Below are 144,179 nucleotides of genomic sequence, written 5' to 3'. Positions count from 1 at the left end.
TACTGCCTATAGGGTCACAAAGAGTTGGACATGACTGAAGCGACCAAACACACACAGAAGCACAGGACCATACACTGTAAGTCTTTCCACTTCTTTCTATATGAGACACCAGAGTGCTTACAAAGAAACATATGCTAGTAAAACCAATAATCTCAATATGGGATGATAAATGCTCTATTAAGAATACATATTGGGACAAATTCCAGAGTTAGAGAAGACTTTCCTGAAACAATGACATCCAAGTTGAAAGTTAAAAGGAGCAGTGGGGACTTGATAAAGAGACAAGGCAGAAGAACATGCCATTCAGAGAGAACAACAGGATGTGAGATTACCTGGAGACGACTTCAGTTTGCTATATTGGATTTGGGAGGAACAGCTCTAAGAGGTGAAGCTGGGAAGGTAAATAGGACTCCGCTCATACCATGAAAAGCCTAGTAAGCCGTGTAGAGTTTGATTCTGGGAACATTGGGGAGCCAATAATATAGTTTATCAGAGATGCGACATGATCAGCTTTGTACTTTAAAAGGAACATTTTGGCTACAGTGTGGAAAATGGATTTGATTTGCAAACACGACTGGAGGCAGAGACACTACTTGGAGGCTATCAGAACAATTCGAGCCAGAGATGCTGGTGGCATGGACCGAAGTGTTTCAGTGGAAACAGAAAAGAGATGGACCAAAGTGAATCATATTTAGGAAACAGACCTGACACAATCTGGTGATGGATTAGATGTGGGGGATAAGAAAAATGCAAAAGCAGAGGAAGTCTGATGATATATCATTTCCTGGCTTGAAGAGATGGGTAGAGAGCAGTGCCACTTTCCCTGAAGGAGTGAGAAGAATCGAACATGCTAATCAAGGTTACAATTTAGCTCTTAGTTTTCCCCATTCAATTTCTTCCATGGCATAGTTCCACCACTCTAAATTCAGCTTCAGGATATAATATGAAAGTTGTGACTCCACATAATATGTTGCCAAAGTCTAAGTAGCACTTTTCTCACATTTTCCTTCTCTGAAACCAAGATACCTTGTGATTGGTGCAAAATAAATTTGCCAGGCAGCTGGCAGAGGAGCCCCATGAGGAATATACGAGAGGGGCTATTCTGGCAGAGTCACGCCTGTGTGCATTTTGCACTTCCTTTCGCTTATTGAGAGTAGTTAATAAGGATGCATGCATAAACAGAAAATCATCTTGGAATTGCTACTGAAAGTGGAGGCCCGGCTGCTTGCCATGCTAAAGCCAATAAGGAGGCAACGCTGGTGGAAAGGAAAATTTGCTTTCTTTTGGAGGCTGGCAATCTGGGGGGTTTCCCAGGTGGTGCTATTGTTAAAGAATCTGCTTGACAATGCAGGTTCAATCCCTGGGTCGGGAAGATTCCCTGAGAAGGGAATGGCAACCCACCCCAGTGTTCTTGACTGGAGAATCCGGTGGACATAGGAGCCTGGTGGGCTACAGTCCACTAGGTCACAAAGAGTGGGACATGACTGAAGTGACTTAGCACATAGCACAACCTGCGGGGAGGGTGGACTCCTGTCTAAAGCCAGCTCCCCCCAACTAATAATCAGCGGGCAAGAGCTTTTATAGGTGAAGGGAGGGGGCTACATGTAGAAAGAACACAGTCAGTTCTGATGTCATCTTGAAATCAGTCATCTGTAGTCTAACCAGCATCATCTTGATTAAGTACAGAAAATCTTCAGCTCCAGCATCAGTTTGTTTCCATTTCTTTGAGGCCAGTTCTCAGAATTGCAACAGCTTATGTCATGACTACAATCTGTCATCATGCAGTTAACTTCTTTGACCTGGTGGGGGTTTCAATCTCTATAAGAAAGCTCAAAGGATAAGGCTTAGAATATGGTCTACGGCCCTTGAAGAGGAACTAAAGGTCCTCGACTATGCTTAATAGCTAAACTATTGTTATTTAGTCTTGCTTGATGGCTTCCCTTTGTTTCTGCATTTTCACAATTCTCTGATTAAAATTATTCTTTGGCTATAGTTTTTCCACAGACAAAAGGCAGGCTGAGGACATAGGAGGCAGGATGATAGGGTTCTGCTCCATTTCAGAATCATTCAGAATGGTCTCCACTAGAGGAAGAAATGGCAGGAGTTCCTGAATAAAGGCTATCACAGGAGGACATATTCAGTCCATGGAAACCACTGAATGTTTCCTCCTGCAAATGATGTTCTTAGGAGAAAGGGAGTAAATTATAGATTTCTTTTTTTTTTTATTATTGAAGTATAGTTGATTAACAATGTTGTGTTAGTTTCTGGTTTTAATAAAGTGGTTCACTTATATAAATATATATATATATGCAAAGATATTTATTAGAACATATTGAATATACTTCAATACAGTCCTTGTGCTATAGAGTAGGGTCCTGGTGTTTATCTATTTTAAATATAGTCATTTTTATGAAATTATAGACTTCTTAATCTGAGATTTAAAATGGACATCTTATATACAAAATAGAAATAGACCCACAGACATTGAAAATAAACTTGTGGTTACCAGAGGGGAAAGCGGGTAATAAATTAGGAGTTTGGGATTAACATATACACACTACTATATAAAAAATAGATAAACAACAAGGACCTACTGTATAGCACAGATAACTGTACACAATATTTTTAATCACCTATAAGTGAAAAGAATCTGAAAAAGAGTATACATATATGTGTGTGCATACCTATATTATATATGCAATATATAATATGTATACATATATATAAACAACTGAATCACTTTGCTGTACACCTGAAATTAATACAACATTGCAAATCAACTATACCCTAATAAAAAAAATTAAGTAAATAAAATGGACAAATAGTTTGACTCCTTATGGAGAATGTTGTGGGTAAGTGTTTATAGGTTTCTCAGGTGGAAGTTGCTGGAACTAATCTTAATTGTGACCAGCCAGAAATGATAAACATATGTGAGTCCAAAGGCAAAACAGAATGACTGTTACATTAAAGACCTAGTTCACACCTTAGCAAGGAGGAAATGGTTGTATTCATCCTTAAAGAACAATGAGGCCTGATTAGGATCGAATCAGCAAGAGATCTTTAAATCAGAGGAACGAGATTACCAATGTTTGATTACTTTTCAATAGAACATAATGTGGCATTAAGAAGCAATAGAAAAAAACAACCAATTTGATTCTGGTGTTCTTTCTGTGTATGAAAGCTGAATTGGTCTTTTTGAATGGGACAGGAATCCTGAGTTGTTGGACAATTTACACAGAGATCCCAGAAGGTTGTGTACGATTTCTTGCCAATAAAGTATTATTAACATCCAGCACAGCAATGAAGAGCTGCCACTGTATGTACACTCCAGATTTAAGGAGTAGTTTTGGATATGTAACAAGAATAAGTTAGGATAGTGTTTTCTTTGTCGTAGAGCAAAGTTAGCAGTGTGAGAATGTCTCTTCCACAGCTTTTCACTGCACTTCATTTGCATAGGTGATGCAACAAAACTGGAGTCTAATTTAAATGTTTAGTCCTAACTCTTGATAACAAAAACATTAAAATGCCTTTTAGAGGAATATTTTTATAATCTTTAAGTGGAAATCTTACTCTACTTATAGTTTAAAGTCACATAAAGACAATACAATAAAAAGGAAGGAAATTATTAAGTATCTTAGAACTTTCGAAGTTTTTTCTCCTCACAGAGGGGCTACTATTTTTAATTGTTAATCACTACCACTCTGGTACTTACATCCAAGGTAAAACTACCTTAATGGATTTACACAAAAATGCTTATCTTATAATGGTAAATAAACAGATGGTGAATACAGGAAAATATACCATAAATTTAAATGAATAGCAATTAAGGCAAATAGAAGAGTGAATAATTGGTTGCTTGAGTCTAAAATCACAAGCATGTGTTACAAAATACAGCATCAAATGTTAGTGTGTTTAACAAGCAGTGCTCAAAGAAATTAGGGAGAGTCTTTAGAACCCAGTTATGAAACAAGTTTGAAGGCAAACATTTATCATGATATTCAAGACAAGTAGTATGAATAAATTCAAGATTTTTGTCGGTTATAAAGCTTCTCTATTTATGTATTCCGTATAATGCTAACATTTCTTCTACTAAGCTGTTTTTAAAATGATGCTATATCTAGAAAAATAAATGGTATCTTAAAATAAAAAAAAAATATGATCATGTGTTTTATTTAAGAAGCAACTACCTGAGATTTCTTTGGGGCTAAAGTGGGTTTTATTTTCAACTTCATCAACAGAAGCTGAATAGATTAGGGTTCTCCAGAGAAATAGAACCAACAGGAGATTATATATATATATGTATATATATATAAAGTTTTATTATAAGTTATTAGCTTAGCAACTAAAGAGGCTGAGAAATGCCATCCTCTGTAGTCTACAAAGAGGAGAACCAGGATTCCCAAAGGTGTTAAGTCCCAGTTTGAGGGCAAAATAAGAGTGATATTCCAGCTCAAACATTCAGGTAGGGAGTCAACGCAACCTTCCTCCACCTTTTGTTCTATTTAGGCCCTGGATGAATTGAATGATTCCACTCACTTTGGGAAGTGGTCGTTGTTCAGTTGCTCAGTCATATCTGACTCTTTGTGATCCCATGGACCGCAGTACACCAGCTTCCCTGTCCTCCACTATCTCCTGGAGTTTGCTCAAGTTTATGTCCATTGAATCAGTGATGCTATCTAACTATCTCATGCTCTGCCACCCTCTTCTCCTCGACCCTTTGCATCAGGTGGTCAAAGTATTGGCACTTCAACTTTAGCATCAGTACTTTCAATGAATATTCCAGATTGATTTCCTTTAGGATTGACAGGTTTGATCTCCTTGCAGTCCAAGTGACTCTTAAGAATCTTTTTCAACACTACAGTTTGAAAGCATACTCCTTTGGGAGGAACAATCTGCATAACTCATTTCACCAAGTCAAGTGATAATTGCTTCCAGAAACACCCTTGCAGGTACACTGGAATAATGTTAACCAGATATCTGAGTGTCCTGTGCTCCACTCAAGGTGATACATAAAATTAACCATAATACCGAATCTCCAAAGGAGTTCCTTATCTCAAAAACTTATAGTAGTTTGCATCTCTTAAGCAATCCAAGTGCTTACTGATCCAGCTAGACACAGAAAACTCTGGATTAAGATATAAATGTTAAAACAATGCAATTAAGGTATACCAAACCCTTATTTAAGTCTTCCCTAGTGGTTCAGGGGTAAAGAACCCACTTACCAATGCCAATGTGGGAGACATGAGTTCGATACCTGGGTCAGGAAGATGCTCAGGAGAAGGAAATGGCAACCCACTCTAGTATTCTGACCTGGAGAATCCCAGAGCCTGGCAGACTGCAGTCCATGGGGTCGCAAAAGAGGCGGACACAACTTAGTGACTAAACAACAACAAAACCCTTACCTTGCTCAAATTCATTTCACTTTCCTTCAAAAAAACTACACTATTTTCAGTCTGGAAATTCCAAAGAAGAAGGATTATAACAATGTTAGAAATTCATAGAGGCCACCCTTCCTTTTCACTCAAGCTTTCTGCTAAAATTATATATACATACATAATTTAAACAACTATATAATATATATATATATTACACATATATTAATATACATATTATATATATAAGGGCTTCCCAGGTAGTGCTAGTGGTAAAGAATCTTCCGATACAGGAGACACAAGAGACAGCTTCGATCTTTGGATCAGGAAGGTGCTTTTATGGAGGAAATGACAATCCACTCCAGTATTATTGCCTGGAAAATTCCATGGGCAGAGGTGCCTGGGAGCTACAGTCCATGGGATTGCAAGGACTGGACATGACTGAGTGACTGAACACACAGGAAGACACATATATAATATAAATGACTTCCCTGACCTCTCTAATTATAAACACATAACACACATAATGCCCTCAGTCAGATCCTCACGTATAATTTTATTTAGCTTTATGATAATCTTTACTATTTAAAATTACTTAAAATTTATGTGTTTTATTTATTTTCTGCACATTCCATTAGGCTGTTCACAGAGGAGGGTATAGCCATGAATTAACAGTGATGTTTCTAAAGTGGTGTTCAATGCAAATTTTGCATATGTGGTTCACTGGGAGTGTCTATCAAATTTGTCATTGAAGATAAGTAGAGATTATATTCCTGGAAGAAAGAATCATTATGAAGAAATAATCTTCTAGCTGTGGTACATATATACAATGGAATATTATTTAGCCATAAAAAGGAATATATTTGAATCAGTCTTCATGAGGTGGATGAACCTAGAGCCTATTATACAGAGAGAGGTAAGCCAAAAAAAGAAAAGCAATTATTGGGTACTAACACATAAAAGCAGAGACATTACTTTGCCAACAAAGGTCCGTCTAGTCAAGGCTATGGTTTTTCCAGTGGTCATGTATGGATGTGAGAGTTGGACTGTGAAGAAGGCTGAGGGCCGAAGAATTGATGCTTTTGAACTGTGGTGTTGGAGAAGACTCTTGAGAGTCCCTTGGACTGCAAGGAGATCCAACCAGTCCATTCTAAAGGAGATCAGTCCTGGGTGTTCATTGGAAGGACTGATGCTAAAGCTGAAACTCCAGTACTTTGGCCACCTCATGAGAAGAGTTGACTCACTGGAAAAGACTCTGATGCTGAGAGGGATTGGGGGCAGGAGAAGAAGGAGACAACAGAGGATGAGATGGCTGGATGGCATCACCGACTCGATGGACATGGGTTTGGGTAAACTCCCGGAGTTGGATGGAAAGGGAAGCCTGGCGTGCTACAATTCATGGGGTGGCAAAGAGTTGGACATGACTAAGCGACTGAACTGAACTGAACACGTACATATATATAATCTAGAAAAACGGTACCAATGAACCTATTTGAAGAGCAGCAATGGAGACACAGACTTTAAGAGAAGACTGATGGACACAGCTGTGGTGGGAAAGGAGAGAGTGGGATGTATGGAGAGAGTAGCATGGACACATACATTACTATATGTAAAATAGATAGCCAATGGGAATTTGCTGTATGGCTCAGGGAACTCAATCCAGGGCTCAGTAACAACATAGATAGGTGGGAGGTGGAGGGAAGTGGGAGGGATATTCAAGTGGCAGTGTACATGGGTAAACCTATGGCTGATTCATGTTGAGGTTTGATAGAAATCAATGCAATACTGTAAAGCAATTATCCTTAAATTAAAAATAAATTTAATAAAAAATATGCTTCTGGAAAAATATTTGGACAAACAAATATTGGAAAGAGTTGAACAATCTTAGAAATAATCAGCTATAGTCATAGGAAGTCTACTAATCATAATGTTATTCTTCTGTTGCCTCATTTTCATTTGAGAAGGCATTTTAATAATTTAGTTTTTCTATTTTGCTTCCAATTTTCAGCTTGCTTCTTCACTCCATTGATGCTCTAAATTACTTATCAGTATTTACATAATTTCTTAGCAGTAAACTAAAATTCTTCTTGATGTTTAAAAGTGTCACTGGTTAATTTAAAAGATGGGCTTATATAAAATGCTATCACTTTCATTTACAAAGATCCTCTAGAGTTAAAGACTTTTTTAACAAGCCACCTGAAATTTGCAAGAGCTGGATTCGATCCCTGGGTTGGGAAGATCCCCTGGAGAAGGGAAAGGCTACCCACTCCGGTATCCTGGCCTGGATAATTCCATGGACTGTATAGACCATGGGGTCACAAAGAGTTGGGCACGACTGAGTGACTTTCACTTTCACTTAACTTTGGCTTCTTGAAAGGTTCTTCCTTTCCTTAACTTTAAAAAGGAGTGATTTTTAAGGGTAAGAATTACAACATTTGTATACAAATAAATACTATAATTACATACTTAGAGAAAAACAATTGCCAGAAATATACAAAAATATGAGAATAGTGGGAAAAAAGAGACAAGGTTAAAATAATATCTGAGCTTATAAATTAGCCTGAGTTAGAATAGTTTCATTAAATGGTTTGTTGAAGATGAAAAACTAGGTATGAAGGAGATACTGAATAAAATATTGTGTAATTGGATTTAACAGAAAAAAAGATTTATAAAATTTCATCAATTTGAAATAAGATTAAAAATAATTCTATTCTTTTTGACTTCTGCCATATGAATCCAAGATAAATATAAAACTAAAAATGGATGATGTTGTGCTTGGTGCTGTGGATAATTTTTAAAAGTGCTAAGATATGTATTCTGCTTTCAGTAATATTAAATTCATGAATATGATCAAGAGTAGTGTGCAAAAGGGGAAACACTTAAATGTCAGGGGGTGTTCAGAGACGTGGGATCACTTCTGACTGGAACGATTAGGAGAGGTTTTATCAAGAAAACAGCCTTGATTCTTGTCTGGAAAGGATAAGTAAGCTTTTGTCCTTTGGCTGTGGGCAATACAATAATAGGGCTCCCATGGAGGCTCAGTTAGTAAAGAATTCGCCTGCAATGCTGGAGATGTCAATTCACTAGCTGGGTTGGGAAGATCCCTTGGAGAAGGAAGTGGCTACTCACGCCAACATTCTTGTCTGGAAAATTCCATGACCAGAGGAGCCTGGTGGCTACAGTCTATGGGGTCACAAGAGTTAGCAATGACATAGCGACTAAACCACCAATGGAGTTTTCTGGATAAACAATGATACATAACTGGAAAACACAATGTATACATATAGAGAGAGACCTATGAACATTCTCCTCGTTGAAATTTGAGAACTGGTTGATAGTACATAGGGAGGCAATGGCAACCCACTCCAGTACTCTTGCCTGGAAAATCCCACGGATGGAGGAGCCTGGTAGGCTGCAGTCCATGGGGTTGCTAAGAGTCGGGCACAGCTGAGTGACTTCACTTTCACTTTTCACTTTCATGCATTGGAGAAGGAAATGGCAACCCATTCCAGTGTTCTTGCCTGGAGAATCCCAGGGACAAAGGAGCCTAGTGGGCTGACATCTACGGGGTCACACAGAGTCGGACATGACTGAAGCAACTTAGCAGCAGCACATAAGGAGGTAATGCTAGAAATTCTGTATGCAACTAGTTCATATAAACCTTGAGGGGAAGTAGAATTTTATTTTATTGGTGATGGAAAAGCAGTGCATATTTTTTTTTTTCCCCACAAGAGCCTGGTATGATCATTATTGTGTTTTAGGGTAAACATCTAATACCAGTGGATACAAAAATAGGAAAAGATTTTATATTAAAATGATTTTCAAGGTCCAGACAAATAGAATCTTCTGGAGTAGAAATCAGTTGCCTATGATAATAAGGTTGAAACTAAATTTAAGATGTCACAGGTACTTATGAAAGATGATGAAATGGCAAAGCAAAATTAAAGCAATTTATCAGTGATTATTGTTATAACAATGCTTAAAACTTTAATAAAATTTTACATATATGGGTTATATATGTATACATATACATCATAAATTTTCCTCAATTGGAAATTGTTTGATTTCTTTCTTTCTTTTTTTTTTTTTTGCATGATTAGAATAGGATTTTTTTTTTTTTTAGGAGAGGGACCATGGAATTGAATGTAATTTTCATTGCATCATACTGAGAAAACTGTTATGGACTGAATTGTGTCTTCCTCAAAGAAGATATTAAAGTCCTAAACTTCAGTACCTCAAAATGTGATCTTATTTGGAAATAGGTTTTGCAGACATAATTAGCTAAAAGGAAGCCATACATATATGTCATATATATATATATAAGTTAAGTTCAGTCGCTCAGTCATGTCAGACTCTTTGTGATCCCATGAATCACAGCACAACAGGCCTCCCTGTCCATCACCAACTTCAGGAATTCACTCAAACTCAACACACTCCAGTACTCTTGCCTGAAAAATTCCATGGACAGAGGACCCTTGTAAACTACAGTCCACGGGGTTGTAAAGAGTTGGGCACGATTGAGTGATGTCACTTAACTTCAATTCATGTCCGTCGAGTCAGTCTTGCCCTCCAGCCATCTCAACCTCTGCCTTCTCCCTCTCCTCCTGCCCCTAATCCCTCCCAGCATCAGGGTCTTTTCCAATGAGTCAACTCTTTGCATGAGGTGGCCAAAGTACTGCAGTTTCAGCTTTAACATCCATCCTTCCAATGAACACCCAGGACTGATCTCCTTTAGGACGGACTGGTTGGATCTCCTTGAAGTCTAAGGGACTCTCAAGAGTCTTATCCAACACCACAGTTCAAAAGCATCAATTCTTTGGTGTTCAGCTTTCTTCACAGTACAACTGTCACATCCATACATGACCACAGGAAAAACCATAGCCTTGACTGGATGGACCTTCGTCGGCAAAGTAATGTCTCTGCTTTTGAATATGCTATCTAGGTTGGTCATAACTTTCCTTCCAAGGAGTAAGCGTCTTTCAATTTCATGGCTGCAGTCACCATCTACAGTGATTTTGGAGCCCCCAAAAATAAAGTTTGACACTGTTTCCACTCTTTCTCCATCTATTTCCCATGAAGTGATGGGACCAGATGCCATGATCTTTGTTTTCTGAATGTTGAGCTTTAGGCCAACTTTTTCCTTTCCTCTTTCACTTTCATCAAGAGGCTTTTTAGTTCCTCTTCATTTTCGGCCATAAGGGTGGTGTCATCTGCATATCTGAAGTTATTGACATTTCTCCTGGCAATCTTGATTCCAGCTTGTGTTTCTTCCAGCCCAGCGTTTCTCATGATGTGCTCTGCATGTAAGTTAAATAAGCAAGGTGACAATATACAAATTTGACATACTCCTTTTCCTATTTGGAACCAGTCTGTTGTTTCATGTCCAGTTCTAACCGTTGCTTCCTGACCTGCATTAGGTTTCTCAAGAGCAGGTCAGGTGGTCTGGTATTCCCATCTCTTTCAGAATTTTCCACAGTTCATTGTGATCCACACAGTCAAAGGCTTTGGCATAGTCAGTAAAGCAGAAATAAATGTTCTTATGGAGCTCTCTTGCTTTTTCTATGATCCAGCGGATGTTGGCAATTTGATCTCTGGTTCCTCTGCCTTTTCTAAAACCAGCTTGAAGATCTGGAAGTTCATGGTTCACGTATTGCTGAATCCTGGCTTAGAGAATTTTGAGCATTACTTTACTAGTGTTTGAGATGAGTGCAATTGTGTGGTAGTTTGAGCATTCTTTGGCATTGCCTTTCTTTGGGATTGGAATGAAAACTGACCTTTTCCAGTCCTTTGGCCACTGCTGAGTTTTCCAAATTTGCTGGCATATTGAGTGCAGCACTTTCACACCATCATCTTTCAGGATTTGAAACAGCTCAACTGGAATTCCATCACCTCCACTAGCTTTGTTCGTAGTGATGCTTTCTAAGGCCCACTTGACTTCACATTCCAGGATGTCTGGCTCTAGATGAGTGATCACATCATCATGATTATCTGGGCTGTGAAGCTCTTTTTTGTACAGTTCTTCTGTGTATTCTTGCCACCTCTTCTTAATATCTTCTGCTTCTGTTAGGTCCATAACATTTCTGTCCTTTATCGAGCCCATCTTTGCATGAAATATTCCCTTGGTATCTCTGATTTTCTTGAAGAGATCTCTAGTCTTTCCCATTCTGTTGTTTTCCTCTATTTCTTTGCATTGATTGCTAAAGAAGGCTTTCTTATCTCTCCTTGCTATTCTTTGGAACTCTGTATTCAGATGCTTATATCTTTCCTTTTCACTTCTCTTCTTTTCAGAGCTATTTGTAATGCCTCCCCAGACAGCCATTTGGCTTTTTTGCATTTCTTTTCCATAGGGATGGTCTTGATCCCTGTCTCCTGTACAATGTCACGAACTTCCATCCATAGTTCATCAGGCACACTATCTATCAGATCTAGACCCTTAAATCTATTTCTCACTTCCACTGTATAATCTTAAGGGATTTGATTTAGGTCATACCTGAATGGTCTAGTGGTTTCTCCCATTTTCTTCATTTTAAGTTTGAATTTGGCAATAAGGAGTTTATTATCTGAGCCACAGTCAGTGCCCGGTCTTGTTTTTGCTGACTGTATAGAGCTTCTCCATCTTTGGCTGCAAAGAATATAATCAATTTGATTTCAGTGTTGACCATCTGGTGATGTCCATGTGTAGCGTCTTCTCTTGTGTTGTTGGAAGAGAGTGTTTGCTATGACCATTGCGCTTTTTTGCCAAAACTCTGTTATCCTTTGCCCTGCTTCATTCTGTATTCCAAGGCCAAATTTGCCCATTACTCCAGGTGTTTCTTGACATCCTACTTTTGCATTCCAGGCCCCTATGAAAGGACATCTCTTTTGGGTGTTAGTTCTAAAAGGTCTTGTAGGTCTTCATAAAACTGTTCAACTTCAGCTTCTTCAGTGTTACTGGTTGGGGCATAGGCTTGGATTACCGTGATATTGAATGGTTTGCCTTGGAAACGAACAGAGATCATACTGTCATTTTTGAGATTGCATCCAAGTACTGCATTTTGGACTCTTGTTGACCATGATGGCTACTCCATTTCTTCTGAGGGATTCCTGCCTACAGTAGTAGATATAACGGTCATCTAAGTTAAATTCACCCATTCCAGTCCATTTTAGTTCACTGATTCCTAGAATGTCGACATTCACTCTTGCCATCTCCTGCTTGACCACTTCCAATTTGCCTTGATTCATGGACCTGACATTCCAGGTTCCTATGGAATACTGCTCTTTACAGCATGGGGCCTTGCTTCTATTACCAGTCACATCCACAACTGGGTATTGTTTTTGCTTTGGCTCCATCCCTTCATTCTTTCTGGAGTTATTTCTCCACTGATCTCCAGTAGCATATTGGGCACCTACCAACCTGAGGAGTTCCTCTTTCAGTATCCTATCATTTTGCCTTTTCATACTGTTCATGGGGTTCTCAAGGCAAGAATACTGAAGTGGTTTGTCATTCCCTTCTCCAGTGGACCACGTTCTGTCAGACCTCTCCACCATGACTCGCCCATCTTGGGTGGCCCCACACGGCATGGCTTAGTTTCGTTGAGTTAGATAATGCTGTGGTCTATGTGATCAGATTGGCTAGTTTTCTGTGATTTTGGTTTCAGTGTGTCTGCCCTCTGATGCTCTCTTGCAACACCTACCCTCTTACTTGGGTTTCTCTTACGTTGGACGTGGGTTATCTCTTCACGGTGCTCCAGCAAACCTCAGCCTTTGCTCCTTACCTTGGACGAGGGTATCTCCTCATGGCTGCCCCTCTTGACCTTGAAGGTGGAGTAGCTCCTCTCGGCCCTCCTGCACCTGCGCAGCTGCCGCTCCTTGGACATTGGGTAGTTCCTCTCAGCCGTCTCCTCTGACCTTGGACGTGGGTAGCTCCTCTCTGCAGCTCCTGTGCCGATGCAGCCTGGCACTGTCAGTCACCACCCCTGACCTTGGGCAAGAGGTTGCTCCTTTTGGCCGTGCTTCTGCGTGGTCTGGTGCAGCCGGCGCGCTTCTGCACCGTCCGGGTCCATATCCAACTAAAAGAGCTACTAATAGCCATACATTAACAATCTGAGTCACAGAATATTGTATTACTGAATTATAAGCAAGTAAAATAAATTTCATGAGTCCATAGTGATAGAACTAAATACTTAAATGAATAAATTAAATGGGGGAGATTTAACAAATCCCTCATGTAGAAGAATACCAAATAATTTATGTGTATACCCCACCTTCAAGGAGGTAAAACATAACTCCACATTTCTTTAGTGGGGGTTGTGCATGCTGCTGCTGCTGCTAAGTCACGTCAGTCGTGTCCAACTCTGCGTGACCCCATAGACCGCAGCCCACCAGGCTTCTCTGTCCCTGGGATTCTTCAGGCAAGAATACTGGAGTGGGTTGACATTTCTTTCTCCAGGGCATGAAAGTGAAAAGTGAAAGTAAAGTCGCTCAGTCGGTCCGACTCTTAGCGACCCCGTGGACTGTGGCCCACCAGGCTCCTCTGTCCACGGGATTTCCCAGGCAAGAGTACTGGAGTGGGATGCCATTGCCTTCTCCGGGGGTTGTGCATAGTGATTCCTAAGTGTACAGTATGGAAAAGGGAAAAATGTTATGGTTGAGAAACCTAACACTAACTGAGCCTGGCCTTCAACAGTGATAAATGAGGTGAATAGTATACACCTGTGGAGAAGGCAATGGCAACCCACTCCAGTATTCTTGCCTGGAAAATCCCATGTACAGAGGAGCTTGGTAGGCTGCAGTCCATAGGGTTGCAAAGAGTCGGACACGACTGAATGACTTCACTTTCAATTTTCACTTTCCACTTTCATGCACTGGAGGAGGAAATGGCAGCCCACTCCAGCGTTCTTGGCTGGAGTATCCCAGGGACAGTGGAGCCTGGTGGGCTGCTGTCTATGGGGTCGCACAGAGTCGGACACGACTGAAGCGACTTAGCAGCAGCAGAAGAAGTATACACCTGTATTACTTTCCTAGGGCTGTTATAACAAAGAACAACAAACTAGAGGGTTTAAATAAAATAAATTAATCATGTCACAGTCAAATCCAAAACCAAGGTATAACAGGACCGTGCTCTCTCAAAAGTTCTAGGGCAGAATCTGTTCCATGGTTTTTTCCTGGGTTTTAGGGTCTCCACCAATCTTTGACATTCCTTGGCTTGCAGCTGCTTAACTGCAGTCTTTGCTTTCACTAGCAAAAGTGGCCTTCTCTTTGTGTCTTCACAGGTTCTATTCTTATAAGAACACCAGGCATATTGTATTAGGCATCCACCCTACTCTAGTAGGACTTTTTTCCCAAATATGATCATATGTTAAGATACTGAGATTTAGAACCTTATATATCCTTCTTAATTTTTTTGGAAGAGGCATACAACCCATATGGTTTAGTTGCTAAGTCAGATCCAATTCTTGTGACCCTATGGCCTGTCAGGATCCTTTGTCCATGGGATTTTTCAGTCAAGAATACAGGAGTAGTTTGCCATTTCCTTCTCCAAGGGATCTTCCCAACTCAGGGATTGAACCTGGATGCCTGCACTGCAGCCAGATTCTTTACCAAGCTTTACTGAGCTACCAGGAAAGATATCATGGGATGAACATGGCACTTTACTTTTTACTCCTAAAAAAAACGTAATTTCATTTTAACCATGAAAAATAATCAGACAAAGCCCAGTTGAGGAATAATTTACAAAATGCTTGCCCAATACTCCTCAAGATTATCAAGGTCACAAAAAAACAGGAAGTCTGAGAAACTGTCAACCTAGAGCTGTTTAAGTAGAGTTTACCATAAGTCAGTGTAATGTGATGTCCTTGATAGGACCCTGGGACAGAAAAGGAAAATCTGTAACAACAAAGGAAATATAGCTAAAATGTGGACTTTAGTTAATTAACGTATCAATGTGAGAGGGTGCTCAGTCATGTCTGACTCTTTTGCAACTCCATAGACTGAAGCTGCCAGGCTTCTCCATCAGTGGGATTTCCCAGGCAAGAATACTGGAGAGGGGTGCCAGTTCCTTCTTCAGGGAATCTTCCCAAACCAGGGATCAAACCCAGGTCTCTTGCATGTCCTGAATTGCAGGCAGATTCTTTACTGCTGAGCCACTGGGAAGCCACCAATGTATCAATATTATAACACTAATGTAATAAATGTACCAGAATTAAATTGAATGCAGGATATGTGGGAATTCTTTATATTTTCTTTAGATTTTTTCTTTAAATATAAAGCTGCTCTAATATTAAATGTTTATTAAAAAATACAGTTACTATCACAATTAGAAAATGAGGTAACACATGTAAAAGCTTTGCATAATGTATTACATATAACAGATGTTATACAGTAGCTATTATTTATGTTTCATTTTCAAATATTAACATAAATATTGAATAATAACTATTAATAACAAGTGAAATAAATCCACATTTCCAACGTTGGCCTCCTCCTCCCTGTTTTTAATATAGCATGCTAAATGTGTATATCCTGCTGGGATCTGCAATGATTGAACATGGTTTAGCAAATTCATAATTTGTGTTAGTTTTCAGATTGCTATTGTCAAATTTAATAGTTTAAGTAGAAGTTCTGTCTTCATTATAATAAATGGAAATGAAGTGGAATTGTATAAAAGCATTACATTCAATTATGTTTTAAATTTCTGGGTAGAGAGACAAACTCAATATCCATATGAAGATGGTTTTGAGACAGGCTGGCACTTGGGGTCTGGGACCCTCTGCTGCAGTGCTTGCACCTGGACAAATGTCTCCTGGGGCAGCAGAATTCAAAGTCATTTTAAATAACCGTGTGTATATGCAGTTGTGGGAAACTGAGAACAATAAGATATAAAAGACCAAAAACCCAACTGCCACTTCTGAGGCACTGGGAGCAAAGCAGGGCACTGCAAATGATCCCTATACACAGCTCCACCCAGGAGGTGGGCAGACCACTCAAGCCATCCCTCTGACCCGATCCCTGGATGCACCTCTACCCTCATGCCATTTTAGGGACCAGTTTGTGCCCCTCCCCTCTAGGGAGCCAGAAAGGGAGGGAGCATGTTACTTGTTCTTGTGCCCTCCTGCTGCAGCGCAAGTCCCAATAAAACTTTGCATGAACTTCTTGTCTGTCCTCTTATCAATTTTTATTGATTAAGGAATCCAAGAACTTGGGTCAGTAATGGTTTGGATCAAGAAATGTAAAGCTATTATAGATACCTATAATTGTGGTTGCTTGGTTCATGAGTTCAAAGAGACTTGAGTCTTCGTGAAGAATATTCTCCTCAAGTGAAAGAGACTCGAAGCCCGTGTTTTGGAAATGCAGAGGAAGAGTCTGTGGCTTCTGGGTTCTGATAAGGTAAGAATCTAGGGTTCAGTCAGGACACTTTTTGTAGGGTTCCACAGAATCTCACGACTTCCCAAGTGACAGTACTGGTAAAGAATCTGCCTGCCAATAAAGGAGATGCCAGAGATGAGGGTTTGATCCTTGAATCAGGAAGATCCCTTGGAGTAGGAAATGGTTACTCGCTACTCTATTCTTGCCTGGGAAATCCCATGAACAGAGGGGCCTGGCGGGCTACAGTTCATGGGGTCTCTAAAGACTCAGACAGAACTGAGCACACACACATGCACAGAATCCTGTCCCATGTATTACTCTTTGTTCAAAGTAGTCCTCACCTCCCTCACTGACTGCTCCAAAATCAGGAAACTTGTTTCCCCTCAGATCATCTTCCTTCTCACCTCAGGGCTTTTGCACTCTTTCTGTTGGAAACATTCCTCCCCATTGCTGGCTCTCTCTTCTCTTGGCCTTGCTCAAGGTTTACTCTCAGTGAAGGATTCATTTTCCCCCATATTTAAATTGCAGTGCTATTTCTACCCAATTCCCATCCCCTTTCCTTATCTTTCCTTCTTCATAGAATTGGTCTCTCTCTGACATGTCATATAATTTTCAAAATTTGGTTTATAGATTGTGTCCTGTCACCACATGGAAGACCAGCTTTGGCCTGTTTTGTTCTCTGTTGTAACTGAGAGCCTGAAACAGTGCTTGACACATGCAGGGCATTCAGCAAATATTTGCAGAATAAGAGGATAGCCAAAAAAATATTAATGAGTTCCTTATTTAATGAAGTTCTATAGTAATATGCTTTAGGCTTACTTTCAAACATAATTTACTGTTTTGCTTACTTAGGAAATTTTATTTTTACACATTATCTATAAGCAAAACAAAAGTGCATATTATGTCAGAATTTTTAAATCTTCCTGGAATCATTATTAATTAAAAAATGTTATTATTATGGTTTTAGGCAATAATACAATCTGCTAAATCTCAAGGATGTAGTCAAATGCAAAGATCTTATGAGGACACATAATATCAGAATACTTTTGCTTTTTAAAACACCTTATTAGTGACTGAAATAAGATGGTTGAATATCTGTGATCTGTTATTTATTTACTTTAGGTTATAGCTTGCTATTTTCAGTTGAGGATTTTATATTCTTGAGTTATTAACATAATAGACTCTAAAGAGTTCACTGGCAACATGTTTATAGATTACCCATTTATATAATAAAATAAAATGCTGCAAGTTTTATTAACATGTCATATTTCCAGTAATACACTAAAACCCTCATAAAAACATTAATTTTGATGTATGGCATAGATGAGGATTAGATAGTAAACATGGAAAAAAACAGTGTAAATGATTAAATCCATGGATGGCCTCTAAATTAGCCATCAAATAAGAAAAAAAAATGTGTAAAGACATCACTGTGATTAAACAAATGTGAAAGTCTGTTCAATGAACTAAGCATATAAAAGTACTATATGCATGCATACCACATGAAAAAGACAGTCTTATTCTACACTTTTATGAATGTGTGGTGTATACTTTCAATAATGTATTTTATTTTGGTCATGACACATTATCAATATAATTATATGAAAAAAATGGTTAGAGATTTTAAAAGATGTTATTACCTTAGGTTTTGCAGGCACAGAATTTGCCATATTCCAGTTCTTTAAATATATTTTTCTTTTCATTCCAGCTTTTGAACTAGTTAAAAGCCAATCATTTGTGCAATTTGCTTTCAGGCAAGGAAAATAATATATTGACTTTCTTCCTATATTTCTTGCTTTGTTACTGGTATTTATCTTCATAATTAACATTTATTGCATCTTTATGCTTATAAGGATGATATAAATTACTTAAAAAACTGTTTATAATAGAATAATTAAAATGATGAAACTCAGTCCTATATATATCCCCCAGACTTGGCTTTTATAGATATTTTACATTTTCTTCAAAAATATTTTAATAACTACATAGTATTTAATAACAGTAGACCACAATTTTTAACTACTCCTGCATTGTTTGAAGTGCTGGCTTTGTTTTTTGCCATTGTAAATAAAGTTATGATTAAAATCCTTGGGTATTGTCCAACTTGGGTTTCTCATTAAACAGCCAAGAAGAAAGCCTGGGTGTAGTTTGCTTTTTATGGGAGGTGAAGTCAGGGAGCAGGAGATTGGGAACCAGGGAATTAAAAAGCAAGCACAGTGGGAACCATCCATACAGCTGCTGTGGATAGCTTGGTTCAGTGTCCTAGGAGATGGCAGAGGAACTGTGTAGGATATATTCCAGAACTGTCTCTCCTAGGACAAGAGAAGGATTTATTCATTTTGTGCCCCTGCCTGTCTCACTTTCCTAGGTACCCTGGATCTGAGCTAAGCCTGCTGGGTTGAGAGGTTTAGGAAGAGGTTGGGGTAGCAAAGCAGAGACCAACTGGAGCTGGGTGTGGTCAGGGCACACAAGATGGTCCACAGAGGCTGCAGCTGAAATGACAGGTGGCTCCAGGAGTAGCAGCAGATAGAGACACCCCTCCAGTTGGGACAGAGAGCCTGCTGCACTTAGCACTCCCAGGACCCTCCCGTCCATAGCCTCCACCATCCCCAGTAACAGTGACTCCTTCTCAGGGCCCGATGGTGGTAACCCCTGAGCTACCTGGTACCCACATAACCACCCCCATGGCAGTCCTGGCTCAGCCAGAACAAGAGGAGCCAGCTCCAGGACACCTCCAACCTTAGGAAAGAATTTAACGAATATAGCTGGTTCCAGTATTCCCTTTCACTCGGACTTTTCCTTTAGCATGCAAACAAGGCATTATTTCTTCCATCTTAAAAAGAGAAAATCTCTCCCCTTTCCTTTCCATTATCACTGCATTTCTCGCCTTTCCTTTACAACTAAACTGAAAGCTTTCTTTCCCTCGACTCATTGTCTTGTATTCCTATCCCATTTCTTATGAAAATATTTGTCAAGCTTTTGCCACTAATCCACTGAAATCTTTATTGTCAAGTTCACAGATTACTTCCTGGTCGCTAAATCTAACCTCAGACCCTTTCTTATTTGATTTGTTATCAGCAGTATTTGACACAACTGTGTCTCTCACCTTCCCTTGAAAAACTTCTCCCCTTGACTTAGAGGATTTTTTCCCCCTGTGCGTCATTGGGTGTTGCATCTGAGGCTCGTAAGATGTTTTCTCCACATTTCCCCAGATGTTGCCCCAAATTTTATAATTGGTGTAACCTGAGGCCTCAGTTCTTGGACCACATCTTTCCAATATTCTCTTTCTTAATCATTTCTTCCAGAGCTCTGGATTTAAATACTATCTGTATGCTGATCATTCCTAATTTTATATTTTTAGCTGCTCCACTGTGCTGCCCTCAAAAGCCATTGTCGTTCAGTTAACAAGTCATGTCCAACTCTTCGTGATCCCATGGACTGCAGCATGCCAGCCCTCCCTGTCTCTCACCATCTTCCAGAGTTTCCCTGAGTTCATGTCCATTGCATCGGTGATGCCATCCAGCCATCTCATCCTCTATCACCCTCTTCTTCTTCTGCCCTCAAACTTTCCCAGCATCAGGGTCTTTTCTAATGAGTCAGCTATTCACATTAGGTGGCCAAAATATTGGCCATATATCAAAAGCCATATATTCAGCTATCTACTGGTTCAGAGGTTGAAGCATCTGCCTACAATGCGAGAGACCTGGGTTCAATCCCTGGGTTGGGAAGATCCCCTGAAGAAGGAAATGACAACCCACTCCAGTATTCTTGCCTGGAGAATCCCATGGACGGAGGAGCCTGGTGGACTACAGTCCACGGGGTCGCAAAGAGTCAGACATGACTGAGTGACTTCACTTTCACTTTCGTTCACTTGGATATCAATTAGGCATGTGAAACTTGTCAAAAGTAAACTCCTTATTTGCCTCTCTTACAACAAAGTCTCCTCCTCCTACTGTTTCCCACAGCTCAGAAAATATTTTCTCCATTTCTCCAATTTTTAGGTCGTTTTCTTTACCTCTTTTCTTTTCCCACATCTGGAAACCCTACTATCACTATCTCAACACATTATCTCTGGGCACCTTGCTATCTTCTTGAACCAAGATTGTTGAAAATCTGTGAAGTTGTCTTTTCCCCTCTTTTCTTAATACCCATTTGGTGCATTTAATACAAAGCTGTCAGTGATCCTGAAAGGACCTTCCTCAGGGTATGTCATTCTGCTCAGTGTCTTCTAATGGTGCCACGTTGCTCTGAGTACATGCCCATTATCTGTCATAGCTTATAAAGGTACACATAGTCCAGTTTCCTTTCTATCTAAGAACTCACAACCTATAACCCTCTTTCTATTTTCTTCACAGGACTCTAGCTCTTCCTTATCAAAGGCACACCAGACCTCCCTGGTGGTCTAGTGGTAAAAAATATGTTTGCAGGGGACATTGGTTTGATCCCTGGTCCAGGAAGATTCCACATACCATAGGGCAACTAAGCCCTAGTGTTACAACTACTAAGCCTGCACTCTGGAGCCATGAGCCACAACTACTAAGGTCTGTGCACCTAGAGCCTGTGCTCTCTTAACAAGAGAAGCCACCACAATGAGAAGCTCATGCACTGCAAAGAAGAGTGAGCCCTTGCTCATCACAGAGAAAGCCTATGTGCAGCAAGGAATATCCAGCCTAACCAAAATAAGTAAATAAATAGTTTTTTTTTTAAAGCACACCAAGTACATCTATATTGAATGATGTTTGCCCTTATTGTATTCTCTGCCTAAAATGACCTCCCACAGTTTCATCTGCATGAGTCACTATCTCACTATCTAGCCCTCAGTTACTCTGATCTCTCTATTTAAATTTCCCAAATCACTTCTTTGCCGCCACTCTATACCCACTTCCCTTTATTACTAGTTTTTCCATATTACACATCACTATTTAATATTCCACATATTATACCTATTCTTTTGTGGGATATTTAGTCCTATCCACATGTCCATAAGTCATTTGGTCTATCCCATGAGATCCTTGAAACTGGGTCCTATCCAAAACATCCTTGTGCATATTTGATCCATGACAAATAGTTTTGGACAGGACCAAACATCAAGGACTGTTTGGTGTGGACCAAATGTCTCCATGCAAATTGTGGACTGGATCAAACATAAGCTAATCTACTATCCTATTTTAGGTTTCCCAGTTTATTTCAGGTAACTTTCCTTAAAGAAATCATTGTTCACTTTAATAAATGCTATATTTCCAATGATAATAATAATATCTGATTTGCATTTTTCTAATTAGTGATGTTGAGCATCTTTTCATGTGCCTTATGGCCGTCTGTATGTCTTTAGAGAAATGTCTATTTACATCATCTGGCCATTTTTTTTTTTTTTGATTGGGTTGTTTGCTTGCTTGTTTGTTTGATTGAGCTGTATGAGTTATGTATTTGCATACTTTGGAAATTAATCCCTTGTCAATGATACAATGAAGTGTAACTCCACACTAGTCAGAATGACCGTCTTTAAAAAGTCTACAAATAATAAGTGCTAGAAAGAGTGTGAAAAAAAAATGAACCCTCCTATGCTGCTTTAGTGGGAATGTAAATTGATCCAGCCACTATGGAGAACAGTGTGGAGGTTCCTCTAAAAACTAAAAATAGAACTATCATATGATCCTGCAATCCCACTTTTGGACATATTGGAAGACAATCATAACTCAAAAAGACACATGTACCCCAATGTTCATCATAGCACTATTTACAATAGCTAAGGCATTGAAGCAACCTAAATGTCTATCGAAACATAAATGGATAAAGAAGATGTGGTTCATATATACAATGGAATATTACTCAGTAATAAAAAGGAATAAGATAATACCATTTGTAGCAACATGGATGGACCTAGAGGTTACCATACTTAGTGAAGTTAAGTCAGACAAAGACAAATATCATATGATATTACATATGTGGAATCTAAAAACTGGTATAAAAGAACTTATCTACAAAGCAGAAAAAGATTCACAAGCATAGAAAGAACTTGTGGTTCCAAAGGGGAAAGGTGAGAGGATAAATTAGGAATTTGGGAGCAACACATACACACTATTATATATCAGATATATAAGTAACATAATATATGTATACATCAAATATATAACAAGTATATAAGGACCTACTGTATAGCACAAGGAGCTATACTGGATATTTTGTAATAATCTACATGAGAAAAGAATCTGAAAAAGAACATATATATTTACTTATATGTGTGTGTGCAGATATAATTGAGTCAGTTTGATGTACATTAGAAACAAACACAATATTATAAATCAATTATACTTCAATAAAAAATATTTTTTAAAAAAGAATAATATCTGCATTACATTAGGCAAATATTAGAAAAACACAAATTAACACTTGATTTTCTATGAATGTCTCTCTGCACGTCTTCTATGCCTCAACACTTTCTGTAGAGATATGGTGCCAGTGTTGGTGCATAGAACAAAATTTTTGGTTTATGAGAACAGAAACACCCTTTAACAATATATCTGCTATATTACTCCCTGTTGGGAAAAGAATGTGTGTGTGTGTTAGTTGCTCAGTCGTGTCCGACTCTTTGCAACCCTATGGACTGTAGCCCACCAGGCTCCTCTGTCCATGGGATTCTCCAGGCAAGAATACTAGAGTGGGTTGCCAGTTCCCTCTCCAAATAAGAATATGTAGAGCCTAAATGAAGCAATGGAAACAATAAGATATTAAACCCAATTTTTAAATTAATATTTACCTTCAAGTTAAATATGGAAATGAAGGAAAATTTCACTATGAAGTAATTATTGGGTATAAAAGATATTCACACCATGGTTTCATAATTTCCTTTTTGGTTCTTCTTTCTTTAAATATTGAATGACTGCATTGTGTTGGGTACCTATGAAAGCAAGTTTGTTAAGAAATTTCCTGAGATTACTAATCAATTTCCCTGTAAGAGGCAACTATGGCAATTAGAAGATGAAGGAACTGAACTTTTATTCATCCAGTAAAGGTATGAAAACATAATGTTACTTAGGCAGGAGGGCATGCAAATATTGCCCTTATAAATTGATTTTCAAGTATAATTATACTTTACTGCTTATTAATATGCTCATATCTTAATAAAATGTACAAAAAATATTCTAGGTGCTCTGTATTTCCAAATATTTTCTTTAATGTTTGAGAGGAAGACAATTGAAACATGTAGGATAAATAAATAAAAATTTTAACCACAGTTTCATCAAATGCTAAATTGTCTCTAGAGCAACATAAAAGCTTATTCTCTCCAATAAGAATCTTCACTTGAAGAATGAAACATCTTGGAATTCTTATTGAATATTTAACTCTCTAAGCCAAATTTGTCTTTACATTCAGCAAGTTCGTTGCCTAAATTTGTCTTAGAAGAACCTAGAAACTGATCAATAACAAGTAAGAATGTAAACATCCTAAACGATTTAGCATTTTCACTATGAGTAAAAATAATGGAAATCAAATTATTAGAGTTGTGATTTTCATTAAGCTGAAGATTCACTTATTTTTTAAAGGAAGAATTAACTAATGCTTTCCATATAAATCATCAGACTTTAGATAGCATTATAATGCAAAAATACAACCCAGAGCACATTGAGGTTTGAATTGCAATTTGAAGGAAATTATTTCAAGATGTTTAGAAACTAATATGTTAAGATAATGAATAGCAGAATATTACCATTTACCAATCATATACTTAAATGAAAAAAATCTGTCTAATGTCATGCATCTAGTTTGCATAAATGAATTATGCATGAAACTAGAAAATATTGAATTTAGTAAAATTAATAATGTCCTTTCAAAACATATGTCCTCTCTATAATTATTAATTTATTAAAGTTAATTATGCTAATTTCATCATATTCTAAAGTTTCAATTAAATTTTTGTTCTTGTCTACTGCAAAATACAAGACCACTAAAAAGATTTAATGTATATATTTTATTTTGCTAATTAATAAAATAACAAAATAATGTTTCAAATGATGAGCTTCCTACTCTTAGGTTAAATAAAATATATAAAAATATATAATATGTCTATATATTATATTGTATATAATATAATTATATAATATATTATATATAATATATATATATCAACTTTATATCTATCTAAACAAGTTCTTAATTTAAAATGTGATTTGTTAGAATCCTTTAAATTCATTACTTTTAATTTTTTCAACCTGAATTAATTCCATTAAAAGGATTCTAAAGTTTAAAATGTATACTCATATGTGGATTAAGAAGGGATTGCAGCAAATGTTGCAATCAGCAATGTTTTCCCTTTAAATTTCAGCAGTTTAAAAATAATGTCTAGCATTTTACTGTTTGTCTTCTGAATCATCAGATAAATTGGTTAAAATAGTTATTCATTATGTAGAGTACAAATAATTCTCATATACATCATCCTATTATTTCCTTTCACCTTACATCTGAGATAAGCAGAAAGTTTTATTACCACTGTTTATGAGAGGAAGAACTAAATGCTGAGATAGAATTTGCCAGATTTAATATTGAAACCTATAGGTGACTAACACTAGTAACTAATTCCTTTCTTGTCTTTAAGTGCATAAAATACTATTAAAATAGTTACTGAAAAATCATAAAGTTGCTCACAGTTAATACCTGTTCTAACATACCATTCACTACCTACCAAAGTTTATCATAATATGATCTTTTTTGAAACTTTTCACCATAATATTGAATATCCACAAGGAAGTCTTGAATGAAAGAAAAGGACAAATTTGAAATTACTGGGAATGAATAGTTAGCTTTTGTGAGCTTTTCTTTGTTATTTTATTTTATTACTTAATGAGACAGCTTTCCTAATCCTAAATATGTTTGGATACCAAAAATGTAACAACACCCACTTTTACTGAGCATCTTTCAGCATCAGGCTTTATAGCACTTTTCAAAGTTTATCTTTTAAACATTTTTCTTCAAAATTTTGTTTTGTATATTACTATCCTCAGGATTTAGATAAAGAAAATGAGATTCAGGGTTTAAGTAGATTGCTAAGATCATATAGTCAGTGGTGGAACCAACCGAACGAGTGTTTGTTGATTGCAATTTTTCTCGCTAAGGACTATGGCTAACACTTATGCTTGATACTTATTTTTTTTGCTTTAAAACTTTGTCTATGAGCTTTTGTTTATTCACATTTTTTAGTGGATCCATGTTATATAAAAAAGTTACAAAATATATAATTTTGTGTAAAATGAAATTTACAAAAGGATTTAAAGCAGGATATGCTTCCCTGATGGACTTCCCTGGTGGTGCAGATGGTAAAGCATCTGCCTACAATGCGGGAGACTCTGGTTCAATCCCTGGGTTGGGAAGATCTCCTGGAGAAGGCAATGGCAACCCACTCCAATATTCTTGCCTGGAAAATCCCATGGACGGAGGAGCCTGGTAGGTTACAGTCCATGGAGTCGCAAAGAGTCGGATATGACTGAGCAACTTATGACTATGAGGCTTCCCTGATAGCTCAGCTGATAAAGAATCTGGCTGCAATACAGGAGACCTGTTTTGATTCTTGGGTTGGGAAGATCCCCTGAAGAAAGGAGCAGCTTATCCACTCCAGTATTCTGGCCTGGAGAATTCCATGGACTATACAGTCCATGAGGTCACAACGAGTGGGACACAACTGAGCATCTTCCACTTTCACTTTTCAGACAATAATGCTGGTATGTTTTCTACTAGTTCTTAGCTCTGTTATTCAGAGGCAAATACTATTCACTTAGCCTTTGCTGAGTCATTTTAGAGATAACACTGGGAAACCAATCACACAACTGGTAATACACAATGCTCTAATAAAATGATCTTTATACCTTGCACTGAATAATATATCTCAGAAAGATGGAAGTACTTATTTCAGTTTCTTGAGTCAATGGTGGAACGATAGGTCACAATGTTTCTAGGTTTTGTTAAATGCTGAACTTTCACTACAACCCAATGTCAGTAGACTGGATTTGCTGAGTGCTGGTGAGAGACCTTGTTTGATTCGATCATTTTTTTTTCCTTTTCTGTTATTTATACAAATTAAAAATTTTGGTTTTGTTTGTTAAACTCTTTGATGGAGAATTCAGTCTCAGTGGCTCCTAATAAACCCTTCTCTCCTGCTAATATGGTAGGGAATCATTCTTTGGAGCCCATGACCCCAGAAAAGGGATGGTGATTCTTCAGGCTTGCTTGCATGTTTATCACAGAACTTTTTCACGAAGAATGTGATGGAAAATTCTAAGCACCCATCTTTATTACAATGACTCTAGGGTGTGCCACTCAGTTGGCAGAACTTGCCAAAATTCTTCTCTGCCCAACTTTTATTACTGGAATATAGTTTTCTGTAATTGGCTCCATACTTTGCTTACACCACACAGTGCCCTAAGGAGGCAAATATTATAGACTTTGGCATTTCAGCTGTTTGTAAAAAAATTTGTCTGTCATTATATTAAGACTTCATTGGATGCTTTCATAAGCCTTAGTTGTACACAAGTAGCAGGTGTAGTGAGAGAACAGGACAGATAGTGCTTCTTGGCTGCAAATGGTGTCTATCCATAGATAGGTCCAACTTGCATTTTCTGGTTTTGTTAACAGCCATAAGGTTAGGAAAACCTGAAGTATCTGGTGACAAAAGGACTGCATCGTTTTCACTGAAAAATGCAAAAATAAAAAAACCCACTTTTCTTAATTAATAAATTGGCCACCCAATTTGAAAATAACCACTTGAGTATGTTTCTAGGAATCATCTCCTTCCTTAGGAAAACACAAAAATCAAATTGATGTTCTTTACATTCTCATTCCTCAGCACTAATTTAAATATCATTTTCTTAAACTTTGAGTGTTTTTATTGTACATTTAGGGAGATAAGATTTAGGTAAATAATGTAAGAAAATCTCCTCTTTTTTGACTACAAGGAATATTCAAGCTGCTGTTCATCAGTCCTACCCAATTACTGATGATCTAGAAGTTGCCCTTTCTGCTATAACCCTAAGAATCAGTACCCCACATCCCGCTTATTTGTAGCAGAAAGACCGGGTTCACAAGTGTCCTCATTTGAAGACAACACAGAGAGCAGTCGGTATTGAACTGAGCAATGTCTTAAAGCAGTGATGGATAACTGTAATTGGGAGACCCACTACCAATGCCAATAAGAAGGCATGCCAATATCATTCCATTAGCTGGCTCCCACTTGTTTTTCTGCTGCAATTTGGGAGGCTGTGCAGGCAGCTGGGCAACTGCCTTGTGTTAATTTTTTTTTTTTTTCTATGCAGTCTTTGCTGGTCAGTTTTCCCCATCCTGTATTCTACACATGTCAGCTCAAGTTCCAGTGACTCAGCTTCATACACAGCCTTGGAAAATTGCTGCCTCTTTATTCTTGCTCTTTCCAATGTATTACATAATTTAAAAGCTATACATTACTTCCTTCATTATTTAACACCTGGGTCTCAACATCCTTTTATTCTCTCAAAAACCTCTTGGGAAAACATGTTTTGGTTTCCACTGTCTCCTCCTGCCATACTGAAACCACTCTTGAGTTGCATGCTTTTAATCAACCTAATTCCCTGGGGTGCTTGATTTAATAATGGGCAAATAAAGGGTATAGTGAAAGGAAAACTTCCTTATACCCTTTAGATTTTGTTACTGGGCCTGAGCATTAAAATGATGAAAGGCAGATTAATAGAAGAAAATCATATGGATTTTATTTGATAATTTTACAGGCACACAGGAATCTTCAGAAGAAAAACAGAGACCCAAAGAAACAGTGAGAACTGACATTTTGTAAACTTTTTAAACAGAGAAATATATATTTTTGGGAAAAGTTACAAGACAAAAGAATTTAGCCTGGAATAATAAGTTGAGGGAAAGAGAGCAGAAAATATAAGTGAGGACGTAGCGGATGATTAGGGTTATTTTCGTGGGCTTACCTGTACAGATACATTTCAGAGTCAGCTTAGTCTCCAGTGATAAGAATGTCATTCTCTTCTTGGTACAAAGAGGACACTTTTCTCACAGAAAATTTGGTGATCTATGTTGAGATAGAAATGGGAAGCCAGAGAACCCTTTTGTACCTGATGTTTCTCAAGTACCTTTAGCTCAGAATAACCAACATGTCAAAACTGCATATTTGGGGTCTGCATGCTCTGATATCCTTCATGGTACTAGATAAAAACTTTAGTGCTTATCTGTAAATTCTCTTCAATGGAAAGAAGATTGTGGTGGATTGATAGTGTGATAATTAGATTACTTCCTATATTCTTTCTACCCATTTTACAAGACTATTCCTGACTTTCTTTATCTCATAACTAGGCATATTCTTTGGTACAACCTTAAGGAAAGTAGCTAACTGGAAAAAATTCAAAACTCAAGTCTTATTCTAGAACATCTTTCCTTGGCATTAAAGAGAATGTACTTGCTCAAATAAAGTTTCTCTGTACAACAATAAGAATAGTAACAATCATTGATTCAATAATTGAACTCCTATTATATCTAATTCACAAAACTAACATTAACACATTAACACTAACATTAACACAAAACTAACATAAAACATTAACACATGTATGTATGTATTAATGAGATCGGTATTATTAAATACAAAAACCGGGAGATGGTGAAGCACAGGGAAGCCTGAAGTGCTGCAGTCTGTGGAATCACAAGGAGTCAGACATGACCAAGCGACTGAATAACAACAACGAAGATCGCCAAAGGGATCTATTTATTTTCCCCAGGATAACATAACTAACAAGCAGTATAACTAGCTTTTAAGCTCAGATATTTTTTCAAACACTTCATTTAAATTAAAAATTACACCTTTTTTGTCTTATTATTCCTCATCTGCTCATAACAACTTTACTCGTACTGTAAGCAATACAAAGTATGGAAAGGTTAATTATATTCAAAATTTGAGAAGAAAATATTCCATAACTGAATTCCATAACCATAACTGAATCTGGGAGTGAAATGTGGATTTTCTATTGAAAACCTCTTCTTTCAATGTATTAAAGATATATATCTTTTCTTTCTCACCTGTTTAGTGAGAAAGTCTATATTTTAAACATAGTTGTTATCCATAAGTCCAGATTACCCTCTTAATTTTAAGATCATGTTTTATAGGATTTTGAACAGGTTGGAATTAACTAGAATGTCTTAGTATTTGCCAAAATCTTTTCCAAAATTATTTTTCTGGAGAAGGCATAACACATAGGAGTTACAGGCCAGTTCACAGACTCTTTTTATTTTTAAAATCATCTAATCTCCATATGGAGATATTGCAAAACATAAATTTACATGAGGTCTTTAGATAATTCAAGTAGTAGAATCCGAGAGTTGGCAGTGAGGTGAATAGTTTTTTTTTTTTTTTTATAACACTTCTCAAGTAATAATTCTCCCCAAAACTAATTTTAATTTTAAATCAGATGAACTTGAATGATTATGTGAGCATATTGAGGTAAAGTCCAACATGGGCTTATTTTCTAAGATAGCAGAAGGTCATTTCAAGTACCTTACTTCTAGGATAGCTATAAACTATTTGATTTTTATCCATAAAGAGTTTCCTTTGAAATTTAGTCTTAAATAATTTTGTACTGACTAAAAACAGTCATGAAGACAACTCATTTTCTGATTCTTTATGGGCTACAACATAAAATGACAATTCTATGCCATTTTGCATTATTTCTTCTAACTCTGGAAGTCAAACATGAACCAAATAATAATGATACTACTACTAAAGCTATTACTATGTTTATTAGTAACAATAATAATGAATTACCAATTAGTTTAATCCAAGTAAACATTGGATCAGAAATACAGTTAGCCAAGATATAATATAAAGGTGAACTTAGGCTTTTGTAAAGATATATTTTGAGTATTGGAAAGTTTTTTAAAAACTCCTAAAATTTTATAATTAAAAAATTAAATATTTAAAATATTAGAATATTTTAAAATATTTAACATTGTATTAAACATACTTTCCACCTAATATCACTAAAGTTCTACTGTTTTATGACATTTTTATCATGTCAATTATCAGCCTGCATTTCATACCCTTATAGATAGACCATTTTTAGATGTAATTAACATTTATTTATTTTTATATTAGAGAACAATTGCTTTAAAACATTGTGCTAGTTTGTTCTATACAACAACATGAATTACCTATACGTATACCTATATCTCCTCCCTCTTGAGCCTTGCTTATACCCACCCCTACGGCCCTCCTCTAGATTACCACAGAGCACCAAGCTGAGCGCCCTGTGTTACAGAGGAGCTTTCCACTAGCTTAGACAAAATTTTAATTCCTTTATTTGATAGCGTTAAAGATGTGAACTTCAAGTGTGAAGATTGCTTATATAGAGAATCAATAACTTAAATTGTCAACAATTCATCAAAGTAATACAATATGGAACAAGGTAGTAAAGCAATTAATGTGCAATTTGTATCTTCTAGGAAAAAGAAAAGCCACTTTAAGGAAGAACAGTGTCTACCTAGAGACTTCTTCCATATGTCCAGACTTGAAAGATATCAGAAAAATAATTTAAAGTTTGGAAATAATTCAAGAAGACAGATGGAACATCTTTTAAATGTTATATAGTGATGACTTTTCATCTAAGGTTTGAGGAAATGTATGTAACTCACTATTTTTCATTGATTAAAGTATGCAGACAAATTATAGTTATTAATAGGTGGCAACATACATTTTGTGTAGTAATGGTGCACATAATTGCTTTTCATTGGAACAGATAATCCCAAAATTCAAGACCCTATTAGATACTCAAAATACAGCTAGCCTTGAAATCCCAATTTATAAAATACTCTGTTAGTCATAAAATCTTACTGCTTTCTTCATTAAACCACATAACAATTATGAATTTACCCTTTTATATTATGCTTCAATAAGGGACATGCATATACAAAGGAATAGATGCAAAGCAAATTGTGATATAAGAGCAGAGTATCAAAGCTCTAGGAATAATAGAATTATGTCTAAGGGCCAACATGAGTGATGTTTTTGAAAAATACTTTGTAAAACAAAAACATTTTTGGAAGAATAAAATGTATTTAGATAAAGGTGCTTAAGGAATGAATAAATCAGTGGTTTATTCAGTATAAATCATTGGCTCATGGGGTAAATTAGCTTACTGAAAAAGAGGCTAACTCAACTCCTATTACTTGACTCTGTCCTGACTCTAAAAAGAATGGTATCTCAATTATATGATTCATTACTCCCTTTAAAACTTGGTAAAATATTTTATTGATAGAAACATTGAACAAAAAGTACAGTTTTCATATCCCTCTCACCCACACACATACACAATTTCCCTTATTATTATTGGCTTATGTGAGTGTGAAACAATGGTTATAAGTGATAAATTAATATTGACACATTAATATTAACTAAAGTCCATGGCTTACATCAGAATTCATGCATTGTGTTATACAGTTCTATGGGTCTAGCCATATGCATAATGTTATGTATCCACATTATGGTATCATACGAAATAGTTTCACTGCCCTAAAAATCCTCTGTGCTCTAACAACTTCTCTTTGAAAATCTGGCAACTACTGATCTTTTTGCTATATAGTTTACCTTTTCCAGAATGTCATGTGGGTGGAATCATACAGCGTGTAATCTTTTCAGATCTTCTCTCATTTATTAATATACATTTAATTTCCCTCCATGCATCTTTACAGCTGGATAGATCATCTTTTAAAATTGCTGAATCATATTCCACTGTGCATTATACTATGGTATGTTTACTTATTCATCCATTAAAGGACATCTTGGTTGCTTCCAACTTTGGGCAATTATTAATAAAGCTGCTATAAATATTTGTGTGAGGAGTTTTATATGGACATATGTTTTCAACTCATTTTAGTAATCATCAAAGGGTGTGATTGCTGGATCATATGGTAAGATTAGGTTCAGCTTCATGGCTTGTAAAATAACAGTTTGTATTCCTACTAGCAATGAACGAGAGTTATCATTGCTGTAGATCCTTGCCATCATTCAGTGTTATTATATTCAGTTCAGTTCAATTCAGTTGCTCAGTTGTGTATGATTCTTTGAAACCCCATGTGGACTGTAGCACACCATGCTTCCCTACTTTCTTTTTATAACAAATATTTCACGAGGTTTCCATTTATATCCTGAAAAAAGTCATGAATGAAATAATTCAGAATGCACATAACTTACAACAAAGAAAGTAAGTGTTCTTTCACATAAAGAAAAAATAAAAGTAATTAATTATACAGTAATTTATATTTTAATATAAAAGTTATTGGACTTGAGTAAGCCTGATAGCATATTGTAATAATCAGAAACTTGGACAGACAGATACTGTTGATAATTTCAGAGCTATAAACACAGACTAATCCCACAAGATTTTAGTGACTGACTCAAATATCACAAATGGTGATATTTAAATAATCAGGATGATGACTTTTTCTGAGATATGAATAAATATTGGTAAAATTCCAAAGAAACAAAGTCTTTCCTCCCTTTATAGAGTAAGTTTCTTCCTGAAACTGTTAAAGCATATTTAGAAATAAATATATAAATTTTATATATGTTAATATTTAAATATATTTAGTTTCAAGGCTTGAGTAATTAATTATAAATAGGCCTTTGAGCTACAAGACTATATCCCAGAATATTTGAATGCCACAATATGTGAGTCTCACCCATGCAGGATGCAGAAAGGCCAGCATCCTCACCCCAGCCTATAAATTTCAATAACACAGCCCGTTTCAGTGTAGCAAATAAAATTTTCCCTCAAAGTGATGAAGCATTCCATGTTGGGCTGCAGTATGTCAATAAGAATCACTGATCTATCTTAGGTTTGGCAGGCCAAACATTTAGTTACAAAATAAACATAAATTGATAAAAATAATGTTCTAAATCTGATCATTGAGATTCCAGTGGAAATACAATTACATGTGGGTTCAATTATCTTGAAGTTCACAATTTTATGCAGATCCTAAAGAGGAATCTTTCATTATTTGACCAGGTTGAGGAGTTCAGGTTTCCTTATTATATTTACTATCATTATCCTTCTTTCATTTTTTTTTCCATTTTTTTATTCTGGATGTCTTTTCCATACTTTTATTAACAACACCCCAATCTCTACTAAATATTATTTCTGGTATTTTAGAAGATAACCTTTTCTATATATTTTCTGAAACCTTTTAAATTTTATATTTTGGTCTTCAGACAATGGCTCAGTGGTAAAGAATCTGCCTGCTATGCAGGCGACCACCTGCAAGCAGAAGACTCATGTTTGATTCCTGGGTTGGGGAGATCCCTTGGAGAAGGAAATGGTAACCCAATCCAGTATTCTTGTCTGGAGAATCCCATGGACAGAGGAGCCTGGCAGGTAGCCCATGGGGTTGCAAAAAGTCAGATACAACTTAGCAACTAAACCACCTTCAGACAATACTATTAGCAATAGAAAAAGCATCACATGGTTTTGAGAAAGAAAATAAAATGACCCAAGCAAAATTTCAGGAACTTTTATCATTTTGAATTTTGTAGAACCAGTTAGAACATGTATATAGTACACCTTTAAAATAAATAGGGATGAAGTTATTAGAGATTCCTAGTTGGGAGTTAAAAAAAATTTCACTTAATATGCACAGTCATAAAAGAAGAAGAAGAAATGGGAAAATGCAGCAAATAAGTTTTAGAAAGCTAGGAATTATGGAATTTATTTATAAGGCATGAGGGTACAGTAGATAACTAGTGATTATGATGTACCTTGACTGATTTTTGGAGAAATGACAGGAGTAAGAGGCATAGGGAAATCAAGAGTAGGAGCAAGTTTAGAGGATAACAAACTTAGTTATTTAATCTTTAGGTTGTCAGTGAGACTGGGGGTTTACATTATCCAAGTAACATTCTGAGAATAAGAACTAATGAGATTATAATGTCCACTCTAAATATCCTTCAATCCACTGGTTTGCATTTCCACATAACCACACCCTGCCATCACTTAGAATGCACGACTGGAGTTCTGAGGAGCTATGAGAATTGTACTTATGAAACATTTATAATTGAACTCATGGAATGTATAATGTTTCCAAAGGGGAGAAGAAAATAAAGAGAAGAGAATTACATTTGAAACTTGGCAAAAGCCTCAATTCAAGACAGGAAGAGAATGAGAACTTATCTTTATCATTCATTGAGTCACTTTTAATTGAGCATAAATTTGCACCAACACATCTTCTAGATGTAGGATGTTGCTGTTTATTGCTGAGTCATATCTGACTCTTTTGGACCCCATGGACTGTAGCCCACCACACCTCTCTGTCCATGGATTTCCCACCTTTAAAAATACTGGAGTGGGCTGCCATTTCCTTCTCCAAGGGATCTTTCCAACCCAGAGATGGAACTGACGTCTTCTGCGTGGGCAGGGGGATTCTTGAAATGGATGGTAGATGTTGAGTAGAGAAAAAAGGAACAAAAAAGGCTGAGGTGAAGAAATACAACACATTCAAAAAAGCTAATATTTTCATCCAAATGGACCATATTTAAAAAAGAAAATTAGTGGATTGTTAGACTCAGGTATATTGCAAGTTTAAAGTGCTTATCTTGAATAAAGCACTGCCTGTGTATTTGCTTAAAACAGTAGCTAGAGTTGGTTGTTGGTTGTATAGGTTTTTACGGAATAGTATACCACAAGAAGTCAATGGCACAATAGCTCATTTTTCCTAATTGCATCTGTATCTTATTTATATTACTCTTGAAAATAATGCAGTGGTTATGTTAATATTTGGAAATTTTCTTAAAGTATACATATGAAAACATTCCATGCATACATTTTAAAGTGCTTTCTGGTGTGACATTCTAAAGAAGAAAGCATAGACATTTAAAACAAAGATCCATCCCTCTGGGTCATCCCAGTGGGATGGATCTTTGTTTTAAATGTCTGTGGTACAGGGAGGGAGGTGGGAGGGGGGTTCAGGATGGAGAACACATGTACACCCGTGGCAGATTCATGTTGATGTATGGCAAAACCAATACAATATTGTAAAGTAAAATAAATAAATAAGAAAAAAAATAAAACAAAGATCCATTAAAAGCCTGAAGATATTCCAGTTGAAAACTGAAAAAGACAGGAGTGTAGTTATTGAACACAACAGGTTTTTGTTTTTGAATGTTACAGTGCTTTTTTGTAAAATAGCATTAAAATCCTATGAACTAATTGCAATTTCCATGTAAATTTACTCCCATAAGTACAATCCTATTTAATCCTTGACACTAATGACACCAACCTACATATAAATATCCCATGACTATCTAACTCCAGGTGACAATGACATTTCATGAACTAGTTATATCATATTAACCTTAAAGAAAATGCATTTAGTTCAATAAATCTGTATAAATATTTCACTATTTTGTTGGTTAATTCATTTCTACAGCAGTATATCACTTTTAAGATTAAATAGAACTTAAAAGAAAAACTAAATTATCATTCTCTTTCAGACTCTTGTCATACAAATATCGAGTAATTTATTTTCATGGCATATCCTTGAATGCAGGTTCAAAACAATTATTGACTCTTATCTCCTGGGAAGATGCATAGAGGGGTTTCTGTCTCCTGAGACAGGTGTCCTTGCCCTGTTTGAGAATCTTGGAGACTGCACTGAGGATCCAGTGGTGACATATACTGTTTGTTTTATTTTCTTTAGAATTATTATGTTTTGCTTTGCATATGAGTTCTATTGAAATTGACAAAATAATGTGAGTAAAAATTACCTAAAATTTAAAAAATTGTTGAGAGATGTACATTCAACTACTAACATTTTTGCTTATGAAAAATTTTGACATACATTTTGAGTTCTTGATGTAAAAGTCAGAGTAGGTATTGAGAGGATAACAGGTAGGAAGGACAGAGGTCCGCAAGCAGCAGTAGAAAATAAACTGCAAGTGGTAGATGTTTATTTCTTTCACTATACAAAATTTAAAAAGGCTTCTTTTAATTCTGTGTTGAGGACACCTTGTTCTGCCTTGAGCTAATCAATGTGTTTTCCTTATGGAAATGTTTTTCTTAAGCTATGTTAATGAAACTATGTATTTGCTTTGGAATTTGCCTTTCTTCAAAATGGTTCTACTTAAGACTAACTTTTATCTTTTCTCAAACCTTGGAGTGATAATGGCTCAACAAATTAGTATTCCTGTCAATTGTTATGTGGTCTAGGGTGGTGGGGAGATGACACACCTCATGCCATCCTATCTTAAAAATGCATATTGTGGGAGAGGGGCCTGGTGAAACTTCCTCAGCCTTAAGATGTCTCTCTTACCTGATCAGCTTATTTCTAACAGACATAAAACACCTTGCTAAAAGCTGGCAAAGGGGCACTCTTTCTGTCCCCTTCTGATGTCTATGCCAGAACTTTCCCTATTTCTACGATACTTGAATAAAACTTTGCTACACAAAAAGCCCCAAGTCACCCTCTTACACTGCTGGTGGGAATGCAAACTAGTACAGCCACTATGGAGAACAGTGTGGAGATTCCTTAAAAAACTGGAAATAGAGCTGCCTTATGACCCAGGAATCCCACTGCTGGGCATACACACCAAGGAAACCAGAATTGAAAGAGACACGTGCACCCCAATGTTCATCACAGCACTGTTTATAATGGCCAGGACATGGAAGCAACCTAGATGTCCATCAGCAGATGAATGGATAAGAAAGCTGTGGTACATATACACAATGGAGTATTACTCAACCATTAAAAAGAATACATTTGAATCAGTTCTAATGAGGTGGATGAAACTGGACCCTATTATACAAAGTGAAGTAAGCCAAAGAAAAACACGAATACAGTATACTAATGCATATATACGGAATTTAGAAAGATGGTAACGATAACCCTGTATGTGAGACAGCAAAAGAGACACAGATGTGTAGAACACTCCTTTGGACTCTGTGGGAGAGGGAGAGGGTGGGATGATTCGGGAGAATGGCATTGAAACATGTATAATATCATATATGAAACGAATCGCCAGTCCAGGCTCAATGCAAGATACTGGATGCTTGGGGCTGGTGCACTGGGACGAATCAGAGGGATGGTACGGGGTGGGAGGAGGGGGGGGGGGGGTTCAGGATGGGGAACACGTGTATACCTGTGGTGGATTCATGTTGATGTATGACAAAACCAATACAATATTGTAAATTAATTAACCTCCAATTAAAATAAATAAAAAAAAATAAAGAAAACTGAAAAAAAAAAAAAAAAAAAGAAAAGCCCTAAGTAGTCAAGCCTCGTCTCTGACCCCAGATCAAAACCCTTTCCTCTGGAGGTCATGAATCCCAGTATAACACATGGCTCATGGTAGCAAACTTTTATTATATAAGGGAGGAAATTTTTATTTTTCCTTTTGGGACCCTGGAAATTAAGCTGATAAATGATAGATTACCAAAAGAAAACCAAGCAAAAGGTTATTAACATGTGCATTGAGCATACAAATGGGGAAATCCAGTGATGAGCAACTCAAAGTGGTGGTTAGAACTTGGTTTTTAACAGCATTTTAACAACAACAACAAAAAATACACTTTTTACAGAAGTCAGAGGACAGAAGAGAAGGACTTTCTTAGGACAGCAAATTGTGGGTTGATGAATATATTGGAAAATCTAGTGAAAGATAAAGGCTAGTTAGTAAGGTTTGTTAAGTAAATTTCCTCAGTTCTCCTCTCTGGGCTGATAAAGAAATAGATCTATCTCCAATAATTAAGTTTTGTCCTTCCTAAAAAGAAATGGCTCATCTTTACAAAATTTTATCTTGATTTTTGTTAGGTAAGACGTGAGTTTGAGTGAACTTCAGGAGTTGGTGATGGACTGGAAGGCCTGGCATTCTGCAATTCATGAGGTCACAAAGAGTCAGAGATGACTGAGCTACTGAACTGAGCTGAAATAAGGGTAAAGCAAAAAGATTTTCTTGTATCTGCTTCTTCTCAATTGTCTTTAGTTCAAAACAATATGTCAGAGAGGCATATTTTGGGGTGGTAGATTTTGATATCCTTCAACAGTTTTTTTCAATGTCATTGGTAGGAAAAGTGATATCTTTATTTACAAAGATAGAGGAAATATTATAAAGCTAGTAAGTGAAAAAATGGTTTAAATTAGTTTTATGATTTTAGGTACTTTGGCTATAAGATATACATGGCTAGTATGCAAGCTATTTGTGACATTACTAATACATGTTCCAAAGTATATTGTTCAATAGTTCAGGGAGGTTAAAAAAATTAACTTTTTTTTTTCTTAAAGAATATATAAGGAAATTATTTTTCTGTACTATTCATGTTTTTTTTTTCACAAATTGTATACAAAATATAACACCATTTCACAATATGTATACAAACATGAGACCATCACCACCTTCAAGACAGAGAAAGCAGAATAGCTATGCATTCCATCAATAAAGAAAAAAAAAAATCATTGCTATAAAAAAGGTCCCAGAATAGAATTACTATAATGATTATTTATTCCAGGAATATATGCAAGCTTATAACCTTATATATTCACAGTCTTAAATTCCTTTTCTACTGTTATTAACTATTTATGATATCAATTTTATTAATATTTTTTTAATTTTAACTTTTTCCCATGATACAGAGAAAATCTTAGATCTGGAATTTTCCTGTATACTTGATTAATAAGATGAGACTGCTTTCACAATAAATGCTAGGCAAATCTCTACAAAAAAATAGCATTGCCAGCTACTTTAGTTATGGCCAAAAATAATAATACTTTCAACCCTTTCAATATTTTGAAAAACTAATTTTGAAACATGAATGAAGGGGGCAGGGCACAACTTTTGAAAGAATGACAAGTGGGTGCAAGATGGCAGACAAGTAAACTTCGACTAGACCTTGATCCTCAGCATGCACTCACTATAACACACCAGCATGCTCAGTGACACTCCCAGAGGCACCATGACAGTTCCAAAGTGGTCCATCAAAGACCAAAAAGTGAGTAATGGCCCAGTTCCTGAAAATCTCGGCCCCTTCTCCAGAGTACTTGGAATAATTCTCCTACTCATTAGTCTATGAAATTCGGTTCTGTTCAGCTCAGTCACACAGTCGTGTCTGACTTCACGACCCCATGGACTCCAGCATGACAGGTTTCCCTCTTCATCACCAACTCCTAGAACTTGCTCAAACTCATCTCCATTGCGCCAGTGATGCCATTCAACCAACTCATCTTTTGCCATCCCCTTCTCCTTCTGCCTTCAATCTTTCCCAGCATCATGGTCTTTTCTAAGAAGTCAGTTCTTCATATCAGGTGGCCAAAGTATTGGAAATTCAGCTTCAGTATCAGTCCTTCCAATGAATATTCAGGATTGATTTTGTTGCAGGAAGGGGGACACCTTCCAGGGCCAGAACTGAACTGGGATCTCGTCTAACACTCAGAAATGAATTGTCTGAGGAGACACATGTGCTGACAAAGCAAGAGATTTTATCAGGAAAGGGCACCCAGATGGAGAGCAGTAGGGTAAGAGAACACAGGAGAACTGCTCTGCCACATGGCTTGCAATCTCGGGTTTTATGGTGATGAGATTAGTTTCCAGGCTGTCTTTGGCCAATCATTCTGACTCAGAGTCCTTCCTGGTGGTGCATGCATTGCTCAGCTAAGATGGCGCTAGCGAGAGGGATTCTGGTAGGTAGACGGACATGTGGTGTCTCCTTTTGACCTTTCCAAAACTATTCTGGTTGGTGGTGGCTTATTAGTTCCATTTTTGTTACCAGGACCTCCTGTCATAAAACAATTTATGCAAATGGTTACTAGGGATCCTGGCCAGAATGGGCGGTTTCAGTCTGTGTACTTCCCCTAACAACTCCTCCTGAGACTCCATACTCAAGATACTTCTTGGGAATTGGGGCAGAGGTCTCTTTCTTCTGTAACTTCTCCTGCTGTGCATGGGCATAGTACTGCCTAGCAGAGCAGAAATCTCTCTCTACCTGACCTAATTTGAGGTATTCTTTGCCTGAAACCAGCATTCACCCTTGTAATAACAGCAGTTTAGCTTGATACTGTTGGCTCCTCTCACAAATGAAATCGACAGGGGCCAAACAGGATACCTAACATAATGGTCATCACTGGCCCCCAGAAACAGAAGGCAACATTTGGGGTGAGGGCTGTAGAATGTGTAACTTTTTCTGACTGGTTGGTGGTGAGGCAACAGAGTGGTGCTCCAGAAATCTTGTGCTCAGCCTGAAGTAACCATCCTCCACCTGGGTCGGGGCCCTGGTTCTGTAGAACTCAAAGACATTATTAAGCCTATTTTTTTGAGTAGTAACCAGGACCCTGTCTCAAGGCTGTACCATGATTTGATTCTTCCTCTTCTGTTTCTGTATCCCCTCCCTTCCCTGATTAACAACTGCTTGAGTCTGCTCTTTAGGACTCAGGAAAGGTCAAGGAAGCTGAATAAATGTTTTTGTCCTACGAACAAGAAATAGAGAACACAGAAGGGATCCATACTGCAGAGTCCCTCGGAGTCCTGCTCAGCTTTAATTCAAGGAACTGGGCAACTATGACTCTGATAACTTGCTGTCAAAATGGGGCATAGGGCTGCCTCAGTTTGGAGAATAGACACTGAACTGGAAGTATTCCTGAGTTCCAAGTCCTAGATCTGAGTCTTGTATGATTAAAATCTCAATACCTTGGTCTGCCATTTTAGTGTAACAGACCCAGTTAAAAATAGTGGAAGAGTGACAAATGGAATTTTAATAAAGAAAGTAAAACTCACTTTTTTTTTTTTTTTTTTTTCAGAAGAAGGGGCCTGAAACCCAATCTGGACCTGGCACTTTGGGGAGACTTGTAGCCAAGTAACCAGTTGCCTACAAGTCTCCAGCTAGTTTTATAAAGAGTAAGGTTGTAGTTACTAGATGCCAGCAGACATTGTTTTGAGAATGCCTGATGACATCCAAGCATGACACGACTCAGACAACTCAAGTGTTTGGCAATACAAGATCTAGTCTGAAATTACACCTATAGTATCGTCCAGTATTTCCCTGGATATCTGAACCATAGCTACTCTATTTTGAAATTTAATTGTAAAAAAAATTTAATAGCCGAAGCAGATGTCACTATTAATGATGTCAGTGTTTCTCTAGGTATGAGAAGATGAAAGAGTTGGGACTCATAAAATCTCCTCATGAAAAGATCTATCTGAAGGCTTGTACTGCCAGTTTTCCCCAGAGCACAGAGTGCCTCATTCCTGATTTTCATCCTGAACTCCTTTCAGGGGAGTTGAAGGTCAGCAGCTGCACTGGGTGTGATTTAATCATTGTAGACATAGATGGCAAGTGTCAGGTTTCAGTTGGCAGAGCCCCTTCTTGGTCATAAACTTGACCATGATTTTGAGGTGGGTATTTCATGACCATTTCATCTCATGGTTCTGAGAATGTCTATTCTCAGGTTCAGGCAAATATTTGGTTGTCAGGTCCCTTGATGTGCTGTTACTGAACTAGGATATAAAACAGTATCCAAAATTCTCCAGACCACCTGTCTTACTAACCTCTTGGTTCAGGAAAACATTCCCTCTTGTTGCTTATTCCCATATCTAAGAGTTACACTGTTACCATCATCTATTTCATATGGAACTCTATATTATCAGAGGCCTCAGCCACAAATTTGGCAGTATAAGAAACAGCAATTTTGTATCAGTTCATTTCAGTCCCTCAGTTGTGTCCCACTCTTTGTAACCCCATGAACTGCAGCACGCCAGGCCTCCCTGTCCATCACCAACTCCCAGAGTTCACTCAGACTCACGTCCATCGAGTCAGTGATGCCATCCAGCCATCTCATCCTTGGTCGTCCCCTTCTCCTCCTGCCCCCAATCCCTCCCAGCATCAGAGTCTTTTCCACTGAGTCAACTCTTCGCATGAGGTGGGCAAAGTATTGAAGTTTCAGCTTTAGCATCTTTCCTTCCAAAGAAATCTCAGGGCTGATCTCCTTCAGAATGGACTGGTTGAATCTCCTTGCAGTCCAAGGGACTCTCAAGAGTCTTCTTCAACACCACACTTCAAAAGCATCAATTCTTCGGTGCTCAGCCATCTTCACAGTCCAACTCTCACATCCATACATGACCACTGGAAAAAACCATAGCCTTGACTAGACGGATCTTAGTCAGCAAAGCAATGTCTCTGCTTTTGAATATGCTATCTAGGTTGGTCATAACTCTTCTTCCAAGGAGTAAGCATCTTTTAATTTCACAGCTGCAGTCACCATCTGCAGTGATTTTGGAGCCCCCCAAAAAATAAAGTCTGACACTGTTTCCACTGTTTCCCCATCTATTTCCCATGAAGTGATGGGACTGGATGCCATGATCTTCGTTTTCTGAATGTTAAGCTTTAAGCCAACTTTTTCACTCTCCTCTTTCACTTTCATCAAGAGGCTTTTTAGTTCCTCTTCACTTTCTGCCATAAGGGTGGTGTCATCTGCATATCTGAGGTTATTGATATTTCTCCGGCAATCTTGATTCCAGCTTGTGTTTCTTCCAGTCCAGCGTTTCTCATGATGTACCCTGCATATAAGTTAAATAAGCAGGGTGACAATATACAGCCTTGGTGTACTCCTTTTCCTATTTAGAACCAGTCTGTTGTTCCATGTCCAGTTCTAACTGTTGCTCCCTGACATGCATACAGATTTTGTATAACAATTTTGTATAACAGATGAAATACAAATAACATAGCCAGCAATATTAGTAAAGTCATAAGTAAGACTTAAGCTAAGAGCTTCCATTTGATGTAGCCCAGTATATCCCAGGTCATCTGACTTAATCTACTCTGTACCAATCTTTATTTTCCAGGGAAATTATATATTGGCACTCTCTATAAGGCACATAGCACAGTTTTCTAGTGTTACGAGACTGATTATACTTAGTATGATTTAACTGTATCCAACATAGAGTAGACCTTAAACCTAAATTACCATAGCCTGATGTTATCTATGTAAATTCATCCCATAATTGTGGGAGAATTTTTCCTTTGCTGAAACTTTGCTTGTTGCTCTGATTGAGCTTGAATAATAGAAGGAAAAAATTTATGGCCAGAGTCAGAGTCAGTTCAGTTCAGTTGCTCAGTCGTGTAAGACTCTTTGCAACCCCATGAATCACAGCACTCCAGGCCTCCCTGTCCATCACCAACTTCCAGAGTTCACTCAAACTAACGTCCATTGACTCGGTGATGCCATCCAGCCATCTCATCCTCGGTTGTCCCCTTCTCCTCTTGCCCCCAATCCGTCCCAGCATCGGGGTCTTTTCCAATGAGTCAGCTCTTTGCATGAGGTGGCCAAAGTATTTGAGTTTCAGCTTTCACATCATACTTTCCAATGAACACCCAGGACTGATCTCCTTCAGAATGGACAGACTGGATCTCCTTGCAGTCCAAGGGACTCTCAAGAGTCTTCTGCAACACCACAGTTCAAAAGCATCAATTCTTTGGTGCTCAGCTTTCTTCAAAGTCCAACTCTCACATCCATACATGACCACAGGAAAAACCATAGGCTTGACTAGATGGACCTTTGTTGGCAAAGTAATGTGTCTGTTTTTGAATGTGCTATCCAGGTTGGTCATAACTTTCCTTCCAAGGAGGAAATGTCTTTTAATTTTATGGCTGCAATCACCATCTACAGTGATTTTGGAGCCCCCAAAAATAAAGTCTGACACTGTTTCCCCATCTATTTTCCATGAAGTCATGGGACCGGATGCTATGATCTTAGTTTTCTGATTGTCGAGCTTTAAGCAAACTTTTTCACTCTCCTCTTTCACTTTCATCAAGAGGCTTTCTAGTTCCTCTTCACTTTCTGCCATAAAGGTGGTGTCATCTGCATATCTGAGGTTACTGATATTTCTCCCGGCAATCTTGATTCCAGCTTGTGCTTCTTCCAGCCCAGTGATTCTTATGATGTATTCTGCATATAAGTTAAATAAGCAGGGTGACAATATACAGCCTTTTCCTATTTAGAACCAGTCTGTTGTTCCATGTCCAGTTCTAACTGTTACTTCCTGACCTGCATATAGGTTTCTCAAGAGGCAGGTCAGGTGGTCTGGTATTCCCATCTCTTTCAGAATTTTCCACAGTTTATTATGATCCACATAGTCAAAGTCTTTGGCATAGTCAATAAAGCAGAAATAGAGTCAGAGTAGGCATTATTAACTGGCCAGGTGAGGGGATTCCATCTAATAATATCAATCAGTTCAGTTCAGTTCAGTTGCTCAGTTGTGCCCGACTCTTTGTGACCCCATGAATCACAGTATGCCAGGCCTCCCTGTCCATCACCAACTCCCAGAGTTCACTCAGATTCACGCCCATCAAGTGACCTGAATATAACTATAATTTTTTTTTTAAAGTAAATTTTCTCTGGGTCAACCAGTTAAAGCCTTGGAGTAGAGAAATTCACTAAGGTAACCCAGAACTAGACACAGGTAATTGGCCACAAACCCAACAATTGGATTGATTTCTAAAATTAGCATAGGATCAGGCTAATAATAAGAAAGCATTTGATTTATATGCAAGGGTCTAAGAAGTCAAGAAAACATTATAAATGATCATACAAATCAGGTAGACCTAGCATCTTGGGCCAGCTGTCTACCTCTGATATCATCTTCTTCTTGTCCTGGTGTAGTGTAGTTTCTCCTCTGTTTGAGCATCATTTTATGGTGAAATCAGGTTAGCTGTCCTCTCTATAGACCAGTCCAGTATAGGGGCCTTTGGAAGTGGGAATTAATGTAAGAGTCAATTTCTCTTCAGTTTGTGTATGAGTTAGTTAAAAGTAGCTGATAAAAAAGGACCTTCCATCCAAGCTGAAGACAGTCCCTTAAATCATGTATTTTTCCAGTCCTGGTTTCAGGTCATGAGACATTTGATCTTCTTCCAAAAACAGATTACTGAGATAAGCTTCAGAAACAAAGTTAGGGTGTTCTTTAAGAATTCAATTAAATTTTACATCAATATCACATAAGAGCAAAGAACTATCCAGGAAATGAGCCTTACTAGATGCAGACGTCCATTAACAAACTGGGATTTAACATTTATTGAAACATCTTTTTCTCCCTAAAATTACCCTCATTTTTATTAAACATAACCAAATTAAGGCTAGTTTGTTTGCAAAATAGATCTGTGCTCAGTAATTTTGGACTGATGATTTATATAACCATAACTGATCATAGACTTTTTGCTCTGCTGAAACATTTATAGAGTCTCAGACTGAACTTTTAAAATAAAACAAGGCTAGGAAACACACAACAAAAGCTTATCTTAGATTTTGCCTAGCAAATCTAGGTGAATTCTTCCCTTTTCAAGGTCTCAAAAATTCATTGAGATTTTTGTACCTGTTAGATAACCTTCCTAACTCATCTGATAAACTTACCGGAAACCTAAGAGTTTCCAATCTCTGGAGGAGCCAGAGAGAAAATATAACTGTTTTCTTTATAACATATAATTTTACCAGATTACTGTCATAATTAGTTTGAGAGGAAGGTTTTCCCTACTCCCAGAAGATACGAGATTCAAACCCATAATTTTTTAGATAGAAACCATAAAAGTTAGAAGCGTATTTGCTGGTTCATTCAGTACTTTTGTTAACATTTGCAAAGTCATCAGGTTTTACATTAGAATACCAGGATATATCAGGGGTTTCCCTTATAATTCAGTTGGTAAAGAATCTACCTACACTGCAGGAGACCCAGGTTCGATTCTCAGGTTGGGAAGATCCCCTGGAGAAGGAAATGGCAACCCACTCCAGTATTCTCGCCTGGAGAACCCCATGGATAGAGGAGTCTGACAGGTTATAGTCCATGGGGTTGCAAGAGTTGGACATGACTTAGTGGCTAAACCACCACCACCAGGACATATCAGAATGTGAGGAACTCCATATAACTTCTAGGATATATATATTAGTAATATGCTAGTAAAGTAATGCTCAAAATTCTCCAAGCCAGGCTTCAGCAATACATGAACTGTGAACTTCCTGATGTTCAAGCTGGTCTTAGAAAAGGCAGAGGAACCAGAGATCAAATTGCCAACATCCGCTGGATCATGGAAAAAGCAAGAGAGTTCCAGAAAAACATCTCTTTCTGCTTTCTTGACTATGCCAAAGCCTTTGACTGTGTGGATCACAATAAACTGTGGAAAACTCTGAAAGGGATGGGAATACCAGACCACCTGACCTGCCTCTGAAGAAATATGTATGCAGGTCAGGAAGCAACAGTCAGAACTGGACATGGAACAACAGACTGGTTCCAAATAGGAAAAGGAGTACATCATGGCTGTATATTGTCACCCTGCTTATTTAACTTATATGCAGAGTATATCATGAGAAACACTGGGCTGGAAGAAGCAAAGCTGGAATCAAGATTCCCGGGAGAAATGTCAGTAACCTCAGATATGCAGATGACACTACCCTTATGGCAGAAAGTGAAGAGGAAATAAAAAGTGTCTTGATGAAAGTGAAAGAGGAGAGTGAAAAAGTTGGCATAAAGCTCAACATTCAGAGAACGAAGATCATGGCATCCAGTCCCATCACTTCATGGTGTATAGATGGGGAAACAGTGAAACAATGTCAGACGTTTTTGGGGGGGCTCCAAAATCACTGCAGATGGTGATTGTAGCCATGAAATTAAAAGACGCTTACTCCTTGGGAGAAAAGTTATGACCAACCTAGATAGCATATTCAAAAGCAGAGACATTATTTTGCGGACTAAGGTCCGTCTAGTCAAGGCTATGGTTTTTCCTGTGGTCATGTATGGATGTGAGAATTGGACTGTGAAGTAGGCTGAGCGCTGAAGAATTGATGCTTTTGAACTGTGGTGTTGGAGAAGACTCTTGAGAGTCCCTTGGACTGCAAGGAGATCCAGATCCAATCAGTCCATTCTGAAGGAGATCAACCCTGGGATTTCTTTGGAAGGAATGATGCTAAAGCTGAAACTCCAGTACTTTTGCCACCTCATGTGAAGAGTTGACTCACTGCAAAAGATTCTGATGCTGGGAGGGATTGGGGGCAGGAGGAGAAGGGGACGACAGAAGATGAGATGGCTGGATGGCATCACTGACTCTACAGATGTGAGTCTGAGTGAACTCCGGGAGTTGGTGATGGACAGGGAAGCCTGGCTTTCTGCGATTCATGGGGTCACAAAGAGTCGGACATGACTGAGCGACTGAACTGAACTGAACCATACATTATAACATGAAAGGATTTATTACTCATTTGATAATATTTTTTCATGTAATTTATCCAACCAAATAAACATGAGTTTAAACTCTCTGTGTAAGATGTTTCTGGGGCTCTCTGAAGCACCCAAAATTTAGCTATAGGTCAAAGGAACTTCAAAAGGTTTTGATTTAGGCAGTTTTGTAAAAAAATAATAATAATAATTAAAAGGGTTTTGAACATTTGGTGGAAAAGGCAATGGCAACCCCCTCCAGTACTTTTGCCTGGAGAATCCCATGGACGGAAGAGTCTGGTAGGCTATAGTCCATGGGGTTGCTAAGAGTCGGACACGACTGAGAGACTTCACTTTCACTTTTCACTTTCATGCATTGGCTAAGGCAATGGCAACACACTCCAATGTTCTTGCCTGGAAAATCCCAGGGATGGAGGAGCCTGGTGGGCTGCTGAACAGAGTAGGACGCGACTGACGTGTCTTAGCAGCAGCAGCAGCAGCAGCAGAACATTTGGTCAGATTTAGTCAATGCTGGTGGGTGTATCATTTAGCTTGTTGGTATGTCACAATGGACGTCTATATCAAGGCTCAAGGTCTAGTGAAAATCTTGGACCTAGTTGGCTCTAACCAGTTTTCCCATGGCTATGTCATTCCCAACAAAATCTACTTATTATACTAACTATAATCCAATTTTAGAAAATCCTGATCATGCATAACTCTTTTTAGTATTTTTTATACCTTCTTTTACTGAAAACACACTTCCTACTTTCCTTAAGCTACCAAGAACTGGCTTTTATATTAACATTTTATAGATTGGTAAGCACAAACGTCAGTAATAATTTATAAAAGCTTTGCTTTCTTAGAACATTTTAGGATGGCACCAAATATTATTCACTTATAGTCCCAAATCTCTTCAGTTTCTCTGTAAAAGGAAATTATTGTTTAGTAGTAAATTTTTCAAAATCTTATTTTGTTTGGAAATGACTTAGCTATTCAATAGACTTCCAACACTTAGTTTAGCACAACCCTTAGAAGTTCAAGCTACCCCAATCTGGACAGACTATTTTAGACAGACATTCCTAATGCTTAATTATTCTTAATAGAGTGTATCTAAAAGACTCCTGAGAGTCCGCTGGACTGCAAGGAGATCCAACCAGTCCATTCTGAAGGAGATCAGCCCTGGGTGTTCTTTGGAGGGAATGATGCTAAAGCTGAAACTCCAGTACTTTGGCCACCTCATGCGAAGAGTTGACTCATTGGAAAAGACCGTGATGCTGGGAGGGATTAGGGGCAGGAGGAAAAGGGGAAGACAGAGGATGAGATGGCTGGATGGCATCACTGACTTGATGGACGTGAGTTTGAGTGAACTTCAGGAGTTGGTGATGGACAAGGAGGCCTGGCACAAACAGTCGGACACGACTGAGCGACTGAACTGAACTGAAAAGCTTATATCTCTCATTTACATTTTTAATAAGTTTCTTCACTCAAGGTAATTTCCTTGTTGACAAACTTGTAAAAAAATATAATAATATTTAACATATTAAACCTAGGTACAATGAAAATATTCTACTTAATCTTAATTACTCTAAGACATGTCTATATTAGTTAGATCAACAAACAAACATTAGTATCAGGTACTGATATTAATACTGAATATTTAATACTTAATACTGAGTATTTATCAGTTCACATGAACCTGGAATTCATTGTTTAATTTAGAATTATTTGATTTGTAAGTGCTTACTTTTCCTTAAGCCAATTAAATAGAGCTCATTTACAAATTAATCTTAAAAATATTATCCAGAGACAAAGACATACTGAGACATATTCAGACAGACACAAAGCAACATATAGCTTCATTTTCTGAGCTTAGTTATGAATTAGATATTGCAATATAAAATTCACTAGTTTATAAAAAACACTTGGAATAAAGAAAAATTTTAAAGGCATTTTTCCTCAGTCTCAGGAATTAGAGACGGTCTAGATAAGTGTTCCTGAGAGCCCTGGTCTCAAGGCACAGGAAAAGAAAATCAAGCTCTAACAAAATGGCAGCATGTCTAAAGCAAATGGTGCCCAGACAAAGCAAAACGGCCATCACAAATCACAACACAGAGTATAAAACACACACATAGACCTGGAAGTCCTCATCAAACACTCCCTTAAATACAAGATTACAGTCTTTCAGAAAACTCCTATAGAGATACATAACTTCAGATACAAGCACTAACAGAATAAATGAAAATATCTCAGGTTTTCAAAGATTTCAAAGGGAGGAAAGGAAGCCAGGTTGAAAGAAGAGAGGGTAGGAGGTGGGAGAGGGGGAAAAATGGGTGGCCTTACACATGTTTCCTACCACCTGCAGATACCCAGGCATTACAGGACTTTACCCTGGGCCTCCCGAAAAGGGAGGACTGGAACTTGGCCCTACCAGAAACCAGACCAGACCAGAACAGAACCAAAATTTAAGTTCACTGCCAACAGGAGATGATCAGTTTCCAATCCTCAGCTCAGGCTGTGGCCCTTCGACCAGATTCCTGTGTCCAGGACCAGGGGACTAGAAAAAAGGGGTAGAGTAGGAAGGGTTAAGGAGAGGAAAGAGAGAAGGATGAGGAGAGAGGTCAATAAAGTCTCTTGTTCCTAACCTGGTTGGGGCACTCTGGGCAGTTGTCTGTGTCAGGAGGAGATCAGGGACAAGAGGTCCCAGTTGCAGCCACTGAGTCTTGGTCCATTGGTGGTCAAGCTGGTCCCCAAGTACCCTGAGTGGTCAGGATGTCAGTCACAGTGAAGAAGAGCACGTCAGAGTCTCCATTTGTTGCAGGAAGGGGGACACCTTCCAGGGCCAGAAACTAGGCTCTTGTTTAACACTCAGAAATGAATTGTCTGAGGAAATACACGTGCTGACTAACCAAGAGATTTTATTGGGAAAGGGTGCTTGGGCAAAGAGAAGTAGGGTAAGTGAACCCAGGAGAACTGCTCTGACTCGTGGCTTGCAATCTCGGGTTTTATGGTGATGGGATTAGTTTCCAAGTTGTCTTTGGCCAAACATTCTGACTCAGAGTCCTTCCTAGAGGTGCATGCATCACTCAGCCAAGATAGACGCTAGAGAGAGGGATTCTGGTAGGTGGACAGACACATAGTGTCTCCTTTTGAGACCTTTCCTGAACTCTTCTGGTTGGTGGTGGTTTAATAGTTCCATTTTCCTTACCAGGACCTCCTGTCATAAAACAACTCATGCAAGTGGTTACTAGGGAGCCTGGCTAGGGTGGGCGGTTTCAGTCTTGTGCTTCCACTAATAATTTCATTTAGGATTGACTGTTTTGATCTCCTTGCAGTCCAAGGGACGCTCAAGAGTCTTCACCACCACAGTTCAAAAGCATCAATTCTTCAGTACTCAGCTTTCTTTATGGTCCAACTCTCACATCCATACATGACTATTGGAAAAACCATAGCTTTGACTAGACGGATCTTTGTAGGTAAAGTAATGTCTCTGCTTTTTCATTTGCTGTCCAGGTTGGTCATAACTTTTCTTCCAAGGAACAAGCGTCTTTTAATTTCATAGCTGAAGTCACCATCTGCAGTGATTTTGGAGCCCAAGAAAATATGGTCTGTCACTTTTTCTGTTTTTTCTCCAACTATTTGCAATGAACTGAATGGGCCAGATGCCATGATCTTATTTTTCTGAATGTTGAATTTTAAGCCAGTTTTTTCATTCTCCTCTTTCAGTTTCATCAAGAGACTCTTTAGTTCTTCTTCACTTTCTGCCGAAAGGGTGGTGTCATCTGCCTGACTGAGACGATTGATATTTCTCCTGCAATCCTGATTCAGCTTGTGCTTCATCCAGCCCAGCATTTTGCATGATGTACTCTGCATATAAGTTAAATAAGCAGAGTGACAAGATATAGCCCTGATGGACTCCTTTCCCAATTTGGAACAAGTCCATTGTTCCATGTGTGGTTTTAACTGTTACTTCTTGGCCTGCATACAGATTTCTCAGGAGGCAGGTAAGGTGCTCTGGTATCTCCATCTATTCAAGTATTTTTCACAGTTTGTTGTGATTCACACAATCAAAGGCTTTAGCGTAGTCAATGAAGCAGAAGTAGATGCTTTTCTGGAACACTCCTGCTCTTTATATGATCCAATGGATGTTGGCATTTGATTTCTGCTTCCTCTGCCTTTTGTAAACCTAGTCTGAACATCTGGAAGTTCTTGGTTCATGTACTGTTGAAGCCTAGCTTGGAGAATTTTCAGCATTATTTTACTAGCATGAGAGGTGACTGCAATTGTGCACTAGTTTGAACATTTCTTTGGCGTTGCTTTTCTTTAGGGGTTGGAATGAAAACTGACCTTTTCCAGTCCTGTGGTCACTGTTGAGTTTCCCAAATTTGTTGGAATATTGAGTGCAGCAAAGATGGGCTCGATAAAGGACAGAAATGGTATGGACCTAACAGAAGCAGAAGATATTAAGAAGAGGTGGCAAGAATACACGGAAGAATGTACAAAAAACTTCACGACCCAGATAATCATGATGATATGATCACTAATCTAGAGCCAGACATCTTGGAAAGTGAAGTCAAGTGGGCCTTAGAAAGCATCACTACAAACAAAGCTACTGGAGGTGATGGAATTCCAGCTGAGCTGTTTCAAATCCTGAAAGATGATGCTGTGAAAGTGCTGCTCTCAATATGCCAGCAAATTTGGAAAACTCAGCAGTGGCCACAGGACTGGAAAAGGACAGTTTTCATTCCAATTCCAAAGAAAGGCAATGCCAAAGAATGCTCAAACTACCTCACAATTGCACTCATTTCACATGCTAGCAAAGTAATGCTCAAAATTCTCCAAGCCAGGCTTCAGCAATATGTGAACTGTGAACTCCCTGATGTTCAAGCTGGTTTTAGAAAAGACAGAGGAACCAGAGATCAAATTGCCAACATCCGCTGGATCATGGAAAAAGCAAGAGAGTTCCAGAAAAACATCTCTTTCTGCTTTCTTGACTATGCCAAAGCCTTTGACTGTGTGGATCACAATAAACTGTGGAAAATTCTGAAAGAGATGGGAATACCAGACCACCTAACCTGCCTCTTGAGAAATCTGTATGCAGGTCAGGAAGCAACAGTTAGAACTGGACATGGAACAACAGACTGGTTCCAAATAGGAAAAGGAGTACACCAAGGCTGTATATTGCCACCCTGTTTATTTAACTTATAAGCAGAGTACATCATGAGAAACGCTGAACTGGAAGAAGCACAAGCTGGAATCAAATTGCCGGGAGAAATGCAGATGACACCACCCTTATGGCAGACAGTGAAGAGGAGCTAAAAAGCCTCTTGATGAGAGTAAAAGAGGAGAATGAAAAAGTTGGCTTAAAGCTCAAGATTCAGAACACGAAGATCATGGCATCCGGTCCCATCACTTCATGGGAACTAGATGGGGAAACAGTGGAAACAGTGTCAGACTTTATTTTTGGGGGCTCCAAAATCACTGCAGATGGTGATTGCAGCCATGAAATTAACAGACGCTTACTCCTTGAAAGAAAAGTTATGACCAACCTAGATAGTATATTCAAAAGCAGAGACATTACTTTGCCGAATAAGGTCTGTCTAGTCAAGGCTATGGTTTTTCCTGTGGTCATGTATGGATGTGAGAGTTGGACTGTGAAGTAGGCTGAGCGCCGAAGAATTGATGCTTTTGAACTGTGGTGTTGGAGAAGCCTCTTGAGGGTCCCTTGGACTGCAAGGAGATCCAACCAGTCCTTTCTGAAGGAGATCAACCCTGGGATTTCTTTGGAAGGAATGATGCTAAAGCTGAAACTCCAGTACTTTGGCCACCTCATGTAAAGAACTGACTCATTGGAAAAGACTCTGATGCTGGGAGAGATTGGGGGCAGGAGGAGAAGGGGACGACCGAGGATGAGATGGCTGGATGGCATCACTGACTCGATGGACGTGAGTCTGAGTGAACTCTGGGAGTTGGTGATGGACAGGGAGGCCTGGCGTGCTGCGATTCATGGGGTCACAAAGAGTCGGACACGACTGAATGACTGAACTGAACTGAACTGAGTGCAGCACATTAAGGGTATCATGTTTTAGGAAATTGAAACAGCTCTGCTGAAATTCCATCACCTCCACTGGCTTTGTTCATTGTGATGCATCCTAAGGCCCGCTGGACTTCACATTCCAGAATGTCTGGCTCCAGATGAGTGATCACACCATCGTGGTTATCTGGGTCTTTAGTTTTTCTGTGTATTCTTGCCACCTCCTCTTAATATCTTCATACAGTTTCTGTTCTTTATTGTGCTCATCTTTGCATGAAATGTTCCCTTGGTATCTCTAGTTTTCTTGAAAATATCTCTAGTCTTTATCATTCTATTGTTTTCCTTTATTTCTTTACATTGATCAACTAGGAAGGCTTTCTTATCTCTCTTTGGTGTCTTTGGAACTCTGTATTCAGATGAATATATGTTTCCTTTAATCCTTTGCCTTTCACTTCTCTTCTTTCTTCAGCTATTTGTAAGCCTTCCTCGGACAATCATTTTACCTTCTTGCATTTCTATTTCTTGGGGATGATTTTGATCACCGCCTCTTGTACAATGTTACAAACTTCTGTCCATGGTTCTTTGGGTCCTCTATTACATCTAATCCCTTCAATCTGTTTCCCACCTCCACTGTATAATCATAAGGGATTTAATTTAGTTCATGCTTGAGAGTCCCATGGATTGCAAGGAGATCCAACCAGTCCATTCTAAAGGAGATCAGTCCTGGATGTTCTTTGGAAGGAATGATACTAAAGCTGAAACTCCAGTACTTTGGCCACCTCATGCAAAGAGTTGACTCATTGGAAAAGAGTCTGATGCTGGGAGGGATTGGGGGCAGGAGGAAAAGGGGACGACAGAGGATGAGATGGCTGGATGGCATCACGGACTCTATGGACGAGAGTTAGAGTGAACTCTGGGAGTTGGTGATGGACAGGGAGGCCTGGCGTGCTGCGATTCATGCGGTCTCAAAGAGTTGGAAATGACTGAGCAACTGAACTGAGCTGAACTGAATGGTTTAATTTGTTTCCCAACTTTATTTACGTCTGAATTTTGCTATAATGAGTTCATGATCTGAGCCACAGTCATCTCCTGTTCTTATTTTGGCTGACTGTATAGATCTTCTCCAACTTCAACTGCAAAGAATATAATCTGTTTTTGGTATTGACCATCTGGTGATGTCCACGTGGAGAGTCATCTCTTGTGTTTTTGGAAGAGGGTTTTGCTATGACCAGTGCATTCTCTTATCAAAACTCTGTTACTCTTCACCCTGCTTCACTTTGTACTCCAAGGCCAAACTTGCCTGTGACTCAAGGTATCTATCGACTTCCTACTTTTGTATTCCACTCCTCTATGGTGAAATGGACATTTAGTTTTTGGTGTTAGTTCTGGAAGGTCTTGTAGGTCTTCATAGAACCCTTCAATTTCAGCTTCTTTGGCATTAGTGATTGGGGCATAGACTTGGATTACTATATTATTGAATGGTTTGCCTTGGAAATGAACAAGTATCATCCTGTTGTTTTTGAGACTGCACCCAACTACTGCATTTCAGATTGTCTTGTTGACTAGGAGCGTATGAAATTTTCCAGCCCTAAGAGCTAATCACACCACATTTCAAGGTTGTATTCACTCTTACAATGGCCTACACTGTCTGTAGAGTGTTTCTCTCTGAATAAATTCACTTCTCACCTACCACTTTGACTATCATTGAATTCTTTCTGTGATGAGACATCAAGAGCCTGAGCTTCAGTAGTCCTGAAACCAGGTGTGATCTCATTTGGAAGACCACAGGTTTTGGTGAGGTTTGATCTCCTGGAGTCAGTAGTAAACAGGGAAGCCTGGCATGCTGCAGTCCATGGGGTCACAAAGAATCAGATATCACTGAGCGACTAAACAGAACTGAGTCCTCGCCCTGTGGATTCCAGTCTGAAACTAGGTTTTGGTTGAGTGTAAGTTCTAGAATATGGATTCAATTCCCAATCTGAGGTAAATGGCTTCAATTTCACTGTATCATTCAGTTTTAAAACACTCATAGTTAATATTTAGAGCTCCTATGTGTTGGGCATTGAGGAAAGTACATACTAGGTTTTATATAATTTATTTTAAATATTATAATAATGTTATGAGGAAGAAATTGCATTTCTTTAAATTTATTAGTTTTCTTTACTTTTGACTACTTAATTTTATTTATTTATATGGATTAGGCTCTTTTAAAATACTGGCTATATTTCCTGTGCTATAAAATATTTCCTTATAGCTTATTTATTTTATACATAGTAATTTGTACCTCTTAATCCTTGACCCTTATCTTGCCCTTCCCTACTTCCCCCTTTCCACTTGTAACCACTAGTTTGGTCTCTATATACGAGTCTGTTTCTGTTTTGTTTTATTCATTTATTTTACTTTTTAGGTTTCACATATAGATGATAAATACAGTATTTGTCTTTATCTTTCTGACTTATTTCACTATTAAAGTTATTAATCTTATTGAGTGCACTTATTAATCAGATTGATTAATCAAGCTATCAAAATTAATGGATAGGTCTATAACCCACTTCCTCCATGCTGCAAAACTAAATCTCCTTCTTAATACACTAGTGACATACCTCAGAATTCCTTGTAAATTTAGTAGCTTTAAAATAACAAAGTCTCCTGTGTATATACCTGTAAATCAACCTGGGATTTATAGACTTATGGGACAAGGTTGGCTGGAAAATGGTCTTAGTCACGTAAGCATTTTTCCTGTCTGAGTACTTAGGTTGCAAAAATGGAGAAGTTAAACAGCTTAAAAAACTCTTTGTGATCAATGTTTCCACACATATTACTCCACAAAACCAAGGGCAGTGTAATATGGAAAAGAAGAGACATGTTTTGAGAGTGGTATTTACTGAGTTTCTAATGCCTCAAAGAAAATAAAGGCTTCTGTGGTATCATTTCAATCAATGGAAAAGTTTGGTGGTGGGCAAGATCACATGGGTCTGAAGCCTTATATATTCAGCCTTATATATTCATGTTAACACAACGGAACAGTATATTCTTTTACAGTGCTCATGAATAAAGAGAACTGTAACCAACTATATGCTTAAACATGGATCAGAAGGTGTTAACTTATCTCAGCAAGTTATATTCAATAATTGTTTATTTTTATATATACTAATTTATTGGTGTTCTCCACAAGAATTAAGATGGTTAAACGCATGGGTTTGTTTGCTGTTTATCAGAGAACTATGGACAGAGGTTCGTGACATTGTACAGGAGGCAGGGGTTAAGACCATCCCCAAAAAGAGAAATGCAAAAAGGCAAAGTGGTTGTCTGAGGAGGCCTTACAAATAGCTTTGAAAAGAAGAGAAGTGAAAGGCAAAGGAGAAAAGGAAATATATATACATTTGAATGAAGAATCCCAAAGAATAACAAAGAGATATAAGAAAGTCTTCCTCCGTGATCAATGCAAAGAAATAGATGAAAACAATAGAACAGGAGAGACTAGAGATCTCTTCAAGAAAGTTAGATATACCAAAGGAACATTTCATGCAAAGATGGGCGCAATAAAGGACAGAAATGGTATGGACATAACAGAAGCAGAAGATATTAAGAAGAGGCGGCAAGAATACACAGAAGTATACAAAAAAGATCTTCATGACCCAGATAATCATGAGGGTGTGATCGCTCACCTAGAGCCAGATATCCTGGAAAGTGAAATCAAGTGGGCTGTAGGAAGCATCACTGTAAACAAAGCTGGTGGAGGTGATGGAATTCTTGTTGAGCTCTTACAAATCCTGAAAGATGATGCTGTGAAAGTGCTACACTCAATATGCCAGTAAATTTGGAAACCTCAGCAGTGGCCACAGGACTAGAAAAAGTCAGTTTTCATTCCAATTCCAAAGAAAGGCAATGCCAAAGAAGGCTCAAACTACTGCAAATTGCACTCATGTCACACGCTAGCAAAGTAATGTTGAAAATTCTCCAAGCCAGGCTTCAACAGTATGTCATCTGTTAACTTCCAGATATTCAAGCTGGATTTAGCAAAGGCAGAGGAACCAGAGATCAAATTGCCAACAAATTGCTGGATCATCAGAAAATGAGAGAGTTCCAGAAGATCATCTACTTCTGCTTTATTGACTATGCCAGAGCCTTTGACTATGTGGATCACAACAAAATTCTTGCAGTTTCTTCAAGAGATGAAAATTCTTGGAAATTCTTGAAAATTCTTCAAGAGATGGGAATGCCAGACCACCTGACCTGCCTCCTGAGAAATCTGTATGCAGGCCAAGAAGCAGCAGTTAGAGCTGGACATGGAACAACAGACTGGTTCCAAAAAGGGAAAGGAGTACAACAAGGTTGTATACTGTCATGGTGCTTATTTAAATTAGAAGCAGAGAATATCATGTCAAGTGCCAGGCTGTATGAAGCACAATCTGGAGTCAAGACTGCCAGGAGAAATATTAATAACCTCAGATACACAGATGACACCACCTTTATTGCAGAAAGTGAAGAAGAATAAACAGCTTCTTGATGAAAGTGAAAGAGGAGAGTGAAAAAGTTGGCTTAAAGCTCAACATTCAGAAAACGAAGATCATGTCATCTGGTCCCATCACTTCATGGCAAATAGATGGGGAAACAATGGAAACAGTGACAGACTTTATCTTTTTGGGCTCCAAAATCACTGCAGATGGTGACTGCAGCCACGAAACCAAAAAACATTTGCTCCTTGGAAGAAAAGCTATGACCAACCTAGACAACATATTAAAAAGCAGAGACATTAATTTGGCAAAAAAGGTCCATCTAGTCTAAGCTATAGTTTTTGCAGTAGTCATGTATGGATATGAGAGTTGGACTATAAAGAAAGCTGAGCACCAAAGAATTGATGCTTTTGAACTGTGATGTTGGAGAAGACTCTTGAGAGTTCCTTGGACTGTAAGGAGACCCAAATAGCCCATCCTAAAGGAAAATCAGTCCTGAATAGTTGTTGGAAGCATTGATGCTGAAGCTGAAGCTGAAGCTGAAGCTCCAATACTTTGGCCACCTCATGCAAAGATTTGACTCATTGGAAAAGACCCTCATGCTGGGAAAGATTGAAGGCGGGAAGAGAAGGAGATGACAGAGGATGAGATGGTTGGATGGCATCACCAACTCAATGGACATGAGTTTGAGTAAACTCCAGGAGTTGGTGATGGACAGAGAAGTGGGCTTGCAGCAGTCCATGGGGTCACAAAGAGTCGGACATGACTGAGCGACTGAACTGAACTGAACTGATCGGAGAAGTCAAATTCATCCATTTATATAGTTACCAAAAGGGCTGAATCTTTCCTCTTTGTTCACCTTTTTTCCCCAGAATTTAATACAGGTGTTTACTAAATCCACATTCAACAAATACTTATTGACTGAAGTACTGCAAATTTTAAAAATTTTTTATATTTGAAATTAGACAATTTAATATAAAATCATGCTATGCATTGTTTACAAAACTATTTCCAAAATAGCAAAAATAAAGTTAATATCATATATATTACACATGAAAGCAGCTCTTTTGCTCTTTTCTTGTTTGCTCTTTTCTGTTCCCACTTACCTTGAAATAATCTGATTATAGAAATGAGATCTCTATGCAGTTTAACCTAATTCCTTACTTACGCTCTTCTGAATGCACACCTTGCCTGGGCTAATCCATTGGTTGTTTTCCCAGATAAAAAGAAATAAGAATTAAGTAGTTAAAGAATGACTAGTTCATTACCCCCAAAAGCCCACGTAGCAATCCTGCAGACAGAACACCTGGGCAAGATAACATCCGAAGACCTAGTCAGCCAGTCTGCAGGCAGTGGAGAATGATGCAGACCTCAACCTCCAGGCTTCATGATTCACTGAGATTTTCCCCCAGCCCATTTCCCTTTAAAAACTGTCGTGATTGAGCAGAATCTTTGGAGTTGGTTTCAGGACACGAGTCCATCTTCACCCCAAAGGTCCAGCATTTCTGATTACAGCAGCGTTCCTTTCTACTGACACTTGCCTCTCAATTATTGGCTTTTGAGCAGTGGGCAGCCAAATGTGAGTTTGGTAACATTATATCAAGGATACAATGATCCCTCCATATAAGGGCTTTAAAAAATTATAGAAAAATACATACTGAAGGGTGAGCATTTGATTATAAATATTAACTTTATTAAATATATTAGATAAAAAAATCCTAAAGCATCAAATTACATACTTGTAGTTTAATATTAAGTATGTTACAATGGTAAAATTTTAGTGATCTGAGTAAGAAGATATTGCAACTGAAACTGCTTCTTAGAATGAATAAAACAGTGTTATATTAGCACTAGCAAAATTTTAATAATTAGATAATGAATATTTATTAGAATTAACGATTAAGAAGAAAGAAAATAATAATTCACAAAATTCCATTTTAAATGTCACAATTTGTTTTTCGCATTTTTTCCCATCTTAAATTCTCACTATGCATCTTGTTTCAACTCTGTGAACTTTAGAGACCATCACTCCTCTGTAAGAAAAACATTGTCTAATAATTATAACTATTTATCTTCTTTTGCATAAACCTATAAATGTTAATTTTAAATTTTAATTAAAACTCATACATGGCCTCAATGGAAGAACAAAACATCTATCTAAAATCATTTAAGTGAAAGTTGTTCTTTTGTTTGTATCTTACTTGTCTCTTTGTGCCATTCCCTATTCATTACAGAGAAGCTGATACTGGCCACGTTCCAATATGTGAATAGCAGGAAGAAATTTTCTTTTCCTAAATTTGTTTTTTGTCTTTCTTCTCTACGTCCCCAACAAATGAAGTGCCACAGATAAATTTATAGTAGTTATGTTCTATCTGGCTAGGACATATTTGTTGCCATTTATTATTTTTCTCCTTATATGGGCAAGTATCTCTTCTAGATAGAGAGCAGTCATTGATTTTTCATGTTACCTCTACTAATCTAGATCTATTCCAGGCAGCAGTTTTCTAATGGGCAGATTCTTTCAAATGTAATAAGAGAAGGCACTGTTTTTTGCCACATCCAATCACCTTATTTACATTAGGAAACATTCATTCTTCCTTGAATCTGAAACTTGCTCTGTTCTTTTTTGTGCTACTGACATCAATCATTCAATCTAAATTCAGATGACTATTCCATGAAATGCATGTTTTTTAAACAGAATTGATCTTAACTTTTGATATTATATATGTGCCCGTGGGCCAAGTTGCTTCAGTCGTGTCTGACTCTGCCACACTATGGACTGTAGCCCGCCACGCTCCTCTGTCCATGGGATGCTCCAGGCAAGAATACTGCAGTGGGTTGCTATGCCCTCCTCCAGGGGATTTTCCTGACCCAGGGATCCACCCATGTCTCTATGTCTCTTGCACTGGGGTCTTGTAGTCTTCCCAGATGGTGCTAATGGTAAAGAACCTGCCTGCCAACGGAGGAGGGCATGGCAATCCACTCCAGTATTCTTGCCTTGAGAATCACATGGATAGAGAAACCTGGCATCCATATATGTATGTATGTATGTGTAAAATATATATATATGTATATATATGTACATGTATATATATATATACATATATATAAAAAAATATCAAAGTTTTTTGCTCAAAGTAAATTTAAGATGTGTTCACTCTAATTATCTAATGTGGAACAAGGAAGGCCTGGAGACAACCAAATATAAATTACAACTGGGAAATAGCCACACAAAGAAGTATTTCTACTCTACTTTTGTTTCGTTTTGTAACTATGTGGGGGTCTTTAGAACAATGAAAGAGTGACATAGACTTCAAATAACAAAAAAGATTTATACTGTAAGGCAAGTACAACAAGAAAATGTACTCCCCCACCCCCAGTACTGTTCACTTTCAGGGACCTGCAAGCATGTAAGGACCTTCTCCCACAACGCATAGGGTCTAATGGCCAGTCCAGACTTTTGGAGAAGGGAGAGATCATAAGGAAAAAAAAGGAAATTCTTGATGACCTTGTGAGGTGATATTATAACCAATGTTTGATGAAAAACTTGATGAAAAATAAAATGATTATTTATAACAATTGCCAGACTCAGTTTGTATATATTTTTTGAAAGTGAATTTTGAATTTTGATAATGAACTGTATCTTATATGGGAGCCCACTAATTCAGCAGTAAGAAATAGCTCTTAAATCTAGCTATCCATCAGGATTATCCAAAAAACTTTTAAAAATGTAGATTAAAATTTGGCCCCAAATTATGTTGAATCGAAACCAGATAGGATCCAAGAATATGAATTATTAAACTGTTCCACAGAATATTCTCATACAATAGCTCAACTGTAATCCAAAGTATGGTCCAAAGATTATTAAAAAACAATATCAACGTTGTTGACATTCTTGAAAAGTAAATACCAACATATATTACAAAATATCAATATAAATAAAAGAATTGTTTTAAACATAAGCACAACAACTAAAACATACCAAGTGATATTAATACTATAAAGCAAGCAAATAGGAAGAGGTTAAATATAGTTTCTATTTGAGCTAATAAGATGCCAGTGCTTAGTCACTCAGTCATGTTTGAATCTTTCTGACCTGATGGACTGTAGCCCATCAAGCTCCTCTGCTTATGGAATTTTCCAGGCAAGAATACTGGGCATGCCATTGCCAGTAGACATTCATTTTTAGTCCTTAGAATAATTTGATAAATCCACATTTTTAAAAAGACATTTGATATGCTAATGTAAACTTGCTGGTCTAGCATAAGACATAGGGCCAAACTGATTTGGGATCAGATTTTCTTTTTTTTCTCACAAAAACTTTTTAAGTACAAACATTCCTTGAACACACTTAGAAAAGCTGTACCCTGGTCTGATATCCAATAACTATTGTAATATATGCTGTCAGAGTTCTAATAAAGTGCCTTTTCCCTACCTATTCTGCTTTCTTTTAGTTTTAGTTGAAGAATAGAATATGTCAGGTCAAAATATGCCATGTTGGTATATTGATTATTTTGAAATATAAGCACTTGAAAAACAGCAAGAGCAGGATGAAGCTTTCTCTTGTTAAAGTGATGGAACAAGGAGACCATTAGTCTCTAATGACCTGGCAGCCTGTGGGAGCAAATGGAAACCTTAGCCAGAGTAAATTCCTATAAATGCCTCAAAGTTAAGAATGGTCCTGTACACACTGCGTATAAAATGGATCACCAACAAGGACCTATTGTGTAGCACATGGAACTCTGCTCAATGTTACGTGGCAGCCTGATGGGAGCGAATGGATACACATATATGCATGGCTGTGTTCCTTCTCTGTATACCTGAAACTATCACAACACTGTTAATTGGTTATACCCTAATCCAAAATAAAAAAGTTCAAAAGAAAAAAAAAAAACAAGTCATACCTAAAAACAACCAATCATAGAGACAACTAGGAATCCCAAATAAGGCAACTACTTAAGCTATAGCCAATCAAATCATCTGTGTGCTTTTCTTCCACATCTTCCCTATAAAAGCCTTTTTTGAGCCCTTAATAGCATTCAGTTTGATGTTCCCCTAGTGGAACAGATGTTTACTAAAATAAGGTCTTGGAAAATTTTACTGTGCCTCAGTTTATCCTTTAACATCAACCTCCCTTAATCTGCCTAAATACAGACAGCTCTTTCAAAAGGAACTCAATTGTCAAAGACCTCCTCTCCAGGAGGAGGGAGAGGATCATCAAACAGGGAAGGATTGACTTATCACAGGAAGGGAGATGAGAACTGGACCCACATCCAGACAGACTGTCGCAATAATGCCTTCTATTCTTTTGAGGATCCATTCATTTTTCCTAAAGATAATTTACTCTCCCCTAAGAGGACTGCATCCCCTCTCTCCTCTCACTGTTAAGATAGTATTTGATCACCAAGCCACAAGTAACATTTCAGAGAGTTACTCATTTTTCCCTGAGTATATCCCATGTATTCATGATATACGCATGCTAATCTTTGTGTGTCTTTCTCTTGTTAATTTATCTTATAGGGGTCTCAGTTAAGAATTAAGAAAGGTGAAGGTGAAAGTGAAGTTGCTCAGTCATGTCCGACACTTTGCGACCCCGTGGACTGTAGTCCACCAGGCTCTTCTGTCCATGGGATTCTCCAGGCAAGAATACTGGAGTGGGTTGCCATTTCCCTCTCCAGGGGGATCTTCCTGACCCAGGGATCGAAGCCAGGTCTCCCGCATTGCAGGCAGATGCTTTAACCTCTGAGCCACCAGAGCCCTTCAAGACAGAGGGGAGTTTAATTTTCCTTCCCTGTATACCTATATAGGATTTACAGCATGGTTTATGATGACTTCCCTGGTGGCTCAGAGGGTAAAGCATCTGCCGGCAATGTGGGAGACCCAGGTTCAATTCCTGGGTTAGGATGCTCCCCTGGAGAAGGAAATGGCAACCCACCCGAATACCCTTGCCTGGAGAATCCCATGGACAGAGGAGCCTGGAGGGCTACAGTCCATGGGGTCACAAAGAGTCGAACATGACTGAGCGACTTCACTTTTCACTTTTATAATGAGACTCACTCATATCACATTAAAAGAACTTCATTTTTCTGATTCCTTTTGTTATACATTGATCAATGTCTCTGCATCACCCCCACTTAATATTGTACACATTTGAAGGCAGTTTTTAAGTGTTAGACTATTTGGACTGCCTGGTATTCTTTTATATTGGATAAGATGTATAACATTCCATTCTCTAGTGAAATATTATCAACTGTTTTCTATCAAGCTTTATCATTGCGTATCATTCACACATCTAAACAACTCATCTTTGTCTTATTTAATACAAAATATCAACAGAATCATTAAACGAAGTACTTTTGGTTTAAGAAAAAATTCACAATATTCATTTATATGTTTGAGCATGATATAAATTTAAATACATTTTTCTCCATCTATCTAATACTTTATACGGTTTCAAGTTTTGAAATAAACTAGTTTAATTTCCAGTGTAACTTTTATGTCATGATTTTATCTGATATATTTTGGCCACAAAGGACTTCAAAATAATTTTCAGAACATTTTTAGTGGTTCAACTGTTTCATTCCCCAAATTCTTTATTTTCCTTATGGTGCATAATAATATTTTATTATGTTCTTTTGTGGCTTTTTATGACATATTCTGAAACAAAATCATTTTATTGTCATTCATTTTGTTGATATCAATATTGAACAATAAGAAGAATGTAATGACCTGTTTCAATAAGTCTATTATAAACATTCATGTATCATAATCTCTATTATGATTTGATATTTGTAAGTGGAACTAGATGGTTTATGAAGAGTAAATAACTGAATAGTATGATATTTGAAACCTCAGATATAAAATAAATGAATGCGTATGAAACTAAGAACGTGAACATGAAACACACTGGTGGTCGCAGCTTCTTAGTTCCTGAGAGATGACTGCAAGTCCATTAGATTCTTTAAGGCACTGAATTTCATGAGCAGTTAGTGCTAATGGCTTTGTGCTGTAAGAAATCTCTGGATACTTATAGTCATGGCAATAATATTTAGATAATAATAAGGCTACACTTGATAAATCTGACTGATGTTTGTGAAGAACATGGCGAAAGAATAATTGTAAAGTAATTATGGCTAATTCTATATAAGAAGTTATAGCAAGAACAAATTCCTCGTATGAACCACCAAATGTGATTAGAGTGAATGCTGCTGCTGCTGCTGTTGCTAAGTCGCTTCAGTCATGTCCGACTCTGTGCGACCCCATAGACGGCAGCTCACCAGGCTCCCCCATCCCTGGGATTCCCCAGGCAAGAACACTGGAGTGGGTTGCCGTTTCCTTCTCCAATGTATGAAAGTGAAAAGTGAAAGTGAAGTCGCTCAGTTGTGTCCAACCCTTAGCGACCCCATGGACTGCAGCCTACCAGGCTCCTCCGTCAATGGGATTTTCCAGGCAAGAGTACTGGAGTGGGGTGCCATTGCCTTCCCCGTAGAGTGAATGGGCAGATAACAAATATTAATGATCATTATATAACTTTGAAAGAGGTGGTTAGAAGGAATTGAATGACACAGGCTATGTAACATATGCATATGCAAGGCAGTCAAAATCAAGCAAAAAAAATCTTGAAATGCCAAGTGTATTATTTTAAATATATGATGTATCATCAGAAAGGATTCCTACTTCTAGTAAAGTTCAAAAGTTAGTAATAGCCCCAGAAAGTAATTTTGTCCTCCTTTTGCATCCTTCTCTTTCAAATAGAAAATGACAGTAGGGGAATGTATGATAGAACCAAAATGAAGTTTTACTATCAAGTAAGTGTTAGAATATATAATTATACATCATCCTTCTAGCAGAGAAGGAAATATACAGCTACCTTCACGTGCAGAGTATTTTGGCATTATCTCTCTTCATTGGAACCTCATCTGTTTAAAAGAGCATCACAAAGTTTCTGAACCTGAGTTACATTAACAGAACATAGAGAGTATTCGAACTCAAAAAACTCCTTCCAGCAATGTGTGTGTGTGTATGTAAAAAGATAGATGAATTTATTTATTTGTTTATTTTTGACGAAGAGGCCAGCTTTTGTTACTAAGGATTCTAAATCCAGGGCGTAAAGGTGGACCTCAGAGGGTAACTGGGCCACAGAAATTCATTTGAAAGAGTGTGTGTGTGTGTGTATGTGTGTGTAGAGGAATTAATTTTTCTAAAGAAGAGACACATCTTTCATTAAAGGCCCAGAGTGGATTTATGACATGACCACACAAGTGGAGAAAAATTTAATTATTAAGTGAGCACTTCTAATTTGATTGTATAGTCATGACCTCTATATAACTCCTAAAACATTTCATCATCCTCAATTAAAACTCTGTACCTATTAAACAGTAACTTCCCATTGTCTTCTCCTTGCAGTCCATTGTAACCTCTACTACACTTTGTCTCTATAAATTTGGCTATCATAGGTACCTCATAAATGAAGTCATGTAATGTTTATCCTTCTATATATGACATTTCATAGAGCATATTTTTTTCAATACCAATCTACTATAGCATATGTCAAATTTTCATTTCTTTTTGTGACTGATAACATTTCATTTTATGTTCATATTCCATTTTATATCTAACTTTTTGCTGTTATGAATAATGCTTCTATGAACACTGGGTTACAAATGCCTATCTGAGTCCATGTTTTTAGCTATTTTGGCTATATATCTAGGAGCAGAATTGCTGCATCATATGGTGATTCTTTTTAACTTTTTGAGAAACCATCAAACTGTTTACCACATCTTCTGCATTATTTTAATTCCTACCAGCAACGCACTAGGGTTTCAGTGACTCTACATCTTCACCAACACTGCTGTCTTCCTTTTTCCCCTTATTATATGAGGCTTAGTATGAAGTAGTAATCTCACTGGTTTTGATTTGCATTTCTCTAATGGCTGGGTGGCATCACCGACTCGATGGACGTGAGTCTGAGTGAACTCCAGGAGTTGGTGATGGACAGGGAGGCCTGGCTGTGCTGAGATTCATGGGGTTGCAGAGTCGGACACAACTGAGCTACCGAACTGAACTGAACTGAATAACAATATTAAGCATCTCTTCATGTACTTGGTGGCCATTTTTATATCTTTTTGGTGAAATGTTTATTAGAGTTCTTCATCCATTTTTTTCATTGTTAAATTGTAGGAATATATATATATATATATGAAATCTATCTATATATATATTAATGAAATCTAACTTATTGTTTTCTTTTGGTGACTATGCTTTTGGTTCCATGTTCATGAAATTATCATGAAATTCAGTGTCATGAGGATATTCCATAATGTTTCCTTCTAAGAGTCTTAAAATTTTAACTCTTAAATTTACACCTTTTTTGGAATTAAAGTTAATATTTATACATGATTTAAGGTGAAGATTTAATTTAAGGTATGTGGATATCCAGTTATTGAAAGCAAGGTTTTGAAGTTTTAAACTATTATTGTAAAACTCTTTCTCTCTTTCATTCGGTCAAACTTTGTATCATAAATTTTGAGGATCCATGACTAGAAACATTAATATTCATGACTGTTATGTCTTTTTGTGTATAGAATACTTATTAATGTATAATGTCCTTGTCTCATTACTTTCTTGATATAAAAGTTAATTTTTTTTCAGATATTAGCATGGCTTACCTGATTACTACCTATCTTTTTCCAATCTTTCACCATTAGTCTTTATTTTTTTAATGTTAGATTATTTTTGTTCCTTGTAATATACCATTCATTTTTAAAATTCATATATTTTTCTGTTTACACACTATATGCCTTGTATTTAAAATCATCACAGTTTCTAATTCAGAAGACTGAAATTAAGAATAATATAATTTCTTAACATAGAAATGTTTACATGTTTAGATTTAAAATTCAAGTGATTCCAATTATAAAATACATTATGTGAAATGTTTTATTTAAATTGAAGCTAGCTGTAGATGAATTATAAGACTAATTTTAGAAATAACTGTTAGAAGAGATTGAGAGTAACAATATACTAACAGGTTGAAAGCACTGAAAAATAATAGGTATTAATATATGATTTGTTTCTGTGCTTACATTTTACATCTTGAAAATTACACCACAGCAAGGTATCATAATTTTCTCATTAACATTTTCTTCCTTTTTTTTATCACACACATCACCAAATACATTATAGAAAATCTTCCTAAAGTTACATACACTGAAAAACAATCATAGGTCATTGGACTATAGCTCTTTCTGAAGGCTGCTAAAAAGGTCTTCCTTTAATGGCAAACAGCTTTTACTAACTTCCTGGGATTCCAGAAATGCTAATCAGCAGTTCTAGTCTGCAGCACATTTGTTACACCCTGACATGCTGAAGACAGCCAGTTACAAATAGAACTGCCTCTTGAAAAATGCTGCTCCAGTGTTTTATAATAAAGTGCACCAATTACATGCATTCATTAGGACAAACTGCTTGTCTTTTCCCATAGTAGAGCTTTTTAAAAAGCACAATGTATTTCATAGTTCACCCTGTTCTGTATTATTATTAATTGAACACAGCAGATTACAGAGCTTTAATCCAATAACTGTAAATACATAATGAATAATATTTCCTTGGAGACTGTCAGGTCTGCAAAAGCTTACTTGGTTTCATACCATAAGATAAATAAGACAGAAGTCTTATTATCTTCCAAATGCTTCCCAGATACTTGAGAGACACCATTGCAATAAATAACAATGTTGACTTACAATTTATAGTTGTCATTTCATTAAAAAAATTTAGACACCTCTCCTAAAATAGACTCAAATTTATTAGGAATAAAGATTCATAATTTCACACATAATATTCTTAAAGTTATATTTATCTTATCTACTTTACTTCCGCATATAAGCTAATATTCTTTTCAATAAAGTTCTGAGGTTCTAAGTTTCCAAAATGGAAAACAGAATCAAATGTTGATTGTGGACAAGAATTGCTCTCAGGGTGCAGAGGTTATAAGATTATCATACAACACAGTGAATAGAATAGAGCAAGATTGATTGGGCTGCTTTTTCTGCTGGTAAGAACATTATTTCTCAGTTTTCTACTTATACATAAACACATGCACTAACTGGCAATACTCAATTCCCCTCTACAATGGATACAATTTGCATGAGGACCCTGACCTGTATTATAACCATTTAGACATCTCTTTGAATGCAAAAGCACTAGAGATGAAAATATTTTTGGCCACTTACTTTTATCTATTCATAATTTATACTATTTGTTTTCTTATTCATTACTGGAAAATGGAAACATTTAACTCCCATAATGTTTTTAGATTGACTTCAAACTGAATGGAGAAAGAGTAGAGAAAGCATGATAGTTAATAGAAAGAGTAATCTTACATAATTTTATATATTCTCCAGAACACACAATTTAGGTGTTCTCAGTGAAAGCCTGATTTTTTTTTAGTACTATAATTATTTTAATTTATTTTGTGGAAAGATAACTTTCTGAGTTGCTATCATTTATTAAAGCAGTACTTTTCACAAATCCCAATGGCACCATTATTATAAAAATGTATTCACTGTCACAAGTCTGCTCTAACACTTTTATTATAAATAACAGTAAGAAATATATCTGGAATAAAAATGTAAAAATTATATAAATAATATCCCAGGTTAGTGTTAAAGACATTCTACCGTTGCCTATGTCATGGAAACCAATATCAGAATGGATGCATTGATCAACTCATATCATTGCCAAAATAAACAATTTGTATGGGCACACTGGCTATGTTGACTAGATAGTAACAAATGCATATATAAAACAAGTAGAGATTTCACGAACTATGAAATGCAAAATATTAGTAGTTCAGTCATGTCCGACTCTTCACAGTCCCATTGACTACAGCTTGCCAGGCTCCTCTGTCCATGAAATTCTCCAGGCAAGAATACAGGAGTGGGTAGCCATTCTCTTCTTCAGGGGATCTTCTGGACCCAGGGATTGAACCTACGTCTCCTGCATTGCAGGCAGATTCTTTACCATCTGAGCCACCAGGGAAGCCTCTCATGAACTATTCTTATGCTTAATATTGAAAATATACCACTCTTCTTTCTATCCACTTTCTCCTATTTGAGTCTAACTTGTTTCATGTTGAAAGGTTAGGTACAAACCACATTAATTTCACGATCCACTGAGTTTAGATCTTCAATACAGCCAACACTGCATTAGACAATATCATCAGTAACATTTAGAAAAACCTCTTGAGTTCCTTGGACTGCGAGGAGATCCAACCAGTCCATTCTAAAGGAGATCAGCCCTGGGTGTTCTTTGGAAGGAATGATGCTAAAGCTGAAACTCCAGTACTTTGGCCACCTCATGCCAAGAGTTGACTCATTGGAAAAGACCCTAATGCTGGGAGGGAATGGGGACAGGAGGAGAAGGGGAGGACAGAGGATGAGATGGCTGGATGGCATCACCAACTCTATGGACGTGGGTCTGAGTGAACTCCGGGAGTTGGTGATGGACAGGGAGGCCTGGCGTGCTGCGACTCATGGGGTCGCAAAGAGTCGGACACGACTGAGCGACTGAACTGAACTGAACCAATGTAATATTCAAAATCATAATTTACACTCCAGAGTCTTTTTTAAAAACTGATTTGGCATTTTCTTAAGCGATTAAAGATATTTCTAAAAGAGGATTTTCAAGATCCTTTCACTCTTTAAATATATAAGATATTACATGTATTTTATATTTCTTTCAGATCAGATCAGATCAGATCAGTCGCTCAGTCGCGTCCGACTCTTTGCGACCCCATGAATCACAGCACACCAGGCCTCCCTGTTCATCTCCAACTCCCGGAGTTCACCCAGACGCGCGTGCATCGAGTCAAGGATGCCATCCAGCCATCGCATCCTCTGTCATCCTCTTCTTCTCCTGCCCCCAATCCCTCCCGGCATCAAAGTCTTTTCCAATGAGTCAACTCTTAGACAAGTCTATATATGGAAAGATTGTTTTTGTTGTTGAGTCACTCACTGATGTCTGACTCTTTGCAATCCCATGGAAAGATAGAAGCAGAATTAACTGAGTAATGATTGTCTTAAAAATTGTTTTCTTGTGTGCTGTCTATGCTCAGTTGGTAAGCCATGTACAGCTCTTTGAGAGGCTATGGACTGCCAGCTTCCCCTGTCCATGGAATTTTCCAGGCAAGAATGACTTTCTTAATAATTGTTTTCTTACTACAGAATAAAATTTAATGTGCTATCCTAAATTTAAAAGGCTAGAGATTTTATTTTTACATATCTGCTGAAGTTTATAGCATAAAATTATGATGATTTTTAAAACTTTATTGATTTGGAAGATAAATATTTCCTTTTATTTATAGTGTCTGGTAGAATTAACATATGCACCTAATTATGATGAAAAAATAACATAATAGTGACTGATGAGGCATTGCATATCTTTATATTTGAACATATTGGAGAAAAACATTGAGTGTAAAACTAAGACATAATTGCTGTCATTTTGAATAATGGTGCCCCAAACAGAGAGCCAAGCAGCATCTCAATGTCCTTTTATTTTCAGTTAGCTTTAACTTTGCTGTTCAGTTCAATTTTATGTCGTTCTTCCATGGTTTCTTGACAGAATTCGTTACCACTATTAATTAAACTTGCTTTGTCATTACTCTTCAGACGTATGGTTTATTTACCATTGATGTGCAAATATCCTACGAAAGACTGTACACGAGATGCTAAAAATGTAAAGCCACTAGAGGTGGATAATTATTTTAGTCTTTAGAGGTTTACAATGTATTTCATGTGTGAAGTAAAAAGGAAATCATTTTCACCCAATACCCAGACAGAAGCTAGAAGATATATTAACTAGCCCCCATTTAGCTAAAGGAAGCCTTCATCTTGACCACTTCTAACAGAATGGCAGCCCAACAATAGCAGTAAACAGAATCAACTCCCATGAGGTAGGAAGGGTGGAGGGGATTGAAAGTGAAAGCAGTTCTTAAATAAGAAGAAAACACATGGCAGAAAATAAGAGAGCAAAACCTTCTGATAAAGATCAGATTCTTATACATTTTGCAAGGACAGAAGCAGAACTTGAATATTTCCTATTAACATCAAAGAAGGTTTTAATACTGGGAAGTGACAGTGCAGAACAGAGAAACCAGGAAATTCATAATAGCCTGAACAGGCTATGGATAAATAAAGAAAAGAAATATGGAATGGTTAGAATAGGAACAATTCACTAAGCTGTAGTGATGCTGTAATGAAGGAAAACTGGAAATTTATATCATAAGAATTGTGTATCATGAATAATTTATCTTATACAAATTTACTTGACTGACAGTAAATTGGAAATAATCCTCATGCATTGGTGAGGGTTCAGTAACGTGCTGCAAATCCTGTTGACATCTTAATACTGTGAGGCCTCCTTAGTTAAAGCCTCCTTTTGCCACTGCAAATAGATGAATCTCAGAGCTGTTCTATCCTGTGTCACTGCTACAGTTTCATTGCAGATTCTGAACCCAGAGAAAGCAGACTAGGTAAAAGGCACTGCTGTCTGTAGAACTGTTACAGTCATATAAAAGATCTACATAGGTTAGGGGCAAATAAAATTAACACATATAAGTCATTTAAACCAATGATGCAGCTGCCTCAGTGACTGACATAAAGGGAAGTTGGTTTGAAAGTCTTTATTATTATAATTTTGAAAATATACCTTTCTTGACCTTGTTTCTGTCTACATTTGGTGTGGGTAAATGCAATACTCAAAAAATACAAAGTAAGGATAACGATGACTAGAGAAATAGCTTTAATATTTGTTAAAAATGCCTTCTGTTCATATGAAGTTCTAAGTTTTAGTGAAAATCCTTAGGATGATTCACCTTATTTATTCATAATAATATCCTTATATATATAATCTGTCTTTGCTAATAATGTTATTCACTATTAATATTTCTCAAAAATACAAATTAAAACAAAGTCAATTATGGTTTCACTCTTGTAATCACTATATGCACATTGCCCTGTGACTCCCTATAGATTGAACTTGTATCAATGTCTTGATGAATCCTCTCAGCTATTTTAGAATCTCATCTGTGAGAATGGCCACATCCTGCTCCTTGGCTACCCTTCACTGGAAAATATTTTCTAAATATCCCACTTTCATTCATGCCTACATGCCTTAGCATGCATGTTGAATTTTCCTGAGTCCATTTTCCTCATTTTCTTAAGTACTATCCTTCCTTCAATCCAAATTCTATATGAAACTGTCATTTATTATTGTATATATAATTATGCCGCTGCTGCTGCTTCTAAGTCGATTCAGTCATGTCCAACTCTGTGCGACCCCATAGACGGCAGCCCACCAGGCACCCCTGTCCCTGGGATTCTCCAGCCAAGAACACTGGAGTGGGTTGCCATTTCCTTCTCCAGTGCATGAAAGTGAAAAGTGAAAGTGAAGCTGCTCAGCCGTGTCCGACTCTTAGCGACCCCATGGACTGCAGCCTACCAGGCTCCTCCGTCCATGGGATTCTCCAGGAAAGAGTATTGGAGTGAGTTGCCATTGCCTTTTCCATATATAATTATAAATAGTTATAATTCATATATAACTATAATTGATAATATCAATTATCAGTAACATTTGTTTTCAACCAATAGATTATTCAAGAATGCGTTTAATTCATTTTTATGTTCTTATGCATACCAAAACATTCAATAACATTTGGTTCATTCTAAATTATGGATTGACTAAACTCTCATCACCTGCTCTTCTGGAAATCTTTAACATTTTAATTGTTCAGAAGTGCAAGATGTGTTCATGCCAGCAATGTTCATCCTGAACCTTCAAGCAAACCAATAACCAACCAACCAACCAAACAAACAAAAAAAGGCCTCTGAATGGTCTACACATTAAGGGTACAATTTGTTTTCCTGTGTTATGTGGAACTTTTCTTTCTTACCTTTCTTAGTTTGAAAATATATGCAGCTACAAATACTTATTTCAAAGTCTTCTGGAAATAATGATAGCTCTGCATTTGAAAACACATTAATTTGCTTATCTCATCAACAACTCAGCAGCTATATGAAGTTGATGCTGTTAGTATCCACTATATCAAATTTGAGTTGATTCTTTTAATTGATCATTTACTCAATTGCAAGGTAACCTCAGGTCTTAAAATTTTACTCAGATTCATTAAAGTTATCAAGTTCATAAAAAAGAGGCATATTGCTCCCTCAGTTCAGTTTAGTTCAGCTCAGTTGCTCAGTCGTTTCCAACTCTTTGTGACCCCATGAATTGCAGCACACCAGGCCTCCCTGTCCATCATCAACTCCCCAGAGTTCACTCAAACTCACGTCCATTGAGTCAGTGATGCCATCCACTTCCTCTGTCATCCCCTTCTCCTCCTGTTCCCAATCCCTCCCAACATCAGAGTCTTTTCCAATGAGTCAACTCTTCGCATGAGGTGGCCCAAGGTATTGGAGTTTTAGCTTTAGCATCAGTCCTTCCAATGAATACCTAGGACTGATCTCCTTTAGAATGGACTGGTTGGATCTCCTTGCAGCCCAAGGGACTCTCAAGAGTCTTCTCCAACACCACAGTTCAAAAGCATTAATTCTTCAGTACTCAGCTTTCTTCACAGTCCAACTCTCACATCCATACATGACCACTGGAAAAACCATAGCCTTGACTAGATGGACATTTGTTGGCAAAGTAATGTCTCTGCTTTTCAATATGCTATCCAGGTTGGTCATAACTTTCCATCCAAGGAGTAAGTGTCTTTTAATTTCATGGCTGCAATCACCATCTGCTGTTATTGCTCCCTAAATTTGGTCAAATCCTTTCAACACGCATACCAATCAATTTGTTAACTCAGTACATTTTCAACAGGTAATTACAAGACTAGTCTCTTAACAATAGGAGAATAATAAGCCATCTAGAATGTACTGCTTAAAAAATAATCAGTTTTGAAGAAAGATATGCTTCTACTCCACAAGCATAATCTTTTCCACACTTTTTAAATTTGTTTTTTAATTGGACAATAATTGCTTTACAATGTTGTGTTGGTTTCTGCTGTACAATACATATATGGGATCTAGAAAAAATTACTGATGAACCTATTTTCAGGGAAGGAATAGAGATGAAGATGCAGAGAATGGACTTGGGTACATGAGCATTTTTTTTTGCACAAACATGTTAAGCTCATATATACATAAGACAGAGTTATAAGGCATATATGTTTCACATATGGCACATTCAGACTTGGACATCTTTATAACCCAATATATTTATCATCTGTTATAAGAGTGCACTATCTCTTACTTATTTTGCTTTTTATTAACCTTCCCTTTCTGATATTTTTATATCATACAATATTAAAAAATAGCAACCAAATAAAATTTCTTATTTTAAAATTACGTATACTACAGCATTTATAAATATCATAAAAATTAAAGCAGAATGAATACACATATTTTAAGACTACATATGCAAATAATTTGACACAGAGAATTTAATTCTACATATAGAATCAAGAATGCCTTGAGCATTTAATTTATGAATTATTTAATGGTAAATTACTTACTCATGTTGAAAGCATTAGTCACTCAGTCATGTCTGACTCTTTGCAAACCCATTGACTGTAGCCCGCCAGGCTCCACCGTCCATGGGATTTTCCAGGCAAGAATACTGGAGGGGGTTGCCAGTTCCTTCTCCAGAGAATGTACCCAACTCAGGGATCTTCCTGACCAAGGGGTCGAACCTGGGTGTCCTGCATTACAGGCAGATGCTTTACCATCTGAGCTACCAAGGAAGGGCCTCTCTTGTTCGTGTTGAAGTGTCCATCTTTATAAATAGCCTCAAATTTTGTCTTAGCATTTCTCAAATTTGATAATTAATTTCTGTTTAAGATAAACAAATCATCCTTTCAACTCCAAATTCATCACAGTATACTTATATAACATGTAATATACATATATATTATATATCCAAGACCCAGTTTCTTTATTAGTCATTTAGTGGATGTTAGTGACTTTCATTTAGAGTGAAAATATAAGAGAAAGAGCAGGATAGGCCCAGGTGTAAAAATTATTAACTTTTTCTGTTTTATAAATACAGATTTTAACCTATCTAAGGTACACATTGGAGAAGGAAATGGCAACCCACACCAATATTCTTGCCTGGAAAATCCCATGGACGGAGAAGCCTGGTAGGCTAGAGTCCATGGGGTCACAAGAGTCGGACACAACTGAGTGACTTCACTTTCAAGGTACACATAAATGAATAATTCGCCAGAAAAATTTTATATGTGTGTCAGCATCTTTGTTGTTCAAGAATTTGGCTTCGGGTTAGATTAGAGCCCATTTAAAAATTTCAGAGAATGGATCACTAGACAGCCTGAGACTGAAAGCATGGGGAAGACAAGAAATAAATGACCAAAGTGAGGTTCTCGAGAAGGAAGCAAAGACAGAAATCAGAACTGGTTAGAAGAAATCAACCTGAGAAGCAAGAGAAGAATACTATACATTGTAATAAAGAATAGAGGAATGAATGTGTTGGTGTATGTAAATTTCTTGGTTCAGAAGTACAGTTTGAGGTGATTACTATGTTGTTGCTTATCATTTCTTTTGGAATAAAAAATGAAATTATTTTCTTAGAGTTTCGGGTAAATATAGATGATGTTTGAAATACTAACGAAAGGCAGGAAGGAAGGAGAGGAGGGAGAGAGAGAGTGGAAAGAAAGGAGATAAGGGAGGACAGAGGGAGGGGAGGAGGGGGTATTCTTGCTGGGAAAATCCCATAGCCAGCGGAGCCTGGCAGGCTACAGTCCATAGGGCCACAAAGAGTCGGTCAAGACTGAAATGACTGAGCGTGGCATACAGCATGTTTCCGTCAATGAATGTTTTATTATGTTTAATTTTTACTTCAATGGAAAGTTTCAGTTTTTAAGCATCAACATCTCATAACTTCACTATAATTTTGTTAACAAAATATCCAATAGCAGTAAACTTTAACTTTCCACCTGGTATCATTTCTCAAGTTTGAGAAATTTCCAGACAGGACATTTGTCCAGAGAGTGTCCAGACATGGTAATAGTGTCCCTGTGCACAGTCATTGAGAGTACTTAGTTCCTCTGTGTGTGTGTGTTTGTGTATTTTAAGTTTTCCTATCAATTATTTAATATAGGCTGCTGTTACTGTGAGGACATTAGGAAAGAAATAATTTCAAAGTTGGTATTTGGAAATTTTGTGAAATATAATTGTCTAAAGTCATTTTTACTTCATCTAGCTCCCTTAAAATCCACAAAAAATGAGGAAAAAAAACCCCTAATATTTAAAAGAAAACTGTCCCATGAAACAAAGAAACAACTAAAGAAATTAAAGCTATAGAATATTCTTGTCAAGTTCTGTGGTCAGTTCACTAAAAGAAGCAAAGGATATGTCAAAAAAACCCAAAATCTAATGTAATACAGAACAAAACGCACACTTTTCTAGAAATCAGTATTAGTCTTGAAAACCCCATCTAAAATTCCATTAATTAGAACAGAATGTCTTAGAAGTCTGATTAAATCATGAAATGAGACATTTCTCTGTAGAAGAGAGAATGGTGCAAGGGTAAATACTATGCTTAAATGAAATTTCTATTTTCAGTTTAGCAGCCTAGCCAGATGTGTATAAAAGTGGAAGGCAAGCAGAGATAAGGAGGAAATACAAAGTGTCCTTGTGATTTTAATGGCTTTACTTTCTGCAGCACCAATCTTTGAAACACCAATCTTAGGAAATACTAAGAAAATTACAGATTTTGTGGGAAAGAAAATAGATTTCTCTGCAATATTTCTCTGCAATAAAACTTTTCAGTAAATTGATGACTATAGTTAAAAGTAAGTAATATTCTCCAAGATACAATTACATATGTTATAAAAATTTAAAGATTTATAGCAGAGAAGGATTATTCAAAGACATGATTCTAATTAATAACAACAAAATTAAGGACATATGGTATTACTAAAGAAATCAAAATTGAAAACACACACTGACTAGCTCAAAGATGAGGCAATTTCAAAAAATTTAAAAACAAGTTGATAACTTAAAACATAAAAATGGAGAAGAAAATAACTATGGAGATTGCTATAACATTAAAAGTCAAAAACAATACAAGCAGGAACAGGTAAAATACCTATTGAAAGCAATACCAAATGTTGGGGAAAAGTCAAAAGATATAAATATAAATAAATATTAAATTGCAGAACTGAAAGACAAACAAGTTCCAATGTGCACAAAATGGGGGTCTCAAATAAGAGAATAGAATATAATAAAAAAATAAAAAAAGAAGAAAATATGAGAAACTATCTTAAAAATAATATGAACATTACAATATAAAGGCCAGTCTTCTACCTAAGTTAATTCAAGAAAAACAATATTAAAATAAACTCATGAATTACTCAAGTTTTATATAGGAGATAAAAAAATCAGTTTACCTACAAAGAAGTTTTATTAATCTGATCTCATATTTTTCCATTGTAGAACTAAATAGTTCCATAATTCAGAAAAGCAGCATTTATAATGTTATGAAGGAAATAAATAAGGCCCTAAGACTTTAACATGAATTCAAATTTTGCTTCAATATAAAGAGCATGTAAAATTAAAAAGATTCAATAATAAAATACTTATCTAAGGTTTCTGCATGCATCCATATTTGAAATTGTCTCCAAATTGCCTTTAATTTTCAGAAATATCTTTGAAAATAAAGTTTATGTTCTTATCAGAAATATAATCAGAAATCACACATTGTTTTCTCAGTATTTAGAAATATGTATATAATCTAAATCTCAAGAACTCTATTTCTGGGTATAAATCATAGAGAAACTCTTATGAAAATGAATAATTATACCTGTTGAAGAATATTTACTGTATAATTTCTGAAAGAGGATAGTATTCAAATGCCTAAGTAATCAGTCATGTTTAAAAGATAAAACTATCTATAATGCATGTAAATTTCCAAAGCATATGAATGGGAAAAAAGTTGTAGCATAATAAAAATATTATAAAAATGTTAACAAAATAAAAAGTGAGATAATTTTTAACAGTTCAGAGAAGATATCAAATTGCATTATTTTGCATAATCATATAATCTGGCATATTCAGTACTTTAATATTATTTAAATCTCATTTTATCATGAAAAATGCATATACCACTGTAAGTTCTTCCATATATATGTGTGTATATATATATATAAAATAAATACACAGAACATTCAATTGTCTAAGCTTAAAAATAAGTGGCCTATAGTATATTACAGCTGTATTTCTCCATGATTATTATTGCTATTAAAATAATCACTACTTTAGAAATTTATAATTTTTTAATCAAATTGTGTTTCAGAATAAATTCTGTAACAATTAAGATAATCTATTAGAAAAATAGTATGAAAGTGAAAGTGAAGTCGCTCAGTCATGTCTGACTCTTTGCGACCCCATGGACTGTAAACCACCAGGCTCCTCCATCCTTGGAATTTTCTAGGCAAAAGTACTGGAGTGGGTTGCCATTTCCTTCTCCGAAGGATCATCCCAACTCAGCGGTTGAACCTGAGTCTCCTGCATTGCAGGCAGACACTTTATGGTCTGAGCCACCAAGGAATCCCTGGAAAATAGTATATATAGAAACTGAATATACAATGATATGTAAAAGAAGATATTTAAAAAATTCTGTTCGTTAGACATTAATAGAAAAAGGATTTTACTTGCAATTGGCATTTGATGTTAATATAACAATATTTAAACATAAAAATTAATGTCCCCTGAATTTTATTAATCATAGCAAATCACAAGAACTATGTAATTTCTTTTAAGTAAAAGATTAGGTCTATACTTTCTTTTATAACTGCTCTCTTTTGTACTGGTTCTTTCTTGTTAGCTGATTGGAATCAGTACTATTGGTATTCACATATAAATACAACAAAACACTGACATATTTAAATACTAAGTAGTTTTAAATATCAGTTCAGTTCAGTCACTCAGTCATGTCTAACTCTTGGCAACCCCATGGACTGCAGCACGCCAAGCTTTCCTGCGCATCACCAACTCCAGGAGCTTGCTCAAACTCATGTCCATTGAGTCGGTGATGCCATCCAACCATCTCATCCACTGTCGTCCCCTTCTCCTCCTGCCCTCAATCTTTCCCAGAATCAGGGTCTTTTCCAATGAGTCAGTTATTCCCACCAGGTGGCCAAAGTATTGAAGTTTCAGCTTCAGCATCAGTTCTTTCAATGAATATTCAGGACTAATTTCCTTTAGGATTGACTAGTTTGATATCCTTGCAGTCCAAGGAACTCTCAAGAGTCTTCTCCAACACTAAAGTTCAAAAGCATCAATTCTTTGGTGTTCAGGTTTCTTTATACTCCAACTCTCACATCCATATGTGACTACTGGAAAAACCATAGCTTTGACTAGATGACTTTTGTCAGCAAAGTAATGTCTCCACTTTGCAATATGCTGTCTAGGTTCATCATAACTTTTCTTCCAAGGAGCAAATGTCTTTTGATTTCACAGCTGCAGTCACCATCTGCAGTGATTTTGGAGCCCTCTCAAATAAAGTTTGTCACTGTTTCCATTGTTTCCCCCATCTATTTGAAATGGAGTGATGGAACTGGATGTCATGATCATAGTTTTCTGAACGTTGAGCTTTAAGCCAGCTTTTTCACTCTCGTCTTTCACTTCCATCAAGAGGTTCTTTAGTTCCTCTTCACTTTCTGCCATAGGGAGAGTGTCCTTTGCAATTCTGAAGTTATTGATATTTCTCCTGGCAATCTTGATTCCAGCTTGTGCTTCATCCAGCCCAGCATTTCTCATGATGTACTCAGTATACAACTTAAATAAGCAGGATGGCAATATACAGCCTTGACATAGTCCTTTCCCAATTTGGAACCAGTCCATTGTTTCATGTCCAGTTCTAACTGTTGCTTCTTGACATGCATACAGATTTCTCAGCAGGCAGATCAAGTGGTCTGGTATTCCCATCTCTTTAAGAATTTTGCAGTTTGTTGTGATCGACACAGTCAAAGGCTTTGGCATAATCAATAAAGCAGAAGTTTTTGGAACTCTCTTGCTTTTTTGATGACTCAACAGATGTTGGCAATTTGATCTCTGCTTACTCTGTTTTTTCTAAATCCATCTTGAACATCTGGAAGATCATGGTTGTTGCACTGTTGAAGACCTGCTTGGAGAATTTTGAGAACTACTTTGCTGTGTATGAAATGAGAGCAATCATGAGATAGTTTGAACATTCTTTGACATTACCCTTCTTTGGGATTGGAATGAAAACTGACCTTTTTCCAGGCCTGTGGCCACTGCTGAATTTCAAATTTGTGGGCATATTGAGTGCAACACTTTAACAGCATCATCTTTAGGGATTTGAAACAGCTCAACTGGAATTCCATCACCTCCACTAGCTTTGTTTGTAGTTATGCTTCCTAAAGCCCACTGGTCTTCACATTCCAGGATGTCTGGCCTCTAGGTGAGTGATCACATCATCATGTTTATCTAGGTCATGAAGATCTTTTTTTGTATAGTTCCTCTGTGTATTCTCACCACCTCTTCTTAGTTATCTTCTGCTTCTGTTAGGTCCATACCATTTCTGTCCTTTATTGTGCCCATCTTTGCTCATTTTTAAAGATGGTTTTGAGTAAAGAAGCAATATATGACTGTTAAAAGCTGATTTAATGACATTTAAGGCCCACATTATAAAAGCTATGTTGTATATTACTATGTTCTAGTGACATAACTATTATATTGCCACAATTTTGAAAATTAAAATTTATTTTATGGTTAATAGAAGGAAACTCATCATTGATGATAAAAGTTCAACAAAACAAAATTTTTTACTTATCACTCTTCAGGAAAATTACTAATTGTTTTTACCTTACATATGGTCTGATTTGCTCAAATCTATAAACATATACTATAACACAAATACAAATGCATATGTAAGAAATATTAACTTAATTTTAAAAGTGTTGATTGTGAATGTGTCAATTAAATGTCTTTATTAATAGATAAATATATTGCTGTGTAATAAAACACTAATGTATAGGCTATGAAGTGTGGACACCAAATTAATCCTAACATTAGATAATTGAAATTTGTTTCTCAAATTACCAGAATTATCCAATTTTTTTTATTTCAAACACTAACTAAAAAAAAAAATCTATTATTAGAAAAACCAAAGTCTTATTGTTGTTTTACTGTATTCTTCTATGACTAATAGAAAATTTTTTCATGAGATAAGCAGTTGAGTTTTACATTTGTGTTCATATAATCTACTTATCATAATTTTTGTAATAAATATTGGTTTGAAACAAATAAAACATCATTGCTAGTGTGAAAATCTAGACTAGAATCTGTAACTAAATAAATATTGGGATATTTGTTTTACTATGGGATAAAGAGAATTCTACTTTCAGAAACTCTGAAGTACCAACTAAGAGTAATGGGGATTATGAATAATTCTGTCAAGATATGAAAATAGGCCACATTGACATATAAGCAATATTTGAAATGTACTGTGATGGGCTGTCAAATCAGGCTTTTCAGTCAGACATACAACCTTTTCCTTGTCTCACTTTCTCCCTATCTTCTCATCTATCAAGCACAGTTCTTGGTCTCATTTTCTACCTGAAGACTTTGACAATTTTGAATTCCATTCCTCTTCTCTTCTCAGTTCATTACTTTATTTCTCAAATTTTTGGTACATGGTCACATGCAAGAGATAAACATTTACTAAATTTCCTTAGAAATAAATAATAAAGACAAGATAGGTTAGGAGACTTTCAGCTACAAATACCAAGAATACACTAAAAAATTATTTTAAAATAAGTAGATTACATTAACTCACAGAAAAAGAAGGCAAGGTAATTTGGAGACTTTTTAATTCAAAGATATTATCACGGATCTAACTGTGTTTGTTTTTTTTTTCTACCTTTGTTGGCCTCTTGGCTGGAACTTCTCATTTATTCTAGACAGTTGCAAGAATTCAGGTGTCTTAAGACTTTTAAAGTCTTTTTTTTCACAGTAAAATTTATTTTCCCCTAGCACCTATAACCTGGAGGAAAATTATTGGTTCAGAGTAATCAGTAGTCATTTCTGGATATTTGGAAAACATCAACTAAAATGATTCTGAGGTAAAAACCAGATTAAATACATTGGCAAATAAATTGTGTTGCTGACTTTATTCCTTTGTTTGGCTTCCCATTCCAGGTTGAGAGAAAAATTTCTAAGAGGAAGAAGCAAATTTGACAAATAAATACCTATTAACTGCTGAAGTATATTGGATACACCTCATTCAAGAAGACTGATTTGTTTGCAATCTGAGATTTCTTTTCTGTGCCTTTTTATTTACTTACTTTATTTTTAATTGGAGGACAATTGGTTTACAATATTGTGTCAGTTTCTGCCATACATCAACATGATTCAGCTATAGGTATGCATATATATATATATATATATATATATATCCCTCCTCCCTCTTGAAACTCCCTCCCACCTCCCACCCCATCCCACCCCTCTAGGTTGTCACAGAGCACCATGTTTGAGTTCCTTATATCACACAGCAAATTCCCATTAGCTATCTATTTTATAGGTTTCCCTGGTGGCTCAGATGGTGGAGAATCTGCCTGCAATGCAGGAGACCTGGGTTCTATCTCTGGGTTGGGAAGATCCCCTGGAGAAAGGAATGGCTACCCACTCCAGTATTCTTTCCTGGAGAATTCCATGGACAGAGGAGCCTGGCAGGCTACAGTCCATGGGGTTGCAAAAAGTTGGACGAGACTGAACGACTAAAACTTTATCTATTTTACATATGGTAATATATGTGTTTAAGTGTTACTCTTTCAATTCATCCCCCCTCTCCTACCCCCAATGTGTCCACAAATCTGTTCTCTGTGTCTGCATCTCCATTGCAGGAGATGCAATCTGAGATTTAAAGCTTCCAAGCTTCCTAATATCTAACCATAGACTTCAATAACTAAATTGTCATTTGTTAATAATATGTTGATTACTGCCAGGGTAGGCAGTCTAGAGTTGCTAGTCTTTCATTTGTCAAAACAAGGTTCCTTGATCCTTCCTTACTTTGCTTTTAAATCCAATGGACACCATCAGCACTCATATGAAGGCTTTTGGGAATACCAGTTACTAGCATTGCCCACATTTTTCCCAGATCTCTATCCGTGGTTCATATTAAACTTTCATTTCTTGATGATTGTTGATCTTCATTAATGATTAAACTGACATGATTAAACTCAATTCCATAAACAATCTGATTGATCAATAGACAAGATTTCTGACTGGTCATTAATATTTTTAATGTATATTAATTACAACCAATTTTTAATCAGTGAAATTGAAAGGATAGATACTTGTAAGAACGGTTCTGTTCAGTGCTTACTGATTACCCTTTAAGGAACTAGATCAAGATTATTTTAGCTCTGTTTTTTGTATGTTTTTGCTTTAGACCCAGGTTCCTTAGATTCTAGAATGCTAGAAGAAGACTAAAAACTAAATTTTGATAAAATTTAGGTAAAGTTCAGTTCAGTCGCTCAGTTGCGTCCAACTCTTTGCGACCCCATGAATCGCAGCACGCCAGGCCTCCCTGTTCATCACCATCTCCCAGAGTTCACTCAGACTCACATCCATCGAGTCCGTGATGCCATCCAGCTATCTCATCCTCAGTCGTCCCCTAAATTGGTGCGTATAGTACCCCAGGAATCATAGTTTAATGCAAAGAAAAAGAATAGAGAATGAGCCTAGCAGCTGTTAAGTTTTGTTTTTTATCATTGACATTAAGCATGGAAATGATAGTACTCATCTTCTCGATAGATGGAACAGAAGATAATTGTCAGGGAGAACATGACAACATTCACAGGTCCCATGCTTATGGTTAGATGTCTGATTTACTCCTTGACACATTCTCACTAACAAGGTGTTTATTGCCTTCTTTTTTACTATTAGCTCACAGTTAATGATGCATCTTTATACAGAGATTTCATACCTCATTTTCTTTTTGGCTTATGCTTTTGACAAACTGTAGAGTGTTAATCAAAGGGAAAAAAATTGTAATTCATCTTAGTTTTAGAATTAATTTTTAAACATTTCATGCTTTACTCTCAGGCACTTAAAATTCACTTCCTTATTTACTGGTTTGAGTGTAGTGAAATTCCTTGATAATAAGAGCCAGGAATACAGTTCACTCCAATTTCACTCCCGTCCTCTCTACAAGTTACCGTGAGCTTTGAGTACTCCACCAATAAATAAAATACAAGAAACTGTAAATGACTTCTATTTCAGTTCTTTAGCTGTTATTATATTAAAATCTATGCTGTACACAATGAGACACACTAAAAGAACACATTATCCCCTGAAGTATATTTAGGGTATTATTTTGCATTTAATTATTTCATGTCTTCCTTTGCTGCCTCACTGAAGAATTCTGAACTCTTTGATGTCAGGCATTAGAGGATTTCAAACTTTTGGTATTTGCTTTAGCAGGATGCCCTCTAACACAAAATAGGCACTAATTTAATCTCATGAAACTCTCTTTTAAATAATGAAAATAAATATAAGAAGTATTTTTGATGGCAAGAGATAATATCATGACAATTGCCATTTAATTAAAATCATGTAATTCACACACAATTTGCAATATGTTTATAAAAGAGCATCCTTACAAGAGGAAGAAATATCACCCAGTTCTTTAAGTGGCTATAAGTTTACTTCCAATATGACACTTCAATCTATACCTATCTGTTAAAATTTTAGGATAAATAGAAGATGTTAAATATCAATGTATTCTTAAAGAATATTGTATATTTTGTAAAAGTGACTGTAAAATAGATTAATCAGCTCTGGTTTGCAACTGAGACTTTGCATAATAAACCCTTGAATGATTTATAGGAACTATTCATGCAAAGTCTTCTTTTCAGCAAAGACTCAGTTGATTGGCCCAAACTAGCATTATTCTGAAAGAATTTTCAAATGAAATTAGATTGTCTATTCAGATACTGGCTGAACAGGTTTTTTGTCCAAGCAGTCATTCAGCTTGGAAACTTGACAAAATTAATTGGATCAGTCTTCACATTGTATAAATTTCTCTGAACACAAAGAGCAGACATTCACCACATTAGAATTAAGCCAAAAAAAAAAGAAGAAGAGCAACTCCTGACATTGAGGCAATGGCTTGGCACTCACATGTAGGCTATGTTATTTTCCCACTAGACATAAACAATCTCACAGAGTGCCAGCCTCAGACAAGGTTATTCTGAGACCATAATGCTGCTGCTAAGTCGCTTCAGTCGTGTCGGACTCTGTGCGACCCCATAGATGGCAGCCAACCAGGCTCCCCTGTCCCTGGGATTCTCCAGGCAAAATGAGACAAATAGAGGCTACTTCATAATTTTGTGTATGCACAGACAAAATCAATATTCTAGTAAAACCTCCAAAATATGAAGCACCTCCCCCACTTTCTGGGCAAAATAAGTGAATACTCCTTAATTAATTACAGTGCAATTCTTATGTTAGTCTTCACTTTCTGTAGGTAAGTTTTATTGAGATAGACAATCACAGAAATGCCTCTACTTCCTGAAAGCATTCAGTCTAGAGAGAACACTTGCTTCCTGACATCCTGCCTTAAATTACCCAGCCAGAGCCCCAAATTTTCTAACACCTTCTTAAGGCAACACCCCATTGTTCACCATTGTCTGTTTTCCCCCTTGTGACGTCAGTGAAAGGTTGAATATGTTTAACTATAAATGTGTTTCTGGAGATTTTTGGCTTAAATATATTAAATGAAGGTGATAATATTTATGGTAACTTGACAAAGAGGAAACAGCCATGGTCATCAAATATCTAAGTTATGCTTGCTTCCTATTTTGAATTCTCTTATGACTGAAAACAAACAAATGCACACATGCACAAAATCCTCTTTAACATTCAAACCCAGAGGAAAATAGCAGAAAATGATATTGATTTACCATTATTATAAGAAATAATACTTTTAGCAAGGAATAATGACAGGAATCGTGAATAGAGATATGTTTTAAATTTTAACATTAAAATTAATTAATGGTGTTTTTTAGGTTTTTTTTCTTCCAAGAACTTGGTGTGTAGATGTGATAGGCTGAACAATTGTCCCCCAATATGTCCAGTTTCTAATCCCTGAAATCTGTGAATGTGTTACATATACTTTGCAAAGGATTTTGCAGACATAATTAAGGTTATGGATCTTAAAACAAGGAGATCATCCTGGATTATCTGAGTGATCTCAATTTAATCACATGAGCCTTTCAAAACAGAGTATTTTCTCTGGCTGGAGGCCAGGGGTATATTAGAAAGAGAAGGAGGAGTTACGGAAGTAGAGAGAGACCTAACCCCCAGTTTCTGGACAGAGGCTATTGGAAAGCATGAGAAGGAATGTGGTAACCTCTAGGAGCAAAGATTATACTTAAACTGACAACTGAATCATAGTGGGGACTTCATTCTTACAACTACAGGAAGAATTAAACTTGAATGATTTTAGAAGTGGATCCAGAGGCTCATGAAAGAAATGCAACCTTGCTGACACCTTGATTTCAACTCTAACCAGAGGACACAGTAGTGTGAAGCTATATCTGGACTCTGACCTACAGAACTGTGAGATAATAAATGAGTGTTGCATCCAACTGCTAAATTTGTAGTCATTTGTTATGCAGCAATAGAAAACTAAAAATTCCTTTTGAAGCTAAGGTTAACCAAAAGAGTTTGCCCTGCAACCTTTTGGGAATAATTCTTTTACTGTGGGTGATTCTCTAGATCAACATCGATTTCTGCTTTATATGTCAGTTTCTTTTTCTCTGAAACAGGGGTCCACAAACTCCAGGATCTAATTCTGAGCTGGAACTGATGTAACAATAAGTACACAATAGATGTAATGTGCTTGAATCATCCAAAAACTATCCCTCTCCCCCAGTTTGTGGAAAAGCCGTCTTCCATAAAACCAGTTCCTGGTGCCAGAAAGGTTGGGAACTGCTGCTCTAGAATTTATGATTCACTTTTATAACTGAAAAAAAAATACAGTATATTTTTATATAAGGAAGAGGAGATAAGGAAGGCAGATACTACCTTGAGGAAGTATCTAGGAAATATGAAAGTATAGTAAAGGAATAGAGCATGAAAGAAATTTATCCAAGTGTAAATTAATCTAATGTATGAATACAGATACAAATTTTGTTACACGGAAGCAATTGGGTACAAAAGAGAAAAGTCTCTAAATTATTGTAATAAGTTGATGAATGGATCCAGAAAAAGCTAGAAAGCTTTCAGGCATTTGAACATGATGAAAACAAGAAAGTAGGAATAAAATACTTAATCTTGGTATATGTGGTTAGAAGTTTATCAAATCGTTAAAGGAAGGAATTAATTTTGAAACTGGTAAGTCACGATTCATGTAATTAAGTGTATTAGCAAACATGCTTACATTTATATAATGCATTTTATACAAGCATGTATATAAAAATATACAAAAATCTGCATAATTTTCTATGGATTTATTTTTTATATTCATTTATTTTTATTTACCTATTTATTTGGTTGCACAAGATCTTAGTTGCAGCATGTGGGATCTAGTTCCCTGACCAGGGCTGAGTCTAGGTCCCGTGCATTAGAAGCTGGGAGTCTCAGCCACTGGACCACCAGGGAAGTCTTGGAGTTATGTTGATATTGTTAACTAGTTCACATTTTTCTAAATTACCAAGACAGGAAACTATGTTTTATATACCGGAAATATTTGAATCTATGGAGACCTAAGAAAGAATTAGGAAAAGACGAGAGTTGTGTCCAAAAAGCCACAGCTTCCTACTTATTAGGGAATCATACAATTACTCCATAAACAAAGTGTTTCTAACTGGATTTGGCAAGATTTACCTCTGATCCTTTCCTTAAGAATGGCTTTTGGATTCAACGTGTTTTCTTGTACTTTATATATGACAAAAATTTATAAAACTTTTTCATTAATTCTATTAAAATTTGTTAGATTTCTAAAAAAAATCTATAGGTACATATTCCTTGAGTCTATCTTCAAGTTATTTGAAAATTTCCTGAAGTGAGTTACTTTGGCTTATAGCATTTTGAAATTTAATTTAGCTGCAGGTGTATGAAACACCTGACTAGAATGGTCTAATCAACAATAGATTTTATTTTTCACCTACAATGTCTGAAAGTAGATGCCCCAAATCTAGTGTAATGACTCCACAATTTCTTAAATGTCTCTGTCACATACTATTATTTAGTTATGGTTCCTTTAGCAGCTGCTCATATGATTCTGATATGCTCACAAAGACACCTCAACATTTTTATCTTTCTTTTTTTCCTGTGTGCTACACAAGAAGATGAGGAAGCGACAAATTAGACATATTATAAAAGCAAAACTTTCCTAACCAGCTCCAGAAACCATGTACTTTTGTCTAGTTAGTTGGCATTTATTCACTTTGTGGTTGTTCAGGTGATCCGTCATGGCTGACTCTGTGACCCCAAGAACTACAGCATGCCAGACTTCCCTGTCCTACATGGTCTCCTGGATTTTGTTCAAATTCATGCCCACTGAGTTGGTGATGCCATCCAGCCATCTCATATTCTGCCATCTCTGTCTCATTTTGTCTTCAGTCTTCCCAGCATCAGGCTCTTTTCTCATTAATCAGTTCTTTGCATCAGGTGGCCAAGCACTGGAGCTTCAGCATCAGTCTTTCCAGTAAATATTCAGGACTGATTTCCTTTAGGATCGACTGGTTTGATCTCCCTGTGTTCTAAGGGAATCTCAACTATTCTCCAACATCAAAGTACAAAAGCATATATTTTTTGGTGCTCAGCCTTCTTTGTGGTCCAATCTCACATTGGTACATGACTACAGGAAAAACTATAGCTTTGACTGTATGGAGTTTTGTCAGCAAAGTGATGTCTCTGCTTTTTAGTATGCTGTCTAGTTTTGTCATAGCTTTTCTTCCAAAGAGCAAGAGTCTTAACTTCATGGATGTAGCCATCATCAAAAGTGATTTTGGAGCCCAAGAAAATAAACTCTGTCACTGTTTCTAATTTGTCCCCTTCTATTTGCCATGAAGTGATGGGACTTGATGCCATGATCTTAATTTTTTGAATGTTGAGTTTTAAGCCAGCTTTTTCACTCTCCTCTTTCACCTTCATCAAGAGGCTCTTTAGTTTCTCTTCACTTGGATAGCTCTTATTGCAAGAAAGTTAAGGAAATGCAACTGATAATCTGAGCATGCTTGCATGTATGCTAAGACACTTCAGTTGTGTCCAACTCTTTGTGACTGTATGAACTGTATCCTATCAGGCCCCTCTGTCCGTGGGATTCTCCAGGCAAGAATACTAATATGGGTTTGCATGCCCTACTCTAGGGGATCTTCTGGACCCCAGGATCAAACCTGCATGTCTTATATTTCCTGCTTTGGTGGTCGGGTTCTTTACCACTAGAGCCATCTTGGGAAGATAGCCTAAGGCCAAGTCCCTGAGGGCAACTCTGGCTCCTTTTGAGCTGCTGAGCCATCAAAAGCATTTGTTTGTTCTAGCCAATACCTGAGGAAAGATCCCTGTCCTCCTTTTCTCAAAACATTTACTAAAAGAAAAAACAAACAAAAAAACTTGAATCATTAAAGTTTCTCTATTCTTTAGAGATACATGTGTATCTCTTCCAATTCAGGAGTATCTTTCTCAGTGATCCGAAAACAAGTTTTTGAAACATAATCATCAGGAAGTATAGGACCTTCAGTCTCCCAGGCTCTTTGGGAGGATAGAATCCTAATCTGATAATTGTCAACTAACAGACACAGCTGGTGTAATGACATTTACACTAACCAGTTTGTATTTTTCTCTTCTCCAACTACCCAACTTGTTCTCCTCCCTGCTTTTTATTCTCTTCAGTGCTCTCTTGATCTCCTTTTAAAATGTCCTGTCCTCTCTACACAAATCAGAACGGAGTTCAGATTTTTCTGTAGTGTCTTCAGCATTGAGTAAAATCTGTGAAAACAGATATCCAGCTTTGTTTATCACTGACAGGATGAACTTAAAAGTGCATTCAGTTTAGAGTGCTATTAGATGCTTTTTTAATCAAGCCATGATAATCGAACAGCTTTAAGCAGTCTTTCTATTTGTTTCCAGAAGGCATTATTTGCAAATTTAAATACAAATCATTCTCATAATTATTCTCCATAGTTCAACACATTAAAATTCTTTACATAGGGGAATAATGAAGAGTTGGAAAGATGTGCATTACTACTTTCTTAAACTGTATAAATAGATTACTAGAGAATTAAACAGTAGAAACTTGAGGAGTTTTTATTCAAGATTGCAGAAAGAACAAAAGGATTAATTCAGTTCATGCAATTCTTTTAAACTTATGGGGAAAGAAGAGAAGTAGGGTAGCTGAAATCATGGCATAAATTACTAGCAAAGAGGGTGATTTTATTAGAGGAAAGTTAAATACTCAAGGGGCTTCCCTGGTGGCTCAGAGGTTAAAGCATCTGCCTCCAATGCGGGAGACCTGGGTTCGATCCCTGGGTCGGGAAGATCCCCTGGAGAAGGAAATGGCAACTCACTCCAGTATTCTTGCCTGGAGAATCCCATGGACAGAGGAGCTTTGTAGGCTACAGTCCACAAGGTCACTAACAGTCAGACACGACTGAGTGACTTCACTTTCACTTTCACTTTCAAATACTCAAGAGATCCTGGGAGGATTGGACAGGATGGTGTGATATGAGCTATATGATTTTTAGGAACAGGAGAAACAGAATTCTCCCATCTCAACTCCTGTTTTACCCAGCGCACAAAATACTGGAATTAGTTACCTAAACCCAAGTTAAAAATGAACAAACAAGGTTACAAATAAATAAGTATTTATGATAAAATAATAAAAATAAAATCACAAAAGACAGGTTATTTTCTAATAATGTAAAACAGTGGGGGAACTAAGGACTCTAATATTAGCTTTGGTACTTTCTCCTGGTGGTTTTTAGTGTATTTTCAACTTAAATATTTCTTTCTCATGTATTCTAAAATAAAGACATTTGTTTCACAATTCTGCACATGTACATGGATCTCCCGCTCATATTTTAGAAGTTATTTTCTGTTCTTCTATATAGATGACAGTATAAAAATTACACAATCTGTATAAAACATAAAACACAAGACTCTGAAAAAAATATAGAAAAAATAAACCCTGGAGGAGAGATAGTCAATGATGATAAGAGAATGAAATAAAACATACAAAAATAAGAGTAAAAAATGATATCCAATAACATAATAAAAAGAATACACAGAATGCAAACAAAGTGGTTAGACAATAAAATAAGATATAAAAAGAACTTTTTGAAAATCAGTATAAGTTCATGTTGAGGTTTGACAGAAAACAGCAAAATTCTGAAAAGCAACTATCCTTCAATAAAAAATAAATTAAAAAAATAAGCGTAAGTTGGGGAGCGGATATCTGAGCTAGAAAATTTGTCAACAGAGTTCTTGAATACTGAAAAAAAAGAACAAAGGCAAATAACAACAACAAAAATCCCAGAGTATCCAAGACCTGTGAGACAGCTATAAGAGAGGAAATATATATGTAATGGGAACAGCAAAAAAGAAAGAGGGAAGTACAAAGGAGTAATAATGGCTAAGATTTCCTCAGATTAATTTCAGACACCAAACCACAGATCCAGGAAGTTCAAAGAACATGAAACAGGATAAGGGTGTCCACAAAACTCTTCCTAGGCATATCATTTTTAAACCAAAGAAAATCAAAAATAAACTCCTGAAAGGAACCAGGGAAATTAAAAAACCTTACCTGGAGCAGATGAATAATAAGATTAGCATTCAGTTTCTCCTCAGTAGCCAAGCAAGCAAGAAGAGAGTGAACGAAATACTTTAAGTCTGTTGAAAGAAAAATAAGAACCAACCTCGAATTCTGTATTGATGAAATTATCTTTCAAAAGTGAAGGAAAAATAAAGCTGTTAAGGAATTTGTTGACAGAAAACTTGAAAGAAACCTTTAAAAAGTTCTTTAAAGAATGGAAATAATATAAGTCAGAAACAGATCTATATGAAAGAAGGAGGAATATTAAAGAAATATTAAGTAAAGGTAAAATAAAAATTTTCTTTTTATTATTAATTAATCTAATAGTAACTTGTTCAAAATAATAATACAAGATATTAGACTATGAACACTAATATATCATACATATACTGTCTGGTTCCAACTATATGACATTCTGGAAAAAAGAAAAACTGCAGAAATAGTAAAAAGAATAGTAATTTCCAGGAGTTGTGGAATGGGGAGCGATAAGTAGGCAAAACAGAGGATTTTTGCATGCTCAGTCACTCAATCATGTCTGACTCTTTGTGACCCTATGGACTGTAGCCCGCCAGGCTCCTCTACCCACAAGATTTTTCAGGCAAGAATACTAGAGTGTGTTACCAATTTCTTCTCGAGGGTATCTCTCCCACCCAGGGATAGAACCCACATCTCTGTCACCTGCGTTTGTATGTGAATTCTTCACCACTGAGTTACCAGGAAAGGCTTAGAGGAGTTTTAGGGTAGTGAAGATTCTCTGTATGAAATCTGAAAAATGGATACATGTCATTAAACATTTGTTCCAACCTATAGAATGTACCATGCCAAGAATAACAGCAGTGTAACCTACGGACTTAGCATGATTGTAATATGTCTACGTAGGTTTATCACTTGTGACAAGTGTAGCATCTGATAGGGATGTTGTTGATGGGGGAGGCTATGCACGTATAGGAGCAGAGTCCATATGGGGAATCTCTCATGTTCTCTCAATTTTCCTGTGAATCTAAAACTGAGACCTCAAAAGTCTTGAAATAAAATGAGAAAAGAAGCATAGATTGGAAAAATAAATTATCTAAAGATCAAATATAAAAAACTTCATTTTTCATAATATTTTGTTCACTATTTTGAGGATAGGTACCTATCACTTTTCTTTTATAAACTGTACTGTGGCATTCCTTTCACAATTTCCATTTTCAGTTTCCTTAAGGTGAGGTGAGAACTTAGAGACACTTGCAAAGATATCTAAATGCAGTCTTAATATATTTTTTTTAAATTTCTGATCTTTTACAGTTGTCTCACCCACACCTTTTCAGCAGGAAATATTTTTAGTGCCTCTACTTTGTCAAATCTTTTAAAAACACTCTTACTTTTCATAAATGCAACACTCTCTCCATTCACATTCAGTATGTTTTAAAAAGAAAGGGAACAACAAACAGTCAAAAAGTGCTATCTAATATTATCTAATGTTTAAACTTGTTTGTATTATTAGAGTTATGTCTATGTGCATGTTTTAGTAAAATTTAAAATGAATAAAATATTTTTTTTTAAATAGAAGAAAATGCCTTATGTTGTGCCTTTATCTTATGCTACCAGGGAAACATTCACTTCCCTTCTATTTATTCACTGGGATGGTGACTTTGTTCTGGTTCTTTATTGCCTTGGTATTATTTATCTGATTTCTTAGTACTTCATTCAATTTCTGAAGAACAGAGATTACCTACACAGCTTATATTTTAAGATAATTGTTTAACACAGTTCAGCAAGCAGTGAAGATTTCCAAGAGCCTAAACAAAAATGTATTTTATAATGAAAAATACAATCTTAGATTAAGCTCCAGTGAATTCCATTTCACTTAATTTTAAATTTAGGAGATTTAGTATGTTTCACACAGATCTATTACTTACTGGAGGAAGTATATTCATTTTTAAAATGACTTTTTTGTCCACTAAGAAATTAGCCCTGTAAAATCAATGCTTGATTGTTTTGCACTGAGTTTAATCCTGATGCCTCCCACAGGAGCAGCCCCCCATTCCCTCTCTTTCTTCCTCTTCCAGCCGCAGCGAGTTTTCACCAACACCCTAATGTCAGCAAAGCTTGTAGTCATTTCTTCACAGACTGAGATGGTGGTGCTTTAGGATCAGAGCAGGTCTGAGATTTACCTCCTACTCTCCTAATATTGCCTTCTTCTGTGTCTACGCCACAAGGCACAGCTTTGTGTTCTTTCTAAACTTCTCTTCGAACACTTGGTGAGATTTGTGGGGGAGAATCTGTGAGAAAATGCAGACACTACAGTTCCTGCAGCCCCTGTCAGACTCACATGTTCTACCAGCCTGCAACTGGCCTTCTCCAAAGTGTCAACTTGTTCTGTTACTCAGTTGTGTCTAACTCTTCGTGCCCCATAGACCGCAGCATTCTAGGCTTCCCTGTCCTTCACTATGAGAGTCAACTCCCAGGTAGGTAGATAAACAATCTGAGGTCCCCGAGGAAGAGAGTATTCTGGGGCTCTTGAGGAGGAGATAGGAGTCTGGAGTTCTCAAGGAGGAGAAAAGGACAATTTTTTTTTTTTCTGCATTGCTTTGTCTTAGCAAAATAACAATGTAGATTGCTCAAGGACATGTTTCTCCTTAACAAGAACTTTCTGACTACTCTTGCTATCTTAAGACATATATTGTGGGTTTGGGTCTGGTGAAGTGAAAGTGAAGTTACTCAGTCGTGTCTGATACTTTGCAACCCCGTGGACTGTAGCCCACCAGGCTCCTCCATCCATGGGATTCTCCAGGCAAGAATACTGGAGTGGGTTGCCATTTCCTTCTCCAGGGGATCTTCCAGACCCAAGGATCGAACCCAGGTCTCCCGCATTGCAGGCAGACACTTTAACCTCTGAGCCACCAGGGCAGACCTTTCTATTGTTAGTTCTAATCTTGTTAATTTATGATGTATGTTGTGGGAGTGGGTCTGGTAAAAGTATATAAGTCCTTGATAAGACTAGTCAGTGGGGGCACTCTCTGTCCCCCTTCTGATGTCTGTGTCAGAAGCTTTCTTTGTCCCTTTTTGTACTTTAATAAAACTCTGTTACACAAAGCTCTTGAGTGATCAAGGCTGGTCCCCAATCCCAAAGCTAAATCTTCTTCAGAGATCACAAATCTGATTCCTTTCACTGTAAACTATCTTTGAGCTCAGACTCATGTCCATTGAGTTGGTGATGCCATTCAATCATTGCATTCTCTGTCTCCCCCTTCTCCTCCTGCCCTCAATCTTTCCAAGCATCAGGATTTTTCCAATGAGTCAGGTCTTTGCATCAGTTGACCAAGGTATTGGAGCTTCAGCATCAGTCCCTCCAATGAATATTCAGGGTTGATTTCCTTTAGGTCTAGCTAGTTTGATCTCCTTGCTATCCAAGAGACTCTCAAGAGTCTTCTCCAGCACCACAGTTGAAAAACAAATGTTCTTATTTTACCTTGTTGCATCTTTTCTAGGTAAGAATATGCTCCATTATTCTTTCTCCTGAAGGCCCAAATTTCCTCATATTTTTAACCTCAGCTCTCTGATGGGTTTGAATAAAGCAGTGAATTTGAAGTTAGACCAGATTGTTTCCGCTGTGAGTTTGAGAAGGGAGCTAATTCCATTTTTATATCTTAGAGCAAAACCAAAAGTGGAAAAGCATAACTTAAAACATTATTTCTAGTGATTAAACACATACACATTATTGCTAAAGATTTTAGAAGTGATGAACATTTTTTTTTACAGTATTAACCTATTTTGTCTATCTCTACATTTTTAACTTGAAGCTATAAAAAGTAACATATAGCCCTGTTTGCCTCCTAAAGAACTAGGAAGCTAACATACAGGAAGTTAACTGCTACTTGTTTTTGTGGGAATATTTACAAGAAGTATACATTTTAAAAATGTTTCCATACTTGTTTTTATATTTTAAGTATAAAAGGAATTGAAGCATAAGCTACCATAAGATACTTTAGGCTGAAATAAAGACTTTTTATTTTATTCTAAGTAAAATATAAATCTATTTTTTAATATATATATAACAGAGGAATGGTAATGTGATTCATACGTGAAAGCTTCAGAGAATATAATCCAGAGAGGTAAGAACAAAGGTTTGAAGATCATTATGAAAGAGCTCTCAGTAGTCCAACTGAGAAAAAAAAAATTCAAAAGTAGTTTAAATATTGCACAAAATGAGAATGTACAGCATTTAGGGTATATTTTGAAATTAAAATTGATAGGTTTGCTAATGGGTTGGATATAGCTTGTGAAAAAAAGTGAGGAGTCAAAGACTAATAGATTATTGGCCCGAAAGTTACATAAATTAAAGTGTCATTTACAAAAATTTATTTAAAAAATAAATAGTAAGTGAAAATAAAATTTAGTCTCAAATTTAGCAGCTGTCACTTTAGGAGTCTTGGTAGCCTACCTATATGCCTTTGTGTAATCTTCCGCGTTAGAGAGAACTATATTAGGTAGCAGTGTTGGGTATAGACATCTGGGCCCTGAGATGGGTTAACATTGCGACAAGAATATAGTATGATGTAGATATTCACATTCTACCCCAAAGACCCACACCTATGCTTTATAGAGAGGGACTCCATAGAAAACAAAGAAATGCTTGCATTTGGTGAAATATCTTGCTATAAATAAAATTTGTCACAAAAAATAAAAGATGGGGGAAGATGTGTTTAGAATTTCAGTTGTATTAAGTTACACTATGTTTTGTTTTGCTGCAGTAAGCAAATCAATTCTGTGAAATCTTGAACAGCTATAAAAGTTTTAAGTAAAAAAAGGTCACGAGTGAGTTTCATACAGCTATAATTACAGCTTAAAATTATAGAGACATGATCTTAAAGACTAAGTAAAACTGAGTGCAAGGACACAAGCATTTGAAGTTTCTTTTCAACTAGGGTATCAACTAACTCCAGAAGAGATGAAATTGCAAGAGATATGCTAAGAAAATATTTCAGCAGCTACAAAGGGCTACTAGGTAAATCAGAGTCCAAGTTATGTCTCATAGTTTTGTATCAGGGCCCAAGAAGTACAACAGAAGTGGAAAACAGCTGGTCTTCCCAAGGACTGAAATTCAACTTTTCACAGTATCCACGAACTAAGGCTGATAGTCCTCCAGAGACACTAAAAGGAAATAACATCATCTTAGATCTCACAGTGTTACCACAATTTTTTAAATACAATTTTTGGTACATAATAAAAGCAAGCTGTTCATAAGGAGGCAGGAAAATGTAATTGAAAACTAAGAGAAATAATAGAAATAGAAGACTCATAGATGTGACAGATACTGGAGTTTTCAAGGACGAATTTAAAATAAACATGCCTAATATGACTTAAATGATAAAAGATAAAAATTTTGGAAAAAAAATACTAGAAATCATAGAAAAATTCCGAAGGAAACTTTAGAACCAGTATTACATTCAAATCAACTCAAAAGTTGTTAGTGATGAAACTCATAGCAATACAGGAATGGAAAAAGTCTCTTTACATTATAAAGATTATCTTAAAAAAATTTTACCTACAGCAGGCTTCATACTTACAAATTTCTTCTAACTACAAAATTCTAAAAAAGAAGCCTACTACTAATACTTCTAATATTGTAAACTTTGTAACTCAGAAATGAAGACAAAGAATAATATATATTAATTATATAATTGAAAATATCAAATGCTTAAGAATAAATCTAAGAAGAGTTATGTTAGATATGAAAAATACTATATTGAAGATAAACTAAAGCCTATAGAAATAGGAAGCTCAATATTGTAAAGATCTCAATTCTCCTCATATTGCTTTGTAGGCTCATTGCAATCCCAATTAAAATGCAAATAAAAATCTAGCAAAATGCTTGTATTCTGAAAATCACATCTTTAAATTTCTATAAAATTGAAAATAGCCAAGAATAGCAAAGTCAATTTTGAAAGAAAAAGTGGGAGCATTTGTTCTACAGTTATCAAGATTTTTTTAGACTGCTGAGATCAGTTAAGAAATGTGGATTTTGATATTTGAAATAAAATGTTTGAAACAATGTTGTGTGTCAGTTACACATCAGTGAAATTAAATAAATAAAAAGGTGATTAGATCTATGACTTCAAGCCTCAGATGGGTCTCTAGGTTTTTGAGAACACTCTGGACACTGATGAAAGTAGCTATCACAGCATTCTACAAGTACTGACATAGATGTTTGTCTTTTCAACATAACATTTTCTTTACCTTCCTGGATAGCATACTGTATATTTTTATTCATTTTTATTCAACTTAAAATTTGTCAAATAAACATCCAATCAAAAATTCTACATTTGACCTCATATTTCACCTTTCTCTACGTACTTGCGGAGCAATCTAAATTTAATGGCTCTCACCTTTTAACCATTAATTAGACTCTTTTGGGAAAAATATGTTCAAGATGTGGCATGCTGTAATGAAATATAGAAAGTGTAAAATCAGCATTTTTCTTTAGCTTAGGCATCTTTAGACAGGAAGTAAATTAACTACACACAACACTATTGAAGCATTTCACCTTGATGGTTGCCTATGCACATACAGCTCAGGCCAAACAGAGATCAGTAGTGTTAGCATCACAATCATATGCTGGTAAATGGTCAATAATCAACTGGGTGGGATGAGGAGAAACCCTGATCTGTAGCATTTACTGATTTATGTACTGTAAATACTTCCTAAATAGCTTATTTGAAGCTATAAATGTGATGTCATGAAACATAGACTTGGCAAAATTACTCTTCCAAGGCAATCCCCGCCCAAATTGCCTATCATTAAAACATCAATTATAGGCAGTGTAATTGACTAAATAAAGCTCTCTTAAATTATTCTACTTCAGATTTCACATTAAATGACAGTCAGAAATTTGTCCTTTAAAAAATTTTTTTGTGTGAAACTAACATTTAAAGTTCACTTCAGAAGGATTATCATACTAAATCATTTTAATTCCACCAACAATTTCAAGTATATTTGAAAAGGGACAGATGGCCTACAGTGAAGAAAGGACCTCCATATTACATAAGGACACATGCAAAGAGATAGAAAAATGACCTCAGAAAAGCCATGCATCATTAGTTTAGTCTTTGCCTTTAACTAGTCTTTTCATAGTGTAACTTTGTTTCAGATATCATTCATGAGTGCCCTAGGTTAAGAATTATAATAGAATTTAAATGACAAAAATTCTGTTTCAGTATGAACTGTGCCTACGTTTAAACTTTTAACACATATATTTTAAAATATGCTTTTGGCCAAATGTGCTCAGTCACTTAGTTGTGTCTAACTCCTTGCAGCCCCATGGACTGTAGCCCACTGGGCTCCTCTGTACGTGGAATTTCCCAGGCAAGATACTATAGCAGGTTGCCATTTCCCACTCTAGGGGATCTTCCTGACCCAGGGGTTGCACACATGTCTCCTGTGTCTCCTGCATCAGCAGGTGGATTCTTTACTACTAGTGCCACCTGGAAAGCCAGCTTTAGAGGTATTTTGACATTTTAAAGCCTTGTATTTTAACTGAGAGTGTTATCTGTGGTAAAATAAAATATAGTTTATTACTAACAAATAGGAAATCTCCAATCTTGCTCCAGTTACATAGTTTAGCAAATTCTCCAATTAATATGTATTCTCCAATGGAAAGACCCAATTTGCTGTTGCCTTACTGTGTGCCTTCCAGGCTTTGGTCTATGTGCAATTCATTTGCACTGGAAAAACATGCATTATGAGGATGATAATCTAAGGTTAGCTGCAAACAGTAAGTTTAATTCTTAAATATTTAAAAACTCCCAAGCACTAATCACGGAGAAGGCAATGGCACCCCACTCCAATACTCTTGCCTGGAAAATCCCATAGACAGAGGGGCCTGGTAAGCTGCAGTCCATGGGGTCGCGAAGAGTCAGACACAACTGAGCAACTTCACTTTCACTTTTCACTTTCATGCATTGGAGAAGGAAATGGCAACCCAATCCAGTGTTCTTGCCTGGAGAATCCCAGGGACGGGGAACCCTGGTGGGCTGCCGTCTGTGAGGTCGCACAGAGTCGGACACAACTGAAGCGACTTAGCAGCAGCAGCAGCAAGCACTAATCAGATGACATGATCCCAAGTGTTGAACACAAATTAGTTTGCACAAAAAGAGAACATTTGGTAGATACTATTAAAAGAATTATTGTGATATAATTGTGTAGACATTTCTTACTTCTGGTGATCTACATACACTCTTTCAATGGATCTTCAAATTACTTAACAAAAATAGTTTTGGGGATTTAGTTTGTGCTACCGTTGGGCTCAGTTCTAGGAACAGGCCCCTACAACAACAAGGGTTGGTGATTTCAGGTGATCAAAATAATTTCTTTTTCAAAAGAGGCATGAAACACCATGATGTGCCAAAAAAGAATTAGCACAGAAGTACATACTTCAATCTACCAACATTTAGAAAATTCCATCTCTAGCATATTCATCACATGTTCTGAGGAAAATTGCACACAGGAGAATTAAATGATTATCTAATGACAACAGGCCAAATTAATAATTGAGGTGCATAATTTGTGTAATAAAGTAAATTTATATAAGGGACTTGATTACTCATATTCATTATCTGCATGGTGTGAAGTGCTCTACTTTCGATTCTGCTTTAACTAATGAAAACATCTTTTTACCATAATTGATTGTAAAACAATCCTTATAGATTTTATTATTTTTCTGTGAGTAGTTACATAATTTTTTTCCTAAGGCAAGCATTAATTAAACTTCCTAAATTTGAAAATGTATGATTTTATGATATTTTGAGACATTAACCTTAGAGTAAATTCATTCTAATTTTTCTATCTTCTCTATTATTTTCCCTGAATCTCCTCTTTCTCTGTTCATTTTCAAGTAGAGGATATGATAAAAAAATAATCACACATTGTAAGTTTTTATGTTTGATTTCTAAACCCTAAATTCTAACGAGTGTTGAAGTAGTTAGTTGAAAAGCGGGTGGGGACTTCCCTGGCAGTCTGGTTAACATTTTAGCTGCCAGTGCAGGGGAAGCAGGTTTGATCTCTGGTTAGGAAGTTAAGATCCCACCTGCCTCGCAGGCAAAAAAACAGAACATAAGAAACATAACAATACTGTAAGAAATTCAATAAAGAATTAAAAAAAATAACAAATGTGAAAAGGTGGATTTCAGATAGTAGATCATGCACAAAGCCAATAAGGGAGAATGATTAAGCTTGGGGTAGGGATTCCTTTAAGAATTTGTGAGAGCTGGTGAAAACATTATTGGTGGTTTCCAGCCCAGAGATTTGGTAGCACAGTAAAGCTTCATCCCCAGCTGCCCTCTCAGTTTCCAGAATCTGTGACTGCGTCTATGTTATCTATCAAAAGGCATTTTGCAGATATGGTTTTTCTAGTAATCATGCACGAATGTAAGAGTTGGACCATAGAGAAGGCTGAGCACCGAAGAATTAATGTTTTGGAATTGTGATGCTGGAGAAAACTCTTGAGAGTCCCTTGGACTTCAAGGAGATCAAACCAGTCAGTCATAAAGGAAATCAACTCTGAATATTTCTTGGAAGGATTGATGATAAAACTGAAGTTCCAATACTTTGGCTAGCTGACTCATTGGAAAAGACTCTAATGCTGGGAAAGATTGAAGGCAAAAGGAGAAGGGGGTGGTAGAAGATGAGGTGGTTAAATAGCATCACCAACTCAATGGATATAAATTTGAGCAAACTCCAAGAGATAACTGAGGACAGAGGAGCCTGGCCAACTATAGTACATGGGGTCTCAAAGAGTAAGACACGACTCAGCGACTGTGCATAGTTCGTGACCTTATGTGTGATTTTGATATTATACTCATTTGAGAACTAATTAGATTATTTAACTCATTTTATTAATAGGCAAAAATTTATAAACATTATTTGTTTGTAAATTCCTAGTTCTTTATTGGCAAATCTCAAGACACTGATTGATACTCCTTGGTAATAAGCAATACCAAAATAAATGTGTCTATATTGCACTTTATTTTATTGCAACTCTATTTCAGATAGGAAAGCAAATACATTGTTTTTTTAATTTTTTCCTATCTCATTCCATTTTGTTTTTCCTTTTTTTTTCTTGTTTCTTATCTCATTAGGATCTCAGTAAATTACTGACTACTTCTTTCAACATATCCATAACTTAATTCACAATATCATAGTGTTAGAGCTACTTAGAAACTCATATCAAAAACAAAATACACATAGTAAATGGAATGTGTTTGAAAGTAAACACTTAAAACATCAGAGTACTTATTGGAGGAGAATTTTACCAATTTTTAAAAAATTATTTACTTTTTAAAAAATTTTTATTTTTACTTTATTTTACTTTACAATACTGTATTGGTTTTGCCATACATTGACATGAATCCACCACGGGTGTACAAGCTAAGACTAATGTATATAACTATGTGTGAAATAAGACAGAACTTTAAAAATATATCAGCTTAACTGGATTCATTTTTCTCTTAAATACATTCTATTTCAGGTTCTGGAATTTTTTAAAACAAAAAAAATAGATAAAACAAGGTCTTTGGCATTCAATTTGCTAAATCCTTAAAATTGGCAATTATATTAGAAGCATTAAAAATGTTTTATATGTACATACCAAGAGCTCTCTATTTAAATAGTTAAACTTTTGAAATTATTTTAGTTGCATAACTTTGCCCATACTCTTCTTTTTAATTTTAATGAATTCTTAAATTGATTCAAGATTTATTTAGTGAGGATTTTAATATTAAAAGAAGAATCAATTCTGCTAATGAATAACAAGATTTCAAAAGAATAACAAGATTTTTAAGATTATTTATAAGGGTTATGTGTGGAGGGTGCAATTTGCTTCTACTATGTCAATTAGGATAACTCAAAATATTCTTTCCATTATAACTGCACTTTAGAATTCAGGCAATATTACCAATTTAATATAGTGGTAACATTTTCAAGCAAGAACACTGGAGTGAGTTGCCATTCCCTTCTCCAGGGGACCTTCCCAACCCAGGGATCAAACTCCAGTCTCCTCCATTGCAGGCAGATTCTTTACCATCTGAGGTACTAGGGAATTCCTCTTAATTGGTAGGCAGATAGTATTTTCAATTATCTCCACTAGAGAGAAAATGGAAAAAATACTCAAAACATCATTTAGTGTATATTTATATTTATTACATAGTTATGTCAGCTAACTTTCAAATTAAGTTGGTTATTGAAGAGGTTCAAATCTTATTTTTTCATAATATCATAAAATATGAAGGAAATATTTTCACAGTAAGAATAAAGTTAATTTATGAAAAAAATAATAATTTTATATTGATAAAGTATTAGTGATCATCAGATCTAAATTTTCTGTTTTAATAGGAAAGGAAATTGAAAGTGAAAAGTTTATGGACTTGCTCAAGGTTTTTGACTACCTAAGAGCATTCAAAAATATGAAATTTTACTCTCACTTTGGTTTTGTTTATTTTCTTTAGGTTATTGCAGTAAATACATTGATTTTTACATAAAATGCTATATGAATTTTATTGCACAGTTTTTGAGTACTTTCATATATGTCATAACTGAGAAGCATGTGTTTTATTACAGTTGGTTAATACATTTATCCAGTCCTTCACCTTACACTTTGACTTTTTGAAGATGTTTGCTTTAGATTACAAAAAAAAAAAAAAAAAATACAGCAAATATCTCTATCCTTTCCCCAGTCTCTCCTCCCACACTTAACACTGAAGAAGATAAATAGATGCAGAAGAAATAGAATGAGTGGGAAAGAAGAGCGAGTAGAAAGACATGCTCTGCTTCGTCACTTGGGCTGCCTGAATTTTAAGGATCAAGTGTGAACTGAGGAGGTGGATGATAATTCAATTAAATTTAACATTAAAGTTTTAAATGAATTAATGTAGGATAAGGGATGTATCCAGGAGAGAAAGCAAGAAATAACCTTGGAACTGCATTAGAGACACTAGTTTTAATGGCCTTGTAGGGAAAAGAATATGAGACCTTACACTCACTCATATGGCAGTGTTTGAACTGAAATGACTGTATAAAGCCACGTTTCTCAAAAGCCAGGTGGTTAAGTGAAATGATGAAATGAGAAAAAAAAATTTTTTTTAATTGAGATAAAGGGTGACCAGAAGGGGATTACTCTTATACTGATTTCTATTAGAACTGGCTAAAATTTGAAAAAAAAAAAAGGAAAGAAGGGAAAAATGTCCATCTTAATGTGAATCCATAGTGTTGCTGTCATGGAAATTTAAGGTTCAAAGGTATACACATGTATGATACAGGAATCCTAAAGATTAGAGAATAAAATAAAGCAAATTCAAACTGTCAGTACTCAAGTGCATCCAAAGATGTAAATACAAATTCTTTCTAGAGGAACTAACTGTCATGATGTTTAAACATTTAGATCAATTGACTATCAGCTTGCAATCAATAAACAGAAGAAAACTATGAAAGAAAACATATAATAAGGCATGACTGGAGACATTAGGAACTATTAGCAGAATTAAACTTTGATGTTTTCAAATATGATATTCTAAGATACAATAACTGTAAAAAATAAATAATTTCAGGAAGAGATAAACTAAAATTAAGTTTCAGGTCACCAGAAAAAAACAAATGCACTATATTCACCTTAAAAACACATCTCATTTCTTTATTTTTAATGATCAGAAAACATGTTCACTTTCTTAGTGGAGGAGAAGTTAGATTTTATGTTCTCCAGTTTCCTTTCCAATTGCAAAATTCTATTAAATGTATATGATTTTCTGATGACAACTACACATGTATGACAAATACATGTTCATAGCCAGTCTAAAGTTATTTGAGAGCTTCCAATACTGGGAAGGACCTTGGAAGTACATGCACATTGCCTCTTCACCCACTCTGGTAAAGAATTGTTTCACCTTGCTAGCCACATTCTCCCTATCAGCTGTCCATGGGGCAACAGCAACAAAGCCAGATCTGCTATTGTCATAAATTTTTTCAGCTGCAAGAAATCACATTTCAGAAAATTTAAAAAAAATAAAAACTTGATGGAAATTTAAAAATACATTATTTCATGTATCAGAAATTACAGAGGTATCATGACCACTAGGTACAGAGCACTTGGGTCTATGGCTCCTTTCTACATGGTTCTCTTGACTCTGCCTCCTCCATGTGACTTCAGCCCTGGGATGGCTGCTCACTGAGGCATGAAAGGTGTTTGTTCACATCCATAGGGAGAGAGGGAACAATATACGCCGAACAATGAAGTGGGCTGCAGTCCATGGGGTCGCTAAGAGTCGGACACGACTGAGCGACTTCACTTTCACTTCTCACTTTCATGCATTGGAGAAGGAAATGGCGACCCACTCCAGTATTCTTGCCTGGAGAATCCCAGGGACGGGGGAGCCTGGTGGGCTACCGTCTATGGGGTCGCACAGAGTTGGACACGATTGAAGCGACTTAGCAGAAGTAGCAGGCTGTTTAACAGCTTCCCAAGTGGCACTAGTGGTAAAGAACCTGCTTGCCAATGCAGGAGACATAAGAGAGGCAAGTTCGATCCCTGTGTTGGGAAGATCCCTTGGAGGAGGGCATGGCAACATACTCCAGGATTCTTGCCTGGAGAATCCCTATGGACAGAGGAGCCTGGCGGGGGGTTACAGCCCACAGGGTCGCACAGAGTCAGACACAACTGAAATGACTTAGCATGCACACAGGTTGTTTAATGTAATTCACACTGCAACTGCTGTTTTATCTTCAATGGAACAGAGATAATTCACCTTTTTAACTATTAAACCAGGGGCTGTCCTTATCTTTAGTAGTTTGAATACTTTGAAAGTTGGTTTTATCATGGTATGACTTCAAATATCAACATGTTCTCTCCACTGGAAGATCTATAGGATGAGCATTGTACTAAGTCTGGGTTCTTTCAAGAAACAAAACTATTAGGATATATACATGTATATATCTTTATCTATCTATCTATCTATCTATAAAGAAAGAGACAGAGAAAAGAAAGGAAAGGACGAAAAAAGAAAGAAAGAGAAAGAAAGGAAGTTATATTGTAAGAAATTGGCTTATGTGATTATGGAGGCTGATGAATCCAAGCTGGAGTTCAAAGGCCTGAGAACCAGTATAACTGATGATGTAAGTTCCAGTCCAAGGCCACATCCAGAGACAGAGAAGGCTAATGTTCCAGCTCAGACACAACCAGGCAGAAAATTATCCCTTCCTGTCTTGTGTTTTATTGAAGCCTTCAATTCAAATGTTAATCTTGGGAGTTCCCTGGTGGTCCAGTGGTTCAGAATCTGCCTTCCAATGTAAATGTTAATCATGTCTGAAAACACCCTCACAAACTCACTTAGAAATACTGTTTGTCTGAAAATCTGGGCCCCTCATGGCCCAGTCCAGCTGACACTTAAAATTAACCATAACAAGACTTACACAGTCAAAGGAACAATGAGAAAATGTTTTCAGAAAAGTGGCTTTTGAGAAATATTTATTACCCATTCAATTGACTGTGGAAGTTTCTGTAGGTTTTCCTTTCATGTTTCTAAAGAAATTTGTGAGCATTGCTATCACTGCATATCAGTATTTTCATATGAACTTGAAATCTGTGTTGGTGACCTTCACAATTGCCTTAATTAGCATAGTCTTACTAAGTGAACGCAGTTACATTGGTTTACTACATTACTTAAATACATTCATAGCTTAACATCATTTTCTTCTAAAGAAAACTGCAAATATGCCCTTAGTTTGACCCATTGTATTAATTTAAATGTCTGGAAATCAAGCAAAATATTTAAATCAGGCTTTTGTATAATACTGGGGTTTAACTGAGAACACATTTAGGTAGCAATGCAATGAAGCAGTGAAACTCTGAGTTTTATGTTTGCTTTCATGAATCTGAGATAAAAACTGCTTCCTGTGCATATCTCTATATGATACTGTATTTAAATATATACAAAATATTTATATAGTTAATTACTTGAATTTACCTAAATTATGGGTTTTATCTTTAATAGTTTACTTAATCCTCTCTCACTAGGGAGAGGGAGTAAACTGTGATCACTCTAATTTATTTAGAAAAATACTTGTCTAATATTTCTACCTTCTCTAACAGGAAATTAGGAATGACATTTTGAACAACCAATCACCTGGCCAGTGGCAGGCTTATTGTCATGCACCCCAGGAAAAATATAAGTTCATGAAGGAGCCCTAAAAAAACTACCAAGGTCAGTTTTAAAGCACTTAAAGTTTCTGTCCATCCTATCAGGATATTTTAAATTGAAAGTAAAAGTTGCTCAGTCGTGTCTGACTCTGTGACTCCATGGACTATACAGTCCATGGAATTCTCCAGATCAGAATACTGGAATGGGTAGCCTTTCCCTTCTCCAGGGATCTTCCCAACCCAGGAATTAAAAATTTCTGTCAAATAAGTTCAGGCAAACTTTTGTTCATAACCCTAATGTGTATATATACTGTATATACTGCATATGTTTAATTGATATTAGAGAAAAGAATATATATATATGGATATATATAATATGTACATAATATATGCATACTATATAGAGTATAGATGTAGTATAGCATAGAATTATAATATAGAACAGTATTCCTTTGTATAACATTCATTATGAGATTTTATATATATAACATATATGTTTCCACTCCTTAGGCCAGATACACTATCCTTCAAGTTCCTAGCATAATTATGAACTCCTAGAAATCATAATACACTCAGTAAATTTTTGACAGTAAATGAACGAATGTGTGAATGAATGCAGAAATATCAGGACTTGTAATTTTTGACATTCTAACCCAAATATTTCCTGAAATATAATCATCACATATCATGGGTTAGATTTATTTGCTTTTTAACTTATACAAACAAGAAAAGTATGATATTCACAAAAATTAAAAATAATAAAAAATAAAACTATAAAACCCCAAAGTTTCCAAAGTTAATATTGAGTGAGTGGAAAAAAATCAAACTAAAACTTTCCCATATGTTCAGTAGTAAGGGAAAAAAACAAAAAAAACACACCCTTAAATATGCCTTTGAAAACATGAAGAGAAGAGGAGGTCCTGAGAGCCCAAGATAGAGTGTTTCAAATGGCAGGGGGATAATATGAAAATGTGAAATGTGAAAATGAGTGAGGAACACAGTCCTTCACTCCATCAACACCCTCTGAGATGCTGTAAAAGGGACATATGGGAGCTCAGGCTTAACTAAGAAGTGGGAATTTCCTTGCCGTGATCGTAATGATTTTATAACATTTCTTATACTTCTGAGGAGATGGAGTGTTTTAAGATAACAAAAAATGTCATATTTATTATAAGCTGTTTAAAATGTTTTCTTTTAAACATAACATTATTCCCATAGCATATATACATGAATATGAACATATACTTCCTATCATAATTAGTGCAGAGGAAACAATGCCACCTATCTCATTTAATGGTGCCAAAAGATGTATTTAGAAAATAAATCAGTTCATCATTAAAAGATCTGTTATGAGTCCATTTATTTTACATTTAAAAAATGAAGATATTATCAGCATCTCGGGCCATCTTACATAAAAGACACTGTTGCATATTTAACTGTTAATGAGAAGTGAACAGAATTTTAACTATATCAAATAAACTTGGAAGCACATTGCTGACACATATCTACAGGGAATGTGGCAGTAGGAGTTGAAATATTAGTATAGTAGATGATATAAAGAGTTGATGCTAGAGAAAAAGGTGATGTGTATACACAGATTCCTACCACATCTGTTTTGAAAGGTGAACTTTGTACATGATATGAGATGTATTTGAAGTGGTTCTACTCAGGAAAATATGGAATATACCATCTTAATGATTTTACTCATGTCATTAATGTAAAAAAAAGGAGTGGCAAGTTTAAAAATTTTATGTATATAACTAAGTGGCACAGTGGTAAAGAATCCGCCAGCTAATGCAGGGGATGCAAGAGATATGAGTTTGATCCCTGGGTCAGGAAGATACCCTGAAGTGGAAATAGCAACGTGTTCCAGTATTCTTGCCTGGAAAATGCTATGGACAGAGGAGCCTGGTGGGCTACAGTCCATGGGGTCTCAAAGAGTTCTGAGTGCATACACACAGTATATATGCATATACATACATTGTATACATATATATAGATTTGTATTTATATTCTTTTGTCATCCCAAATGTATTTTGAAGAGATTACTAATTGGATAGTCTGAACTAGACTGAACATACCTGTACTTCTTTATGGTTTCACTTTCTAACTATACAAAATGTTTTAGTTACTAAAAAGGTCACAGTTCTAAAAATCCAGGTTGTATCAAAACAAATTTTGTAAAACAAATCTATTTTCATAGTTCAATTGGTGGATTCAGTCATTTGAGGTTATAGGGGACATATTCTTTTACACAGGTGAACATGGAAGTGAGGAAGAAACTTTTGAAATATGAAGTCATTCTCTTTTATTACATTTTTTTTTTTTACTTGAATTCCCAAGGCTGTATCTTCCACCCAACTGCAGACAGCTAAACCTAAGACACTGACTTCCTCAAGGGAACTGTTTTTTCTGTGGAACCAGCAAAGATGTAGGATGAAATGCTTTATATTTTATGCAGTTAGAAAAAATTCACTGTGAACTACACAGTGAATATCGAACTCTTTCCGGAAAAAAAATCCCCTTGTCTGGGCACATGTATCAGTTTCTGGAATCATTTTTGGCTGCCATAACTGAGGGTGGAGGGGCGCCCTTGGCCTCTAGTGGGTACAGGCTATATCTGCTGTGAATCCTAAAACACACATGATGGCTTCCACCACACAGAAAAACTCAATTCAAATGTTGATAATGCTGGGTTGGCAAACACTGGGTTAGAGGAAATGAGGAAAGAAGAGCTTCGTTAACATGGGAGGAGAGGTAAAAGCAAGAGATCACTAAGCTCTTTGCATCCTTCACCAGAATTATGGAGGCCTGTAGAAATTCAGTCTGTTGGCAGAGAGTATGAGACTCCATTTCTGTGAGTGCTAAACATCATCTATGCTAACAAAGTAATTTAACTGCCCTCTCTTTGCAAGCTAAGGATTTTCCTATTAACAAGCAGCAAGTATATTACCTACTAATTGTTCAAGGAGTTCTAATGCCTATTTTTGACCCCATGATTTGTTATCTAATCAAACAGACTTCCTATAGACCACTCTTGTTTCCATGACTGAGGTCATCAGGCACTTTAAAGGGAGATGCTATAAAGGGAAAATCCTCTATATCTGGCCCCAGGAGGATCAGAGAACATCATCTGAAGACTGACCCTTGAGCAGTGTGGTGATTGAACACCCTCCACATTATCATGTGCACATCTTCCTCTTAAAAAGTAAAGTTTTTGCATGAGGCTTCCCTTTTAGCTCAGCTGGTAAAGAATCTGCCTGCAATTCAGGAGATACTGGTTCAATTCCTGGGTCGGGAAGATCCTCTGGAGATGGGATAGGCTACCCACTCCAGTATGTTCCAGCTTCCCTGGTGGCTCAGCTGGTAAATAATCCACCCACAAAGAGGGAGACCTGGGTTTGATCTTTGGGTTGGGAAGATCCCCTGGAAAAGGCTACCCAATCCAATATTCCAGCCTGGAGAATTCCATGGACAAAGAGTTGGACACCACTGAACTGCTTTCACTTTTCACTCTTAAAAGATAATTTGAAAGTCTCTATCTTAGCAAACAACTAAAAAGAGATTGGAAAACTGTATTGAAAGGAAATAATATTTACTTATATTGTTGTTTGCCTTACATGCATATTTCCCTTGTAAGTCCATAGTAATTTCCAGGAGAAGTCATCGTGATGTAATTACTTTCATGAGATTGACAGCAACAGCCCATCTATTATAGATTTTTATGGCATGCTAATTTCCCATCTGTCCGGGGCACTTCTTTTCATGTGCCAACATTTTATAGAAAAGTTATAAGAATTGAAAGCATGCTTCTCTTCTAATTGCAGCTTGACAATTATTAATGCAATATACTTGCTAAAGGAGAAGGCACGCCTCTTCATTTTTTAAAAAGGTCATTTTTATTAAAAAAGAATGTTCATTATAAGCTCCAAATTGAAAATAATTTTCTCGTCATATAAGTAGGCTCTGTCCCTTTTCCACACTTATCCCTAATCCTAAAATGACTTCCTTTCACACGTTTATTTTTCCCAATATTCTCTGTGAGATTTCTTTTACATTAAGAACCTCTGCAAGAAGTCCTCCTTGAAACATACCATGTAGAAGATTATAAAATTAGCATTAACTCTTTCATGAAAACATTGTGGATGCTATAAGTGAATCAACCAGTGACAAGTTGAATGAATTTTTTTCTCGGTTATGAGAGAAAGCAAAAGAATATGATAGAAGGCTTAAGAAATCTTAAGTTGAAGTATACATTTAAGCTACATCAGAAAACATTATGAAAGCTTGTTTTTACTTCTTACTCGGTGTGGTGTGCTCCAAGTAAATGACATTTATGCCAACATATTACTTGCTTTGTCATTATGAGTGGCTTGAGGGGCCTGGACTCACAAGGCCTCTGGACAGATTGCCTCACATCGCAAAAAATTTTATACTCTTACTTGTGCATGGGACAGATGTTATTTGAGTGAAGAGAGCCGTTATTTCATATTCCAATGTTTGTATATGTCATTTTATTAGTGACTAGTCAAAAAAACACGAGATTGATGGCATTGCAAGGGAAGAGAACATACACGGAAAACTAGTAGGGAGACCAGAGTGACATACACAAAATAATACTGTAGAAATCATTTTGATTATAGAGTGTTGTTATAAACTAGTAAAGTTTTTGAAAATATTGTGTAAAATATAGATTTTAAACAAGATTCCCAGATAAAGAAGAAAGGAAAGAACTAATATTCATTAGTGCTTTGGAGGGATAGGACTTGACCTGAGAAGCATGTACTTTAAAATGACCCCAACATAGTTTCTCCCACTTAATAAATCCATCAACAAATAAGGACATTATTGTCTCCTTTCTCAACTGATGCAGGGGGAAATCCTCAGTTTGACTATAATGCCACTAAAATGGGGGGAAAAAAGCAATATTAGTGAGAAAGGTAAATTTAGCAAGGTTGATTAGATAAATACTCAGCTGATATGACAATTATTGAAACCAGCATTTGCAAGTTGCGTTAGGTCTGCACTTTTTTCATTTAATTTATTTGAATGCTCTGAATACAGATTAACTCTCTTAGCCTAATATTTCTTGGTTCATTAGCATTAAAATGAGAACTGCAAGTTCCTTGGAATAACCTTTAAATTGTTTCTTCTAACTTCAGCAAAACTTCTGACAGTATTTCTAAATCTCCTTCAACTATAATTTTGTCATGTTCAACTCTTCCTAAGTTGTTTTTAATTTTGTTTTTTCACCGAGGGCTAGAGTTTTAAAATTGACTTTTAAAAGCAATCCACAAATTTTGTCTTGGAGACAGGGGGCACAAAGCAAAGAACTTCCAAGTCTTTATTTAGATACACTAGCAAAACTTCAGGCCATATGGTGGCTTTGAGAATAAGTCCCTAAAATATAGCAAGGAGCATAGTGAGGGTGATCAGACAAAATGTTTTATGCATGATGTTTTCCCCACATTTTCAGTAGCAGAAAAGAAAGTGTAAACAATAAAGTTCTTGTTACCATCTCCACTGCTTTTTTCTAAAGACTCGGGGAGGAAATTCACTGAAGGCACTGCATGGTATAGGTTATATCAGATATAGTGCACAAAAACCAAATCGTTTCATAGAAAAGCATTTTGAAAATGGAGTGAAAAATAAAAGGAAGAAAAGGAAAGAAGGAAAGAAAAGCCCTAATGAAAAGACTGAAGAAAGATCTGTAGGCAATGCTGGACAGAAAACAGTCTCAAGATTTTTAAGTTGATATGTAGCTTAAAAATGTCATGTTGAGAAATCAACTGTACTTCAATAGAAGGAAAAGAAAAAGTATCATGGACCACTCTCATTTAAATGAAATAACAATAATAATAGGATCATATATATATATGAATAAGTGTGGTAGCATGGGTTTTGAGAAAAAAATCTGGCACATTTAATTCAAATATTAAAGTGCATTTTAAACAGGAAAGCAAGTCAGATTTTCTAGGTCAAAACAATCTCCAGGAAATAAAAATGAATTAAGTTTATGAATGCTTCAAGGTGAAATGGACCAGTCTTAAATTCTGTGATTAATAATTCTCTCTGAAAGAGAGTTTTTGAAGGCACTTCAGGAAATTACAATTTTATGCTTCTTTTTCAATGTTCTATAAAACAATAATTTAAAATATATCACAAAATCAAACATTTTGACTTAACAAAATTGAGAGGTAGTTATATAAATGATTTGAAATTATTATATTTTACTATTCTCATTATGTGTCTAGTACTTTAACAATATTAATTATGTTACCTAAAGAATATATATAGTTTCCTTAGGTTTTCTTATTCCTATTTGCAATAGTTTCTGGATTTTATAGCACAAGAAACAAAATGTTATATTTCTGTTTTTTCTTTTGATAATGATAATAATCCTTATATGTATGATTGATCCACTCCAAAGTAACCATAATAAATAAAATTAAAGATTAACTTTTATACCAAATTCAGTTTTTATGTAAGTGAAATCCTTCAGTCTGTGTGACAATAATCATCTGTGTACACATGTTTGTTTTGGTCACATATTCTCTTTAGAATTTTATTGCTTAGTAAGAAAGCCCAGTGAAATTAATGATTTTCTATTGTCACTTTTGTTTTCCCATTATGACTTTCACAGGGGTGTATTCTAGTCTAGCCTAGTGCTAAGTGCTCAGAAAAGTTAGACCACAGAGGATTATACCAATTGAGAAAACACTTTTAGATAAATTTCACTTTCTACAGAAGGCAGCATTAACAAATGTGCCTTTTTTACTGACACTATTTTGAGGTAGAATTAACAATTTTTTTTCTTGTAGTGAAGAAGTACTTTTTCCATGCACTAAACCACATATTCTACATTTCTGTGCATTACATTTCACTTAGGCCATTTCCGTTTAGGAAAATAACTTCAAATTGATTTAAAACACAACAGCTTTAAAAAAAAATAAAGAATCTATGATTTTGTCTGTCCAGAGGCAATAAAATATTAGCCTAAATTTTAACTTTTTTTTTTTGGTTAACATTACTCAGTCATTTAGTTGTCACATATGTATTTGAAATCATGCAACAAAATCAAACGTATTTTAAATATTTTCAGATAATTATATTAATTATAGGACAACTTCTGTTTACTGAGTAACAAAATCTACTTCTTAGCAAATAGCAGCATGGCCCAAGAGTTTTAAGATCTGTGATTAGCAGCCCTTGTTCTGCTTCTGGATATACCAACTTTTTCTCGTTGCAAGATCTTCAAACTCTTAGAAGCTGCGTATGTTTACCATAAAATTGCATCTGCTGTACCTGTTAAGCAAAGGAGATGTTTATGAATTTTCAAATCCCTGTCATCTTTTAAAGCAAATTGGCTTTATTTATTTTTTTAGTAAAATCATCCTGGTTTCTTCATTCACGGCAGATTTGATGATGGATTCAAATGCCCTAGCTGAAAGCCACGAGTTTTAATTTTGGTTTATTTTCCTTTGTAAAACATAACCTTTGATGATTATTATAGTAGTGTTCTGCAAGTGATAAACTCTTTTTTATATTAATAATTCAGCTATATTTTATTTTATCTGTAAAGGATGGTTCATTTAGATGTAAGATTCAAAACTGAAGTGTTTTCTTTTTTTTTTCAGTAGTCTAAAGCTATTACTGCTTGCATATATAGATAAACGCATCTATATTTGCTAATGAGAAACAATATCTTGAAATCATACCTTTGTAGGTAGTTTGTCTCTTCTTTCTGGCTCAAAAAATTTGTTTGTTGAGATTACACTTTCACGTCAATGAATCTATATTTATATTTGTTATATATATATATATATATATATATATTTAGTAATCCAAAGCTTAAAATGATACAGCATAAATTCTTCCTGGATAGATATAGCCCACACCCAGATAAATTACTTTGGGAGATTATCTAAGTATTAGCTTAAAAAAAAACCAAAAAGCTTGGTTATGAGGATGGAAATTGTTGTCCTGGACAATATGAAACTCATTTTCTAGCTTTCTAGAAAGCCCAATGTTAGGTTCCCCAAAAGACTGGACCCTTGATGCTGGGTAGCTAATTCACTATGATAGTTTAGGTGCTGATATATTTATTCAGATAATCTCCAAAGATTATCTGTACATTTATTTTGTTTAAGAAACAAATAGACCTGCACATTTTTTTAAAAATCTGGTACACAGAACCATTGTAAAAGAAAAGTGGAAATATACATAATTTGTAATTTCCACTATCAATTCTATTTGGAGTGTTTTATTCAGATTTTTCTATCAAGTCCTTTATATATAATTTTGTTTTTCCCAAGAACTAGATGTTAGAATTTAACAAGCAAAATGTTTATTTCTATATTTTAGTGATTTTCAGTTTCTCTATCAATTCTGGACTCTATCTCAATTAATTATTTTTCTTTTTATTAGTGATTGTTTGTTTCTATAGTTTGAAAACAATGAGCACAACAAATAGCCTGTCTATAGGCATAGAATTCTCCTCAACTCTCATGGACATGGACCATTTTCATTCTTATGTGATCTCGACATCTCTCTCTGCACCTCCTCTCTTCTTTTCTCTTTATCAACCTTATCGTTTTCCTTGCTCATAGGGTTAACTGTCAAGGCTTCTCTGACTTCTTGCATATAATATCCATTTAGATTTGCCAATTTGTCAACCCTAAAAATGGACTCGATCATTTAGAATTTCTTAGATAAAATTCCCAAAAGAGCCATTCTGGTTCATCCTTTTTTTTTTTTTTTAAAATGTCATGCCATAGATAGTATTTTGACCAGATTGGGCTCAGCAACTTGGATTAGTCACCTACAGCCTAGGTGACGGGAGAGGTACAGTTGTCAAATGGTAATACCCTAAAGTAAGTTCAGGGAGGACAGAAGCATCTATGAGCAGAGGGTTAAAAATGGGTTGATCTTAATTTTTTTTTACAGATAAAATCCTTGAAATCAGGAGCCCAAGATCCTTCTGACCCTGGTAATCTCAAGTGGGAGGTGTCAGAAAAAGATAACTGGAATGTGGGGGCCCAGTGTGCAAAGCAATTCTGCTTTTTAATCCTTAGATATTGTTCTTCATTGTGAAACAGACCTCATTCAGTGTTGGACTGTTCACTCACTAATTAAGAATGTGAGATGGGATCAGGTCATTGTGAGATAAGACAGTTTATCCAACTGATGATGCAGTAATCCTGCACAGTGCAAGTGGAACTGCGGGTTCAAGTATGTGAATAGCACAGACGGCCAGTCCTAAATACAAACAAAATTCAAAGTTAAAATAATTATTTTCAAAACAAATTAATGAAATAGTCAAATGTCATATTTCTTAAAAAATGTGTTTAACATAGTGTATGCTTATACACATGTCTAAATGGATACGTTTACAGTAGAACACAGATGAAACAAGGGTGAGTGTGCGAAACTAATCCAGAGAGAAATATCAGTAGATCTTTAATGAGCAATATGTAAAGTTTAGATTGAAACAATTAATTAAAATAGAATAATTTCAATAAATTGATGGCAAAAACTCTATATGTATGTGCACACAATATGTATTAAGACTACATAGAAATTACATTTAGAATGCAACATGACATCTTTTTTTACCATATGAGCTGTACTCAATTTAACTCATAATTATTAAAAGTTTTTATTATGTGCAAGTTACTTTGCTGGCTCCTGGGGATAAAATTGTAAATGCAATAAATATTCTTCAAAAAACACATAAATTTAGAAAGGAGTACAAACAAGTATATACCTAGAGATACAGAGTATTACAAGCTATTTTGACAAAAAGAATAGAGCTTTTTAAATGGAAAAGTCTCATTAGATGAAGTAGCATACCAACAGGACATAAAATACAAGTAAAAGATCTTCAGATGAAAACGAGGTGTAAGGAAGAGTATTCAAGGAGAGGATGTGATTTGTGTAAATCTCTCAGAACACGAAAGATCATGAGGTTATAAGCCACAAAATAATTTATCTACCACAAAGAAAAATCATGAAGGCTAGAAAGTAGATGGTAGTAGAGTGATAAGAATGAAGCTAGAAAGGCAACAGATGGTTACTTCATGTAGTGTCCACAGAGTTCATGTATAGTTGTCTATATGTTAATGTATAATAATCTAAGTTCAGTTCAGTGCAGTCGCTCAGTCGTCTCCGACTCTGCGATCCCATGAATTGCGGCATGCCAGGCCTCCCTGTTCATCACCATCTCCAGGAGTTCACTCAGACTCACGTCCATCGAGTCCATGATGCCATCCAGCCATCTCATTCTCGGTCGTCCACTTCTCCTCCTGCCCCCAATCCCTCCCAGAATCAGAGTCTTTTCCAATGAGTCAAGTCTTTGCATGAGGTGGCCAAAGTACTGGAGTTTCAGCTTTAGCATCATTCCCTCCAAAGAAATCCCAGGGTTGATCTCCTTCACAATGGACTGGTTGGATCTCCTTGCACTCCAAGGGACTCTCAAGAGACTTCTCCAACACCACAGTTCAAAAGCATCAATTCTTTGGCGCTCAGCCTTCTTCACAGTCCAACTCTCACATCCATACATGACCACAGGGAAAACCATAGCCTTGACTAGATGGACCTTAGTCGGCAAAGTAATGTCTCTGCTTTTGAATATGCTATCTAGATTGGTCATAACTTTTCTTCCAAGGAGTAAGCGTCTTTTAATTTCATGGCTGCAGTCACCATCTGCAGTGATTTTGGAGCCCAAAAAAATAAAGTCTGACACTGTTTCCACTGTTTCCCCATTTTTTCCCATGAAGTGATGGGACCAGATGCCATGATCTTCGTTTTCTGAGTGTTGAGCTTTATGCCAACTTTTTCACTCTCCTCTTTCACTTTCATCAAGAGGCTTTTTAGCTCCTCTTCATCTGCATATCTGAGGTTAATGATATTTCCCCCGGCAATCTTGATTCCAGCTTGTGTTTCTTCCAGTCCAGTGTTTCTCATGATGTACTCTGCATATAAATTAAATAAGCAGGGTGACAATATACAGCCTTGACACACTCCTTTTCCTATTTGGAACCAGTCTGTTGTTCCATGTCCAGTTCTAACTCTTGCTTCCTGACCTGCATACAGATTTCTCAAGAGGCAGGTTAGGTGGTCTGGTATTCCCATCTCTTTCAGAATTTTCCACAGTTTATTGTGATCCACACAGTTAAAGGCTTTGGCATAGTCCATAAAGCAGAAACAGATGTTTTTCTGGAACTCTCTTGCTTTTTCGATGATCCAGCAGATGTTGGCAATTTGATCTCTGGTTCCTCTGCCTTTTCTAAAACCAGCTTGAACGTCAGGGAGTTCACGGTTCACATATTGCTGAAGCCTGGCTTGGAGAATTTTGAGCATTACTTTACTAGCATGTGAGATGAGTGCAATTGTGTGGTAGTTTGAGCATTCTTTGGCATTTCCTTTCTTTGGAATTGGAATGAAAACTGACCTTTTCCAGTCCTGTGGCCACAGCTGAGTTTACCAAATTTGCTGGCATATTGAGAGCAGCACTTTCACAGCATCATCTTTCAGGATTTGAAACAGCTCTATTGGAATTCCATCACCTCCACTAGCTTTGTTCGTAGTGATGCTTTCTAAGGCCCACTTGACCTCACATTCCAAGATGTCTGGTTCTAGATTAGTGATCACATCATCATGACTGGGTCATGAAAATCTTTTTTGTACAGTTCTTCCGTGTATTCTTGCCACCTCTTCTTAATATCTTCTTCTTCGTTAGGTCCATACCATTTCTGTCCTTTATCGAGCCCATCTTTGCATGAAATGTTCCCTTGGTATCTCTAATTTTCTTGAAGAGATCTCTAGTCTTTCCCATTCTGTTGTTTTCCTCTATTTCTTTGCATTGATCGCTGAAGAAGGCTTTCTTATCTCTTCTTGCTATTCTCTGGAACTCTGCATTTAGATGCCTATATCTTTCCTTTTCTCCTTTGCTTTTTGCCTCTCTTCTCTTCACAGCTATTTGTAAGGCCTCCCCAGACAGCCATTTTGCTCTTTTGCATTTCTTTTCCATGGGGATGGTCTTGATCCCTGTCTCCTGCACAATGTCACGAACCTCTGTCCATAGTTCATCAGGCACTCTATCAGATCTAGGCCCTTAAATCTATTTCTCACTTCCACTGTATAATCATAAGGGATTTGATTGAGGTCATACCTGGATGGTCTAGTGGTTTTCCCAACTTTCTTCAATTTAAGTCTGAATTTGGTAATAAGGAGTTCATGATCTGAGCCACAGTCAGCTCCCGGTCTTGTTTTTGTTGACTGTATAGAGCTTCTCCATCTTTGGTTGCATAGAATATAATCAATATGATTTCGGTGTTGACCATCTGGTGATGTCCATGTGTAGAGTCTTCTCTTGTGTTGTTGGAACAGGGTGTTTGCTATGACCAGTGCATTTTCTTGGCAAAACTCTATTAGTCTTTACCCTGCTTCATTCTGCATTCCAAGGCCAAATTTGCCTGTTGTTACTTCAGGTGTTACTTGACTTCCTACTTTTGCATTCCAGTCCCCTATAATGAAAAAGACATCTTTTTTGGGTGTTAGTTCTAAAAGGTCTTGTAGGTCTTCATAAAACCGTTCAACTTCAGCTTCTTCAGCATTACTGGTTGAGGCATAGAGTTGGATAACTGTGATATTGAATGGTTTGCCTTGGAGATGAACAGAGATCATTTTGTCATTTTTGAGATTGCATCCAAGTACTGCATTTCAGACTCTTTAAGGCCAATGGCAAATCAAAACTTGGAAAGTAATAGGGGTTGGAAGAGATGCATGATCATATTTGCATGTTGAAATCCTTCTTTATTTCACCATGATAGATTGATAAGAAAGCATCTGGGAAAGGCAGTGAGGTTAAGGGGGAGGTGATTGTAGCTTTCTACATGAGAAATGAATCAGGAGCTTCTATGTTTTCTATGAACCATAAGCCAAAACGAAATCTTCCATGTATATTAAGAAAAGGAAAGTAAGCAACTTAAAATCATGCTTTATAAGAGAAAAATCTTCAAAATTTATTCAAAATATTACTACTTTCAGGACACAAATATTAGTTATTAAGTTGAATGAGATTACCATGTTTTTATGTCTAAATTCAGAACTGTTCATGTTCTTAGTATTAATAGATACATTGCACTAGTGCTGAGCACCCTTTACAATACAATTGAAGAACTTTTTGTTTATTCTACTGACATCTAATCTAACAAAAATTTCATCTAAACAGTATTCAGGACTCTTAAGTCTATATGGGATATGTCTGCCCTTAGCATTGCCAGAGGCAAAATGTATTTTTGTTGATAGGATGAACATTATGCTTTCCTCTGAAATTCTCTGGTGATGGCTTGATCAGTAAGTCTTCAGTTTGTTCCAAGTACTCTTCTTATGTTTTGGACTTTTTGTGGTCTTTTTTGAATACTGGTAAGAGTGTATGATTTTGTTTTCTGGGGATTAAGGTGATAGAGTAGTCTTTTCAGAAATGAATTACATGGAATAAAAATAGACCCATCTTTTCTTAGTGACAAAGTAAACAATTACATGGAAACAATTCATAGGGAGAATTGTATTATACAATAAAAAATGTGTGTGTTCTATGACCTTAGAAAAATAGAAATTGTTGATTCATGAAATGACATTTGTCTTACTTTAAACACAGTAATTAGACTAAATAGGGCTTGGTGGCCCTTCTTTCTTTCCCTCAAATCTTTTCCCTCATTTTGTGTCATCTTTCATTATTATTCTGGAAATATTTTTAAATAATATAATTCGTAAATTTTGCCAAAGTACCAGTATATTAAGTACTTTTATATATTAAATATATTAAGTAATAACTGCTTAAAAGTGCAGTGATTTTCAAGTTTACTAGCCATCTGCTGCCGTAATTTAAGATCTCTCTAAGAAAGTGAGAATGTAGTTTAAGGTTATGCGATCAATAAGACCTCAGGTTTATATTTGCTGTGTATGAAATAGGAAAACTATGTCTTTTCCCTTTAAAAAGAATGGCCAATAAATTTAAAATGATTAAAAATATGGAAAGCATGTTTCAGATCACATTAAATGCAAGTGAAATTAATAACAAGAGGAGATCACAGGAAATACCAATTATTTAGAAATTTAGCATTACTCATGTATATATAATTTTGGGTCACATGAGAAAATTAGGAAAAATTCAAATCTGATGATAATGAAAAAAGTCATGAAATTCATAATATATAGCTGTAGTAGGATTTAGAGAATATCTTACAGCTTTTATTTGCTATCATTGGAAGAGAAAAATAATGTCTACAATATTAAAAATCAATCATCCCATATTTCACCTTAAAATACATAAAAAAGAAAAGTAAATTACAGTCAAACCACAGAAATAGAAGACTGAACACAAATAGAAAAATTACAAAATCACATATTGATTCTTCGAGCAGATTTTTTTAAAATGGACCAATGGAAATAAAACAAAAATCCTTATAAGCACTTACTCAGATTGACCAAGAAAAAGGAAAAAGAGATCCCACAAATTAGTAGGAAAAAGAGAGGAGTCATTGCTATAGAGCTTGTAGATACTGAAAGAGTTGTGTCTGACTCTGTGCGACCCCATAGACGGCAGCCCGCCGGGCTCCCCCCGTCGTTCCTGGGATTCTCCAGGCAAGAATACTGGAGTGAGTTGCCATTTCCTTCTCCAATGCATGAAAGTGAAAAGTGAAACTGAAGTCACTCAGTCGTGTCTGACTCTTAGCAACCCCATAGACTGCAGCCCACCAGCCTCCTCCATCCATGGGATTTTCCAGGCAAGAGTACTGGAGTGGGGTGCCATTGCCTTCTCCCTATTTTGTACTACTTAACACCAACTAGTTGGAAAACTGTGTTGAAATGGATACATTCCTTGGAAAGTGCAACTAAGCAGAACTCACATTCCATGAAAGAGGAAACTGTAATAGCCCTGTGTCTACTAAAGAAACAGAATTCATACTCAAAAGCTTTGCTACAAAGAAAATTTCATGCTCAGTATTTCACTGTTGAATTTTATCAAATACTTAAGAAAAAAATACCAATCTTACACGAACTCGCCCAAGAAACAAAAGAAGAGGTGTCTCTTCCTACTTGCTTTATGAGTCTAGAAAAACCATAATTCCCCCACCTTCACAAAGACAATAAAAATAATTTATGGACCAATATTGCTCATGAATATAGATGCAAAAAATGTTTTTAAATAGTGGTAATTGACTCCAGCAACATATTAAAAGAATAATACATTAAGACAGAGTAAATGTCTAATACAAGGTAGTTTAGACAAAACATTTCAACAGATATTTGAAAAAATCAACTTTAACTTCTGTTAAAAATTATCAATAAACTAAGACTAGAGGAGAAATTTCTCAGTTTGATAAAAGAGAAGTATGATAAGTCTACAGCCAACATCGTAACTAATGGTGAAATACTGAACACATAACGATATCCATTCTTAACAATTCACATTCTAAGGAGAGTCCAAAAAAACTATGGGAAATAATAACTGCATTTAATACACTTGCAAATTACAATTTTATTTTCAAACGCTAGAAGCAACCAATAAGAAAATAAAATTTAAAACAGTCTATTTTTGATAGTGTTGAAATTCATATGAGTTAACCATATATTTAGCAAAAGGTGAACAAAAACTATATGCCCCCCCCAAAAATTTACAGATTGGAGAAAGCAAAGAAAACCTAAAGGAATGATGAGTTATTTTATATTTGTGGTTTGGAAATCAATACTGTTAAGAAATCAACTGTCCTCAAAATGGTAGTAATCATAAACTATTTCCTAGATTTACATGGAAATACAAAAGACCTACTGTCCATATCTTGAAAGATACGAGAGAGGAAGAAGTCAAGAATTTGTACCTGATTTCAAAATGTGTATACATTTATATTAATCAAGAGAGTGTGGCATTTGAGTGACAGAATACATACAGATCAATGGAACAAGGCAAGAAAGCCAAAGTGAAAAGTAAAACAACAAAACATCTTTTTATTTCTTCAATTTTGCTATATAAAGTTCTTTATATTTTTACAATGTGAAATTTACCGTGAGAGATATCAAATACTTCCATTGGTTTTTATCTCTCCTTATTTTTGATCTCTTTTCCTTTTTTCTAAGGGTTTTCAGTTTTTAATCTATAAAAATCAATTATGAGATTTTTAAATGAGTGATTATGTTGAGACCATATTTAATTTTATTTCTCCTCTACTATTTCTCCTTTCATAGAACCTCCTTTTTAAAATGGTGTCAGTCAGGCATATATGACTTTTTCTTTTATAATCTTTTATTTAATCACAAATGAGAAAATTAAAGGGCAAAATTTTTTTTTAAAGGGCAAAAATTTTTATAAAAATATCATTAATGAAGAAAGATCAGTTATTGTCAGAACTCACATCCAACAGCAAACAATGACAACTCTGAGGCAATATAAAATGGTGAAGTAAGTTCTTTCCAACAAATCACTTTAAAGAAAAAAAAAAAAAAGAACTTTCCATTTGAAATACAGTATTATTATTTCTTGTTTTGTAAAATGAACTTCAGAAAATTTAGGGGGTACATCAGCTTTTATTTAAAAAAAGATTAACTTGCTTTTTATTGGCATTTCTTTCAAATTTGGACATAGTTATTTTTATAATAAATGCAAGGTTACCAAAGAGATGGCTGAGTTTTACTTTCCTTCAGCAGAGTTGAACCAGGTGAGATGTCATAGAAGCATTTTACATTAAGCTTCTAGATGGTGTTCATACTTGAATTCATCATCCCTCTTCTTTGTTTATATACTGCTGCTGCTGCTGCTAAGTCGCTTCAGTCGTGTCCGACTCTGTGCGATCCCATAGATGGCAGCCCACCAGGCTCCCCCATCCCTGGGATTCTCTAGGCAGGAACACTGGAGTGGGTTGCCATTTCCTTCTCCAGTGCATGAAAGTGAAATGTCAAAGTGAAGTCGCTCAGTCGTGTCTCACTCTTAGCGACCCCATGGACTGCAGCCTACCAGGCTCCTCTGTCCGTGGGATTTTCCAGGCAAGAGTACTGGAGTGAGGTGCCATTGTTTATATAACTCCCATTTTATTCAGGTAAAATGTTCCCTGATAAAGGGGATGGGTTGCAGTCTGCTTGAACCCATGAATCTCAAACCCAGGTGCACATTCTATTCACCTGTGGAACTTTGAAAAAATTCTGATGCTCTGGAGATTTTGGACCAATTGGTTAGAGATACCAACCAGGAACAATGATTGTAAAGACCTCTAAATATCTTGACTGTTTAATATTAAGACAATGTGGCATCTTTTAGGCTAGAGATTGAACTGTCAATATCTAGACTTGAAGGGATTTTTTTTTTTTTAAATTTCTGAGGAATACAAACATGAGACCAGAAGAAAGTCTTTATGTTTCCATAGCTGCCTGTCCTCAACCTTCCTACATTCTTTGTTTCCTTATTTTTAGAATGCTGAAGCTTGACAATCTCATGTTGGAAAATTTGGCAGCCCTTTAGTAATCTTGAAGGGTGATTAATGCCACAATGCTAAAAGCTGTAAAATTAAAGGAGTGAGGAAACTGGAATTTTTATGATATTAAATTGCAGAATCAACCCTAAAGATTTCTTGACATTAAGCAGTGAATAGTCTCTGCAAATAGGTTTTCTGCTACTTACCACCAAACATATCCCAACTGATTTAATTATTGAACCATGCAATAACTCAACAATTAAAACAATTCAGGAAACTTAAAACAACGGAAGCTTTTTAGACTAGGTTTACACCATTACAACCTTTCATTTATTCCAAAGAGGCATTCCCCAAGACTCTTGTTCTCTGAACTAGCTTAGGCTAGCTGTTGTGTATTTTGATAAAGTCATTTCCTTAGTGTCCATAGTGTTTTCCAATAATATAGTTGCAGTTATATTTGATCCAGCCTTCTTCATATACAACTAATACCTAGTTTAACAATTTAGACAAACTGAGGTCAGAACCATATTGTGGCATTTTGTGTTGAGAATTCAGGTATTCAAATGCACTTATTGAGAACCAATATTATCAGTCTGTTTAACTTAGTGTATAAATATATGAGATTTGGAATAAAACATGTTCAAATTAAATCCTTCAAATAAATGGTTATTTAAAGCACTCTGACAAGGGAAAGAACCTGTGGCCTTTCTAAGGAGAGTGGAAAGGGTTACAGAAATGTAATAACAGAAAAATATGTGAAGTAAATAAAACGAGGTAGTATAGACTGTTGTGTTATCCAGCAACCTGTAACTCAAGACCCACAAGGGGAAGTCATTCAAAAGACTGAGAAATGTTGAAACATTGTTTTCACATTTTTTCATATCAAGGCAAGAAGAGGTCAGATAAATCCCCCCAAATAAATTGTATATAAACTAATGCAGTCAGGAGTGGAATCCTCCTTGAATCGTAATATTACATCTTACTATAAAAATTTATGCTGGAATATTACATCATTTACTGGTATACAGTAAATCTGTGATAAATGAATGAATATTGAATAAAGATGGGAATAAACAAAAGATAAACAATAACCAATGAAACCAAAGCAATAATCAATGAAGCAAAGCTATGAAAAATTTGAAACCAAGACTGCTCAGTTCACTTCAGGGGCCAGAACCCAGAAATGAAAAGCCACCAGGACTCATTCTGCTTCTCTCTTCATTCTAATAGACAGTCTTTCAACCTAGTTAGGAGCCAGGGTCACTCCTTGTGTTACAGGAGAAAAAGGATGTTATATTCTCATATCCAAAATTAAAATAAAAATCCTTATAAACTCCTGGCGGTCCTAAATGAGGTCACACATTCATTACTGTGACCAGAGAGGATCAGTCCCATGAGAACCACTAAACTAGAGTTGTAGTTTGGGAGTTACATCAAAAAGTGTTCTAAAATAAAGAGGATAGATGTGACAATCTATTCCAAAAGAGAAAGTGCACTTGGAAGACACCATGTAAATTCTCTTTTATTTTGTAAGGATTTCATATCTTACTCTAATGACAGTATATGCTACTCAATGGTTTAACCAGAAGTCTTGTAAGCCCATTTCTGTTTTAATAATTTTTTGGGTCTGCCCTTTGAAGATTGAGTAAGGGAGACACATACATCAGTTCAGTTCAGTCACTCAGTCATGTCCTACTCTTTGTAGCACGCCAGGCCTCCCTGTCCATCACCAACTCCCGGAGTTCACTCAGACACACATCCATCGAATCAGTGATGCCATCCAGCCATCTCATCCTCTGTCGTCCCCCTCTCCTCCTACCCCCAATCCCTCTCAGCACCAGAGTCTTTTCCAATGAATCAACTCTTCACATGAGGTGGCCAAAGTATTGGTGTTTCAGCTTTAGCGTCGTTCCTTCCAAAGAACACCCAGAACTGATCTCCTTTAGAATGGACTAGTTGGATCTCAATGCAGTCCAAGGGACTCTCAAGAGTCCTCTCCAACACCACAGTTCAAAAGCATCAGTTCTTCGGCGCTCAGCCTTCTTCACAGTCCAAATTTCACATCCTTATATGACCACTGGAAAAAGCACAGCCTTGACTCAGTTCAGTTCAGTCGCTCAGTAGTGTCCGACTCTTTGCGACCCCATGAATCACAGCACGCCAGGCCTCCCTGTCCATCACCAACTCCTGGAGTTCACTCAGACTCACGTCCATAGAGTCAGTGATGCCATCCAGCCATCTCATCCTCTGTTGTCCCCTTCTCCTCCTGCCCCCAATCCCTCCCAGCATCAAAGTCTTTTCAAATGAGTCAGTTCTTCGCATGAGGTGGCCAAAGTACTGGAGCTTCAGCTTTAGCATCATTCCTTCCAAAGAACACCCAGGGCTGATCTCCTTCAGAATGGACTGCTTGGATCTCCTTGCAGTCCAAGGGACTCTCAAGAGTCTTCTCCAACACCACTGTTCAAAAGCATCAATTCTTCAGTGCTCAGCCATCTTCACAGTCCAATTCTCACATCCATACATGACCACAGGAAAAACCATAGCCTTGACTAGATGGACCTTAGTTGGCAAAGTAATGTCTCTGCTTTTGAATATACTATCTAGGTTGGTCATAACTTTTCTTCCAAGGACTAAGCGTCTTTTAATTTCATGGCTGCATTCCCCATCTGCAGGGATTTTGGAGCCCCCAAAAATAAAGTCTGACACTGTTTCCACTTTTTCCCCATCTATATCCCATGAAGTGATGGGACCGGATGCCATGACCTTCGTTTTCTGAATGTTGAGCTTTAAGCCAACTTTTTCACTCTCCTCTTTCACTTTCATCAAGAGGCTTTTTAGCTCCTCTTCACTTTCTGCCATAAGGGTGGTGTCATCTGCATATCTGAGGTTATTGATATTTCTCCCAGGATTCTTGATTCCAGCTTGTGCTTCTTACAGTTCAGCGTTTCTCATGATGTACTCTGCATAGCATTTAAATAAGCAGGGTGACAATAAACAGCCTTGACATACTCCTTTTCCTATTTGGAACCAGTCTGTTGTTCCATGTCCAGTTCTAACTCTTGCTTCCTGACCTGCATACAGATTTCTCAAGAAGCAGGTGAGGTGGTCTGGCATTCCCATCTCTTTCAGAATTTTCCACAGTTTATTGTGATCCACACAGTCAAAGGCTTTGGCATAGTCAATAAAGTAGAAAGAGATGTTTTTCTGGAACTCTCTTCCTTTTTCCATGATCCAGCGGATGTTGGCAATTTGATCTCTGTTTCCTCTGCCTTTTCTAAAATCAGCTTGAACATCAGGAAGTTCACCATTCATGTATTGTTGAAGCCTGGCTTGGAGAAATTTGAGCATTACTTTACTAGCATGTGAGATGAATGCAATTGTGTTGTAGTTTGAGCATTCTTTGGCATTGCCTTTCTTTTGAATTGGAATGAAAACTGACCTTTTCCAGTCCTGTGGCACCTTCAATACAGAGGGATCAAAAACTATGGGACGACAAAATTAACCCCCAGGTGTGGGACCAGGGGATTCCTAGACGAGCCCACCAAGCTGAACTGGTCATCATTGTCCTCCAAGATCCCACTCGGTTTCCTAACCGGAAACAATACCCTCTCAAAAGAGAGCCTCGGGAGGGACTACAGCTTTTAATAAATAAATTTCTTGCTTGTGGGCTATTGGTCCCCACCAGTTCACCATGTAACACCACAATCCTCTCGGTAAAGAATAAAGATGGAACCTGGTGAATGGTTCAAGATCTCCGGATCATAAATGAAGCTGTAGTACCCCTCCATCCCACAGTACCCAATCCCTATGTAATCTTGGGAGAAATCCCACCCAGTGTCAAGTGGTTTACAGTCTTGGATTTCAAAGATGCATTTTTTTTGCATACCACTGGCTAAAGAATCTCAATATTTTTGCCTTTGAGTGGGAGGCCCCAGGAGAAAAACTTGAACAGATGACTTGGACAGTATTACTTAAGAGGTTCAGAGATAGCCCCCACCTGTATTCATATGCTAATTAGTGGGAGGATCATCCCTACCATTAGGGAACTACCCACTCCTCCCTCTTTTGACTGTGCCTTGGAGCTATCCTGCCTCCCCTGGGTGTGTCTGTTGGGTTATAGCTTGGGGATTCAGTTCAGTTCAGTCCCTCAGTCGTGTCCGATTCTTTGCAACCCTATGGATCGCAACACGCCAGGCCTCCCTGTCCATCACCATCTCCCAGAGTTCACTCAGACTCACGTCCATAGAGTCAGGGATGCCATCCAGCCATCTCAACCTCTGTTGTCCCCTTCTCCTCCTGCCCCCAATCCCTCCCAGCATCAGAGTCTTTTCCAATGAGTCAACTCTTCGCATGAGGTGGCCAAAGTACTGGAGTTTCAGCTTTAGCATCATTCCTTCCAAAGAACACCCAGGGCTGATCTCCTTCAGAATGGAGTGGTCGGATCTCCTTGCAGTCCAAGGGACTCTCAAGAGTCTTCTCCAACACCACTGTTCAAAAGCATCAATTCTTTGGTGCTCAGCCTTCTTCACAGTCCAACTCTCACATCCATACATGACCACAGGAAAAACCATAGCCTTGACTAGACGGACCTTAGTCGGCAAAGTAATGTCTCTGCTTTTGAATATACTATCTAGGTTGGTCATAACTTTTCTTCCAAGGAGTAAGCGTCTGTTAATTTCATGGCTGCAATCACCATCTGCAGTGATTTTGGAGCCCCAAAAAATAAAGTTTGACACTGTTTCCACTCTTTCCCCATCTATTTCCCATGAAGTGATGGGACCGGATGCCATGACCTTCGTTTTCTGAATGTTGAGCTTTAAGCCAATTTTTTCACTCTCCTCTTTCACTTTCATCAAGTGGTTTTTTAGCTCCTCTTCACTTTCTGCCATAAGGGTGGTGTCATCTGCATATCTGAGGTTACCGAGATTTCTCCTGGCATTCTTGATTCTAGCTTGTGCTTCTTACAGCCCAGTGTTTCTCATGATGTACTCTGCATATAAGTTAAATAAGCAGGGTGACAACATAAAGCCTTGACGTACTCTTTTTCCTATTTAGAACCAGTCTGTTGTTCAATGTCCTGTTCTAACTGTTGCTTCCTGACGTGCATACAGATTTCTCAAGAGGCAGGTCAGGTGGTCTGGTATTCCCATCTCTTTCAGAATTTTCCACAGTTTATTGTGATCCACACAGTCAAAGGCTTTGGCATAGTCAATAAAGCAGAAAGAGATGTTTTTCTGGAACTCTCTTGCTGTTTCCATGATCCAGCGGATGTTGGCAATTTGATCTCTGCTTCCTCTGCCTTTTCTAAAATCAGCTTGAACATCAGGAAGTTCACCATTCATGTACTGCTGAAGCCTGGCTTGGAGAATTTTGAGCATTACTTTACTAGCATGTGAGATGAATGCAATTGTGCGGTAGTTTGAGCATTCTTTGGCATTTCCTTTCTTTGGGATTGGAATGAAAACTGACCTATTCCAGTCCTGTGACCACTGCTGAGTTTTCCAAATTTGCTGGCATATTGAGTACAGCACTTTCACAGCATCATCTTTCAGAATTTGAAATAGCTCAACTGAAATTCCATCACATCCACTATCTTTGTTCATAGTGATGCTTTCTAAGACCCACTTGACTTCACATTCCAAAATGTCTGGCTCTAGATGAGTGATCACATCATCATGATTATCTGGGTCATGAAGATCTTTTTTGTACAGTTCTTCCATGTGTTCTTGCCACCTCTTCTTAATATTTTCTGCTTCTGTTAGGTCCATACCATTTCTGTCTTTTATCGAGCCCATCTTTGCATGAAATGTTCCCTTGGTATCTCTAATTTTCTTGACGAGATCTCTAGTCTTTCCCATTTGTTTTTTTCCTCTATTTCTTTGGATTGATCGCTGAAGAAGTCTTTCTTATCTCTTCTTGCTATTCTTTGGAATTCTGCTTTCAGATGCTTATATCTTTCTTTTTCTCCTTTGCTTTTCACCTCTCTTCTTTTCACAGCTATTTGTAAGGCCTCCCCAGACAGCCATTTTGCTTTTTTGCATTTCTTTTCCATGGGGATGGTCTTGATCCCTGTCTCCTGCACAATGTCACAAACCTCATTCCATAGTTCATCAGGCACTCTATCTATCAGATCTAGGCCCTTAAATCTATTTCTCACTTCCACTGTATAATCATAAGGGATTTGATTTAGGTCATACCTGAATGGTCTAGCGGTTTTCCCAGTTTTCTTCCATTTGAGTCTGAATTTGGTAATAAGGAGTTTATGATCTGAGCCACAGTCTGCTCCTAGTCTTGTTTTTGTTGACTGTATAGAGCTTCTCCATCTTTGGCTACAAAGAATATAATCAATCTGATTTCGGTGTTGACCATCTGGTGATGTCCATGTGTAGCGTCTTCTCTTGTGTTGTTGGAAGAGGATGTTTGCTATGATCAGTGCATTTTCTTGGCAAACTCTATTGGGGATTAAGTACTTGAATTTGACTTGTCATCTTGGACCCAACTGATTTTAATTGGTTTACGTTATACCCTTGTGCTATGTCATTCTTTCAAAGGTTGTGCTCTGCCTCCTTCCCTCCTGTTTCATGCTCTTTGCCTGAGCCCCATCCAGACCCACAAGGTTGCCTCTACAATCCTCTGGAGGGACAATCAGAAAATAGCTGACCTTGAGAGGGAAATACTCTATAATATCCAACCTCCTAATCCTACACTGTACTGGTTATACTGGAGACCTTAGGGACGTCCAACTCCAGTCTGGGGGTCCCAGGAGGTCATCACGCCTTGACCTGCCTAGGGATCTGGTCCTCGATAGGTTGTCACGCCTCAACCTGCTCCAGGATCCACTCGTCCCAGGGGTCCCAGGAAGTCATCATGCCTTGACCTGCCTAGGTATCTGGTCCTCAAAAGGTTGTCACGCCTCAACCTTCTCTGGGATCCGCCAGTCCCAGGGGTCCCAGGAGGTCATCATGCCTCGACCAGCCCAGGGACCCAATTCTTGGGAGGCCGTCACACCTCAGCCTGCCCGGGGATTCGATCTCTAGGAGGTTGTCACGCCTCAGCCTCCCTGGGGATCTGCACCCTGATCCGGGCACGCCTGGCTGTCAGGTTGCAACAGTTCTGGGTAGGATAAGCTTTAGAAAAACTCACCCTTAAGGAAGTCCACCCATGGAAACAGAAGGAAGTCTATTGTGGGACTGTGCCCAGTCTCAGCAATAACTCAGGAGCCCAATGAGAACCCCATTGCTTTTTTGGAAAGGCTAGAAGAGGCACTCCAAAAGTCTACCAATCTGGACTTAGACTCTTATGAGGGACAGGTAATTTTAAAGGACACCCAATGTCTGATGCAGGATACAGCATGCTTGGGGCTGGTGCATGGGGATGACCCACAGAGATGTTATGGGGAGGGAGGTGGGAGGGGGGTTCCTGTTTGGGAACACATGTAAGAATTAAAGATTTTAAAATTAAAAAAAAATAAATAAATAAAGGACACCCAAGACGGATGGGTAATGGTGGAGTGTTCTGACAAAATGTGGTCCACTGGAGAATGGAATGGCAAATCACTTCAATATTCTTTCATTGAGAATCCCATGAACAGTATGAAAAGGTAAAAAGATAGGACACTGAAAGATAAACTCCCCAGGTAGTTAGGTGCCTGATACTCTAGGGAGAACAGTGGAGAAATAACTCCAGAAAGATCGAAGAGATGGAGCTAAAGTAAAATCAATACCTAGCTGTGGGTGTGACTGGTGATAAAAGCAAGATCCAATGCTGTAAAGAACAATATTGCATAGGAACCTGGAATGGTAGGTCCATGAATCAAGGCAAATTGGAAGTGGTGAAACAGGAGAGGGCAAAAGTGAACATCGACATTTTAGGAATCAGCGAACTAAAATGGACTGGAATGGGGGAATTTAATTCAGATGACCATTATATTTACTACTATGGGCAAGAATCCCTTAGAAGAAATGGAGTAGCCATAATAGTCAACAAAAGAGTTTGAAATGCAGTACTTGGATGCAATTTCAAAAACAACAGAATGATCTCTGTTTGTTTTTAAGGCAAACCATTCAATATCACAGTAATTGGAGTCTATGCCCTGACCAGTAATGCTGAAGAAGCTGAAGTTGAAGCTAAGAAGACCTACAAGACCTTCTAGAACACCCAAAAAAGATGTCCTTTTTTTTATAAAGGACTGGAATACAAAAGTGGGAATTCAAGAAACCCTTGGAGTAACAGGTAAATTTGGCCTTGGAATAAGGAATGAAGCAGGTCAAAGGCTAATAGAGTTTTGCCAAGAGAATGCAATTGTCATAGCAAACACTCTCTTCCCACAACACAGAGAAAACTCTGCACATGGGCATCACCAGATGGAGGTCAACACTGAAATCAGATTGATTATATTCTTTACAGCCAAAGATGGAGAAGCTCTATATAGTCAGCAAAAACAAGACTGGGAGCTGATTGTGGCTCAGATAATGAACTCCTTATGGTAAACTCAGACTTAAATTGAAGAAAGTAGGGAAAAACTTTAGACCATTCAGGTATGACCTAAATCAAATCCCTTATGATTATACAGTGAGAGTGACAAAGAGACTCAAAAGACTAGATCTGATAGACAGAGTGGCTGAAGAACTATGGATGGAGGTTTGTGACACTGTTCAGAAGATAGGAATCAAGACCACCCTCAAGGAAAAGAAATGCAAAAAAGCAAAATGGCTGTCTGAGGAGGCCTTACAAATATCTGTGAAAAGAAGAGAAGTAAAAAGCAAAGGAGAAAAGACAAGATGTAGCCATTTGAATGCAGAGTTCCAAAGAATAGCAAGGAGATATTAGAAAGCCTTCCTCAATGATCAGTGCAAAGAAATAGAGGAAATCAATAGAATGGGAAAGATGAGAGATCTCTTCCATAAAACTAGAGACACCAAGGGAACATTTCATGCAAAGATAGGCACAATAAAGGGCAGAAATGATATGATCTAACAGAAGCAGAAGATATTAAGAAGAGGTGACAAGAATACACAGAAAAACTATAAGATCTTCATGACGCAGATAATCACGATGGTGTGATCACTCACCTAGAGCCAGACATCTTGGAATGCGAAGTCAAGTGGGCCTAAGGAAGCATCACTATGAACAAAGCTAGTGGAGGTGATGGAATTCCAGCTGAGCTACTTCAAATGCTAAAAGATGATGCTGTGAAAGTGCTTCATTCAATATGTCAGCTAATTTGGAAATGTCAGCAGTGGCCACAGGACACAAAATTGTCTGTTTTCATTCCAACTTCCAAAGAAAGGCAATGCCAAAGACACGTTCAAACTGCTGCACAATGCACTCATCTCACATGCTAGTAAAGTAATGCTCAAAATTCTCCAAGCCAGGCTTCAACAGTAAGTGTACCATGAACTTCCAGATGTTCAAGTTGGATTTAGAAAGGGCAGAGGAACCAGAGATCAAATTGCCAACATCTGTTGGATCATCAAAAAAGCAAGAGAGTTCCAGAAAAGTATTTATTTCTCCTTTGTTGACTCTGCCAAACCCTTTGACTGTGTGGATCACCACAAATTGTGGAAAATTCTGAAAGAGATGGGAATACCAGAACACCTGACCTGCCTCTTGAGAAATCTGTATGCAGGTCAGGAAGCAACAGTTAGAACTGGACATGGAACAGACTGGTTCCAAATAGGGAATGGAGCATGGCAAGGCTATACAGTGTCACCCTGGTTATTTAACTTACATGCATAGTACATCTTGAGAAACGTTGTGCTGGATAAAGCAAAAGCTGGAATCAAGATTACCAGGAGAAAAAGCAATAACCTCAGAAATATAGATGAGGTTATTGCTCATCTTATGAGGTTATTGCTCATCTTATCACCCTTATGGCAGAAAGCAAGAAAGACTAAGAGACTCTTGTTGAAAGTGAAAGATGAGAGTAAAAAAATTGGCTTAAAATTCAATATTCAGAAAACTAAGATCATGGCATCTGTTGTCATCATTTCATGGCAAATAGATGAGGAAGCAGTGGAAACAGTGACAGACTTATTTGGGGGGGTTCCAAAATCACTGCAGATGGTGACTGCAGTGATAAAATTAAAAGATGCTAATTCCTTGGAATAAAAGTTATGACCAACCTAGTCAGCCTATTAAAAAGCAGAGACATTATTATGTCAACAAAGGTCCATTTAATCAAAGCTATGGTTTTTCTAGTAGTCATGTGTGGATGTGAGATTTGCACTATAAAGAAAGCTGAGTGCCAAAGAATTAATGTTTTTGAACTGTGGTGTTGGAGATGAGTCTTGAGGTTCACTTGGACTGCAGAGAGATCCAACTGATCCACCCTAAATGTAATCAGTCCTGAATATTCATTGGAAGGATTGATGCTGAAACTGCAACTCCAATACTTTGGTCACCTGATGTGAAGAATTGATTCAGTGAAAAGGCCTTGATTCTGGCAAAGATTGAAAGCAGGAGGAGAAGGGGAAGACAGAGGATGAGATGGTTGGATGGCATCACCAACTCACTGGACATGAGTTTGAGTAAACTCCAGGAGTTTTAATGGACAGGGAGGCCTGGCATGCTGTAGTCCATGGGGTTGCAAAGAGTCAGGCAAGACTGAGCAGCTAAACTGAACTAACATGATTTTTCTCATATCTGTAAAAGACAAGGAATTTAGCCAAAGTTAATAACTTGAGTAGCATCAAATATTTTAATTAAAAAAGTTTCAGTTAATATAGTCAGCATGTGCTCAGTTGCTCAGTCATGTCTGACTCTTTGCCATCCCATGATTTGTAGCCTTCCAGGCTCCTCCACCCATGGACTTTTCCAGGCAAGAGTACTGGAGTGGGTTACCATTTCCTACTCCAGGGCTTCTTCCCAATCCAGGGTTTGAATCCGCATTTCTTGTATGTCCTGCCTTGGCAGGCAGATTCTTTAGCACTGAGCCACCTGGGAATCTTAGAGTCAGCATAATTCCGTTTTTCTATTCAATCATGTTTTAATGGTGGTAAGTAGTTTACTAATTTACATATCTATTACTTTTTATATTCATCTTTTAATTTACTTGTTGTATATATTTTTCATATGACATCTTCTAATCTATTATAAAGTCCATGTTCCAAAATGATTCAAGGTGTGTTATGCTATACAACATTGATCTAAATAAGAATTGAATGCTTAAAACCTGCAAAAGTATATTTGCTCTAGACACTGAAACTGCATCTGTTTCATATATCTAGAGCCCAGAATAGGCAAACTTGTGATTAAAATGGTGTTCCCTTTCTAGAATGTTTCATTACTGTCTCAATGTTCTCTTTTGGAAAATTTCTCACTCCAGGCCCTGTCTTCCTTGTCAGGGCTAGGCTGGAGCTTTGAGTGAGTGAGCATTTCAGGCCTCTGGGCAGTGGCTGTGTCTGCAAGGTACTTGGCTAGATGATAAATCTAATTCAACATAAAAATAACAGAAAATGACTAGGATATATCAATGTCCAAATATCATGCCAGCATGAACTACTTTTTAAACTCAGAAGAGGTGAAATTTTTATGATAGTAAAGGTTAAGACAAAGGAGAGGCAGAAACAGTGGTGTCCTCATGTCACAGAAAGAGACTTTTAGGAAGTATTAGAGCCAAATGCTTTTGTTTAAAAATATCAAAAATTAGTTACTGCCTCCTTAGCACTTGAGAAAACTTAAGAGGAAGATACATTGTGGTGAATGTAATAACAGACACAAGATTTTTAAATTGTGTATATGACAATAGGGAACATAAGAATTGAAAATTGAATACACAGTTTTTTCTAATCCTTCTACATGACTGTATGGCAATTTAAACATAGCTCATGAATGAGTTAAACCATTTTATTTGCTTGTAGAACAAAATTTATAAATCTTGTTATATCTTTTTGTAACATAACATTTTAAGTGGTCATGGATGTTTCAAGGACAGAAAATAGTTTCAGTTACTTATGAATCTCTCAGAGATGTCATAAGGGAAAGTAGTCACCATGGTAATTATTTTGGAAGTGAGAAAACACTGAGCCAATAAAAGTAAGCAATTTCCCCAAAGTAGACTAGATGAGACCAAGATTTAAGCTCCTCTAAACCTGTTTCTGGATTTTGTTTCTTTGTATCCTAGGTTTCCTTAAGGTAAATAAAGTCAAGAGACAGAAATAGAGATGACATTATTATAGATCTACATACGCCAGTAGATTTGTAAATGGTAAAATTCTGGAATATTTCTCATGCTAACCTAACAGATGGTACTGCCTCCATAAAATGCTAGCACCAACACAGAAATTAATAGATTTAATTAGCATTAATTTATCTGAATTAAAGAACTAGGGTATTTTTACACCAAGATTTATTTAAATTTTATAAAAAAACACATAGATGGCAAAACTTTCATGTATTTATTCTACAGTGCATGTTTATGCATATGTATCTATCGATCTATCTATCTATATACACTATTTATACTTCAACACAAAAAGTAGCTTCATAGCCTGGTGAATCCATGAATGTCCTGTTACAAGGAATTATTATCTTGGCAGACAAGTGTACCAGGTCTTATAATAGGACTCTCCTTCACTAGCTCTAACAAGCAAATTCCCTGTTTCCCAAGAGACTCTTGAATGTGTATCTGCCTTGAAAGGATAGCCTATCTGCACTGTGGTTTTTCTCTTTTTATCTTCAATATTTGGAATTCAGTTCAGATCAGGACCAAAGAAGCAATTCTACCTCACAAGGGCTGCAGCTGGTTTCCTCCAGCACCCCTCCATTCATAGAAAGGGAAGGAGTGGCAGACTCATACAAGATTAGTTTAAAAGGAAAACCAATTCTGCTTCCTCGTCCTCATGAAGTCTTGAGCTACACTGGCCAGGATTCAAAGAAGAAAGGCTCAAGGGAAAAAAACGTGGCTGTTGGTGAAAACAATACTTGGAGATGTACATCAGGTTATTTGGACTTTAGCCAATGAACACATCACTAGAAGATGAAGATGGCATGGCTTCCCTCCACCATCTGGCTTAATTGAATTGGGAAACAATAAGCCAAAGGTTTCTTTCCCTTAGCCATGTGTTATTATTGTTTAGTTATGAGTTGTTTTTCCAGTATTAAAAAGTTTCTTAAATATGTGTATAAATATAACACATGAAACAAATAATTAATTCTTATTTTACTAATATTACAAACTAATGGTGAATTCTATCAAAAACTCATTGATGTGAAATATTTGTATTATCTCAATAGTATGTTTTCCCTTTTCCCTTTTGATTTTTAATCAAAATACAAATCCAGAAATTATTTTAATTTCATGGAAATGTATTATTTTCTTTATGTTTTACTTAGGCATTCTAAATTTAAAAGTTCCAGTGCCAAATGGAATAAAAAGAAATGTAAAATTATATATATATATTTATGTACATGTACATATGTGTGTGCATGTGGCATCATTTGCTAAGCACTGGTGTAAGAAATAACATATGATCCCTACTTGGAAATGGGGATATACACTAAACTGGGAAAAATATAAAAGTCAATGGATTTTCCCAAATTTACAAAGTTAATGTCAGTAACTAACTTTGAATTACAGAAAAAATGCATTTCCCCTTCCAACATTCTAATTCCTTCTCCTTTCACATATTTATTTCCTCTCATAGTGAATGAATTCATCTGACCTTAGTCATCTCCTTCAAGGCCCCATCTCCAAGTACAGTCACATTCTGAGTTACTGAGGGGTTAGAATTTGAACATATGAATTTTGGAGGGAGGCAATTCAGCACATAAGAGAAGAAAGATTATCTTTGAAAGTTAAAAATGATACCTCTTAGTATGATTAAAATATAAATTTTAATAAATAAACATAAATTATTATTAAATTTAAAGGAGACTAAAGATTGTTGAATGTTTATGCGAATTTTTATATACTCATAACCATGATCACATTGGATTCTACATAATGAAATAATAGCTAACCTTTATGCAGTTTTATTTTCTAGACATTTTTCTATTTTCCATGTGTTAATGATTTCATTGTTCAAACTGTGTAAGATTTATTCTGTTATCAATCAGAATTTTTTGGCAAAGAAAATAAGCCTGTAGATTTGTAGTGAATTTCACAGGGGAATGTAAATACTAAGGAATTCAGCAAATATATATTGCCCATTCTGTCTAACTTCAAGCCCAAACATTTATTTATATAGAATGTAACTTTTTGAAAATTTATTATAACATATCTTGGTTGTATTTGAATTAGAGTTTTAAGAAGAAAAGTATAATATAACATATATTTTATACTGCTGTGTGTTAGTCTCTCAGTCATGTCTGACTCTTTGTGACCCCATGGACTGTTGCCTGCCCGGCCCCTCCACCCATGGGATTCTCCAGGCAAGAGTACTGGAGTGGGTTGCCATGCCCTTCTTCAGGGGATCTTCCTGACCCAGGGACTGAACCCAGGTCTCTTGCACTGCAGGCAGCTCTTTACCATTTGAACTACTTGGAAAGCCCCTTTATACTGCTAGTTTACTAAAATATTATAAGGATACTAATAAAATTAAGTACTTCACTTTGTTCCATCACAGAAATATTTGTTTACACAAGTAATTGTACAGCACGATAGCAATGGTGAATTCACAAAGCTGTATTCTGGACAAACCACTGTAATATTTTGCTCTCCTGGAATCTGCTTGGTTACACAAATATTTAGCCTAAGTAAAGAGAAAGCTATGGAAGAAAACCTATGACTAAACTAGAGAGCATATTTAAAAGTAGAGACATTACTTTGCCAACAAAGGTCCATCTAGTCAAAGCTATGGGTTTTCCAGTAGTTGTGTATGGATGTGAGAGTTGGACTGTAAAGAAAGCTGAGTGCCAAAGAATTGATGCTTTTGAACTGTGGTGTTGGAGAAGACTCTTGAGAGTCCTTTGGACTGCAAGAAGATCCAACCAGTCCATCCTAAAGTAAATTAGTCCTGAATATTCATTGGAAGGACTGATGCTGAAGCTGAAGCTCCAGTACTTTGGCCACCTGATGCATAGAACTGACTCACTGGAAAAGACTCTGATGCTGGGAAAGATTGAAGGTGGGAGGAGAAGGGGACAACAGAGGATAAGATGGTTGGATGGCATCAGACTCAATTGATGACAGTTTGAGTAAGCTCTGGGTGTTGGTGATAGACAGGAAAGCCTGGCATGCTGCAGTCCGTGGGGTCACACAGAGTCAGACACACCTGAGTGACTGAACTGAAAGATAAAACTTCACACACACATTTCACACGATTCTCTTCCACTTATACAAATAAAAAAATAAAAATTTACAATGTTGGGAAACTCTTTCAGTATCATATCATTTTTGTAGAGTAGTAGGGTCAATCATACCACAAAAGCTACAATATACATTCTTAGAACCACAGATGTGTGCTTTTCTTTCAGTGTTAAATTGGAATTAAAAAGCCAGACTTCAACATCAAATTTAATTTTCTAATGCATGGGGATACACCATTGGGAAAGTGTAGCAAAGATATTCCCTTGTTGTCCAGGATTGTATTTTTAACTATAGGAACACATAAGTTGGTGTTAACTTTTTGATTTTTCACTTCTATCTTGACAATATTGTTGAAAAAATGTCAAACACAGATAATTGCTTTGTAAAGTGGAAAAAAATTTCAATCTTTCACCCTCAAGGCTACTTTATAAAAAGTAAATAATGTTGTATAATATAGAAAATTTTAAATAAATCATAATTCTTAGAGTTTAGAAAGATGAAGAGCAACTGTAGTAACAAAATTAGATGTCACACTATGCTAAATATGCAATAAAACTTTATGCAGATGGTGGAAATCAAATCCATTCTCAACTTCACAAGGCATGTCTATATGATGAAAAATATCATTTTAACAAATGATCCATCTGTCTTATTGAACCATCTTAAAAGCAAAAATGAAATGTAAATATCTCATGGCTAATTGTACAGAAATATTGTGCCTTTTAAAAAATTATAAATAATATGTGTAACTCCATTCAACAGTCCTTTGATTAGCCAATTTTATATTCACTCTTAAGATAACTATGTCATTAAGGTATTTTTTTAGTTGATATTCTTAAAGTGAAGCTATTAGTTAAAACAAACAAACAAAACTTAGTCCAATGGAACACATAGATATAGATACAAATATCTATTTATGTTCATATCTATGTATTAGTAGATATAGACATGAATAAATCTATTTCAAATATATATATACACTATATTGATCTCTATATATTTGAGTCTATATATACCCCATTTCATCTTTTCTGAAATAATTTTAGAATATAAAAAGCAAATAAATCTTAGTATCTAATGTTAGCTTATAAAATATGTTGTTGTTACATTTTTATAGTTATACAGTGATTATAATGGTGTTTGTGGTATAAATTCTTTAACTAGTGTAGGCGAAATTATTTCTCAATAAAAGTTGAGAAAATTAGACTCTAAAATGTTTTTGTTATATATAATTCCATAGACAGCATAGTCATAAGAGTCGGACACGACTGAGTGACTTTCACTTGCACTTTTCATATCAGGCTTCCCTGATAGCACTGTTGGGAAAGAATCCACCTGCAATGCAGGAGACCCTGATTCAATTCCTGGGTCAGGAAGATCTGCTGGAAAAGGGACAAGCTACCCACTCCAGCATTCTTGAGCTTCCCTTGTGGCTCAGTTGGTAAAGAATCCACCTGCAATGTGGGAAACCTGGGTCAATCCCTGGGTTGGGAACATCCCCTTGAGAAGGGAAAGGCCACCCACTCCAGTATTCTGGCTTGGAGAATTCCATGGATTGTATAATCCATGGGGTCCCAAAGAGTTGGACACAACTGAGCAACCTTTACTTTCATATATATACAAGTAAATATAAAAATATATATAAAACATTATCCTTTATGTTTTGCATTACAAGCTCTTAAAATGTTTTTACATAGACAGATTTTTTTCTTGACATAATGTTTTTTATGTCTTTTGAGCTAAAAAGTGCTCATTTGAGTCAAAGATTATATTACAATGTGATTATCACCTCTAGCGGATCAATTTTCTCTTTATTTCTAAATCGAGGAATAGATCTTTTGAGTTTTCCCTATATTTCACTGATTACATTATATGCCATATCAACTGTTTTGACTGTTTCAAAACCTTTTGAAAATTTTATACAAACTTTTATCTCTGTTGCCATCCCAACCTGCTCTCTTTTCATTAGATAGCCTAGCTTTTTAGAAAACAAATATTGGGCTATTCCTCTATGAAAGTACAAATATTTTCTTACTGTAGAATTGTAAGGGATTATATTGGTGTTCTTCCCAGATTCCCACTGGTCCCTTTTATGTTTTTGTGCACAACTACTCTGGCATCTGTGTGCTTCACATGCATCTCATATAGGACTCTCTTTGGATGACTATGCCAGGTTACTTAGCATGCTTTTCAGAGAAAAGTGCCTAGGAATTTTCATTGATGAAGTGAAGGGGAAGAACAAGGATTTAGCTAATAACTGACTAGTTGGGGTGATCAAAACTCAACTCCATTTTCTAGTCATGATTTACACTCAGGAGCTTCCCCAGAGTGGAAAGGGAAGGTGGAAGCTAGGGTGTGGCCTCTTTCCTCTAACATTTCTAATGCTCAACATTATTCTTCCACCAAAATTTCTGGTAATTCCTCATTTTACAAGCTGACTCTGTAGAATCAGTCTTATGACCCAAACTTTTCTCTGAGATGCCACAGAAATGAACATCCATGTTAAACTAAATAAAATCATATATATTATTATGTAATATATACGACATATTATATTATGTACAGACAGTCTCCAGCTTACAGTGGTTCAATTTAACATTTTTTTGACTTCATTATGGATGGTGCAAAGGTGATAACACATTCAGTAGAAACTGAACTTCAAATTTTGAATTTGATCTTTTCTTGGGCTAGTGATCCATATGAGATAGATGCTCTCTCATAATGCTGGGCAGAGGCAGTGAGCTGCAGCACCCGATCAACCATAAGAATCACGAGAGGGAACAACCAATACACTTATAACCATTCTACTCCCTTACAACCATTCTGTTATTCACTCACTGTATGATATTCATTAAATCACATGAGATATAAATACTTAATGATAAAATTAAAGTGTTAGATGAGTTTGCCCAACCATAGCCTAATGTAAGTGATAAGAGCACATTCAAGGTAGATAAGGCTAGGGCTATAATGTGTTTTTGACTTATGATATTTTTAACTTATAACAGATTACCTGGGCCTATATACATGG

This window comes from Budorcas taxicolor, chromosome 17 (assembly GCF_023091745.1).
Source record: "Budorcas taxicolor isolate Tak-1 chromosome 17, Takin1.1, whole genome shotgun sequence".
In the NCBI taxonomy this organism is placed as follows: Eukaryota; Metazoa; Chordata; class Mammalia; order Artiodactyla; family Bovidae; genus Budorcas; species Budorcas taxicolor.
The sequence above is the reverse complement of the archived record's forward strand: the minus strand, read 5'-3'. Positions refer to the sequence as shown.